The sequence below is a fragment of the Myotis nattereri genome (genome assembly GCF_964212035.1).
Source record: "Myotis nattereri genome assembly, chromosome: 11".
In the NCBI taxonomy this organism is placed as follows: domain Eukaryota; kingdom Metazoa; phylum Chordata; class Mammalia; order Chiroptera; family Vespertilionidae; genus Myotis; species Myotis nattereri.
Genome location: NC_138086.1, coordinates 70,519,945 through 70,664,123, shown reverse-complemented (window position 1 = coordinate 70,664,123; position 144,179 = coordinate 70,519,945). Strand labels below are relative to the sequence as shown.

At 44.7% G+C, this 144,179-nt stretch overlaps 2 protein-coding genes across 2 annotated transcripts in view; one reads left to right on the top strand and one right to left on the bottom strand.

The window, feature by feature from the left end:
- Positions 1-25,445, top strand: part of SYPL1 (synaptophysin like 1) — a 28,340-nt gene extending 2,895 nt beyond the window's left edge. Inside the window, exons 3-6 of the mRNA XM_081101797.1 lie at positions 15,411-15,535; positions 17,223-17,427; positions 22,292-22,480; positions 23,937-25,445. Coding sequence (XP_080957923.1) covers positions 15,411-15,535; positions 17,223-17,427; positions 22,292-22,480; positions 23,937-24,068 — 651 coding nt within the window. The 3' untranslated portion in view covers positions 24,069-25,445. The remainder of the gene's footprint in view (positions 1-15,410; positions 15,536-17,222; positions 17,428-22,291; positions 22,481-23,936) is intronic.
- A 53,262-nt stretch (positions 25,446-78,707) lies between these two features.
- On the bottom strand, positions 78,708-133,638 carry CDHR3 (cadherin related family member 3; the record flags this gene model as incomplete). Its single annotated transcript, XM_081102176.1, has 19 exons — positions 78,708-79,009; positions 80,509-80,557; positions 82,731-82,762; positions 84,024-84,037; positions 86,045-86,226; positions 88,063-88,313; positions 89,849-90,020; positions 91,976-92,202; positions 94,516-94,614; positions 95,924-96,026; positions 97,753-97,924; positions 104,120-104,309; positions 106,571-106,719; positions 111,814-111,918; positions 112,625-112,719; positions 122,960-123,057; positions 126,278-126,443; positions 128,233-128,435; positions 133,596-133,638. The coding sequence occupies 19 exons, from the start codon at positions 133,636-133,638 to the stop codon at positions 78,708-78,710; spliced, it is 2,652 nt and encodes an 883-aa protein (XP_080958302.1).
- Positions 133,639-144,179: the final 10,541 nt, after the last annotated feature.

Genomic DNA, 144,179 nt, shown 5'->3' with positions numbered 1-144,179 from the left:
GATGAGTACTTGTTCACAGGGGAGTGACTTTCCCGGCAAAGGGAACCCTATGTTCAGTGGTGTGAAAAGTTGAAGCAGCATAGTCTATTTGAGAACTTAAAGCAGAGTGTCCCCCCAAATGTATATATACCTTAACAGCTGATAGCTCAATTTTGAAGAGAAAATGTATTTTAGTAAACACTGCCTTTATAAAATATGTGTATACATTTTGGGGGAAACAACCTATATTTGGGGTTGGTTGGAACATAGACTGAGAGGGAGGATATGGTTTGAGATGATTCTGAAAGATTTCAAAGGGCTTGCCAGGATAGTTTGTGGAGTTTATTCTATCTGCCAATGGTTCTTAACCCTCTGAGCCCTTTCCTTAGGAAAATGCATATGGGTAGTGTACAGAATTTGGGGTATTTTATTGGATAGCTTCTTTAAACCCAGGATTCCTACCATAAGGTAGGGACTCACTCCTTCAAGGGTTTTAAACAAGTGAATGATATGATTAGATTTGCCTTTTAGAAACCTTAATTTTGTTAGTAGTGTAGGGGATTGAAAGGTCATAAATGAGAGGAAAGCTATTGCCTGAGAAATAATGAGGGCCTAACTTTAATTGCAGTGGGAATAGAGAGGAGAAATTTAGCAATTAGAATGCATCTGGACGTGAAGAAGAGGAAGGACTAGGACTCTAAGATGACTGCCATATTTCTGACTTGGGCTGATAGTGGCACTGTTATCCAAGTTAAATCACTAAGAAAAAGAAGTAGATTTTTGATGTAAGATAAGGGTTTGGATGTATTCAGTTTGTGGTCTCTTTTTACATCAAATAAGGAGGTATCATATAGGCAGATAGATATATGGATCTATGTTTTAAATTTAAATATGGGCTAGAGATTCAACAGCTTTTTGCCATCAAAGGAGAGAAGAAATGGTTTGGAAGATGGATAGAAAAAACATCTTGGCATCAGGGAATGAATGATAAAACAAGGTTCTGTAGGAGAAAGGTCCATTGTAGGAATTTTCAAATGTGTTTTGAATGAATTGTTAGTTTCACAAGGCATTGATTGAGGTGTGTTAGGGGGTTACCTCTAAAAGTAGTTAATAAATAAGTTTACACATCTAAAATCTAGATAAAGACTGCTTACCATCCATATAACTAAAAGAATAATTCTCCAAATCACCTTATCACTGGCAAGGTTCTAGAAGATGATGTTAGACTAGATATAACCTGATAATATGTACCTTTCAGAGGATTACAAATCTGAATGCATCATAGACATGAAGGCAAGATGCCCAGTAAATATTTATTGCCAGAATAAAAATACAATTGCTGAAGCAGAAGCCTTTTCATTTTGCTTCTAAACTGCAGCCACCATATTTTATATAAAGAATTTATATATTTTTTACTTTTGTATTTTTATGTACTCCTGGCCCCTCGTTATAGTGCCTGGCGGTGACATTGCCTCTTAGTTCTCTCTGTGTAATTCATTAAAAGTTGATGAATTTTTGTCTCATTTGTATGGGAAAATCAATACTTTATAGGGTTGTTGGAATGACTGAGTTAATATATAAATATGTGAATGATGATAATGTACTTGAACAGTTTTTAGTTGTTTTTTCCAGGACTGAGATGCTGTATTTCTAAAAGACTAGACATGGTGAATACAATTGAGCACTAATTGTCTGACATACATATCTCCTGGTCCTTCAAGATCACTATTTTCTATTAGGTATTTTAAACTTTAGAAGTTATAGTATTATATGCTTTTCATTTGTTTTCCAGCATGTTTTCCTGCTTTGAGCCAGTCTATCAAGGTGAAAATATAAAATTTAGATAAGAATAGATACCCCACGTGTAGGAGTTAAACACGAAGTAAAAGCCAAGGATTAATTTTATAAAAACAGCTTTTTAAAAGTATTTTATATTTCTCTGGTAAATTTAATTTGGTTCTTTATAGTCAGATATCTGTACTATTTAGATAAAAGTTTTTCATTAAAATGATATTATCTCCTTTTAATATTTAACACTTGTGTTTTGGACTTTCTTGCTGCTATCTTGGGTAGGGTAGACACGGAACAAATGTTTAGCCCTTAAGGAATCCAGGTAATGTGCATTTCTAATTCCACACACACAGTTATAGAAGAGATACTGTTTGTGGAGTACCTAAGGAATTACAGACTAATTAACCATAATAATTCTAAAATTATTAATAACCATCTCTGAATATTTTTGTCAGTGCTGGTCAACTTTATTCTCATTTTAACAAGATATTTATTAAATAAAATATATGTGCTAGGACTCGACACATATTTTCTCATTTAATCCTCTGACAATCTATGAGGGTTGTTATTCCATCTTACTGAAGTTGAGAGAAATTAAGTAATTTACCCAATATCCCATGATTATTATTACATCCAGGACTCTTAACAGTCTGTTCTTAGTCATTTTGATACCAGTTTATAACTGGTCTTTTAATAAATTATTGAAAACATTACCAAAAATTTCAAGCATAAAAAACAAAAGGTAAGTTTATCTAAAGCAATTATTTTCTTTTTTGTTAGATGTATGTTCATAATAAGATCTTAAAAGTTAAAACAAGTAGGATCTTCTTGATTCATTTATCAAGTTTGAAGTTTTCTCTGATTTTATACTTATGCCTTTAAAAACATTACTTTGGGATAAGTTATTATCCAGGAAAATTGAAGTGAAAAACCATAAGAAAACCTATAATCCTTGGAGCATTACATATATCAATTTCTTTAAATCACAAACTTTCAGAAATACATAGTAGTTTACGTAAAATATTTAAAGTCTAGACATCCCAAGTAGACTATAAGATTTTTGTTAATAGGGACCATGTTTCAACCTAATTTTGTGGTTTACAATATGCTCAGTGGAGCACCCCAGAAAATATAAACTGTATTGCATTATGGGGAGAGGGGTATATATAGACTGATATTTGCCTTATTCATTTGCTTAACTTTTACATTTTTAGGCCATCTGTCTGTAACACAGACTACTTTTTCGGCAACTTTCTCTTTCTCTTAACCCTGCCATTTGTGTTTATTCCCCCACCCCCATTACAGAGAAGGAAAGGGATTTCAAATATCAGTTTGTGCCCACCAGGACACTCTACACTTCAACTTGTTAATAGACTTATTGACTCACTTCCCTGCCCCCCTTCCTTTGCTCTTTGTTTTCCCCCTGCTCTGTTTTTCCTACCTAGAATCCTCTTAGTATTTACCATGAGCACTCTCATGGGGTAGGTCGGATGTCATTTTCATAGACAAAATATAAGTATTGTCAGTGCTTTCAGAACACACAAGCACATGCACCCTCACCCCCACACATACAAATAGCAATTTCTGATAAAATATAAAAGGGAAAATTACAATAACAGAGCAATGCTCCATACAGTGGTTCTCAAACATTGATCTCAACTCCTTTATGCTCTTAAATATTGTAGACTTGAAGGAGCTTTTTGTTTATGTGAGTTGTGTCTATCAATATTTACCATATTAGAAATTTAAGCTGATACATTAAAAACATTTATTTTAAAATAACAGTAATAAATCACTTGGAAGCTTGCATAACATCAATGGCAACAAATCCTGCCAGTTTTCCTTGAATTGAAAAGCTCACTTCATTCGTTTTTGAGGAAACTATATGCCAAATTTTCAAGTCTGAATAACTATATTTTGTCTATTACTTATCCTTTAAGTAAAAATGGTGTTTCAGGAAGAAAGCAACTAGTTCAGCATACAATTCAATTGTTTAAATATTTTCCCTGGAGATAACTGCTGTGTTTTGGTATGCAGTGAAAGTCTTTATTTGTGCATGCTGTTTCATCACAGAATATTAAGAAAACTCAAATGTCGGGGTTTTATAAAATAATGATTGTTACTGGTTCATCAAAAGCATTTGTAAGTGAAACTGGCTTTTTCTTTTTAACTGCAAGTGCAAAACAGTTTGTTATTGCTAATTCTTACCAAAGCCCAGCGGTTTTTATCCACCAATGCCTTTGCTTAAATCAGTGCAAACGTCAATACAGTGTAAAAGGCAAATAATTTCTTAGTAATAAATTTGAAGATTTTTTGACCTCGTGGACTCCCTAAAAGAGTCTTGGGTACTTCCAGAGGTCCTCAGACCACCCATTGAGAGTTGCTGCTGTTATACAAGGTAAACATCATTAGGGACCAGGAATGGAACAGAAACAAGAGGGAGAAGAACTGTTCCCAGCGCTGGGAAATAAATCTGGAAAGAAGTTTCAACCTATTGCCTGGATTTATGACTTACATAAAGTTGAGTACTTAAAGAAGTAAAGAGAGAGAGAGAGAGAGAGAGCCTCCTAAAACCTGAATCAGCCTGCCTGCCAGCTTAAAGTTTGGATTTGTATTAACTTAAAATATTCTCATATGTTGGTAGTTTGGGGCCCTATCTTAACGTGCTGTTTGTGGGCTGGCGGACTCAGAAGGCCAGGTAGAAATGACCATAAAACTACCAGACAGGGAGATGACTATGAAAGCACTAGACAGGGGTAGAAAGGGGGGAAATAAACTCTCAAGCTGAGTCTTACATCAAATATCCTAAAGCACATGAAGAAAACTTATTTTCATCTCAAAGCTCAAATTATATCAGTGGCAACAAATGCTATCAGCTTTCTGTGAAGTGACAGACTCACTTCAAAGACAGCCAGCCATGCCCTGGCCGGTTTTTCTCAGTGGACTGCAGGTTCAATTCCAGTCAAAGGAATGTACCTAGGTTGCAGGCTCCACCCCCCCCCCCCCCCCCGCAACACACACACCCCCCCCAGCCAGGGGGCAAGCAATCCATCGATGTTTCTCTCTCTTTGTCTCTCTCCCTCCCTTCCACTCCCTAAAAATTAATGGAGAGCCTGGCCGGTGTGGCTTGGTGGTTGAGCATTGACCCATGAACCAAAGGTTGGGGTTCTATTCCTGGTTAGGGCACATGCCTGGGTTGCAGCTCATCCCCAGTAGGGGGTGTGCAGAGGCAGTCAATTCAATGCTTCTCATCATTGATGTCTCTATCCTTCCTGTCTCTAAAATAAATTAAATTAAAAATCAATGGGGGAAAAATGTCCTCAGGTGAGGATTAATAACAACAACAAAGACAGACAGCTCAACAATCAGGATATTGATTCACTCCAAAAGATATAAAAATAATAGGGTAGTCTGAAATGATTTTTTAAAAAGTATATTTAGATTCCCCAGAAATTTCTAGTTCCATACTCAGCTTACTAATTGTTTGAGAATAGAGGTGACATAAAGATGTTTTCAACATATAATAATTAATAGTTAACAAAAAATGTCTAGTGTTTATTTCAGCAGAACTCAAGTTTATTTCTCATAATCGAAATTCTTAAGGGTTATTTGTCCCTAGCCAGTTGCTCAGTGGATGGAGTGTCAGTCTGTGGACTGAAGGGTCCCAGATTCAATTCCAGTCAAGGGCATATGCTCGGGTTGTGGGCTTGACCCCTATTAGGGGGCATGCAGGAGGCAGCTGACCAATGATTCTCTCTCACCATTGATGTTTCTATCTCTCCCTCTCCCTCTCTGAAATCAATAAAAATATATTTTAAAATGAACTATCACAGCATGTTTGCCTTTATAATCAGTAAGATTAGAGTCTAAAGTTAAAGTATATTTTTTTATGAGTCAAAGTCTGAAGCATTTACTAAAGATATTTATTAGAAAAAAACATTTTGCTAATATTTCAGTTTATTCCCACTGATAATTTGATTTTGTAAAAGAGCAAAAAGAGATACATTTGGTTTTGCACATAAACACTTAAATACAATATATTTTTAGATCTCTTTCTGGAGATTTCAATTATACATTTCATTTTCCTAAACTGTCCCTTGGACAGAAAGAGATTTAAGTAGATGATATCAGATTAATGATGAAACCAAATAGCAGTGAGGACCCTGCACTAGAAACATAAAAGACACGCATAAATTAGATGAGTACCAGTGTTTCCAGTAGAACCCTTAGTGTGTAGAGCAAGGTTTAGGAATAGGTGTAAAGATTGGGACTCTGGCTGTAGGATAAATAACTCACTGAAAATATTAGGAATCATCAAACTTTCCTTTTTGTTTTTATCATGGATCCCTATCTGTAAAATTTTATGTGCAGAGCCCCAATGTGCATCCAATATGCATCTATAATAAGATGCATATTTTGCCATGTGAGTATCTTAAGGCATATGACATAATCGGTAAATTTCCATTCATATTTTTAAATCTTTACTTCAGGTACTCATCTGATATTTTCCTTTTTCTTTTGGGGCACCTTGTGATCTGTTTAAGTGGAGTCCATTTTAACCTTGTAATGTGGCTGGCGAGTATAGTTCACATAGGGTGTTAATTCTTCCATTTTCTCTTTGGACATGAGTTTTTGTATTATCAGTTTAGTTTCTGAAGCTATTTTAAGCCACTTGTCCATTTTCTGAAGGTTTGGTAAAAACTAGATAAACATATTCCATAAAGTCACTTGGCCAGGTACATTCACATCATAATATGTGAATACTAAGAGGGAAAGAATAGGTGAAGGTATCACTGTCTAACCTTCCATGTTGTGGGATTCTCCATACCTTCAGGACACCCAGCATACTGTACTAACATGACTCTCTGACCTGGAGGCCCAGCATGGGTTTCAGTGGTATATTAATTTTAATAAAGCTTTTATTTCTTGTGTAAGTCTAAAAGTAGGTATAAATAGAAGGTCAGGTGCTTCCTTTTTGAACATCATTTGAGTACTGTAGTGTATCTATCTGTGTTCTAGAGAACCAGGCCGTAATATTAACTCTGAAGTTGCAGATCTCTAAATTAGTGATCTTCCATGTTTCTAGTGTGGATATGGTGGGCAGAGAGACAAGTGGAACTGTTTCTCTGGTGACATGAGACTGTCATAATGAGTATGGAACCTTTTTGACCTTAAGAGAAACTGGTTGTCATTCTGTCCCTGAATTATTACTATTACTAGAGGCCCGGTGCATTAAAATTCATGCACTGGAGTGGGGGGTCCCTCAGCCCGGCCTGCCCCCTCTCACAGTCCGGGAGCCCTCAGGGGCGGGAGTCGACCCGGCGATCAAGGGAAGGCATCGCCCCATCACACCTCTGCTGCTGCCACTGACAGTAGCGCAAGCGTTGGCCGGCCCTGGTTACCCGAGCCTCAGGCTGGCCCTGGGCGGCTGGGGGGCTGAGGGGACTGGGGGTCTCCGGAGGCAGGCATGTGGAGCGGCTGGGCCTGTCTGGAGGTGGGCCCGGCTTTGCTGCGCACCTGCCGCCCCAGTGGGGCTGAGGGGGCTGGGCACCGCCATCTTGTGCTGTGGGTGGTGCCATCTTTGAGGGCGGAGCAGTCAATTAGCATATTCCCTACTTATTGGCTGTGGGCGCCGCCATCTTTGCGGCATGTGGGTCAATTAGCATATTTCCTCTTTATTAGATAGGATTGTACAGATAGAATTTCATATCAGCAGTTTCAGTTATTTTTTGGGATAGAAAGGGATGGGAAATGAATTTCACAAGTGGCAAAGAAATATACTAGATGTACCGGTTAATGCGGATTTTTTTCAATAGATGGAGTTACACATATGTTGATATATATACGATTTGATATGTGTGCTATTTTGTTGTATTGACAACAAGCTTCAAAACTTCCTATGTCAAATTTTCTGAAGGTGTTAACATCATAGATATTTTTTACACTTAAAAATTTCGAATTTTGTGCCAAAAAAAAAAAAAAGCAGCATTTGTGGGAAGTTTCAATTCATTATTTTATTTTGAAAAAAAGTGCTGCTGAATACTTCGGGAAGCTTATGGTGAACATGCTCCATCTCAAGATACTTGTGAACACTGGTTTAAATGCTTTAAAAGTGATGATTTTGATGTGAAAGACAAAGAATGTCCAGGTCTACTGAGAAAGTTTGAAGACCAACAGTTACAAGCATTATTGGATGAAGATGCATGTCAAACTCAAAAACAACTTACAGAAAGATTAAATGTTGCTTAGCAAACAATTTATGATCATTTACAAGCAATGGGAAAGATTTTAAAGGAAGGAAAATGGGTGCCACATCAACTGAACGAAAGACAAATGGAAAACCGAAAAGTCATCAGTAAAATGTTGCTTCAGCAGCACTTAAGAAAGTCTTTGCATCAAATTGTGACTGGTGATGAAAGTGGATTTATTTTGAGAATCCCAAATGCATAAAATCATGGGTTGATCCAGGTCAACCATCAGCATCGACTGCAAGGCCAAATTGCTTCGGAAAGAAGACAATTTTCTGCATTTGGTGGGATCAGGAAGGTGTGGTGTATTTTGAGCTTCTAAAACCAGCTGAAACCATTAATACTGATCGCTACTGACAACAAATAATCAATTTGAACCATACTTTGATTGTGAAATGACCAGAATGGTTCATAGGTCAACACTCAACCACTGAGCCACACCGGCCAGGCTTTACCAATTATTAACTCTTAACTGAAGACCCCAAACTATGTGCTGGACATTACCTCGGGCTCTTTATATCTGTAACTAGATTCCATTTCTTTATATTTCTTCTTGGGGGTGTGTGAGGGGGGGAATCCCTTGATAGTTATTATCCTGATTATGGCCCTGGATCCATGGAAGGGAAAGCATTATACTGCTGTTCAACAGTGTATCAGACCCATTTGTTTCTTTTCTCCTTTGTTTCTATTGCCCTAGGAGAGTATTAGTGTGAGATGTCTGAGGTTTTACTGCCTATGTTTTCTTCTAGAATTTTTATTATTTTGGGACTTACATTTAAGTTTTTTATCCATTTTGAGTTTATTCTTGTGTATGGTATAAGCTGGTGATCTAGTTACATTTTATTTTGCATATATCTGTCCAATTTTCCTAACACCATTTATTGAAGAGACTTTCTTTACTCCATTGTATGCTCTTGCTTCATTTGTCAAATATTAATTGACTATAATGGTGTGGATCAATTTGGGGGGGGGTCTCTGCTCTGTTCCATTGGTCTATATGCCTATTCTTGTGCCAGTACCACGCTGTTTTGTTACAGTAGCTTTGTAGTATAGTTTTATTACAGTATTATGATCCCTGCAAGTTTGTTATTCATTCTCAAGAGTGCTGAGACTTTTGGGGTCTTTTCTGGTTCCATTTAAATTTTTTAAATATTTGTTCCAGATCTGTGAAATATCCCATTAGCATTTTAATAGAGATTGTGTTGAATCTGCAGATTGCTTTGTGTAGTATGGACATTTTAATGGTGTTAATTCTTCAATCCATGAACACTGCATATGCTTCCACTTGTTCATGTCTTCCTGTTTCATTTTTTCAGTGTCCTGTAGTTTTCTGAGTACAGGTCTTTTATCTCCTTGGTTAAGTATATTCCTAGGTATCTTATTTTTTGTTGTTGCCATGGTAAATGGGATTTTTTTTAAGTTTCTCTTTCTGACAGTTCATTATTGGTGTATAAAAATGACATCAATTCATGGATGTTAATTTGTATCCAGTAGCACTTTGCCAAATTCATTTATTAAATCTAGCAGTTTTTTGGTGTATTCTGTAGAGTTTTCTATGTACAGTATCATGCCATCTGCAAATAATGACAGTTTTATAGCCTCCTTTCCAATTTTGAAGCCTTTTATTTTTTTTCTTGTCTAATTGCTGTGGTTAGGATTTCCAGTGCTATACTGAATAAGAATGGTGAAAGCAGACACCTGTCTTGTTCCTGATCTTAAGGAACTTTTAGTTTTTGCCAGTTGAGTATGATGTTGGCTGTAGGTTTGTCATATATGGTCATTATTATGTTGAGGTATGATCCCTATATTCCCACTTTGCTGAAAATATTTATCATAAATGGTGCCAGAATTTATCAAATTTGCACCTACTAATATGATCATGTAATTTTTATTCTTCGTTTTGTTTGTGACGAATCACATTCATCGATTTGTGAATATTGTGCCAGCCTTCCATTCCTGGAGTAACCCTTTGTATATGATGTATGATCTTTTTGATGTATTGATGGATCCAATTTGCTAATATTTTGTTGAAGATTTTAGCATCTATAATCATCAAGGATATTTGCTGTAATTTTCTTTCTTTGTAGTGTCTTTACCTGGTTTTGGAATTAGAATAATGCTGGCTTTTTAAAAAGAGCTTGAAAGTCTTCTCTCCTCTTCAGGTTTTTTTACAATAGTTTGAGGAGGTTAGGTATCTGTTCTTAGAATGTTTGGTAAAACTCACCTGTGAAGACATCAGTCTATGACTTTTGTTTATTGGGAGTGTTTTGATTACTTCTTCATTTCTTGTTATCGGCCTATTCAGGTTTTCTGGTTCTTCCTGATTGAGTTTTGTAAGATTATATGTTTCTAGGAGTTTGTCCATTTTGCCCATGTTGTCCAATTTGTTGGCATATAGTTATTTAAAGTATTTTCTTACAATGCTGTCTAGTTCTGTGATGTCAGTTGTTACTTCGCCTCTTTCATTTCTGATTTTATTTATTTGGTTCCTCTTTGTTTCTTGATGAGTCAGGCTAAAAGTTCATCAATCTTGTTTATCTTTTCTAGTCATGGTTTCATTGATCTTTGTATTGTTTGTGTTTAGTCTGTCAGTTATTTCCACTCTGATCTTTATTTTTCCTTCCTTCTACTTTGGGCTTTTCTTGTTCTCTCTTTAATTCTTTTTGTCATAGGGTTAGTTTGTTTATTTGAGCTTTTTCTTGTTTCTTGAGGTAGGCCTGCAATGCTATGAACTTTCCTCTCAGGATTGATTTAGCTGTGTCCCAGATATTTGGGGTGGTTGTATGTTTGTTTTCATTTGTTTCCAGGAAGTTTTTGTTTTTTTTCCTTGATCTCATTGGTAACCAATTCATTGTTTAATAACATGCTATTTAGCCTCCATATATCTGAATGTTTTTTTGTGTTTTTATTATAGTTGATTTTTAGTTTCATGCCATTGTGATCCGAGAAGATGCTTGATAAGATTTCCATCTTCTTCAGTTTGTTAAGAATTATTTTGTGCCGAAACCGGTTTGGCTCAGTGGATAGAGCGTCGGCCTGCGGACTGAAAGGTCCCAGGTTCGATTCCGGTCAAGGGCATGTACCTGGGTTGCGGGCACATCCCCGGTGGGGGATGTGCAGGAGGCGGCTGGTCGATGTTTCTCTCCCATTGATGTTTCTGACTCTCTGTTTCTCTCCCTTCCTCTCTGTAAAAAATCAATAAAATATATTAAAAAAAAAAGAATTATTTTGTGTCCTAACATGTCTATTTTTTAGAATGTTCCAGGTACACTTGAGAAGAATGTATATTCTGCAGCTTTGGGATGAAATGATCTGTGAATATCAGTTAATCCCCCTGATCTGGTGTGTTGTTTAAGGCCTCTGTTTTCTTGTTGATTTTTCTTCCAGAAGATCTATCCAGTGATTTCAGCAGGGTGCTAAAGTCCCCTACTATGACTATATTGCTGTCCATTTCTTTCTAAAGTCCACCAAGAATATTCTTTATATTTTTAGATGCTTCTATATTTACCAGTGTTATATTTTCTTGTTGTATCGATCCCTTTAACATTATGTAGTAACCTTCTTTGTCTCTTTTATGGGCCTTTGTTTTGAAGTCTATTATGTCAGATATGAGTATTGCTACTCCTGCTTTTTTCTTTCCATTTTCATCTGTATGGAATATATTTTTTCATCCTTTCACTTTGGGGTTGTGTGAATCTTTTGCTTTGAGGTAAGTCTCTTGTAGATACTGTATACACACACACACACACACACACACACACACACACGACATATATACATATTTTCTTATTCAGGTACCCTATGTCTTTTGATTGGAGCATTTAACACATTTACATTTAAGGTTATTATTGAAAGGTACTTATTTATTGCCATTTTCTTCTTTATACCCATCTTCCTCTCCAAAATCATCTTTTTCTTAAAGCAGTCCCTTTAACATTTCTTGCAACATTGGTTTAGTGGTAATGTACTCTTTTAGTCTTTTTTGTCTAGGAAGCTCTTTATTTCGCCTTCAATTTTAAATGATAGCCTTCCTGGGTAGAGTATTCTTAGATTCAGCTCCTTGCTTTTCATTGCTTTGAATATTTCATGCCAATTCCTTCTGGCCTGAAATGTTTTGGTTGAGAAATCAGCTGACAGTCTAATGGGAACTCCTTTGTAGCTAACTTTCTGTCTCTCTCTTGTTACCTTTAAGGTTCTTTATTTGTCTTTAACGTTTGTCACTTCAATTATAATGTGTCTTGGTGTGGGTCCCATGAGGTTCATCTTGTTTGGGACCCTCAGTGCTTCCTGCACTTATGTTACTTTATCCTTCACCCACTGAGAGAAGTATTCTTGTCATTATCTCTTTAAACAAGTTTTCTATTTCTTGCTTCTCTTTCTGTTTCCCCTGTGATGCAAAATGTTACATTTCATATTGTCCCAAAGATCCCTTAAACTATCCTGGTTTTAAGTTCTTCTAATTTTTGCTGCTCTAATAGAGTGGGTTTTTTCTGCTTTGTTCTCCATTCACTGATTTGAGCTTCCACTTTGTTTAATCTACTTTTAATTCCTTCCCATGTATTTTTTTCCTTCCTGTGTATTCTTGATGTCAGACATGGTAGTGTTCATTTCTGACTTGTTCTTGTTCATGGTTTCTATTTCCTTGTTCATGCTATCGTAATTCCCACTAATTGCCTTGTAATTCTCACTAAATTCCTTGAACATCTTTATAACCTTTACTTTGAATTCTGTCATCAGATAAATTGCTTTCATCCATTTCATTTTTATGGAGATTCTTCCCTTTCTTTCATTTGGGGTTGTTTGTCTCCCCACTTTAGCTGTCTCTTTGTGTTTGTTTCTATGTATTAGGTAGAATTGCTTTCCCTCCCAGTCTTTGTGGGGTGGCCTTCTGTAGTAAATGTCCTGTGGGACTCAATGGTGCAGTCTTCTTGATCTCCTGAGCTGAATACTCCAGGAATGTCCGTTTTATCTATTATATGAACTCTCCTGTTGTAATTTGGTCTTGATTGCTGTTGGCCTGTTCATGTGTGTGATCAACCCTTAGCTAGCCAACTGTGAGGCTCGACTCTGACCATGTCATGTAAGTTGTTGTACAGGAGTGCCAGCGGCTGCAATGGGCATGCAAGTGGCAAGTATCTGCGGAAGTGGCAGTGAGAGGGTTCCGGGGAATCATAAGTTTTACACTTGGATTATGGTGATTTCAGATTAGAAGTGCCCTCAACACCTCCTTCTCTGCTCAAAGCCTTCATAGACTGAAATCCAGGTGTTGGCTGGGCTATATTCTCAACCAGAAGCCTGGCTAGAGTAGGACCGGCTTCTGTGGCTCTAGAATGCATAGCAGCTGTGAAGCCAGCATTGGAGATAGAGGTCCTAGGAATTATCTTTTATCTTTTGTTCAGAAGTGACTACTGTTAAAATTTTAATGTATAACCTGTTTAGTTTTTGTTGTGTGTGAATACATAGATGTAGACACATACACAATGTATTGTTTTTACAAACTTTATATGTAATGACCATTTTTCTATATAATTAGATATTTCCTAACATTTTAATGATTACATAAGGTTGCATTGTTTAAATGGATTCTAATTTATTTGGTACCCTGTCAATGTTTAGGATGCTTCCAATTTTTTTCCTTACGAGAGCATTATTACTTTTTGGTTTTTTTTTTGGCTTGATCAGGAAAAAAAATTTCCAAGTACTTTTTAAGACCTAGAATATCCACAATGAGGTCTTATAAGCTCATGAAATAACATCACTTCTTTGCATACAGTCTCTTGGCTTTATACTTACCCTTGGGTTCCAAATAAAAACACCTCCAATTCACCCCTTTTGATTTTCATACCAATAAATAAGACTTTCTCTGAATTTCATACTCATATTTAATGGGTACCCCTGGAATAAATGAATTTATATGTGGTTTGGTATACAATTTTCTTTGTTATATTCAGGAGAAAATAAAATCTCATTTGTTGAGAGTTGCAAGTAACTTTTTATTTTTATTTTTTAAATCCTCACCCAAGGATATTTTTAAATTGATTTTGAGAGAGAAACATCATTGTGAAAGAAAAGCACCGATCAGTTGCCTCCCATACATGCCCCAATCAGGAGTGGAACCCACAACCTATGTATGTTCCCTAACCAGGAATCAAACCCGCAGTCTTTTGGTGTACAGGATGATGCTCCAATTAACTGAGCCACCCGGCCAAGGCACAGGAAATATTTTAATGTTTTTCACCATCTATGTTTAAATTTATAGTTAAGAACTTTTGTATTTTCTATAATTCTATATAATAAAGAGCTAATATGCAAATCGTTGTCACACCCTCGTGCCTGGGCCCGGGGACCTGAGGCCACGCCCCCCACCTGGTGGGGCTTGATGGGGGATCTGAGGCTGTGTCCCTCACCTGGCACTGGGCCGAGGGACCTGAGGCTGTACCCCCCAGCCCTGCGGGGCTTGATGGGGGTGGGGCCGGCCGGGTCTTGGGCGATTTCGAGGCACACGCGGGTGGGTGGGGACTTGACTCGGTCCCATGGTGCGCCCCAGACTCTGACAGGAGGGAGATTTTCATACACATTTTACTAATTTTCTTTCATCTCTGACACTTCTATTATAGAGAAAGGGCAAATAGCAATATTAAAATATTTCCTCTAATTCCTTTTTTTAAATTTTTTAAAATTTATTTGTTTTTAATTTTATTGTTTAAAGTATTACAAATAGTAGTACATATGTCTCCTTTTCCCCCTCCCCCCCCATTGACCTTCCCCTGGCCTCCCCTACCCCCGGGCACATGCCCTCACCCCACCCCACCCAGTGTCTTGTGTCCATTGGTTATGCTTATATGCATGCATACAAGTCCTTCGGTGGATCTCTTACCTCCTCCCCCTCACCCCTCCCCAACCTTCCTGCTGTAATTTTTTTTTTTTTAAATATATTTTATTGACTTTCCACAGAGAGAAGGGAGAGAGATAGAGAGTCAGAAACATCGATGAGAGAGAAACATCGACCAGCTGCCTCCCGCACATCCCCCACCGGGGAAGTGCCCACAACCCAGGCACACGCCCCCGACCGGAATCGAACCCGGGACCCCCCAGTCCGCAGGCCGACACTCCATCCACTGAGCCAAACCGGCCTCGGAAGTAATTTGACAATTTGTTTGATGCTTCTCTGCCTCTGTATCTGTCTTCAATTCTTTTTTTTAATGTGCACGAATTTTGTGCACCGGGCCACTAGTGTTAATATATTTCTGTGATGTTTGTGAGCAGGTTTTTAATAATAATTTAAGGTTTTAATGAGCCATGTTTTGGGTGTAGTAATGCTTTTTTCCCCCCTCCCTCTTTTCTTTTTCTTTTTCTTTTTTTTTTTTTTTTTTTTTTTTTGTCTTTATGTAGGTTGCTTCTATCTTTGCTTTTGCCACCTGTGGAGGTTTTAAGGGCAAAACAGAAATTCTAGTGAGTTGTCCTCCTAAAGTTCCTGAGAATAAAACCATTACAGCTACTTTTGGTTATCCATTCAGGTGAGTTATTTGTTTGTTTTTATGGTTTAACAATTCTTTTTGCTTTCATATTGACCCATTAAGATTTCCAGCAATTTATTAATCTTGGAGGATAAAAGAATTTTAATTGCATCCTCATTTGTAAATAGTGGTCATTGATACTCAAACTGTGGTACATAGACCAATGTCTGTCTTCCAACTGTTTCCCTAGTCTGTGGTGAAATAAAATTATAGAAAATGGGAGTAGCATTTAAAAATTATTAAATGACATTGCCTTGACATTTGTATTCTATCATCCTACAGTGGATTAGAAATTTAATAACAAAACAGAGACTGCTCCATCACCATAGTGTGAGAAGTCATGATTTGGAAGCAAACACAACATGAAAAAAATTCAAATTTCTCATATGTTCGCCATTACTAAATAATAGTGTTCTTTATATAATTTTAGGACATGGATTTATGTGAAATGAGTTTCTATGGAGTTCCTATCCTATGATAAAACTTCATTTTCTTACCCTCAAATTAAAATGAATTTTTGTTGTTGTTAATCCTCACCCGAGGATATTTTTCCTTTGATTTTTAGAGAAAGTAGAAGGGAGGGGGAGAAAGAGAGAAACATGAACGTGAGAGAGACACATCAATTGGTTGCCTCCTGTACTGGCCTCAACCAGGGCCAGGGTTCAAGCCTGCAACCGAGGTACGTGCCCTTGACTGGAATTGAACCTGCAACCCTTCAGTCCACGGGCTGATGCTCTACTGAACCAAACAGACCAGGGCCAAAATGAATATGTTGTGAATTCTTCTATTTGACTTTAATATTCATTGAACAGTTATTTAATGTGTCCTATGTTTAAGCCATAGTGTGAAGCTCCTTTCACTTACTCTAACTACTTTCTTGACCTCTCTAGGATTCAGTTTTTCTGGTCAGTATATTGGAAATATTATCTATTAAGGTCATTTTGATGATTAAATTAAATCTTACATTAAAGATCTGTCAGTTAGCAAGTGCTTGGTATCATTGCCGCTCCATCTCCCAACCCTTCTCTTATAAATTTGCTGTACAAGGAACTCTTACTGCATCTTTAGCAATAGTATTCGCATCTTTAGCAATAGTATTCTTGTGAATTATGGATAGGGAAAATTAAAGACAAAGTGAAGTTGGCAGGTAATTAAATCCAGGATTAAAATGTGAATTATTATAATTGGCTTTCCTGGTGCTAGTCACACAGTCTCTTTCTTAGAATGGAATATTATGTCTCAAATTGTAAACTGTTTTATATCAGCCCTCTTACTCTGTTACAGTTTTAATGCAGAAGATAGTATCTGGATTTGTAAATGTTTAAGTCTGTATTAAATCTATCACAAATCAATTACTAGAAATAATGTATAATTTGTATATATATTATGAAAGTCTTAAATTCATTTTAATATTTGAATTTTTCCTTTTATTTCAAAAGAAAAATGTTTTTAATTTATAAGATAAAGCAAAGTTGGTTTACAGTTATGAGTACATAAAGCACAGAGTTTTGTCTTGTATTATTATTTATTAATTGTTATTTTTCCATGCAAACAACTGTAAACCTACTTTTGCCTTGCCCTGTATTTGGGGAATATTTTTTTTTAATGTCATTTTAATATTCTGCCTGTGTATTTTTGTCTCTGTTGGAGGAGTCCAGATCATTTATTGGTGCATTTCTTTTAATAGGTTGAATCAAGCATCATTTCAGGCTTCTCCAGTAGATGTGTGTAATATAAGTTGGAACAGTTTAGTCCTTGTTGGAGATTATGCTTCTTCTGCACAATTCTATGTTACGTTTGCAGTCTTTGTCTTCCTGTACTGCATTACTGCTCTTCTGCTCTATCTTGGTTACACAAACCTATATCGGGATAGTCGAAAACTTCCCATGATTGTAAGTAATCACTTTCCTTTTATACAAAAATAATTTGTATATGATAAATATGTATTATATTTGCAATAAAATATAGATTTCCTTACACTGTAAATAAAAATTCTTGTCATGAGCGAATTCAACATATTTTGACCTATGTTTGCCATGAGGTTGAGTTTTCTCCTGTTGTCATGTTTAAGCCAATTCTTTTAGGGTGTTTGGAGCACTTTTTCTGTACTCTAGGGAGTGTTGAGGTTTGCTTCTTACTCTGTTTTAACCTGGGAAAACCTCAGATACGTAATAGACCATCTTAGGTTGCAAGTAGCAGAGAAATTAAGCAGAACTGCTGACTATACTAGTAGTTTCATAACTGTGGTCCCACTTCTTCCCTTTTTTCTCTCTTCTCAAAGACCCCCTGTATGCCTCTACAATATGATCTTGAGATTAACAGTCAATAAATTAGCAAACTATGGCCCACAAGCCAAATCTGATTCATTGTTTTTGGTTTTAATAAAGTTTTTTTGGAACATAGCTGCACTCAATCATTTACAATATTGTCTATGACTGCTTTCATGCTACAGTGGCAGAGTTAAGTACTTATAACAGAGATAAAAAATATTTACTGTCTTGCCTTTTTTTAAGAAAAAAAAATTGCTGACTCCTGGTCTAAATTCCTTAATTTCTTAAGTTAAAACCTGAGGCAGATAATTCTATAAGAATTATAGAGTTCAGCATTAGTGGCATTCATGAGTTAATTTTGAAACTTTAGATGACAACAAAATATTTGGATTTGAAGTCCTAGCACCTTTCTTGACTTTAGTCTACTGAGCTAAAGAATAGAAATAATCTCTAATATTTATTAGTAGAATCTGCCCTGGATCATTGGTAACAGATTCAGAGATAAGCCATGGGTTTAAGCTTGATCTCCACTACAGAAAAATAAGTACAAAGGCAGTATTAGTGTTACTGACTTGAAGGGAGAACCAGAGGTGTTTTTTGTGATACTGATCATTTATATATTGAGAAAATACTGACATGCTAATTATTTATGAGTTTACTTTAAGAGAAGGTATTTAAATATGAAGAAATTATGAAATAAGATAACAGGTTTTATTTATTTACTTATTTTTAATTTTTGCTGCCTGGATCATAAGAATGCAAATGGTAAGTAAGGAATAAAACAATTTTTTATCATCCATGTTTATTTCATTTTTTATATATAGAAGAGTTCTTAAACCTGACATTTTTATAAAACATTTCTTTATTGTTAGGTGCCTTCCAGAAAGACATCAACTATTTGTAATGCTTAATCAACAGAAATTACATGTTAGGCAGCTATAAAACTATGATGATCAGATATTATATTTTGTTAAAATTCTTTATAACTTATATTTAAATGAAGACATTTCTTGCCATGTTGTCATTATCCCAACAAATTTTTAAGTTAAATTTAGCAGTGAGCCTTTCATTTCTCATATTTTGTTTAATAAGCTTTAAAGTGACCACACTTTTAAAAGCAACATTCAAATCGAGTTTTTTTCTTTTTTCAATAAATGTTTATTGATTTCAGATAGGAAGGGAGAGGGTGAGAGAGATAGAAACATCAATGATGAGAATCATTGATCATCTGCCTCTTGGATTCCCCACTCTGAGGATCAAGCCTGCAATCTAGGCATATGCCTTGACCAGGGAACCAACCATGACCTTGTTCCTAGGTCAGCACTCAACCTCTGAACCATGCCGGCTGGGCCAAATCTAGTTTTTTTTGTGGAAGGTTTTTCTGTCTAATAAAACTGATCTAGTTGCATCAATCAGAAAGTTAAAAGTAATTTTTCACCTCAGTGATCAATTAGTGGTCATATAGAGAGATAATTCAGAATTAATTCCTTAAGTGTTGTTGTTTTTTTTGATATAGCATATAATAGATGCTTTTTGTAGTAAAAGTCCAGCTTCTAAATTAAATTTTGAATTCTACGTTTATTTTATTTTTTAAATATATATCTTTGTTGATTTCAGAGAGGAAGGGAAAGGGAAAGAGAGATAATAAAAACATCAATGATGTGGGAGAATCATCGATTGGCTGCCTCCTGCACATCCCCTACTGGAGCTCAAGCCCGCAACCCAGGCATGTGCCCTTGACCGGAATCAAACCTGGGACCCTTCAGTCCACAGGCGGACGCTCTTTCCACTGAGCTAAACCAGCTAGGGCTTGAATTCTACTTTTAATTTAAACATATGTAAAAAAGTTTTCTCGAGATACCCAAATTTTTAAATATAGGCAAATATGACATTTGTTTTTTTTTTTTTAAAGTACTGTTTGTTAATGATGACATTCTTTTATTTTAGCAATCCTCTGCTAAGGTATTTCTAGGAACATTTCAATTGTGACATTAAATTCACTAGAGGCCCAGTGCACGAAATTGTGCATGGGTAGGGTCCCTAGGCCTAGCCTGCAATCAGGGCCATTTTCCACCTGATTGCATGTTTCCAGTCCTGCCCAGTCGTCATTCACTCTGGTTCCCTGTGGTTCCCCATTGGCCATCCAGCGATTGGAACCTGTGGGCTGCGGGGAGGGACCAAGAGGTGGTCAGTACACCTTATAGCGACTAGCTGATCGGTCATTCTGGTCATTATGCCATTATGGTTGCTGGCCTTTTATTATATAGGATTATAGTTCCCTTTTTAAGTAAATGTACTACTTTTTTGTGTTAAGTAGTAAGAACTTAAGGGTTCTAGGCCATGTGGAGAGTCAGAAATACCATAAAATAAAACCAAACCAATATAGGGTATCCCAGATCCTAAAAATCTCTTATAAATCATATCCTGATGATTGGTAGGACTAGGACTGCCATAGGCAGCTACAGTGTGAACTGCTGCAGAACTCCAGGTATGCATGGTGCATTGTCTTAACTAGAATCCTGAGCAGGACAAAATCTATCTTCAGAGACCCACATTTCCTCCTCATCCTAGGGTTACTCAGTGCATTATTTTCAGAAAAGTTTTTGAAGTATAAGAATGTCATGTGTTAAGCCATCAGCAAAGTAGATTTAAAGAACATAATCATGAAAGGGAAAAACCAGCTTGTTGTTTAATTTGGAGGGAAAAAACCCTAAAAATTAAGAGGATTTGATGTATATATTGGTCAAAGCTGTGAACTTGAGCCCAGAGATTACTTTTTAAACATGTGATAACCTCATACATACTACTTCTCAGTTCTCTAAAAGTCATTGTATTTCTAGCAAGGGTTTAGGAAATGTCTACCTGCAGCAAAAAGGAACTCCCTCAGTGCAAAAATTTAAGCTATCAAGTTTCTGTCCTTTTCTCTTTGATCTACATTTGTTAAAAGGATCAGTAACAGTAGAAAGCTCAGATACAAAATGTAAATACCTCCATGTTTGTAAAGTTAATCGTATTGTTTTGGGTTCTCTAATCACAAGATATTTATTCAATGTCATTTTGACCAAGTGAACAAGCTACATGTAACATAATTTCTGTATTTCATAAGTGGTCACTGGTGTTTATCCTAAATAAATAACTAAGAGCTGGCTGGCAAAAGTAATTAAAAACTAATCAGATTCATTTTTAAAACAAAACACTTCTGGGATAAGCTCCAGAATCCATTCCTGAGCTTGGGAGTTTCGCTGCAGCTGTGTATAAACTCATACTTGTAGCCTTGAGTATACCCTAATACATAACATTAAAAGATACAAATTTTACATTATTCCCACTTTGGTCTTTAATTTAAAGGAAGACTAAAAAAAATGGGACTTATATTTTATATTACACAAATGCATATTTTTAAAAAGTGTTATTTAGATCTTTATAACAATACTAATTGACAAATTTTAGTTTCCCAGCAGAAAGGATTGAGTAAGAGTAGATGTTTCTTTTCCTTTCTTCATCTTATTAGTTTGAGAAGAAACTATCCAAAATATTAAAAACTTCAGTTCTGATTTTAGAAATATAATAACTAGCAAAGGCTTTAGAAAATTACTAGGATAAGATATTTTCAGAGAGATTTCTTTCTTGTTCTTTTATTATTATAATGAGCATTCTGAAAATTTCATGATCATGAATTTAAAAAGACTAGTTTTCCTGATAAGGCTTTTCACCATTCCATTTTGCATATCATGGAGAATTAGATTTAAAGTTAGTTTTGTCAGAACAATCTGGTAAAGCAGACGAAGAGTAAGGGAGTTAAAGAGTATATGCAAGGGATTATATTGAAGGACCTTAGAATATAAAATAAGGAGGGAAATTAGAGCATAAATGAGGTTGAGAGACAATAAACAAGTGCTAAGATCAGATTGTAGGTCTCCATGGGGGATGTTTTTAAGGTGCAGTGCCAGAGAGAGGTAGCTGGAAAGAGAAGTGCTAGTGGGGAGTGGGCTGTTTAAAATAGAGAATTTGAAGGGATACAATTATTGGAAATAACGGTCTAAGATATGATCCTGGGAGTGAGTGGCTTAGGTATGCATGTGGTAAGGGCTATGTAAAACCTTGATTTCTTTTTTTTTTTTTTTTTTTAATATATTTTATTGATTTTCCACAGAGAGGAAGGGAGAAGAGAGTGAGAAACATCGATGAGAGAGAAACATCGATCAGCTGCCTCCTGCACCCCCCCCCCCTCCCCGCGCTGGGGATATGCCCGCAACCAAGGTACATGCCCTTGAGTCTTATTTAGTGTTGTTGCTCAGGCTTTGGGCTAGTAATAATAAACAGCAATGTTTGTTATGTTGACTGTGCCCTTTCTTATAAAGTGTACATGAAGGCCATTTCTCAGTACCATGGGATTCGATGTAATCTCAATTCCTTCATTATGGATTTAAATTTAGTATTTTTAAATTTACTGTTCATTATTAATTCATACTTCTTTTTACTTTAGGACTTTGTTGTTACTCTTGTTGTCACATTCTTGTGGCTGGTGAGCACTTCAGCCTGGGCTAAAGCTCTTACAGATATTAAAATAGCTACCAGTCACAGTATTATCCAGGAACTTGCACCCTGTCGTTCTTCAGAATTGAAGTGTTATTTTGGCTCTGTGACTAGTATGGGATCCCTAAATGTATCTGTGGTATGTATGCAGTATTTATAAGATATTTCATTTCGCTTATTTGAAAAACCTTACCTAATAATTTAAGAAAACAATAGCTTTTAATAATTTCTAAATGTGTTGGGTTTTATTTTTAGTAAACTATCAGAATCCTGGTTACCATATAATCTTTACCTTTATGACAACAAAGAAAAGTTTGTTAGAAAAGTTAGAAAACGGGTTTGAACAAGATCATAATTGAGTCTTTTTTGTCATTAAAATTGACTAGGCAAGACTTCTACCTGATAGGTATTTATAATAGTCACTAACATTTATTAAGTCAATATGTCAGGTGTTACACTAAGGGCATTACACTCATATCTTACGTGACCCAACAATCTAAGGGAATGTGGGAGGTGGCACTATTATCTTCACTTTACAACTGGGAAAAAATGTAGCCCCTGCTAGTTCACCCAAGTTGGCAAACCAAGGTTTGAACTAGATCTGACTTTAGAACTCGTTCTCTAATCTTACTTGCTCTGAGTATGAAAGTAATACTTTTCTGGCTTAATAAATAACCTAAAAAATTAAGTCTACATAAATGTACATATTCTTCAGTCCTCTATTTTACCAAAATTCAGATCAATATATAATTAAATATAATGTTACATGGAGTATATTATGTTTAGGAACGTCTTTGTGTCTTTTTAAGGAAGTGTTGGATGAAGTTAGCACTGTCTTATAAAGCAATTTGGCCAAATTTTTGCTTTATAACTTTGTAATAAAAAAATCACCTTTTTTGCACTTACATCGATTGATAATATCTGAAATGGACAGTTTCAGAAATGTTTTTGTATGCAAATATACAAAAAGGTATAAAGCTTTGCCTTCAGTAATATGATAGTACTCTGAAGCTTCTTATCCCACTCTTACTTCACATTCTTTTTATAAATATAAGAACATATTTATATTTCTTGAATTTAGGGGAAAAAATGTGAAATAGGGCAGCTTCAGTTTATTCATCTTTGAGACTTCTTACCAAATTTATACCAGAGACTAATGTAAGATGTGAAATAAAGTTCTTCTGACTCCTTTTCTCTTCTCCCTGTTGTTGGAGTAGGAAAGATGGTAGGTAGTAGGGGTATAAAGTAGGGAAGTAGGAAAAAATACACAAGGCAACTTGAAGGAGGGATTTAGTTACGCTCTCACATTTAATCCTATGATAGTAGTGAGCATGCAAAAATAGGATTTATTTTTAGTCATGGTTGTATATGTTACAAACTTAGAGATTTAGCTTTTTTCATTGGGAATAAGTCATTATATATTCGAATTTGGCGTTTAAATATAAAGTATTTTTTATTCCACGTCATATGTAGTTTAAACTTCAAATGAAATGATGGTATACTGCCTGGAAATGTTAAGTATTTAAGGAAAACTAAGATGGGTATGAATATTTAAGTAGATATTAGATCTTCATGTTTATTTTTCTCTTTCTTAGATCTTTGGCTTTCTGAATATGATACTTTGGGGAGGAAATGCATGGTTTGTGTACAAGGAGACCAACTTACACAGTCCATCAAATACTTCTGCTTCTAATACCCAAGGAGGTATTCCACCTACTGGAATATAATTTAAGGGAGAAGTACACTGTATAAAATATACGTCTATACTATGACCTGTTGTCAACATCTTGAGAAGCATTATGTGTTTCTAATAAAAGTAATGGCTTTTTCAATAAATTGGTGGGTTTAAAATTTTGCTGCTTTTTTACACAAAGCCTGTACCTTTCCCAGAAATTTAAGATGTAAATGTATTCGTACATGTAAATTTGAAAATTCAGGGCCTATTATGAGATGATACACATTTTAAATGAACATTAATTTCTTCACTAACTTGTTTGCCTTCCAGAGTGTTTACACCTTAAGCTTAACATATATCTTCACTCAGAAAAGAGTTATATTGTCATATCATAATAAGAAGAAAGATCTATTTGGAATATACACTACTGTCAGTTTGTACAGATCATATACCTAAGACCTATCTTTAAGAAAGCCTTGATTACATAAATCATATTTAGAAAAAAACATATTTAGTTGAGAATTTATATCAGGACATTGTTTATATGTATGGAAAATTTTTAATTGCAAAGACTGGGTGTATGTTTTATTTGTTTTTCTAAATGACTTACAGTACTTAATAGGTGTGCTAAAATGTTTTGGAAGTGGGGGTTGAAAATTTTTAATAGGTGTGTGTTAATAATTCTGTCTTATAAGATGTAAGCTTCCATTATGCTGATTGTTTAATAGACTCGCTATATAAGCAGAAAGAACATGGTTCATCTAGATATTTTTATATGTATGGGCATTACTCTTAGTGATATTTGTTGTCCTTTGTTGCTCATGCCACTTAACTGCAGGTTGAGACCTATTCTCCTTGCAAGTAGAATAAAATAATGCACTTTTTTTGGCAGACCCTATTCATATGGTTAAAAAAATTAAGATTGCCTTTTATTTTTGAAACCTTTAATATTTAGATTCAATGAAGTTGTTATTGAATTTAGCATTGATATTGTAAAATAAATGCAATTTGGATTTCATATTTCTTAACATTCATTCTTATTTCACAAATGGTTGATAAAGAAATTATGCATCATAAACAAGGAATCTTTGATGTTTTTAATTTGTATTTCTCTGATTGCTATTGAGTTTGGTGATCTTTCTTTGTATTTAATGGCCCCTTAGGTTTCCCCTATTCTGTATTGCCTATTTATCTTCATGGATTGTGCTTTTTGTGTCTTTAGGTATATTTTGAATCCAGGGCTTATTCACATTTTGCTTCCTAATCTTTTTGTTGTACAGGCCAGATTTTGTATTCTTACCACTTGATTGTTTATTTGTGAAGCATGTCTTGCTACTGCCTTATTTTTGTTGATTTTATTCATGACAAGAATTGTCAGTATGAGAATATATCTTTTATGCAACCAACTTAATAAAGAAGTCAAAAGAAAGAGTGCACTGATTGTTATATTACAAAGAAACCTTCATCTTAAAGGCATGAGCAATGCAAAATAAAATTAATTTTCAAAGCAAGCAATAGAATATCACAGTAGTTTGTTGGGGTTTTTTTTTATGTTTGGCAAGGAATAAAAGATAAAAAATGCTTTGGAGACCCTGCGTCTATCCTTTTTTTTCTTTCAATCTCATTTTTTTAAATGTTTGTTTATAACCTTCAAGCGAAACCTTTCCTAATTGACTGTCCATCAGTTAGGCACACAGATTCTTGATTAAGTGTGCATGCCCTGGAGCCTAACTGAATTTTAATCTTGGCTTCACCACATACTAGCTAATTAACTAAGCAAATTACTTAACCCTCTCTCTGTATGCCTCAATTTGGTTATCTGAAAAATGGGAATAAGAATGCTATGGACGTAAAAGTACTTAAAAGGATAAAGTGAGTTAATAGACATAAACTCCTTTGACCTAAGAGAGTATTTATGAGGATGAAGGGAGATAATAAATGTAAAGTCCTTAGGAACAATGTTGAAAAAAAGTAGGTTGTTTATAAATGTTTACTATGATTACTAACTTGATAGCATCTAAAAGAGACTCTTAACCTGGAGTCCATGGGAAGGGTGGTGGTCTGGAACAGAAAGGCAGGACAAGCTTCAGCATTACATGAGCCTCCCTTTATTTTCCCCAAAGAGTTTCGGATGTCTTGGTGTTTATATGTCTGTTATGGTAGAAGTACTTAAAGTTAAGGACATTAAAAGTTAATAACTATTGAGATTACGGTAGATCTAGAAAGCAGTCCATTTTGTTGCCTTTTCACTCCCTGATTTTGAGTCAACATTACAGGGTTCGGTAAGTTATAGGATAATTTCCAGTATGGAAGAAATAACAGCTTTGAATTTTACTCAGTGGTAGGTTACAAAGAATTATTTGTAAACAGCATCAGTACTAATGTTTGTGTGAATTGAGGTCAATTGGATAATGATACTTAAAATAATTACTAACCTGCTGTAAATGTTAAGGACAGTATTGCTTTCTGTGTCACACTTAATTTTTAAATGTATGTAGTATTTAAGATAAGTATAAGCAATAATATATAACTGAGTACCCACCAGTAGGTTGAACAAATATGAACATTTTGTTTTCTTTATGTCAGATTTGCTTCGGTTTTGTCTTTTTAAGGAAATAAAAGATCACAACTACAGCTTTTTCCTTTCTGAATTACAGTTAGATTTTTCTCACCTTTCACTAAAATAGCACTGGGAAAAATATTTTTGGGAATGTGTGAAGCCTTCTCTAGGACATCACTAGAAGTAGAACTGTTGGAAAGTGAGATACATTTCAGTTGTAACTTGGGTATTACAAAATTGTTCAGTAAACTGCTTGTACCAATTGAGTTTCCCACCAACAATATATGAGTCTCTCTCTTGCCCGATATCCTTGCCAGTATTTGATGTTATTGGACCATATAGCCAATCTGATGGGTTTGAAATGGTATTTTGATATTTTTTTAATTTGTGGCTCTCTGATTGTTATTGAGGTTGGTGATCTTTCTCTGTATTTATTGGCCACTTGGGTTTTTCCTATTCTGTGTTGCCTATTCATCTTCGTGGTTGGTTTAGTGCTTTTTGTGTCTTGAGAAATCCTCAATGTCATAAAGATAACCATCTCTGTTTTCTTCTGAATTTTAGTTTTGCTTTTTACTTTTAGGTCGTTAAGCCAATTAATATAGGAACAGAGAAACCTGACAGAATGATCTGTGTTTGGACTTGTAGGCAAGGAAGTAGACAATATTGGCATGAGAGTAGAGTAGCTAGGTAGGGAAGAAGGTGAAAACAGAGAGATGGGAGGAAAGGAAGAAGACTGACCAGCAATCCTGGTAAATTCAAAGAACAGGTGTGGTGGGAATTATTAGAATGAGAGAACTGAAGAGGTGGCTGATTGTGGTCAGAAAGAATTTGGAGGGGCAATTAGGGTAATAAGGTATTGAATGTGGTTATGAAGGTGAATGAATAAAGTGTAATGGAGACAAGAAAAACCAGAGTACTCCCCAGGTTCTTGGGAATGAAATTGTGATTAAAGTACTATTTATCTTAGATCTCTACTTGGGTCATATAGCTTCCTTCTCAATTCTGATAATAGATCAATAGATTCTGTAAAAAGACAAACACATAAATCTATTCTTTCTTGAAACAATCTAGCAGTGGTCAGAATAGCCGTAATGTTCTTCACATAGGAAAATGGCTTGAAACTCCTTTCTGTAATTATGGACAAAGTAGGGTTTCAGGTCTATCCAGAAGTAAAGGATCTACATGATACTTTTTGTCAATAGGAAACAATGCCACTCAAACTTTAATATGCATATAAACTAATTATCTGAGGAATGTGTTAAAATGCAGATTATGGTTTAGTAGGTCCAGAGTGAGGCCTAAAATTCTGCATTTCTCCTGGTTCTAAAATTATGCTGATAGCTGCTAATCAGTGGATGAATCAAATTAAATATTTTCCTCTCTAAAAACACAATTATTAAAAGCATGGCCCATTTGGAACTGATCTTGCCATCAAGAAAGTATATGCTCAGGAGAACTGATGATAAATTTGTCATTTTGATTTCCTAGGATTATGATGATGACTAATGGGGTATGGTAAATATCCAAAGACCATCGGGTTGTGACAGAATCAAACTGTACTTTGAAATGGAAAGATAGGAGGTAGTTTACATCTGCCACAATAAATGAATTTAGCAAGGTTGCTGCATACAAGATAAATATATAAAATAAATTGTTTTTCTATAAAAATACTGTTAAAATGGCATAAAAATAACTACTTAGGGATAAATCTGACAAAGTGTACAAACCTGAAAACTATAAAACACTGCTGAGAGAAGGTAAACTTATATAAATGGAGAGTTGTACAATGTTCATGAGTCAAGAAACTCAGTATTAAGATGTCAATTCTTCTCAAATTGATCAATAGACGCAACACAATTCCAATAAAAAGCCCCAAAATGCTTTTTGTAAATTGACAACCTGATTCTAATACTCATACGGAAATGCAAATGATCTCTAACAGCCAAAACAACTTGTAAAAGAGGAATAACACAGACTTTTACGACATTATATAACAAAGGTTGGGAAAGACCTATGTACTGAAAACTACCAAACATTATTAAAATATATTGAAAAAGAATGAAATGAAAGATATTCTATGTTCATGGATGAGAAAAATTAACAGTTAAAATGGCCATATTACTTATCCAAAGCAATATACAGATTTAATGTAATCATAAAAATTTCAATGTCATTTTTAAAAAAATATATTTTATTGATTTTTTACAGAGAGGAAGGGAGAGGGATAGAGAGTCAGAAACATCGATGAAAGAGAAACATCGGTCAGCTGCCTCCTGCACACCCCCCACTGGGGATGTGTCCGCAACCAAGGTACATGCCCTTGACCGGAATCGAACCTGGGACCTTTCAGTCCGCAGGCCAATGCTCTATCCACTGAGCCAAACCGGTTACGGCTCAATGTCATTTTTTAAAAAGAAATAGAACAAAAAAAAAAAATCAGATTTGTATGGAACTACAAAAGACCTTGAACAGTCAAAGCGATCCTGAGAAAAAAGAACAGGGCTGGATATATGTCACACTACCTGACTTCAAATTTTACTACGCCTTTTGTCCGTGGCTTCATTCTTCAAATCCACCTGGACAAGAATCCAGGAAATCACCTTTGCATCCTGCCCAGAGGAAAACAACACGTTTCAGTTTAATTTCTGCGTTTCATTGTCACAAATGGCAAGCATTCATTCTTTTTTATTGCTGAATAATAAATATTCCATTGTATATATGTACCACACCTTTATTCATCTCTTGATGAACATCTAGATTGCTTCCATATCTTGGCTATCTATATAATAAAAGCCTAAGCGACCGTTATGGCGGAATGACTGGTTGCCATGATGCACACTAACCACCAAGGGGCAGATGCTCAATGCAGGAGCTGCCCCCTGGTGATCAGTGCACTCCCACAGGGGGAGCACCACTCAGCCAGAAGCTGGGCTCACAGCTGATAAGTACAGCAGCACTACCGAGTGGTGGCAGGCGCAGCAGGCCGGGATGAGCGCAAGTGGCGTGACGCCTGGCCCCAATTCAAGCTCCTCCCTGGCCTCCTGCTGCTTGGTGCACTGCTACATCCCCCGATGGGTCCTGGACTGTGAGAGGGCACAGGCTGGGCTGCAAGACACACACACACACCACACACACACACACACACACACACACACACCCAGTGCACGAATTTCATGCACCGGGCCTCAAGTTGTAAATAATGTTGCAGTGAACACAGGGTTGCATATATCTTTTAATCGGGAAGGAAAATGGGTGCATGTGCAGTGAAGTTGGAATGATGTAGGGGTGGGTTGCTTGTCTGTCAGTCTAACCTGGGACAAAGATCATATCTATGAGGATGTGAGGGTGGACCCTAATGCAAGCCCACAAAAATTTGGGACTACATAACCCCCAAACAAAGGAATTCTCTCTTTTATTTCTCTTGCTTGGTTCCTGCTTGCTTACACACTCCCATGCTCCCTCCATAGTCAGGTGGCCCTAGAATCTGTATGGCCCATGGCCAGGCAGACTCTACACACACTGGACTGCAGCTGGACACACAAGCTAAGGTAGTTGCATTGGTCTGTGCTTCAATATGGAATGGAAGCTCTGGGTAGGGGCTTTGATCTTAGTCCTGCTGAAGACAAAATGGGACTTTTTCCATAGTGAGATGGAGGGAGATGGGACCTTGGAAACCCAGGGGTTTAATTCCACAGAAAGCTTTCCACGATACTTCATCCTCCCCAGGGGCCTCAGGAAATTCTTGTTCCCATGGCATCCCAGGATCTCCACTTCCACCAGCAACAGGTGGGGGCACAGAGAACACCCGACTGATAACAGAATGACCAACAGCAAATTTAAGAGAGAAGTAACCTATGTGAAAGGCAGAGAGCTGGGATAGAGAGTCAAGTGAAAATGGTAGTAGTTCTTGGTTGGGCACTGTTTTCAGTAGATGTCCATTAGCATATAAAAATAACAAAGAAAAGAGACCATGCATAGACCAATGATGAGAGTATGCCATGAATCAAGAAATGTAATTAATTTCATTCTGTGCATTTGAAATTTATTTTTATATTGAAAGAGTTCAGAACAGGTACCTCAAGATATGCTACTTTGGCACATAGATTATTTTAATCTGAAGGCAAAAGAGACGCTGGGGGCCCAAGAGAAACTTTTACTTCTTTGTTAAAGAATCTAAATTAGGGGCCTTGCCCATAATAAGAGTTATTATCAGAAATAACTTTTTATTACCTATCTCTATGGCAGGGCAAACCTCTAACTACTAAACATCTGCTCTTCTTACTGTCCTGCAAGTGACCTTTCTCCCCTTCGAAGACCCAGGCACCTGACCTCATTCCGTGGCTCAGAATGCCATATATGCCTCATACTACTTTTCTGTATATTGGGGTCTCTGACTCTCTTGTGTGTGGAGGGTTCCTATACCTATGTATGTAATTAAATTTCATTACTTTCCCTTGTTAATCTGTCTATTGTTGACTTATTAGGCCAGCCAGAAGAATCTAGAAGGGTAGATAAAATTTTCTTACTCCTTGCCCAGCTAGTGTGGCTTAGTTGAGTGACTTCCCATGCACCAGGAGGTTGCCAGTTTGATTCCCAGTCAGGGTACATGCCCAGGTTGCAGGCTCAAACCCCAGTAGAGGGTGTGCAAGAGGCAACCAATTGATTTTTCGATCTCTTTTTTTTATTGCTTAATTATTACAAAGAGTATTACATATGTCTCCTTCCCCCCGCCCCTTGACAATCCCCTGGCCTCCCCTACCCCCCAGTGTCTTATGTCCATTGGTTATGCTTATATGCATGCATACAAGTCCTTCGGTTGATCTCTTACCCCACTCCCTCCTGCCCCCCAACCCTCCCTGACCTTCCTGCTGCAGTTTGACAATCAGTTTGAGGCAGCAGCTCTGTATCTGTTATTGTTCATAAGTTTATAATGGTCTCTATTATCCATGAATGAGTGAGATCATGTGGTATTTTTCCTTCATTGACTGGCTTATTTCACTTAGCATAATGCTCTCCAGTTCCATCCATGCTGTTGCAAATGGTAAGAGTTCCTTCTTTTTTATAGCAGCAAAGTATTCCATCGTGTAGATGTACCACTGTTTTCTAATCCATTCATCTACAGATGGGCACTTAGGCTGTTTCCAGATCTTAGCTATGGTGAATTGTGCTGCTATGAACATAGGGGTGCATATATCCTTTCTGATTGGTGTTTCTGGTTTCTTGGGATATATTCCTAGAAGTGGGATCACAGGGTCAAATGGGAGTTCCATTTTTAGTTTTTTGAGGAAACTCCATACTGTTCTCCACAATGGCTGCACCAGTCTGCATTCCCACCAGCAGTGCACGAGGGTTCCTTTTTTTCCACATCCTCTCCAGAACTTGTCCTTTGTTGATTTGTTGATTTGTTGATGATAGCCATTCTGACAGGTGTGAGATGGTACCTCATTGTTGTTTTGATTTGCATCTCTCGGATGATTAGTGACTTTGAGCATGTTTTCATATGTCTCTTGGCTTTCTGAATGTCCTCTTTTAAAAGGTGTCTATTTAGGTCCTTTGCCCATTTTTTGATTGGATTGTTTATCTTCCTTTTGTTGAGTTGTATGAGTTCCCTATAAATGTTGGAGGTTAAATCCTTATCAGTGATAGCATTGGCAAATATGTTCTCCCATGTAGAGGGCTTTCTTGTTATTTTGTTGATGGTTTCTTTTGCTGTGCAGAAACTATTTATTTTGATGTAGTCCCATTTGTTTATTTTCTCTTTAGTTTCCAATGCCCTAGGATCAGTATCGGTGAAGAAATTGCTTCAGCGTATGTCTGAGATTTTGTTCCCTTTGGATTCTTCTAGTATTTTTATGGTTTCCTGTCGTATATTTAAGTCCTTTATCCATTTTGAGTTTATTTTTGTGTATGGTGTAAGTTGGTGTTCTAGTTTCATTTTCTTGCATGTATCTGTCCAATTTTCCCAACACCATTTATTGAAGAGACTATCTTGACTCCATTGTATGTTCTTGCCTCTTTTGTCAAATATTAATTGAGCGTATTGGTTGGGGCTGATTTCTGGGCTCTCTATTCTATTCCATTGATCTATATGTCTGTTCTTGTGCCAGTATCAGGCAGTTTTGAGAACAGTGGCTTTGTAATACAGCTTGATATCTGGTATTGAGATCCCACCTACTTTGTTCTTTCTCAGGATCGCTGCAGCTATTCGGGGTCTTTTTTTATTCCAGATGAATTTTTGGAGAGTTCGTTTCGATCTCTCTCTTCCTCTTCTTTGCTTTCTCCGAAATCAATAAAAGCATATTTTTTAAATTTTTCTTATCCTCACAATTTGTTTAAAGTGTGAAAATTGTAAAAAAAATAAATAAAATAATTCTTAATCCCACTACCCAAATGCAACAAGCAATTCCTTTTAACAGCCTCACTTAATGACCTGGAACATGCTTTTATAGCTTTTCAATGAAGTGTGAAGTGTTTCCATTCTTGTTAACTAACTGTGGAGTCAGCACCATGCCACTTCCCAAACCTCTGAGCTTAGGAGAATAATTTTGAAAACCTTGGATGGGAACTTTAGGAAAGAAACAAAAAGATGTTAGCTAAGGCTCTTTAAGGACAGTTTTTAGTTTGTTTTAAAATCTGGTTCCAGCCCTGGCCGGTTTGGCTCAGTGGATAGAATGTCAGCCTATGGATGGAAAGTTCCCAGGTTCGATTCCGGTCAAGGGCATGTGCCTTGGTTTCGGGCACATCCCCAGTGTGGGGTGTGCAGGAGGCAGCTGATCGATGTTTCTCTCCCATTGATGTTTCTGACTCTCTGTCCCTCTCACTTCCTCTCTGTAAAAAATCAATAAAATATATTTTATTTTATTTTATTATTTATTTATTTATTTGATTAATTAAATCTTTATTGTTCAGATTATTACAGTTGTTCCTCTTTTTTCCCCCCATAACTCCCCTCCACCCAGTTCCCACCCCACCTTCCTCCCTCACTCCCCACCCACTGTCCTCATCCATAGGTGCACGATTTTTGTCCAGTCTCTTCCCGCATCCCCCACACCCCTTTCCCCCACAAGAATAGTCAGTCCACTCCCTTTCTATGCCCCTGATTCTATTATAATCACCAGTTCATTCTGTTCATCAGATTATTCACTTAATTTTCAGATTCACTTGTTGATAGATGTGTATTTGTTGTTCATAATTTGTATCTTTACCTTTTTCTTCTTCTTCCTCTCCTTAAAGGATACCTTTCAGCATTTCATATAATACTGGTTTAGTGGTGATGAACTCCTTTAGCTTTTCTTTATCTGTGAAGCTCTTTATCTGACCTTCAATTCTGAATGATAGCTTTGCTGGATAAAGTAATCTTGGTTGTAGGTTCTTGGCATTCATCACTTTGAATATTTCTTGCCACTCCCTTCTGGCCTGCAAAGTTTCTGTTGAGAAATCAGCTGACAGTCGTATGGGTGCTCCTTTGTAGGTAACTGACTTTTTTTTCTCTTGCTGCTTTTAAGATTCTCTCTTTGTCTTTTGCTCTTGGCATTTTAATTATGATGTGCCTTGGTGTGGTCCTCTTTGGATTCCTTTTGTTTGGGGTTCTCCGCGCTTCCTGGGCTTGTAAGTCTATTTCTTTCACCAGGTGGGGGAAGTTTTCTGTCATTATTTCTTCAAACAGTTTTTCAATATCTTGCTCTCTCTCATCTTCTGGCAGCCCTATAATTCGGATGTTGGTATGCTTGAAGCTGTCCCAGAGGCTCCTTACACTATCTTCGTATTTTCGGATTCTTTTTTCATTTTGCTTTTCCGGTTGGGTGTTTTTTGGTTCTTCATATTTCAAATCGTTGACTTGATTCTTGCGATCCTCTAGTCTGCTGTTGGGATTCTGTATAATATTCTTTATTTCAGTCAGTGTATGCTTAATTTCTAGTTGGTCCTTTATCACAACCTTGAAGGTCTCATTAGATTTCTTGTAGGTCTCATTAAGTTTTTTGGCAGTTTCTATAAAATTCTTGAAAACCTTAAAAGTGTGGTTTTGAACTCTATATCCAGTAGTTTGCTTTCCTCCATTTCTGTCATTTGTGTCCTTTTTCTTTGTCTCCGCATTTTTTATGTTTCCCTGTGTTGATAAAGTGGTTTTCTGTGCTAAGTGTCCTCTAGGGCCCAGTGGTTCAGCCTCCCCAATTACCTGAGGAGGACACTCTTGGTGCACTCTCTTGCGGTCTTTGTGCACAGTCTTGTTGTAGTTAAGCCTTGATTGTTGTAGGTATCACTGGGAGGAATTGACCTCCAGGCCAATTGGCTGTGAGAATCTGCTGTGTCTGCAGTGGGAGAACTTCTGTGCTGGAGACACCCCTCTGGGGTAAGACTTCAATGGGGCTTTGGTGCTCACTGAGTCTGTCCCCTGAGTGTGTCCTTTATGGTTCCATGGAGCTGGAAACTGGATTGTCCCACTCTGAACTCTGGGTACATTGGCTCCTGGCTCTCTAGGGAGGTGCTAATCTAGCCTCTGCCTTAGGCTATCCAGCAAAAGCCTCCCTGTAGGGCTTGGGCGGGGCGGGACCCACGGGATCAACAGGGTGGGGCTAGCAGTTATGGCTGCTCTCAGAGGCTCCACTTCTTGGTGTCTTGGCAATTGCTGCTAGCCCCTCCGAGAGAAAGCTGCCCTCGAGTTCCGACCCATGCCAGACAGTCCTGCTTCTCCCGTATGAGTCTGGGTCCCCAGAGACTCGCCCGGAACTGGAGCTCAGAGCCTGAGACTCCCTCCTGATTGAAAACGACAACCGCACCCTCAGCCACCAGCCCGCTCCGCATGCACTTCTGCACCTTAGTATTTTACTTCCGCACCGCGCCTCCTCTGAGTCTCGGTATGCTTTTCTCTTTCCTTCCAGTTGTAGAATTTCCACTCAGCCAGCCTTCCTGTGGTTCTGGATGATGTCCATTCCATCTTTTAGTTGTATTTTTGAAGTGGTTGTTCGAGGCAGCAAATTCTAGTGTTTACCTATGCCGCCATCTTGGTTTCTCCAATAAAATATATTTTATTTTATTTTATTTTATTTTTTAAATATATTTTATTGATTTTTTACAGAGAGGAAGGGAGAGAGATAGAGAGTTAGAAACATCGATGAGAGAGAAACATCGATCAGCTGCCTCCTGCACATCTCCTACTGGGGATGTGCCCGCAACCCAGGTACATGCCCTTGACCGGAATCGAACCTGGGACCTTTCAGTCCACAGACCGACGCTCTATCCACTGAGCCAAACCGGTTTCGGCAATAAAATATATTTTAAAAAAATAAAAATAAAAATAAAAAATCTGGTTCCAAGAGTCTCACTTAAATTCTAGAAAAAACAAATAAGGGGATTGCAAAGTAAATGTTTATTTTAAGTGTCAGCACTTTAGGTCACATTTACATTGCACTATTCTGTGTGGCTTATTATTAAAATTTTTTATAACTTTATGCAGACCTCAGTTTCCACATGAAAACATAGGAAGATATTTGATTTAGAAACAGGAACCAAAAAAAAAAGGCACTTGGAAAGCTAGAATGTATGTATATGTGGACAAAAAGGGGCCATATGCTAACCTGACAAGCTCAGGGAAGGCCTGAATGGCAGCCTTGCAAACTCAGAGACCTAAAGTAACTAGAAAGAATGGTCTGAAATTGAAACTTTGTAATTAAAAAGTAGTTTATGGTGGGTAGTCATACCTAGGCCAGTATCTTCCCTGACAAAGGTCAATCTTTACCTTAACTGAGCCTATTGTCTTTTTGCATCTACAATAACATACTATTGGAATGTCAAAGTAATTTTCCTTTTCCTGGACCTCAAAGCACAGGCACTGCTCTGTGAAGACCACAAGTCCCCTCATTGTTATTCTGTAAATTGTTGACTATTAACTATCCTGCACCCACTTAAGTAAAAGAAGTATATGTCTATCATTTTACTTTTATCCGATCTCAGAGGTTTCCCCACTTTGCTTTCACCCACCTAATCTATCACCAGTGGATTTCATGTAACCCACTTATGTCTCTTCCTTTTATTGTAATGTATAAAACAAGATGTAAAACTGCCATTCTCTGGAGCATTATCTCAATACGTTGAGATTCTGTTTCCCAGCAGTTGTCCACAGTTTGGCTCAAATAAACTCACAAATATTCTTTACAGGTGTGAATGTTTCTTACATTAACATACATTTAAAGTAGCATCCCCTGAAATGTCAGAGAAGCAAATACACAGTATCGGCCATCTTGCCAGCAGTGCTTCAAAGGGGATGCTATAGTACAGTGGAGAGTGACTGGACTTAGGAGTAGAGAGAAATCCCATACTGGAATTAATGGTTCCAGCTAACTGTGCACTCATGAACCTCTTGCCTCATCTGCTGAATTCAGGAACCCTACCTCATGGTTAGTGCGATGACATAATATATGTCAACAGTTAATAGTCAAAGAGTTAGCAGGTCAGGGGGTAGTGACAGGAGACTACTGAGCTGCCTACAGTACCTTTACACCCACTTGATAGTACTGGAGCATGGTTTTACTATCCTATCCTATATAATAAACGGTTAATATGCAAATCCACAGAATGGCGAAACGACTGGTCACTATGATGTGCACTGACCACGGGGGCAGATACTCAATGCAGGAGCTGCCCCCTTGTGGTCAGTGCGCTTCCACAGGGGGAGCGCCGCTCAGCCAGAAGCCCTGAGCCGGACTCACAGCTGGCGAGCACAGCAGCAGTGGCAAGAGCCTCTCCCACCTGGGCGGCAGCGCTAAGGATGTCCGAATGCCGGCTCCCCAGGGGGAGCGGGCCTAAGCCATCAGTCAGACATCCCCCTAGGGCTCCTGGACTGTGAGAAGGCACAGGCTGGGCTGAGGGACCCCCGGAGTGCAGAATTTTGTGCACCGGGCCTCTAGTTGATAATGATCACGGATTTTAGGGAAATTTTATTTTTGCATATGTGACAGAAATCATGCAATCATATCTGATGTGTTTGATGTCAAGTCCCTAATCAGAAATGTAACTCCAAGTTTACATGACAAAAAATATATAATCCACTTTGCAGAAACCTCTTTCATGATGATCCAATTTAAGTCATGGTTTCTGGATGAAAATGTTATAGGGACAGTTGAGGATTGCCTGTCACTGAAATATTAATTATATAATCACTATAGAGCAGCATATCTGGGCTTCACTTTACATTGGAAATGGTGAAATGGGGCCTATGAAACAAATGCTTGTCCCCATTACTTCACATTATCATTTCAAAAGCGCTTTATCTTTCTGCTTGATCTCCCTTTGAGCATAGCACTCCCAAAATGTCAGCCCAGAATTTCTCTGCCCTTGAGCTTCTCTGACAGTAAATGAAGGATCTGTAAATAAATCCTTAAATGTCCTCAGGAAAATGCCATATTTGAAGGAATCATATTAGAAACTGAAGAATACTTCTCCAGTGCAAATACTTTCCTTGTTATTAAATGTCCTGAAGTTTGACACTGGGCTTTCTCGAGTCTGCAAAGTGCTCAGGGAACTCGAGGCTCTCCCAGTTGCTCTCATCTCTTTCAGGAAAGACAAGGGAGGAAGCATCCTAGAAAAACTTTATCTCGTATTTTTTCAAGAGGAGTAGGAGGAAATAAAAAATAGTTAGTTCTGGCAGCTTAATCTGGGTTGGCTGTTTTTGCCAGCAATCTGTAAAATGTGTTTTTCAAGGATAAGCAGTTTGGGCCCCAGGCCAGAGCTCGCGTCTGTCATCTTCAGGAAGGTACACGATTCCGTGCACCCTCCGCTCCGCTGTGCGCTTGAACCTGGACGCCACGCCTGCCGCAGGCCGGGAGCTGCTCAGAGTTGACCCTTTCCTCTTTCCAAACAGGACCTTCCGCCTGCCGGGTGGGCAAGGCAGGGCCCACCTTTTGGGTGGTGAAACTCTAAACCGACATCTGTTCCTAGGGTTGTTTTTTAGCCTTTCATGTTGCCAAAGAGGCTCTGCAAAGGAACTTGAAGTACTCTTGCGTTTTAATACCTGTAGAGGTAATTTCCTAAGAGGTCGGAAAAACATATACATGCCCACAGGTACCAAAGGCTACAAACCACAGAGAGTCAGTCTCTGGTGGAGTCGGCTGTGCACACATCATGCAAAGCTTCGTTCCCTTGTGTGGCAGTAGCAGTACAGCCCGGGGACCTCACCGAGTCTTCAGAGGATGTCTGCTAAACCGCATTTCCTGTTTCCTGTAGACTTTAGCACAGCGGTGCTGAAGGGTAGGTGTCAGAGCCCAAGCAGAGGGTTAAGGCATAAACAAGGAAGAGTAGTGGCAGCTTGGCAGGGGGCTTGACCCCTTCCTCCTTCCGTTGTTGACAAATGAATGCCGAGCCTAACAAAAAGTCTTATAAGGGTTTATTTGACCCAAACTGACAATTGCCAGGAAGCAACATCTCGATGGATTGAGAAAATGCCCTGGAGAATAATGGTTTTGCAGTTTATATTCTACATTGGAATCAAAGGAGGAGAATGTGAGGATGATTACATGAAATTCATTGGTCGTAGATTAGGGAGGCAGGAGAAAGCTAAGTGGGGAAATAGCTAAGACTAGATAAAAAAAAAGTGAGAGACAAATACTTTTGCATTTGTGGGTGCAGGATGGTTAACAGTTACAGCACATAAAGATGGTCTGTGGGCAACAGCATAATGTTAATGGTGAATGGCACCAGATGTTACTGGTGAAGTTAGATTCCGTCCTTGAGTTTGGCTAAGAGAGGATTCAGAGCCAAGAACTCTAATTATAAGAGAGAATTTATTAGAACGTCACAGAGGTAGGAGTGAGTCAGATGGACTGTATGGACTCAGGAAACAAGTTGCAGAGGCAAAAGAGGGACCCTTGAACTTAGGAGAAAGAAGACAAGCATACATGCCTTGAGGGAAGGAGGAAAGAGGGAAGAACAATTCTGAGAGAGAGAGAGAGAAAGAGAGAGAGAGAGAAAGAGACCTGAGAGATAAGAAGGGGTGGGAAAAGGCACATATGTACTCAAGAGAGAGAGAGACAGCCAGCAGCTGGGTCCTGCACCTTAATGTTAGGTTAGGTGGCTTAGGAGGCGGCGCAAGAAATAGAGAGTCCAGTGAATCAGAAAAGAAAGGAAAGGAAAAGGTTTATTTCTGCGTCCCCGGGAGATCCACGTACCCCAAGGACAGGGCACGTGGATTCATGCCAACAGGGAGGAGGGCGCTTTTTTTATACTGCAGTTGGGTGAGGGGCGGGGACATGAGCTGAGGTATTCAGTTGAGGAAGTTTCAGCTGCAGGGGGTCAGCCAGGTATTCAGGAAGGAGTCAGTATCTGTGTGGGAGTCAGTGTGGATTCAGGGAGAAGCCAGTATCTGTGTCTGGCATGCTGATCTGTGAGAAATTCCAGGGGAAGTCCATTGTCTCATCACATGTCTGCATGTATCCGATCCTGGGTTCTCTCCGACCTAACACTTAAGGGGTTTTGTCTGCTTTCCAAAGGCTGGGATTTTAAGGGAGGTCTCATAGGAGGATCTCAATGGAATAGTCATCAGCTTTGCAGGTGCGCCTTTTAGGGTCATGGTCTCTACTGAGTGGTCAGTGCCAGGATTGGGACTCATTCATCATTACAGCTGGTCCTGATGTCAGCCATGGCATCGCTTGGTCTGGTTTTGCTGCTTTTCTGTGCCTGGAGCTGAAACACAACTGAAGCCTAAACATCATCTTTAGTTTGACCCAAACTCTATCTCTGTGGTGAACACACCTGAGGCTATGTTCTTATTTGAATTTTTATTGTTGTTGTTCTTATTTGATGGGACCCAAAACCTCATTGTCCTGAGGGCTTAATGCTTAAGGGAGTGGTTGTGCAAGGGCTTTTACGGGAGTGCTATGAGGCTGTTTTCCAGCCCCCTTGTTCCTCCTCTGAGGGGTCTACCACAGGATTAGCCACATCCAGGGGAGGATCCGTGAGAGGAGGGTTCAAACCGCCTGATCAGAGAGATGAAAGGTCAGGGGATCTAAAGTGCATGGCCAGTGAGTGATATGCCAGGGAAGGAAAGGTCACTCCAGGGGCGAGATCCTCACCCTACAATACTTGTTTCCCCAGTTTTTCCCGATACTAGATACCCTGGGCTTTCCATCGGTGACCCATATCCGGGCAATTGTTCCTACTCTGCTCACGTCTAACTGCTTACTGCATCAATAACAACGTGGTGCTGGAGGTTGTGCCTTCAAGGGTTCTGGAAAAGGAAATTGAAAGATCAGACGGAGGCCTAAAACCAGGACTACAGGCTTTATTAGAGGAGAAGCACCTGCCGGGCTGCCTCACAAGGGGAAGACAGCAACACGTGCAGGGGTGGGCACACCTTTTGAGGGGCGGAATGGGAAGGGGTGGGGGGCTTAGTGTACTCGGCGCACACTGATTGGTGGCTTACTGCATTGTCCATATAGGACAAGGGCTTAGGGTATTTGGCAGGTGTTGATTGGTGGTCCACTGTATAGTCCATATAAGGTACCTGGTTAGTCACTCAGGTATTTCTGGGCTGCAGGTTACATCATACCCCGCCCACCAGTTGGGGGAAGGGAGGATCTATCATTCCAGGCTTTTGGTAATAGTAAAAAAAAAAAAATTGAGAGTCCGGGCAAGGTCAGGGGGCGAAGGTCTGTCTTCCATAGCTACTTCCTGCTGAGAGGGGACGTCGTCAGGGGCATCTGCCTGGGGTCTCAAAGATTCCGGTGACATAGGTGTCTCTAGGTTATGAATTCAAGGCCAGATAGATTTCTCCCACCTTCTGGTTGGCGAATGCCTGCATTCTGTTCTGCAAAAAACTAGTGAAACAGCGCATGAGACAGGGGCCAAAGAGCATGATTAAAAGAATAAATACCAGTGGGCCTAATAGTGGGAGGAGCCATGGTTTAAGTGAGCCAAAGATGTCATATCCCCCTTTTAGCTGGTTACGTCGTCTTTGGTCAATCCTGTCCCGGAGGGATTTAATGTGATCTTTGTCAATTCCTGATTCATTTACAAAGTAGCAGCATTCTTCCCCAAGAAAGACACAGGTACCTCCTTTTTCAGCTGTCAAGAGATCTAAAGCACGCCGGTTCTGTAGGGCTACTGCTGCTAAGGAGTCTACCTGCCTTTGAAGGGATTCCAGGGAATTGCTAATGATGGAGATATCTTCTGAAAATTCAGCAGACAATTTGTGGTAGAAATGAACAGAGGAGGAAATGCCTCCTATGCCTGTTCCTACTGCAGTGAGAACTCCCGTACCCACTAAGAGGGGAACAAGGGCCCCCCTTTTGTGGCGAGACCTGAGAAGACCAAGAGAAGATTCGAGTTCTCCCTCTGTTCTGATAGAAAGGTTGGGAGTTAGGAAGACATAAAGGCAGAGTGAGTGTGACAGGTCCCGGGGGACACAGGTGTAGGCTGTAGTCCCACAAAGGAGAAAAAATACCCAGTGGAGGGCAGGCTAAGGGAGGGGGTAAATTTATAGATTGTGTACAGTAGTAAGGTGCTGGAGTAGTTGAGGTAGTGGTTTGAGACGTATTTGTTAAACAGGTAGTGTTTTCCATATTAAAGAGAGAGATGTTGTATAGGGTGCATTGAAGTCTGGTATAGGTAAGAGTTAAGTTAGTGGTCCAATAGGTTGGGATTGGAGTGGCTATGATGAGGGTTCGAGCCAGTGACAGACAAATCCAGCAGGATGTAGAGAAGGAGGGATTGATGTTAGAGAATAGATAGAAAGTTGTGTTGAGGAGGGTGGGCAAAGGAGTAGGTCCAGGGTTTGCAGGGCGAGAGAGAATGTCCTTTAGTGAGGGAGGGATAGGTTGGGATTAATAAAGACAATTATAGTAGAATTGATGACTCCCTCAACATCCCAAGTTCGTTTCATCTGAAAATATTAAAAACCTGAGCTTCTTCCAGAGTAAACAGTCGGAGGGTTCCTTGCCAGGTAAGAGCCTGTGAAGAGTGAGGAGTCATCAGGTCCTGGATGGTGTCACCGAGTCTTCTTCGGGGATGGTGGGAGGCATTTGGTGAGCCTGAGAGAGGAAGGTATTGCAGTGAAAGTGGGAGGGAATGTTAGAATGGGCTGTATCCAAGGGAAAAGAAAATAGGAAGGAAAGGAGCAGTGGAAGCCGGGGACCTGGATGGTTGGATAAGAAGTAAGACACTGTGCTGGCTTAACTTCTAATTTTTACTGAACCTTAATCCTTGCTGTTTTTCTGAATATTCTGGTTTCTTTCAACATTTCTCTTTTCCTTCTCATCACATACACAACCTTCATAAATTTCACACTTTCAAATTAGCCTTCAAACCTTCTTTCTATGTCCTTCAAAAATGCATAACCATGCCTCAGACCTTCCATTACTTTCAATAAAGTATACATTCTAAGAGCAGGTGAATTCATTTAACCCAGCAATGCTCCAAAGTCTTTAAGTTAATAAAGACTTTGGAAAATTATGTATAGGTATATGAGGCTGGAGAAAATGCAGGGGGAGGAGGGAGCAGGCCCTGCAATCTGTTCTCAGGCCTCTAGCCGCTTGGATTTTAAAACTGCCACATTTTTCCTAGAGATAACGATCTCAGTTTCTGATAGTAGCTGGACTGTTGAGTCCTTTGGAAAGGGTGGAGTGGGGGAGAGGGGTGGGGTGAGAAGGCGCTGAGGTCAGAGGAGTTTTCAGAGCATTAAAGGGGTGAGAATGGTGGCCTTGGGATCTAAAGGCTCAGTGAGGGGGGTCCCTTCGCCATGTCATGTCATGGAGGAGCTTTGCAAGAAGACCTCAGTTGTGAACCCAGAGGCGAGAGTACCCAGTGAGCCTGAGAAAGAAGATTTCTTTTTCAGAGGAGGGGACAGTCACAGAGGAGATAAGATAAGGCATTTACAGTCCCAGGAATGGCGCAGCCTTGTGGGGTGAGACAGTGAAACTGAGGTAGGTGACTGTGGTTTGGGACAACTGGGCTTTATGAGGGGATACATGGTAGCCCTGGCTGGGCACAGAGGTAGAATAAGAAAAGAGTGAATGGGGGAATTTAGTAAGATGCAGTGTGGACATGAGGTGGCTAATGGCTGTGAGACTAATCCATCAACCCCCATAATAGAGTCTGAGGAGTGGACAAGGGTCCCAGCGAATTTGGAGAGGGCAGAATAAGTGGCCCAGTGTCAATTAAAAAGGAGATCGGCTTACCTGTCGCCACATTTGTTACCCGAGGCTCTGTCCTGGTGGTGTAAGTCTGTGGGGGCCTGGGCAGCTTCTCCGGTGGCCAGTCCCAGGAGGTCTGGGAGCTCCAAACCGGATCCAGAGGGTGGCCATGCTGGACTAGCTGAGGCCTGACCCCGAGGGCCAGACTACAGTCTGATTTCCAGTGGCCTTTCCCTTCCGCACCTTGGGCAGGGCCCAGGCGGGGGTCTCGGGTTTGAGCAGGACTTGGCTCAGTGTATTTCCTTGCTGCTTTTGAGGCATGGGCCCGGAGGAGGCTTAGCCCCTGACTTACCCGCAGTTGGAGGACCGGCACGTCGTTTGGGGTTTGAAAGCGGTGGCTAGGAGCTGGAAGGCTCCTAATGGGCCTCAGCCTTGGCCTGATCTCGTCTTTTGATTTTGGATATGGGCTTCCTCGTCTCTATTATTAAAGACCTTAAAGATCAGATTAATGAGGTCTTCTTGAGGGGTTTGTGGAAGTTTGCTGCGCATGTCGGGGGGAGTAAAGGTGGTCAGGTCAGTGGAAAAAGAAACCTGAGATGCCTCGCAATCTGTGAGGCTAGATACAGAGAGTGGGGCATGGACTCAGACTATGTCCTCAGTTCCTGCTGCCTCCCTCAGGGGTAGAATGGATGCAGGAATAAAAGAGGCTGTTGAGGAAGGCAGTCTGTGGGTGGCCTGAGAATGAGTGTTAGTGGGAAAAGCCGTTTTAGAGCTCACGTTCCCAGGATTTGGGCTCTCAGGGACTGGGGAGAAGGTGGCTGCTGGTTAAAGGGTCTGAAGAGAAAGAGTCAAGATATTTTGAGAAGTATCAATTTGAGAAAGATCAGAGAGTGAGAAGGGAATGACTACCCGGGTAATACCCTCCCCGCTGCGACTTTCCAGCAAAGGGAACTTGCCAGCCACCTGAATTCGGTTGCTGGCGGTCAGTGGGCGGAGATTCGGCAGAGAGCGCACAGGGGAAGGCTGGCGGTTAGAGATCTCAGAAGGTAGAGGATGCAGGTTTCTACGGCAGGGTTGTAAGAGTCAGAAGACAGAGAAAGGAGCTGAGAATCAGTTTGAGAGGCAAAGAGGACTTTGCGAGGAGGATCTGATGAATGGAACATGAGAAGTAAAGCGAGGAGCGAGAGCAGAGGGAAAAAGAAGCCTGTTTGTAGGGATTTCGAAAGCTTTCCCCGTCCGGTGGCAACATTATCTAGATCTCGGAGGATATTGGAATCGAAAGTGCTGTTTTCGGGCCACTGAGAACCATTGTCGAGTTTATATCGTGGCCAGGCAGTGTTACAGAAAAAAACGAGCTTCTTTGGTTTGATATAGCCAGAAAGACCAAGGGTCGAGAGATTGGCGAGGAGACATCCTAAGGGTGTGTTTCGAGGGGGTTTGGACTGAGAGGTCCCCATGACCGGAGGGAAGGGCGATTGGAAGTTGGGGAAGGAACAAGGAGCGTCCTCCTGTTCCCTCAGCCAACCTGTAGCGAGAGAGACGAGAAAAGGTTCCAAGGTCGTCACCCCGAGACCTTTCCCGCGGAGTAGAAGAGAATTCCCGGCCAGGTACCTGGGCTTTCGTAGAACGCACGAAACGTGTAGCCGAGTAGACGGGAAACTCTGTAGGCCCTAATGCCCCTCCAGGTCACAGGGAGCTAGCAAAAAAAAGTGGCGGGGGGGGCGGGGGGTTCCTGAAGCCTACCGGAGAAGGGAAACGACGAGATCCCCACGTGTCCTGGTGCGGCAGGGTTCGAGAGGTGTCTGGAGCGGGCCAATCAACTCAGAACCGTACCACCGAGCAGAGCCAGAGCAGGAATCAGAAGCTCGGGCCTAGGTTCGAGGATCGTCCACGCTCCTGTTCACCTCTCCCGGGTCTTCGGCACCAAAATGAAAGATCAGACGGAGGCCTAAAACCAGGACTACAGGCTTTATTAGAGGAGAAGCACCTGCCGGGCTGCCTCACAAGGGGAAGACAGCAACACGTGCAGGGGTGGGCACACCTTTTGAGGGGCGGAATGGGAAGGGGTGGGGGGCTTAGTGTACTCGGCGCACACTGATTGGTGGCTTACTGCATTGTCCATATAGGACAAGGGCTTAGGGTATTTGGCAGGTGTTGATTGGTGGTCCACTGTATAGTCCATATAAGGTACCTGGTTAGTCACTCAGGTATTTCTGGGCTGCAGGTTACATCATACCCCGCCCACCAGTTGGGGGAAGGGAGGATCTATCAGAAATTACTCTGACATTTCAAAGATATGTTATCTTAGATGCACAAAGGCAATAGACAATTTCAATTGGCCTTTGTCAAGGAAGCTACAGGCCTAGCAAACGACCCACTTTTAGTTAGGAATTTTTATGTTCAGACCATTCATTCCATGTGGTTACTTTGGTCTCTGGGTTTGTAAGGCCCACCATGCTGGCCTCCCCTGAGTTGATCAGGGTTAGTATGTAGCTCCTTTTTTTGTCCACACTTCCCTCCCTCCCCAGGAAAGCTGTTTCCTCAGGGGTGAATAAACAGGGAGTTCTAGCTCCTTCGGGAACTTTACAAAACAATGCTTCATGGAAACATGGACACAGGTGGGATTTTCCTCCTGTTCCCCACTCTGCCTCCCAGCTTCTTACTTCCTCCTCCGCATTCGCAGCCAGTGGACAGGCCCAACCTCGGCATTGAAAGAGAGTCAGAGAGGGACAGTCAGGGAGTAAGTCCCTTACTCAGCCAGCTCCCCCAACCCCACTCCTCAGTCTGGGATGTGAGTATCTAGGACAGGGGTCCTCAAACTTTTTAAACAGGGGGCCAGTTCACTGTCCCTCAGACCGTTGGAGGGCCGGACTATAGTTTTAAAAAAAACGAGTCAGCTGTTAAGCAACAGGCAGCGGGCCACAGTTTGAGGACCCCTGATCTAGGAGAACAGGACTGTGTTGCTGGGGGTGAGGTGTGATGGAAAGGATAAGAGGAACCACAGAATCAAAAGGGCATAATCTCAATTCTCCTCAAAGATTTAGAAAGAAAATAGTAAGGTTTTTTTTTTGCCATTGAATAATTTTTTATTTTTCAATTATAGTTGACATACAACATTATGAAAGGAGTTTGTAGGGGTAAAATAGGCAGGTTTAGGGAATTTTAGAAATAAAGAGGGTCCATGGTGGAGGACTGCAAAGCTGGGAGGCGGGCAGGGGGCGGGGGCGGGGGGGGGGGAAGGCTGGGAGAGAAAAGAGATGCCACAGGATAAGGGGAGAGGAAGATACCCATTCACAGAAGACAGGGGAAAGCCACAGGGAGTAGAAAAGCAAAAGGGAGAAAGAGGAAAGCAGATTGTCACAGGGAATAGAGAATTCTACCACAGGAGGGGGAGAAAAAGAGGGTTTGAGCTCTGAAGCTGCTATAGTGACCAATCAGAGGAGGATATCAGGACACAAAGAACTGCAGCCTTTATAAACCTTAGGGAAAAGGGGCTTAGTGGGCTACCCCTTTGGGACCCCCCCGCCCCCCGCCACGTGGGAGTCTGTACTTGTTTCCAATAAATTTCCACCTTTTCCTATACCACCTTTTGTCCGTGGCTTCATTCTTCTAATCCACCTGGACAAGAACCTGGGAAAGAAGCCACCTTTGCATCCTGCCCAGAGAAAAACCACGCATTTCAGTTTGATTTCCGCATTTCAATTATATTAGTTTCAGGTGTCCACCCCAGTTATTAGACATTATGTAACTTACTAAGTGATCATCCCAATAAATCTCATACCCGTCTGACACCATACATAGTTATTAGAATATTATTGACTATTTCCCTCTGCTGTACAGTATGTCTCCATGAATATTCTGTAATGACCAATTTGTACTTCTTAATCCCTTCACCTTTTTCACCCATCCTTCCCCACCCCCTCCCACCTGGCAACCATCAAAATGTTCTCTGTATCTATATGAGTCTGTTTTTGTTCTTCTTGTTTGTTTGTTTTTAGGTTGATTGTTGATACATATGTATTTATTGCCATATTTTTGAACTTTGTTTTTCCTTCTTCTTAAAAAAAGACCCTTTAACATTTCATATAACATTGGTTTGGTGGTGATGAACTCTTGTAGCTTTTTCTTGTCTGGGAAGCACTTTATCTGTCCTTTGATTCTAAATGATAGCTTTCCTGAGTAATTTTTGGTTCGAGGTCCTTGCTTTTCACCACTTCAAATATTTCTTGCCACTCCCTTTGGCCTGCAAAGTTTCTGTTGAGCAATCAGCTGACAGTCTTACTGGAATTGTAGGTAACTAAGTTGCTTTTCTCTTGCTGCTTTTAAGATTTTCTCTTTATCTTTAACCTTTTGCATTTTAATTATGATGTGTCTTGGTGTGGGCCTGTTTGGGTTTACCTTGTTTGGGACTCTCTGTGCTTCCTGGCCTTTTATATCTATTTCCTTCACCAGTTTAGGGAAGTTTTCTGTCATTTTTTTCAAATAGATTTTCAATTTTTTGCTCTCTCTCTTCTCCCAGCACCTCCATGATCCAAATGTTGATACACTTGAAGTAGTCCTGGAGGATCCATACACTACCTTAATTTTTTTGGATTCTCTTTTCTTTTTGCTCTTTTATTTGGTTGTTTTTTGCTTCCTTATATTCCAAATCGCTAATTTGATTCTTGCCTTCATCTATTCTATTATTGATTCCCTGTAAATTATTCTTCATTTCAGTTAGTGTATCCTTCATTTCTGACTGGTTCTTTTTCTTGCTGTTGAAGTTCAAAGTTCCTTGATCATTCTTATAACAATAGTTTTTAACTCTGTATCTGCTAGTTTGCTTTCCTCCTGTTCTTTCATTTGGGACCTGTTTCTTTGTCCCTCTGCGTTTTGGCTGCTTCCCTAAGTTTGTTTCTTTGTATTCGGCAGAGCTGCTACATCTCCCGAACTTGGTATAGTGGCCTTGTGTAGTAGGTGTCCTGTAGGTAAAGTTGTCTCTAGTCACCATGTCACCATTGCAGGTGGGACCCTTCCTGGGGACAATTCCCAGGAGGAATTCCATCCACCATAGGTGTTGAGCTGATACCAAGCTGCTTTCTTTAAGGGACAAAGGGCTTGAGAGTTGAGACTAGGAAGAGGGAGCCCCATGAGGCAAGGGGTGGGGGCGGCTATAGGAGAGTGGGTTCCAGCAGTTGTAGGAGCAGAAGGCCCCAAATGGCCAGACCCAGAGAAAGGGGCTCCCAAGAGGCCTCACCCTCTAGAACAGCCAAAGTGTGGGCAGTGCACCCATGTGCAAGCTATTGGCTCTGGTAGCTCTGACCAGTCTCCCCTTTTAGAAAAAAGAAAAGGAGGTGAAAGGCTATGAATGCTGGCCTGGCTCCCAGGACTGAGGCTGCTGAGAAAGTGGAAATAGCTGCTCACCCAGCCCAGTAGGCTCCTCAAGCTCCGATCAGTGCCCACCAGATTTTGTCCCTCAGGCTGGGCCCTTGGCTGCCACAGCCATGCCCACCTCACCCCTTCAAGCACTGGGCTGGGAGTCTAAGTCCTGGCTGAACTCCTAACAGGTTTCACCACCATTGACCATGATCCTCAGAACCTAGGAGGACCCTCTCATCTGCTGAGGGCTTAGTGAGGGGGACTCAGCAGTCCTAGCTCTGACAGCTTGTTATTGCAAAGGGGACCTGGCCCTAATGGGTCTGCCTAGGGCCAGCCGGTAGTGGTTGGGTTCTTGACTTTGTGCAGGAAAAATTTCACAACACAAGTCCAGGTGAATTTTAGAGGACGTTTATTAAAGCTGGGGGCACTGAAACAAGGACAGGCTGGGGAAGTGAGCCTCGGTTGGTCTTCTTTGGCTCACTAAGAAGTCAGAGAAAAGGGGACCTTGAGGACAGGTTTAAGGGGGTCGCCTGGACGAACTGCCCCTGCCCATTGCTGCCCTGGTTGCCAGCCTTGTGGGGTCCCTAGAGTTTAGGAGATGCATGCTTGTGGGGAAAGAAGTGGGGAGAAGGCTCCTGGGATGGGGAGAGCACATGCTGGACCTTCATTTTGAGGGATTTTTTTAAAAAAATATATTTTATTGATTTTTTTACAGAGAGGAAGGGAGAGGGATAGAGAGTTAGAAACATCGATGAGAGAGAAACATCGATCAGCTGCCTCCTGCACATCCCCCACTGGGGATGTGCCCGCAACCCAGGTACATGCCCTTGACCGGAATCGAACCTGGGACCCTTCAGTCCGCAGGCCGACGCTCTATCCACTGAGCCAAACCGGTTTCGGCATTTTTTGAGGGATTTTAAAGGCTGAATGTTTAGGGGAGGTCTTAGGGAGGATGGCAATACAATAATCAGTTTTATGCCAATGTACCAAAATAAGGTTTATTCTCTTAACTTCATCTGTCCTTGGGTGCGGTTGGCAAATGGCACTAATTGGATTTCTGCTTTCTCCCTGAGTAGGGTGATTTAATCTATTTATCCTCTGGTTGGGGAAGAGTGCAAACCATTTACTCTTACGTGTTCTTGGTTTGGGGAAGGTAGGATTTTAGGTGGCTGCAAACTGCTTGGCATCTAGGTTTTCTAGATGGCTGTAAATTGCTGTTTAACTATCTCTCTCAGTTTTCCTATTCCTAGCTTACTAACCTGTCTCAAGCTGTGTCTTTCCCCTCCACCCCCCCTCCGCCCCTCCCAGGCCAAGGGTCATCACAAGCCTCAGAGCTGTGCCCTCAGACCCTCTTTGAGGCCAGGGTATAAGCAGAGAGTGAATGCCCCTTGGGGTCCCTGCATTGTAGTCCATAGGTTTGTCCCAACTCCCTCGAGGGGACCTTGCTTCCTTCAAGGTTCCTACCCCTACCGGTCCCACCACCAGCAGGTGCTTAGGAAGGACTCACTGCCTGGGTAGTAATGAGCCGTCAGAGCCCACGCTTTGGGAGCCAACCAATCCAGGTTCCAGTGGGAGCTGCAGAGCTGAGATGAATGCCTCTGCCTCTGTCAGGCTCAGCTTTCTGGGATATAAAATGTGGCTAATACCTCACAGACCTGATGGGTGGGTGAAACCACGTAACATATGGCAAGCAGAAGGGGGCCCGATAAATGAGTTCTTTTTTTTCCAAGCAGCTGCCCTCTAGAGAGAGGGTGAGAAACCGGTCAAGCCTGTAGGGCCAGCGCCCTTATTGGTTCTATCCGTCACCATGGAGAGCGGATGGCACATCTGCTGGGCTAGCACTTAACTTGGGCAAAGGCGATAGCTACGGCGCAAGGCCCTGTTGAAACACAGTGTGCATGCGCCCCGCCCTGTGGGAGGGCCGCCAAACGCAATTCTTATGCCATCTGCTCTTCGTAGCCCTCTCCCTCCTATGGCCTCTGCTTCTCACCTGTCGGCCACAGCGGAGGAAGGGGAAGGACAGGTCTTAGAATAATGTTTCTGGAACAGAGTGGAGGGTTTTCAATACTTGTGGCCTGTGCCTGTGAGCAGAATGAGCTGGAATTTTAACCCCTGATTGCCCTAAATCTTAACAAGCCTCATGGTGATTCCTCCTGGTGGGATCCCCTCATTTCAGTTGCTATAAAAAATGATGGATACGCATATACAGTTTACCAAGCACTCTTGGTAACATATTTCCTGTGACCCTCACCACAAATCCGGGAGGCAGGCAGGAAAGGGGTGCTTGGCCCCATTTGGCAGTCAAAGGTTGAACAACTTGCCCAAGGTCATACAGGTTATTATTAAAAGTGTTACCAGACAACCAAGGGGTCTGGGCTGCCTGTCATTACTTGAGCCAATTAGGCAGAGACAGGGTTGAAGCATATATGAGCGGTTATTCCAATACTGCCGGCAGCGTGGGAGAGCAGCCGGTCTTCCCCCGAAACCTGCTCTGCCCCTCCCCATAAGCCAGCTGCTTATATTGGGTAGAAGGACAAAGAATATGTGGGAAATTAAGAAGTCCAGGCTTGGGAAGTAGGCAAGGTATAATGGCTACAGGTTACAGGCAATGTGGGCTGGGGGTTGCAAAGGGCGGACACCTCCATGACTAGATTGTTTTTCTTTCCATAAGGGTAGGCAGTTCTCGGGGAAAGGAGGATGGACTGCATTCCGATGTTAGCTCCCATGTCCCGGGGCATACAACTCTCAGCCAGGTTAGAATGTGCTTCCTCTAATCAGAACAGAACAATCACAGTTAACAGAGCATGATTAATGTTTCTTATCATTGTAGCTAGTCCCCACATTCTATTTCTGCCCCTAACCAAAGGACTGTCATTCATTTCCCCAGCATAGACTTGCTGCTCTCCCCACTATAGGCCAGGAAGGAGGGAGTGTCATTGTTCAGCCTCATGGATTGAGCTTTGCTAAAACTCATGCACATGCACGCGTGTAGGCACACATGTACACACACACACAGGCACACCCTCTGTTTCTTTTCTGGGTTCAGCTTCCTGTCACTACGGGATGGAAAGGGACATGGAGAGTACCCCTCATACTACAGACCCTACTTTGGGGAAATAGTATGCAAGGGCTGTGAGGGTGGTGGCCTCTCTGGAGTCTGGGTCCGCCTTTAGTCTTGCCCGAGGCAATTCAGGCTGTCCCCACAGAGCTGGGGTCTCTCTCAGTCCCTGCTGTGTTAGGGTCCTGAGCCATGAAGCAACAGGAAGCACCTCTGATGTGTACTGTTTCAGGCTGGTGTATCCTTGGGCCTGAGCCACACATCCGTCATAGACCAAAAGGCACCACCAGGCAGCCATTGCCAGAACCAGGTGAGATGGTGGCATCCAGGACAGGTGAGGGGCGTCCTTCTGCAGGACCACAGTGGTCATTTCAGACCCACCTGCAAACTCCTTTTATCACCCACATGTTCAGAGGCGACACCCTCCTCCTCAGTGTGGTGAGATCCAGAGGTGACCGCCTCATTGCGGTGCAGTCTGGAGGCTGCTGAGTGGGTGCTGAGGAGGTCAGGGCAGAGCTGGGAGGCCTAAAAACAAAGTCATCAGAGTCCCACAGTTTAGACTCAAATCCAAATTCCCTTTCTTAGCAGCTGGGTGATCTTGGAAAGGCCCTGTGTGCCGCTGTCCTCATCTGGAAGCTGACGATAATGATAGTCTTGCCCCATGGACTGTGATGCAATTTAAATGAGATAGCGCACACAAATCGCTGCATGCAGGTTCATTACCACTCAACGGTCAGGGAAGTGAACTGCTTTCTCTGCTGTGAATAGCCGTGTTTCACAGCATGCAAATAGTTCTCAGGGCTGCCTGTCGCTCTTCACGTGTTACAGATTTCACTTTTTATTTTATGTCCTGTTTCCCACTTAGAATATCATTTCCGCGAGGGCAGAGTTCTGTGGCTATTTTGGTCTTTGATGTATCCTCAGTGCCAGGAGGACTATCTGGTGCATAATGAAGGCTTGGCTTGTTGAGTAAAAGAAAGACAGAAAAAAGGAGAGAGGGACTGAGAAAGAAAGAAGGAAATCTCTTCAGGAATAACGCAGTGACCAGCACTGTGCAGGGGGCCTGTCAAAAAGCTACCCTGCCTGCTGTTTGTATAAAGACCACAATAAAGGGTGGCAAGGAGGGGGCCTGGGCAGGACACATGGAGTGGGCCCTGAGCGGGAAGAGGAGCTGTGATGCAGATTTCTCAGAGCGGAGCAGCCACAGCTGACTCACGGTCTCACCAACTCTGAAGGGCGCGGGTTTGGAAGTGGCACCCTGACCCCACTGCTCAGTGGTTTATCATTTGTTGGCATGTAATTAGGCAAAAGTTCACCATAGGCTGAGCTGTATGTGTTTCTCCTTCCAAGCCTGGCTTTAGCCACTTCAGGGTCTCCTTTTAGCTGCTTGTTCAGGTTCTTAAAGGCTGATCAGAAAGGGTCTCCAAAGGAGAAGAGCAAGCAGGGGGAGCCTCTCTTTTATCCGGACTTGGTCTCGGAGGTGCTAGCTGTCAGCATATTCCCTTGTCACAAATAGTCTGCCCCGAGACCCCCAGGGGCTTGTGGGGTGAATGGACTGATTTTATGTTTGAAGATGCCTTTGCAGCCCTGCTGGCCAGGCTGAGACCTGGGAGAAGAGCCGAGGGAGGATGCGGAGAATAGGGAGTGGGATCTGCCTGTGGATCCCAGTGGTGGGGAAAGGAAGGGAACGGTAGGGGTCCCGCTCAAACTCTGGGTGGGAAGATACTTCGGGGAAGAACGAGCCAGAGGCTTTGCAGAGCCCAGTGGGCCAGGCCTCCCAGGGAAACCTTCTGAGGAGGGATCTCCAAGCTGGAGAGCCCAGGATGCCTGGTCTTGATTTGCATTGTCTTGGATGCTGTCAGGGTTGGCATCTCCCTGTGTTCACTGAGCCCTATGCATTTCCTCTTCTGTAAAAGCCGCCCCGCTCTCGTTTTTCTATTGAACTGTCTGTCTGTTTCCTACTCTCTCCACTCCGCCAGGAGAGCCAGACTCTTGATATAGTCTTGATTCTAACCCTTTGCTGCTTGTGTGTTACATAGATCTCTTCTCAGTTTGTGGCTAATCTATTGAGTTTCTTTAAAGTATCTGTGATGAACTCAGGTACTCAGGTTCTCAAATTTAATGTAGTTGAAATTATTACTCTTTTATGTTATGGTTTGTGATTGTATGTCTTTGTGAAGACATTCTTCCGCACCCCAAGATATTCACTTCTGTTTTCTTCTGGTAAGCTGTTGCGCCCACAGGATACTGCCACTGTTCAGGGACCCGCGCCCCACGGTAGGGAAGGCAGACTCCGAGCACATCATGCCACCAGGAAGACCACCATGTAAGGGCCCTGCACAACCTCAGTGGTGTCATTGCCGTCAACCTGCACCACGGAGGGCACCAGGCTCCAACCATGGCTCCTGTGCCACCCTGCCCCTGCTCTGGGCCAGCACAAAAGGTGCCCGTGGAAGTGGAGGCCACACTCCCAGACGGACTGGGCACTGCATCCATCTGGGGACTCGAAACCCTGGGACCAGCACAGAGCTGTCTGCTCACCACATGTCAGGATCTGCCAGGGACCATCTCACAGCTAATGACAGCTCCTCCTGTCAGGGCCACAAAGCTGTGCTTTGTGATGCTTGTAGCCGGCATCCTCCAGAGCAGGGCTGCAGGCCAGCTGGTCAGCTCAGGTCACTGCAGACAATGGAGCCACAGTTGGCTCTGGGCAGGCAGTGGAAGCCGGTGCAGAGAATAGCCACAAGGAGCAAACTCCCCGGCAGCGGCCAGGTCCACACCTGCCTCCGGAGGAAGGCGGCGGGGCAGGGCAGGGCAGGGCAGGGCAGGGCAGGGCGTGTTCCAGCAGAGCAAGCGGGGCCACGTGAATCTTGGGAAGTCTGGCCAGCGCCCAGGCCGGTTTCACAGACACCCACCTGAGCCTGATTTTCCAGTTCTCCGTCTCCCCGGGGCCCTTGATAAATATTCAGTAGCTCTGGCCCCTGGGCCGAGGTCGGGAGACCTGCTTGGGCAGTGAAGTGAAGGAAAACTGGGAGGAGGACTTGAAAGGGGCCCCAGGGAACCGCCCACCTGCAGGGCTGACCACTTGAGGCCAATGCTGGGGTTCTGGGAGCCCCTCAGGGAAGGAGGAGGGGAAGCTGGGCTTCCAGCAGTGACACTGCTAAATATGGTATTTGATGGGTTCTTAAAACACCAGTAACAGCTAGAGCAGCAGCAGGGGCATTTGTAAGACACAAGACGCCGAATTAAAATTTGCATCTTCCCTGTCGGAGGAGCCAGCCTCGGTCTCTGTCTGTGGTCCCCTTGAGCAGGCCACGGGCGTGAGTCTCACTTCTGCGGTCACGCTCCACCAGCGGCCCACACGACCTCCGCCGTGTGTCCGGCTCCTGTCCCCTCTCAGCTGTCAGACCTCCCCACCCCCTGCGCTCCCCTCTCACCACACACCACAGTTCCAACCATTCTTATTAGAAAGATTCCCATTTAGCTTAAGATATCGGGCAGACACCCCCCCATTACAATAAGCGTATGTGGAGTCCAATACATATTAGGCTTACATTTGACTAATTATATGTTAGACCGGTGATTTTCAACTGGTGTGCCACAAGAATTTTTAAAACATGCAACACCTGACTATGTAGTCAGGGGCACAGACCTCTTTTCTCTAAGATTATCCAATTTAAAAAATGATGACAGCCAACACAAAAATAGCCATCCGGTGTGAATTAATCAAAATGTATACCTTTTTTTGTCAGAGCAGCAAAAAATATATTTTTTGGCATGCGGCAGAATTTTAGCAATTAGTTTATGTGTGGCGTGGAATGAAAAGGGTTGCAAATCACTGTGTTAGACTTACATAGAACATCCAGGAGGTGAGACTATATAATGATCAAAGCGACTGTGAATTCAGTAACCACATTAAGCACCATGATATTTTACTTATCAAAGGAGCATCTAGGCACCTTTGAAAAAACAATGTGCAAGTTTGCTGTTCGTTCAGTCGAGAAGAAGTGAAGAGTGTGCATGGGAGTTTGTAGGCCCATCACAAAAGCTCTAGTTTCTGGAAGGGCGCCCCAGTGGCCTCGGGCCTGAAGAGTCAGGGCATTCCCCGGGCTCCTCCACGGAGAGAATAGGGCTCATGGACCCGGGTCTCCAAGGCACCTGGCAACCTGGATGTGGCCCAGGCTGCCTGCTGCTGAGCAATTCTCATGAAGTCTGTCTTTGGATGGAGGAGTGGTTGGAGTTAGAACTTCTTTACCATTTTGGGATCATAGCCCCCTTGTAGTGAAAGCTCTGCAGGTTCCCCTGAAAAATTCATTTTGCCATTCAGGGGATTCCTAGAATCCTGGAGTCCTTCCACAGGCATCATAGACCCCACATGGCAATCAACCTGATTGGGAGATCTCAGTGTTGTTCTAGTTCTAAGAGTCTATGGCTTATGATTTGCTTAGAGCAGTGGTTCTCAACCTTCCTAATTCTGCGACCCGTTAATACAGTTCCTCATGTTGTGGTGACCCCCAATGTCTGTTACAAATTGAACATAATTAAAGCATAGTGATTAACCACAAAAACAATATGTAATTATATATGTGTTTTCCGATGGTCTTAGGTGACCCCTGTGAAAGGGTTGTTCGACCCCCAAAGGGGTCGCGACCCACAGGTTGAAAACCGCTGGCTTAGAGCCTGCTGGACTGGGATTCCCTGATAGAGCCCTTTATTTGGGAGCTTGGGGGGATCTATGTCCCCTCCTTTACCACCAGCACATGTGGCCAGGGGTGACTGTGAAGAATGTCATGGTGCCACCTTGTGCTTCTATTCTGAAATTGCACATTTTCTGGGGCCACACACAAGCCTACCACTTTCCAGCAACACAAGGCTCTTTACATTGCTGCCTCAGGGCCTTTGCATTGACTGTTTCCACTGCCTAAAGGTCTGGTTTTGAAGAAGCCATTTATGTGAGTGCAGTTTGTACTGTCATATAATGAATCAAGAAAAAAAAAACCCCACAAGTTTTTATAAAGATGCTTTTATTCTCATTTGGCATATCATATGAGAAAATATCCCCACTGAGAAAATATCATATGAGTATGTTAAAGAATTTTCTGAAATTTGAGGAAAGGCTCATGAGGATTATAGAAGGTATATTATTCATCTCTCATTATGTTTTGCTGCAATAACAAACAACCTCAACATTCAGTGGCTGACAGCAACAGGAGTATTTATGCTGAAGTTACCTATTTGCTGTGAGTCAGCTGTGGCTCTGTTCCCGGAGGCCTCTTCATTGCAGGATGGAAGAACTAAGGAACTGCTGGGCAGACTCCTTACTTCTCCCCCTTTCAAGGAGAAAGTGACTGAGCGAAGGAACTCCCCACCGCTTCCCTTCCATGAACAACCTTCAGGAGGAAAGGGAGGTTAAGGGTTGTGGAGTAGAAACTTTCTCCAGCTACAGGGATGCTAGGCTGCACCTTCCCAGAGCAGGACTGAAGCTGTCGTTGCCCCAGAGCAGGAATGGGCTGCATTGCAGCCCTGGGGGAGGGACGGGAGGCCTTGATGTAGGCAGGGCAGGGGTCCTAGGGGACCTGAAGGTCTGAGAGCTACTGTGGGTTCTTGGTTTTGCACAGGAAATAATTCAAATGAGAACCAGCATAGAGTTTAAAGTGAAAAGAGTTTATTAGTGAAGCAGTAGGACAGAGAAGCACCCCCTAGTGGGATTTCCTTCTTTTATTGAGGCTCATTGAATCGAGGGGGAGGGCACTCAGTAAGGGGGCAGGATCTTCTGGGGAAGGGGTGGAGAGTTCTCAGAAGAGCACCGTGGACTATTTTGTGTCCTTTCCATTTCCTTTCTGTGTGCGCTCATGGCCGCCCAGGATGTGTGGTTTAGTACGCTAGTGTATTACCACGAGCCTATGAAGAGGCTAGGGGCTACTGTAAGGTGAACTTAGTCACCATGTTGGATCGAGCTAGTCTTGCCGATTCTAAGCCATAGATCTGTTGGGGGTTGGTCTTGCTATGTCTTTGATAGTCCTTGTAGCCCTTACTGGTTTTCAGCCATTTCCTCACGTACTCTACCTTAGCCTGGGCACTGGAGTCCCCCAACAAACATATACCTGGACCCAAGATTGCATCCCCCCTCCCAAACCTTTCTACTCCAACTGCCAAATAGGGAGTGGGAGAGTTTCTGGGTGCACGAGAGGGCTCAGGCAAAGGCAAAGAGGAGGAAGGGAGGAATCAGACAGAGGGAGGGGGGGTGGCAGCTGTGTGGTGTGACAGCTCACTCAGAGACCCCCAGCTTCTTCAGCTCAGAGCATGCCAGGCCAGCACAGCCAGCCCCAGCTGCTTGCTCAGAGAGCCACGAGCCTGCAGTTAACCCTACACCTCTTCCCAGCCCCTCACCTGAGCCTCTTCCCACAACGGAATGGACATTAGAGCAACCCACCTGCAAATTGATGGGTGATTTGTTTCCCCTGAAATACCTCTTTTCACGGCCACAGGAAAACAAGTTTCAAAGTGGATTGGGAAAAGGGGCTGGGGTTCGCATATGAAAAGAATGAGGAGGGAACAGATGGTGCCTGCTAAGGCGACCAGATTTTTTCCCCCCCAGTTAATCTGGGAATGACCTAATTTACATAGTATTTGCATAAATTTCCATTTCAAATTATAGCTGCCCTAACTTCAAGTATACAGGAGAAAATAAATTAGATCAGGCAACCTACTGTAAATGAACTCAGGCTGACTTTTGTGAAATGCAGGTCAAGCTTTAAAACCTGGCAGACGAGAGGAAATAAGTTTGTCCACTGTCCATTGGTGGGAGGGGGAAGGTGCTAGAGAAAGCTTGTCTCCACCTCTCAAGTTAGAAAAAGTTACCAACGGTTCAGGCCAAGGTGTGAGGAGATGAAGAATTCCACCTCTCCGCTGGTATTCTCCTCCTCCCACTGTGTGCCTTGGGAAGAACCAAAATTAGGAATGGCACAGAAAAAGCAGGACTCTGTCCAGAAGTCAGGGTGGCCCAGCCCCTTCCAGCCCCAGCAGACTGGACATTGTGTGGAGATTGGGTTTGTTTCTTCCCACCACCACATCTGCTGGCTATTTAGCTCCCCATCCATTCATTCTCACCCTTCACCAAACCCCAATCCCATCACACACTCTCAGAGACAAATTTGTATAAGTGCACAGGAACACACACAGAGTGCGCAAGTGCATGCGTGCGTGTGTGTGTGTGTGTGTGTGTGTACATGCACGCGCGCGTGCACACACACACACACACACACACACCCTGGTGGGGTTACCACCAGCCTGGCCTGCCCAGTCCCAAATCTGGCAGTAGAAACAGTAGAAACATAGGTGTAGCAGTCATCAAGATTGTCTGAAGTCAGGGAAATCTCAGGTTGGCTCTGGTTTGCTAAATGTCAGGGTCCCTCTCTATGTGGGACTAAATCAGAGCTGGGGAAGTTGTAGAGAGGGCAGTGGACTCTTAGGGTAGGGTAGGCGGGGACAAGGCCACAGCTGGAAGCTAGGATGATGTCATGCCCTGTAGGGACATGTGGGCTGCTAGAGAAGACAGTTCCCACCCAGATGAAGGAAGGCCAGCTGGTAGCCCTAAGTGGACTTGCTATAGTGAAAGCTGATCATCAAGGTAGCCTTCTGCTGACAAGTCCTGAGTGCTGGACTCTCTGCCATCAGGGAGTGTGTCTCCCTCCCTCACCCACTGATTTCTCTGCACATAGCATCCCCCTTTACTTCCTCACGCCTTCAGCCCAAAGGACAGAGATGGGGGGCCTTGCTCTCTAATGTTCCTCTGAAACAGTTTTTGCTGAGAATTCTCAAGCCCTCCCTGTCCCTGAAGTTAAAGCCAAGAGGTTTTGAATCCCTCCACCCCAACCCCTACCCGCTTGAGACAAGGGCATAGAACTGCCTGGCTGTTGGGGGTGGCAGGGAGTTTGAGAAGAGGGGTTTAAAAAAAGGTGTTTAGCCCTAGCTGGCTTGGCTCAGTGGATAGAGTGTTGGTCTGCCAACTGAAGGGCCCCTGGTTCGATTCCTCAGGGCATATGCCTGGGTTGTGGGCTCCATCCCCAGTTGGGGGGCATGCAGGAGGCAGCCAATCAATGATTCTCACTCATCATTGATGTGTCCATCTCTGCCTCTCCCTTTTCCTCTGAAATCAATGAAAAAATATATATATTTTTAAAAAGATGTTTATTAATATTTCAAAAAGTTAACTTCTCTTTTTGGGAAGTTGTGACGCAGAGCCCATATAAGCCAATGAAAAATAGAAAAAGACCAGATGAAAGTGTTGCTGGCAAGAAAGAAGGAAAGAGAAAGGTCAAGTGGAGACATCAGAGTCTAGTGCTGGCTAATTTTTCAAAAACTGCCCTCTCTGAGGCCCGGCCCCAGCCCCAGCCCGGCCCGGCCCTTGGGTCAGGCCACACGGTGCGTGAGAGCTGTCAGCGGTCTCCGGGCAGCTGCCGGACAGCTGCGCACTCAGCCAGTCAGGTGGTTCAGATGAGTCACCACATCAGTGGGCTCCCGCTGGCCAAAGAGAAGGCTCTGAGACAGCAGCCTCAGCAAAGTCAGGTGTTCTCATTCAGCGGGTCCTTTGAAGGCCCCGCACCAGCAGAACCGTGTTTTTTGGGGGGGTCATCCCATCTCTAACATAAAAAATACCACGCTTTCAGCCAGAGGTTGACAAAAGCTTTCTGTAATAGGCCACAGAGAAAATATTTTAGGCTTCACGGGCCATGCTCAAGTCTGCCATTTTAGTTCCAAAGCAGCCACAGACAATATGCAAATGAATGAGCACGGCTGTGAGCCAATAAATAGAGACACGGAAATTTCAATTTCATATAATTTTCATGTGTTGTCAAATGATTCTCCTTTTGATTTCCCCCCTTCACATAAAATCATTCTTAGCTCACGTGCCTACAAAAAACAGACAGGGGACTGAATTGGCTGGTAGGCCCTACTTTGCTTTAAGCAAACGCAAAAGCAGAAGGTTGGGTCTTCATGAATGCAGATGAAGAATAGACTGATTTGATTTACAGAAGGATCTAGTAGAGGGTCCATGGAATGCACTTTACATAAGATGTGATTGTAACTGTTTCCTACTCCACATCAGTGTCACTTTTCTTTCTTTCCCAACTTTGGTGTTTTTCAAAGTGGCATTTGCCATCGGTTAGTGGGCTGCAAAATTTATAACAGCATTTTGGATTAAATAGAATGGGATAGAATAGGATAGGGTAAGACGTATATCAGAGTTCATCACACATAGTTAACGTTGGTAATGTCTTATAAAACTTTGTCAGCTGTGTATATATTCATATGCACATACTTATATGCCTGTGGATATAATGTCAGACGTATTTCTTATAGTGGATCATGGTCGAAACACTGAAAGCCACTACTCTGATGAGCATTGGGGAAAAGAGGGTTGAATTCCAACCCCTCTGGATTGTCGGCCGAGTCTGACACTTCTCTCTCCATCCCTGTGTCCCTGTGGTTTCCTTGATGATCATTCCTGAGAACCGCTTGTCAGATATCCTCACCTGTCTGATAACCCTCCCTGCTTTCTTCCCTCTCCCCCAGAGGCTCCTGGCCCCAAAATAACCCTTTCTTTTCTTCTGTTAATAGCTCCCTTGCCCCACCTTCTTCCTATGAAAACCTTCCACTTTGTACACCCCTCCCAGCGCCCTTCTAGTAGCTAGATGGGATGCTCTCAACTCATGAATCACTTAGTAAAGCCAATTAGATCTTCCAATATACTCCACTGAACTTTGTTTTTTAATATATCTTTATTAATTTCAGAGAGGAAGGGAGGAGGAGAGAGAGATAGAAACATCAATGATAAGAGAGAATCATTGATTGGCTGCCTCCTGCACACCCCCCACTGGGGATCAAACCCACAACCAGGCATGTGCCCTTGACCGGAATCGAACCTGGGACGCTTCAGTCCTCAGGCTGACGCTCTATCCACTGAGCCAAACCAGCTGAATTTTGTTTTTTAACATCAAATTTTCCCTTCTTGCTCTTAGAGTCAGAGTGTTTGGTTACAGTGTTTTGTTCTGTGTTGTTTATTCTTTTCTCTTCTTTTAAAAAAATATGTTTTTATTGACTTTTTGAGAGAGAGAGAGAGAGAGAGAGAGAGAGAGAGAGAGAGAGAAATGGCCTCATATACACACCCCATATGCAGACCCAACCTGCAACCTGGGCATGTGCCCTGACTGGGAATCGACAGGCAACCTTTTGAATGATGCTCAAAACCAACTGAGCCACACCGGCCACACAGGACTGTTATTTTCATTTCTTCATGCCCTTCCCACCTTCTGTGGGTGTTGTTGCAACCCCTCTCCTATCCTGCATGTCATTTGAATATGAACTTAATGGATGCTAAATAAGTCAGCAAAGATGCTGTTTTTAGCACAGTTCAGCAGATGTGTTTCGGAGGAAATGTGCTTGTACAGGCAATGTCACCCAAAAGGCACCAGGAATCAGTGCCTTTGCACCCAGACAAACCACACGCACACATCCTCCCACGGGGCCGCCTCTCTGGGGGAAGTGAAAGTGTCAGTGCCACCCCACCTCCCCCCATACACTTTCTCCCCTGCCCCACACTGCTCTAAGGACTCCCGGGGTCCTTCACCAGGGAAGGGACAGTCTCCGACCTCGAGTGGCACAGACCAGCCAGTGCTGGGAAAATAGCCCGTGCTCAACAATTTTGATGGATTAAAACCAGGGCTATATCATTCAAGTTCTATCCCAAGTTCCAGCACTTTAGGGGATTCTGGGAAAAGCAGTTCAGGCCAAGGAATGCTCACCGAGCCTGGCTGACTCATTCTCAGGGTTGAAGAATTCTTGCCCTGAGAAGAGGCCTGCTATTCCGGGTTTGGGCCTTGCAAACACTCCCAGCGGCTCCTTAGGGCAGCTTCACCCACAAGCACTGTGGCTGGAGCTGCTTTCCTCCGGGGCTTTCAGGCGCTTTCTTCCCAAGCAGGCTCAGGGCTCCGCCGCCTCAGCACTGCGTGGTGTGGAAGCACAGGGACCCCGGCGCTGCTTCTAGTTAGCTCGGTCACCTGGCCTCTCTGGGCTTTCCTCTTCTTACCTGCATAACCAAGGATTGAGGCAGATGGCCTCAAAGCTATTTGCAGATTTAAAACTCCCTAGAGTTTTCTCATCTCCACGCTCAGTCCAAACCACAAGATTGTACGGAGATTGGCTCGAGGGTGTGAGGTCCCCTGCAAACTGAGAAGCCCTGGGCACATCAGCTCTTCTAATGACAATGAACCTGTGAGCCCTGGAGCTGTGGGGCCATCACCTCCCAGACACTGCGCCAGCTCCTTGGATCAGAAACTTAACAAAAGCCTGGCTGAGCCCAGATTAAAGTTCTCGGAGCCTGGCCTTGGGGCCTGTCCTGGTGAGCCTCCGCTGTCCCAAAGGCAGGGGACTTTCAGAGACTGGGGGGGGGGGGGCGGGGGGGGGGGAGACTGGGGGATGGCAGGTGGGGCTCCGCCCCAGGAGCATGCCCTGCTTGGAAAGTCCTGTGCCCAGTGACATCAGACAGCAATAGGCCCTAAAAGGAAACCCCAGACTATGAGTGTGGATTACTCATGTCTACCAGCACTCAACACACTTTCCACCTGGTGAGCGGCCCCCGTCCAGACTCACACAGTCCGCATCAGCTATTGCCTTGACTGTCCCCCCTGGGTCCAGTGACATTTGGTCTGAGCTCTCTGAGGAGAGGCAGGAGGAACCGAGCAGAGAGGAGAATGCACAGTGCCTGGCCATGGTGTCTGCCACCTCGTCTGGGAGGCTCCACCGTGCAGGCGAGCCCAGCAGGGCTCTAGGAAAAAACCCAGTGGCTCCCGGGAAAAATCCTATCTGGCCAGAACACAACAGTGAATGTTTACTGCTTACTCTGCACATGATCTCCCTTAATACACACACTCTGCTCCAGGGCACATGGTGCCGTCTCCCTTTTACACGGTAGGAAACAGAGCACAAAAATGTTAAATAACTTCAGGTCCCAGAGAGCTCATATTTGACCCCATGTGAATCTCCTATCAAAGGTCACACTCTTAGCCACTAAATCACATCTTCTCCAGAGCGGGACCAGCTTACCTTGGAGTTGTTCACCTAAACTAGAGACCATTCTATGTCCCGAGACACTGTTTTGCAATGAAGGTCAAGTGTCATCAGAATTTGGTGGATTAAATAGCTACACCTCAGACAAAGACCCTACCACTTTGGTGTGAGAAGTTGCATCTTTAGGGTTCCAGGAGTCTTCAAATACAGAAGGGATTGGACTTCAGTGATGGTGTTCTAGGTCTCAGTGGAATGGTCCAGGTGAAGAGATCGCTTCCCCAGTGTCACACTCAGCCCACCTGGGCAGCGCCAGGCCAAGGAAACGCCCAGTTGAAATGGAGACTTCTGGTCCAGCCCACCTGACTCACTAGATTCCCTCCCACTGCCCGCCATGGTGGGTGTGGTTATTTTATTCAGAAAGGAGGCATTCTGGTGTCTTTCGTTCACTAACAAAAATCACACTGTGAGTTAGTGGCAGGGCTCCCAGCACTCTGGCTGGTCTGAGACGGGTATGAAGCCCAGGTATGAAGCCCCTCGTTATTCTGAAAGCGCTTTGGCTTGAAGCGGGAGGGTCTGGAGTTGGCCTTGGGGGGGCGAGGGGTTGATGCAACATTACAGAATAAACTAGGAGCAAGCTAGATGCCAGCATGTCAATATCCACAGCCCTTTCCCAGTGTCAGGGGACAGTTAGATGGGAAACGGGCCCTTGCCTGGCTTAGGGAAAGGAGTTGAGAATGGCCACTGGATCAGTGAGGGTTGCAGCTGGGTGCTCTGTGTCGGGGAAGAGGCGTATTTAAATCGATGCTCAGCGGTTCTCTCCTCACAGTCCCTCAAAGAACATGAAGTTTATAGGAAAATAAAATTGGAGAACTTTCACAGAGACAGCCAGTAAGTGAGATACAAGAAGAGTAGAGGTGTTGGAGGTGAGGCCAATCTTCACAGTTATTATTAATATCCCACCCCTATCATCATTGTGAATTTATTCTGTTACTTACAGGGCAGGAGAAGGCACCAGACGTATCAATCATGGAAGCTATTACACCCACCATTCCTGGCTAAGAAAAACTGCCCTAGTCATGACCCTTCAGGAGGGAAGTGTCCCCTACACATTCCTCATCCAGATTTTGCCCTGTTTTTACCACATGACCCTCTCTTGGACACATGGGCTTGGGCAGGGCTGGATGGCTTGCCCAGGGCCGGCCACTCACGGACTGACTAGTATTATCTAATACGGCCCAGCTCAATAACCCTGTCCAAATGAGAATTAGAACTAGCAATTAATCAATCAAATTATATCTTTCTCAGGGAGTTGATTTTGGAAATAAAGAGAAAACGAGCCAGTGGGTAGCAGAACAAGAATCATGAAGCCACACTTCGAAGATTAAGTGAAGATTACAGCCACTGAGTCACACGGATGCCAGAGCCCTAGCCCCAGTGGCTCCGCATAGGGGCTGGTAGCATACCTCACAGGTGGGTAGCGCCTTGTGCTCAAGGTGGAGGATGTACCTTTGTTGCATCCGAATATGTGTGTTGTTACAACAACGCTCCTCAGACAGAATGTTGGGGGGAATGCTTCACGTAAAACGGGAGAATCCCAAACTGGCCCATTGGAGGGGAGAGAGCGGGGAGTGTAATGGCAGGCCTGTGCAAGGGAACCATGTGTTTGCCAGGAGGTGTGAATACTTGGACTCGTGAGTGTAGAAGAGAGCACAGTTGGGGCCATAACAGTTATCTGCAAATGAAGACACGGCTTGAAGTGTAGCCAAGTGAATGGTATGATAAGTAGGGATGTAATTGAATCCCTTTAAACACTTGCCAAACATCCTAGTATTTGAACATGCACCATTATGTTAGTCAGGACCCTCTTGGTTTCAAGTGACAGAAACTTAACTCGAATTAACTTAGGAAGGAATTGGATGGCTCACAAAATCGAAAAATCTAAGGATAGATTCAGGCATGACTGGATCCAAATGCATAATATCAGGAACCAGTACTTCTCTATCTCTTACTGCTTTCCTCCAGTTGGCTTCATTTTTTGCTTGGCAGGCTCTTCCCATACTTGCTCTGGTGGCCAAACATTGGCTTCATGTTTCATGCTTACCTCCTTCCAGCTTAGCAGCCTCAACAACAAAAAAAGAGTAATTCACTAGGTGTACAGCACAAGCCCCAGAAACAGCTCTCGTTGGTCTCCTGGGGACATGTATTCATCCCTGAACCAATATGTGGGACCAGGAGAAGCAGTGATCTGATTGGCCTGGCCTGGGTCATGTGCTCAGATCTGGATGGGCTGACATCAGAACACAGGGCCTAACAGTAGAAAAATGGCTATTATTGGAGGGATGTTGAACAAGACAGATATCCACTTCAGCCCCAAACAAAAGAGTTGAGTACAACCTCTCTGGAGTAATGATCCTTGAACTCCTGACATATAGCTGCCTTGAATGCCAAATGAATGACCTTCACATATATATTGATTTCAGAGAGGAAGGGAGAGGGAGAGAGAAATAGAAACATCAATGATGAGAATTATTGATCGGCTGTCTCCTGCACGCCCCCTACTGGGGATCCAGCCTGCAATCCGGGCATGTGCCCTTGATCTGAATCAAACCCAGGACTCTTCAGTCCGCGGGCTGATGCTCTATCCACTGAGCCAAACCAGCTAGGGCCCAAATGACTTTCTGATCCCAATCTCCATGCGGCCTAACCATACTGTAATGATGGGTTTATCAATCAGAGTTCTTCTTTACAAACAACAGAACCCATTCTAGTTTGTTTACGAAAAAAGAATGTATTAAAGGGTATTCACGCCTCACTGGATGTCTGGCAGAGTTAGAGTGTGGGGTGGGCGAGAGGCTCTGCAGTCTTGAACAATACCCAAATCCCTGCTGGTCCGGTCACAGGGTTGATTCCACTGCCTTTGGCGCATGCTCCTGGGAGCATCTCTGTCTCTGCTGACTGCAGGGCCCCATATCCCCTGCCACGCTCTGTCCCCATCACCAGGATGCAGTCCCACACAGCCGTCGCTTGCTTGCTTTGCTCTCTTCCATATTGAAGCTTCATGTTGCCACATCTAATCAGCAGAGCCTAGCTCTGGCTGCAGTTAGTCAGGGAAACGGAATTCTGACCTCCAACCTGGTGAGGTAATGCCCCTAACATGACCACTTTTCCTTACTGAGCAAGGCTATTCAAATGATGCTGGGCAGGCACCAACATGTCCCACACCCACCACAGCGTTAGTCGGGTCTTCTGGGTTTTGGAGCGACCAAGCCATGGGGCCAAAGCTCCTTATTTCCACATGCGGCCTCCCAATACATCTGTGAGCCTCTGACTTTTGCCACCAATGAAACCCAGTTAATCCAAGTAATTGGGCCAATGTGATTTGGGTGAAAGTTAGCGTGGAAGTAGTGTTTCCTTCCCAGCAAATCTGGATCCCAGAAGCTCAGCGTTTCTTCTTCAAAAGGAAAACCCTCAATGGGTCTTTTGAGGGAGCCTGTAAAGCAGGGCCACCTGGAGCCCTCCCAGGAGGGCCAACCCACAGCCACTCCACAGGCCTTTTTACAGAGCTCCACAAATGCCACGCCGCTCTGCTGTTTAACCACAGACCATCCCCAGCCATTGACAAGGGGCAGAGTTGCCAGGCGGGGCTCCATGGCAAGGGTCTTCCCACTCTGATACATTTCCTTCAGAGTCTAGAATCCTATAGCTTCCTTTGCCAGGAGTTTGGATTCTCTGACCTCCCTCTTGCGGCTCCCATTGTCTCTAGTCAGGAGCTTAAGTCATTCAATTGAGAAATCGTTTTTGAGTATCAGCTATGTCGCAGGCATTGCCCTAACACTGGAATACTCTGCCCCCAGGAAGCCTTCAGACAGGTAAGTTAGCCAGCGCTTAAACGGAGGGGGGTGGAAGGAGGGCAGGAACAACAATGTTCAAGCGTCATTATCTAGAAAGAGATGCCTACTTTGCATTTTTCAGCAGACTTATTGATCAGGGTCACTATGGAAGCCAAGGTCTGTGACCGAATATAGAAGTATAGTCATTTTATTTTCCGAACACAGTCTAGCAGAGAAATGTCTCAGTTGGAGAATTCATTTGTGTAGAAGTCTTCAAAAGATATCGCTGTTAAATACATTGTGTTATACTTAATAAGTGAAAAGAATAAAATCAGAGGAAATGATGACCACGTCAAAAAATCTTACCAGTGCAGTCAGTTGAATATATGTAACTGGTCATACCAGGAAGTCCAGTCTTTGACCCTGGGAACCCCCCCGTGGGGACGTGCAGAACTCCCCTCAGAATATTGACATGTTCCACCGAGCAAAATATGGACTCTGACAGCAAGGGAAATGAGGACATGTCGGATGGAGACCTCAAATATTCTCTTGCACAGACCACAGACCTCTTTGCCACCGGGGTGGCAGGTGCCCAGAGCGACCACTAGGTGTCGCTGTGAACCTGCGAGAGCGAGGCCTCACGCTGCAGGCACACACCGGCTTGGTCTGTTTTCAATCAACACGTTGTCAGTTTGTCTCCCCGAGGCCCCAGAAGTGTGCTTGGAATTTTTATTTCTTGAGAAATCCTGTGATTCAGCTGCCCTTTGCTGGCCCCGCTCTAGCTGCGCTAGCTCTACCAGCCCCCCAGGCAGGGGGGTCTCCCGCAAGCGTCTTCAGGCCACCAGCCACAGTGCCACCTCTCTCTGCTCTTCCTACGAACACCCTTTGCCGCTACCTTACTATCCCTCCCTTTTTGCCTCTTCACAGCCCTTATTCCCGGTGCCCAGGGACACCAATGGGTTCCCAGCTGCTCCGTGCCAAGGGCCCCATCCTAGCCAGGCTTGTCCAAACCCTGGTGAATTTCATGGCACCTAAATCAGCTCCCACATAAAGCAAATTCCCCCTCGCTTCCCTGTTCTGATTCTGCCCCCAACCTTGCCCCCTTCTTCCAAAGCATCTGGGCAAGATTTAGTGTTGAGATGGGAGCCACAAGAAGCTAAGCTTCTTACCAGCAATCCCAGACCCTAGTCCTGGCATAAAAGACCATAGAAGCCACACCTGCCTTCGAACCCCTCCTCCCTCTGCCACTTACTGGGTGTGGGACCTCACCCTTTCTGAGCCTCCATTCTTCATAAGCTAAATTAGACAGCACCTCCAGATGCATGTATTAAATACAATTATAAATACAAAGGACCCACAGGATCTTGCACAGTACAAGCATTCAATACAAGCTTTTTATGAGCATTACCCTGACACTTTCACGGACACATCAGCACATACTCAACCAAACGAAGGCATGGAGTTTGGGAGCCTCATTCTCATGAATCTGGGGGGAGATGGTATGTCAAGGAAACAAGAGCTGTATGTTGTATTCAGAGATACCAAGTACCACGGCAGATTCTAACCCTCTCACTTATGTCAGCAGCAATGAAGTTGTTCTGAGCCCAGCTGGGAGCTGTCCTGGTCAACAGCCATAGCCTGCTGGGCAAAATGCCCCCTCGCTGCCCCGGGGCCTTCCGGGAAGAGGCCACTTGTGGGTGGGGCCAGCACTCACTCCCTTCCCCAGATTTGGCGCTCCCTGGTGTCCGGCTATGACATGGCTGCAGCGAGTTTTGTGGGTGCCCACACGGAGCAATTCTGACCGGGGATGCCCTGCGGCTGCTCTCTGCAGCCCTGAGAATACAGACGCTGGGAAGCTTGGGGAAAGGTGGGAAGAAAGAGCCTGTCTTTTAAGAGACTTTTCTGGACCACTCGGTGGAAGCTAAATGGCAAAAGAGCCCCTGCTGGCCAACTTTGGTTAGTGCAACTCCTTCCCCTTTGGGAAGGGGGGGCTGTTTCTGAGTGACTGTCTTGACTTGACGTCTTTGAAAGGTGCTTGGTAACGCATGCTGGGAGGAGACTGCCTCTGTTGAGCAGTAGACAGGTCGGGAATGTGTACAGGACACAGAGAAGAAAGAACTTTGCCTTTCATCCAGCCCAAAGCCTTATGTGCTGGGCTCGTCAGGGGCTGTGGGAGGACAGGGATTATTTCGGATCCCAACCCAAGCCATGAAGAAGAAGACACTCTTGGAGCTTGTATGGATGCTGCACTGAGAAGGTTTGATTTCTGTGGCCACGAGAAGCCTTGGGCTTTCAGGGAAGAGAGTTACTCCATCAGAGGACTCATCTGAGGGTTCGTCTGACACCTTTCCCCACCAGAACACAAATCAAAAGCCACAGCTGAGCCCTTCCCCCTGGAGAAGACACACCAGGTTTCTGTCCCAGCTCTGGGACCTCCACAAGCTCCCTTATCTCTCCACCCTCAGCTTTCTCCTCGGTCAAATGCAGATAACCAGACCATCCTCAGAAGAGTATTGTGGGGATTAGAGACAGGTAGCCAGCCGCTCAGCAATGTTAGACACACATCGCAATCCTGAGGTTTGTGGGGACCTATACACAGTGGACTCAGGCGCAAGGGAAGATGCTACTGTGAAGCTCAGTGAGATGGACCAGCATCCAGACCCCACCCAGACCGCTCATGCCAGAGCTGACAACACTGGGGAAAGGCTGAATGTCCCACTGTGACCTGGGCTGAGGCATCTCGCCTGCCGATTCTGAAAGCTTTCCAAACCCTTATGCATCGTTGGTGAGAACATATGTTTGCACGAGAACTTGTACATGAACATTTACTGCAGCATTATCGTAAGAGCCAAAGGGTAGAAACAACCCGAATGTCTACCAACTGATGAATGGATAAACAAATGAGGTATGCCCATTCAACAGAACATTATTCAGTCACAAAAAGGAATGAAGTACTGATATCTGCTACAACATAGATAAATTTTGAAAACGTGGTGCTAAGTGAAAGAAGCCAATCGCAAAAGGACAAATATCATATGATTCTATTTATATGAAATATACAGAAGAGGCAAATTCATAGAGACGGTAGCTCACTGGGTGCCAGGGCTTGAGAATGGGGAATGTCTATTAATGGGCACAGAGCTTATTTTGGGAGTAATAAAATGCTTTAGAATTCAACAGTGGTGATGGCTGCACAACTCTGCAAAGCCACTGAGTTTTATGGTATGCAAATTAAATCACAGAACAAACAATAAAGTCGTTACCAAAAATAAAATCAAAGACCGCTTAGCCTGCCAGCTGGAGTGTGCTCTGGCTGTGGGCAAACCGATGAGATGGGCAGCGCGGGGAGTGAAGCTCTTATGAGCCTCACCTGTAAGTCAGATTAACCAGCTTCCTCCCCTCAGTCCCGCCTGGTCCTGAAGGGGCCACAGCAGCCACAGACTGGTTCCGAATACCCCTGACATTAAAGCGCTGCTGAGGACCTGGGGCGACTTGCCAGGGCAGCGGGGTGCTTACCTCTGAGCAGGCACCACACAGGAAGTATTACATCAGCGGTTCTCAACCTGTGGGTCGCGACCCCTTTGGGGGTCAAACGACCCTTTCACAGGGGTCGCCTTAGACCATCGGAAAGCACATATATAATTACATATTGTTTTTGTGATTAATCACTATGCTTTAATTATGTTCAATTTTGTAACAATGAAAATACATCCTGCATATCAGATATTTACATGACGATTCATAACAGTCGCAAAATTACAGTTATGAAGTAGCAACGGAAATAACTTTATGGTTGGGGGTCACCACCACATGAGGAACTGTATTAAAGGGTCGCGGCATTAGGAAGGTTGAGAACCACTGTATTACCTAGTTCTCCTTTTCCCCCATTGACCTCTCCCCAGCCTTGGTCTTAAGACTTACAAGAATCATGTTTTCAAAGCAAAAATTAGGACTGGTAATTACGGTTTGTACTCAGAGGAATGGTAGGACACACCATTGTAAGTAGGGACTGTCTCCAAATATCTGATCATATGGCTCCAGGTTCCCAGGATGCACTCATCTCCTTTTTCCCCCTCTAAAGCAGTGGTTCTCAACCTTCTGGCCCTTTAAATACAGTTCCTCATGTTGTGACCCAACCATAAAATTATTTTTGTTGCTATGTCATAACTGTAATGTTGCTACTGTAATGAATCGTAATGTAAATATCTGCTATGCAGGATGGTCTTAGGCGACGCCTGTGAAAGGGTCATTCGACCACCAAAGGGGTCGCTACCCACAGGTTGAGGACCGCTGTGGAGTTTCCTAAGAACTTAGCTTCTCTTGGGAGTCACAAGCAACCATTTTTCATACAACACAGATCTCTTGGTGCAAAGCGTTTAATCAGAGCTGTACTTCTTCAGATTGAGAGCTTATCTAAAGCACCGTTCAGGTTGAATGGGGTGCCTGCCCCCTTTCCCACTGCAGGGCACTGCATGCAGACGTAGAAAACACCGGTCAGGCCTGTTTCTTTGAAGCCGGTTTGGAGTTTTGGCAGGAAGTTCGGTGTGGCAAAAACGTTACTCTTTACTCCTCCAACACACACCTGACCACCGTCCCCCAGAGCAGTGGATTTCACAGAGGTGGCACAGGGCATTCAGGAAGAGCTGCCTGTGTGATCTGAAATAGCTGTATCTGGTAGCTTCCACTGAGAGGGGCGCTAACCCTGCAGGGCCCCTTTATCTAATTCGGGGATGGGGCCCAAGAGAAGTCAGGACTCCTCTTATAGCTGGGGCACTTCTTCTGGAAGGTCCTGCAAGGTTTTCTCGCACCGGCGTCCACCATCCTCCACCTCTGCCACCCAGGACCAAGCCACTGCCATCTCGTGTTCAGATTAATCCAATAGCTGCCTAATTGGTCTCTCTATTTCCACCCCTGTTCCCTGCCTCCCTGAAGTCTACTCTCAAGTCAGCAATCAGAGAGATGCTTTTACTTTTATTTCTTTAAATTGATTAATTGAATTTTTAGAGAGAAACATCGATTAGCTGTCCCATGTATCGTATGCACTCATTGGTTTATTCTTGTTTGTGCCCTGATTGGGGATTGAACCTTCAACCTTGGTATGTCGGGATGATGTCCTAACCAACTGAGTGAGCTACTTGGCCAGGGCCCAGAGAGATGCTTTTGAAACATAAATCAAATTATGCCACTCCTCTTCTCAAAACCCTGCAATAACTCCCCACCACACTCAGAGTAAAAGTCAAAGTCCTTACAACAGCTCCCAAGGCCCTACGTGATGACCACACATCCCCACCCCCAGGTACTCACCCACTTCCCCTGCCTGGAGTCGTCTTCTCCGGTCCATAGGCTCATCCCTCTGTTCCTCCTACTGATTCTCAGCTCCTCCTTGCCTTGGACTCTCTGCTGGAAGGTTCGTCCCCGTTACCTGCATGGCTCTCTCCCCACTTCCACTGCTTCCCTCTCAAGTTAACGGGGGCCTTCCCTGACCACCCTCGTTACCATGGCCATCCCCACCCTCCATCACCCTGACCCTGTTCACTTTTCTCAATAGCATTTACCACCATTAACACACACACACACACACACACACACACACACACACACACACACACACACAATCTGTCTATTATCCCTGTAGAAATAAATAAGGAACAACCATATGAAAAAAGCAAAGACTTACTTATTCATAGTTTACTATAGCCAGGGAGTCAGCCACTGTCACTTGCATTTTAGCAGAGGCTCAGAGGTGAGAAGAGGAATGGAAAAGCTTTATTGTGGAAAAAGGAAGGCTTTCGGTGTGCCTGGATTGGAGGCTGGTGGCACGGGGAAGCCTTTGGTGGGGTAAGTAGGAAGAGGGTACCCTGTGTGATTGGTTATGGGTGCATATTTAGCTTTCACTGGTCAATCCTAAGTTGGAAGCAGACACAAAAATTAGGGAAGCTCTTAATTATATTAATTAAGTTCTGGCCCCTTGGGGCTGGTTGTTACAGAAGTGATGCTCAGCTTCCTGGAATGGGGGTTGGTCTCCTGGACAGGTTGCTGCAGGTTGTAGATCAGAGTTCTATTTCTAGATATGGTCTGGCCCTTGTCTATTTGTATCTTCAATGTCTCATCTCTCATTAGGATGCAAACACTAAGAACGTTGTTTTATTTACTGCTGGATCCCCAGAGCCTAGAACCATGCCTGGAACTAGTAGGCACTTGGTAACTGCTGTTGATTATCGTGATGTTTGTCTGGATCTGGTTAGAAAAGCTGTGACCGCTACATGACCTGAGTAGAAAACCAACTACACCCATGCTTATTTCTATCCGATTCTACAAATGTCTGCTGAGTACTTGCTACATACCCAGGAGGCTCTGTACTGGGTTGTGGTTATTCACTCCAGTGTACACAGGACAAGTACTGGAGGAAAATGGGTTAAAGATCAGAATTTTGAATGCTTTAGTCTTTGCTCCAAGTTTCTCTTCTCTCCCACTTTGAACTCATCTCTACCTTTAAGATCCTTCTCTAAGGTCCCAGGGCTCCCATCATATGTTCAGAGTCTGGCCCAGCACTCACTGCCTGTGAAACTCATTTAGTTCTTTTGTCAGTCAGCCTGTTCTCCTCTCAGTTGGATTATTCCCTCAGAAGAGGAGCCGCATCTTGCCCCAATACGGGTGACACATAGGAGGGTCTCAGTGATCCGAGTCTTCCCCCAAATTCTCCCACCTCTGTGTGACCTTGTCCCTGAGCTCCAGCTCAAATGTTTCACTGACCTCAGGACCCATCTTCCCTGCTTCCAAGCTGCCATCTGGAGGTGTATAAACAGGATGCTAGCCTGATAACCCAAGGCTGGGCCCCCCGTGGGCATCTCAACTATTTTCTGACAACGGCTACCCATTACGTTTGTAGACATATTTAAATGGTTCTGAATTATCTGTTCTTTCAGAAAGGAGATTCCAGGTTTTGGTTAATTTACCTTTCAGATAGAACACTCAAAGAACCAAGAAATAAATAAGCCAGAATGGACCTGGAAATAGAACCTTTGAGTGAGCAGGCTGCACTCAGCCATCGCAGACAGAATGTAAGCTCTTCAAGGGCAGGGGCCTGGGCTGCAGCATTTACTTATGAGTCTACACCTGCTGCACAGTAGATGCTCCATAAATAGTTATTGAACGAATGGGAGGAATAAACATGCACATGAACTCTGAAATGAGAAATACCAACTTTTAATAGCAGTCATTTTCTATTATATCCACTCATTTTGTTGCTTTAATTTTCTCAGCCATCACAAAACACATTTCATAAAAAGGCATATGATAGAACTACAGATGTGAACGGGGGCTCTGAGGAGCGAGGGTGTCACTGCCCAGTTTCTGTTACTGAGCCACACGTGCTTTTAACACAGACAGAGATGTGTCCCTGGTCTCCGCCTCCTATTGAGCACAGGAAAAGTTCAAACTCGAGAATTCACCACATGGTTTTAAATCCCTCAACAATTAGGGATCCCTCTAATTGTGGTCTAATCCCTGAACGTCTTTGCCCTAATTTCATAATGACTCCAAATCAGACAGGTCAAAATTAGCTATAATAAATTCATTTGTGAATTTATTATTCACAAAGGCCTTGGGAAAGAAATGGAGGAAATATTTCACAAGATCTGCAATGATCCCTGGCTTCATTTCATTCAGATCACTTTTTAAAATATATATATATATTTTATTGATTTCAGAGAGAAAGGGAGAGGGAGAGAAAGACAGTAACATCAACGATGAGAGACAACCATTGATCAGCTGCCTTCCACACGCCCCCCACTGGGGGTCGAGTCTACAACCCAGGCATATGCCTCTGACTGGAATCAAACCAGGGACCCTTCCGTCCACAGGCCCGATGCTCTATTCACTGAGCCCAACCAGCCAGGGCCAAATCACTTTTATTTTCCCCAAACCTGGTCAATGTTAGAAACCAATGGCCTCAACCCTGGACCTCAGACTTCTGATTTCCACTAATTAAGTAGCCAAATGGGCAAAAGAAAAGGCAGGGTTCCTCTTGGCCAGGGGTCCTCAAACTACGGCCCGCGGGCCACATGCAAATACAAATATTGTATTTGTTCCTGTTTTGTTTTTTTACTTCAAAATAAGATATGTGCAGTGTGCATAGGAATTTGTTCATAGTTTTTTTTTTAAACTATAGTCCGGCCCTTCAACGGTCTGAGGGACAGTGAACTGGCCCCCTGTTTAAAAAGTCTGAGGACCCCTGCTCTTGGCCAAAGCTCCGGGTGCTCCCCTGACCCCACGTCTGGAGTTCCTCGGGGTTCACATCTTGGGGCAGGGAAGACAGGAAGCTCTTCCTGCCTGTCACCAGGGAAGAAAGTGAGGTGTCCAAGCAGCCCCCAGCCTCTGGGAAGTCCCTCCTTCTCGGAGCTTAAATCTCTTCTCCTGGCCGAGAAGCACAATTCCCTCCAGCCTTGTCATCGCTGAAGAAAGGAGAACAGCTGCTCACCGCCCTCCTTCTAATCATCCTTAATGGGCTCATAAACAGTTATTAGGTCCCCCTTCAGCCTTCTCCGAGCCTCATTCTATTTGCATTGAGGCTGAGAGCTTCTGAGGAAGGCGTTTTACGCAGGGCTCCACAGACTTTCAGAGTCTTAAATGGGTAATCGGCCACTTCACCCACTTTAACCTCCACAAATGAACAGCTCTGCCTTCTTTTGCAAAATTTAAACCTATTCAAGGGAGTTTCCTGGCAACCAGCCCTTATTAATTAATCATTGCCTGTGCTAGGCCAGGTCAGGGCATTTTTTGAAATGTTTCTTTTTCTTGAGAAGTCACACTGGCATGCAGGCACACAATAAACCAGCGGCTGCACCCTCTGAGGTTCTGCATTTGCAGGATGAATCTCGAGTGCCCCCTACCGGCCACTGTGGGGAGTCCTCAAAACTGGGCAGGGGCTGGTGCTCTGACAGCCTCTCGCCTGGTCCTATCTTGTGGGTATTGGACTGATGCCTCTGCCACTGCGGAACAGGACATGGAGGTAAAACAGACTGCTCAGTCTCCACGAGGCACATGCTGAAAAGATCCATTTCCTACCCCATCGTGGTCTGGTTTATTTTCAGGTCACTGCTCACCCCAGCTGCAGGGTTAGAGCGTCCCACTGTGCCCCCAATCGACTCCTGGCTCCCTCAATCTCAGGAGGCAGGAGAGGAGCAGGGTAGGGAGGTTGCAAGGTTCATGTGGGTTTTTGTTTTTGTTTTTTGGGGGTTTTTTTTTGGGGGGGGTGGGTTGGCTTTAAGAAAAAAAGTGACTTCATTTCACGAAAAATTTTAATCTGGATGGCTAAAATTAAAAGGACGGACAACACCAAGTGTTGACAAGGAAGGAGGGCAACCAGAACTCTCAGTCGTTGCTGGTGGAAGTATAGAGTGGAGACACCAACTTTGGAATTCTCGGCAGATTCCAGCAATGGTTCGAGCATGTCCACGCCTAGGAACATATTCCCAAGAAACATGTTCGTGCTCACATGAGCAAGTTCACAGGACGAGTCTACAACAGTGAAAAACTTACAGCAGCCTTCGCAACAGTGAGCAGAACTGGACTGATGACCTACAGTACGACATGGATGAATCTCACAGACATGCTATACTCAGCATACGAAGCCAGGCAGGAAAGGGCACATCTGTGTAATTCCATTCATATGAAACTCAAATAAACAAAGCTAATCTATGATGACAAAGGCCTTCCTGACTCTGGGAGGAGTCTGTTATCGGGCTGAAGACCTCAGGTCTGGGCACTTTATTTAATATAAGTTGTACCTCAATAAAAAATAAAAGTAGGTGTTTACTGTTTTCTTCTTCCCAGAAGAATAACCCACTACTTACTCACCCATTTCTTTTTCACTGCATGGCTTCTTTTGAAAAAGATTTAAGGCAGTGGTTCTCAGCCTTCCTCATGCCGCGACCCTTTCATACAGGTCCTCATGTTGTGGTGACCCCCAACCATAAAATTATTTTCGTTGCTACTTCATAACTGTAATTTTGCTACTGTTATGAAACGTAATGTAAAAATCTGATATGCAGGATGTATTTTCATTGTTACAAATTGAACATAATTAAAGCATAGTGATTCATCACAAAAACAATATGTAATTATGTATGTGTTTTCCGATGGTCTTAGGCGGCCCCTGTGAAAGGTTCGTTCGACCCCCAAAGGGGTCGCGACCCACAAGTTGAGAACCGCTGACTTAAGGTGACTTACAAAGGTGGATGGTGTTGAACTGCATTTATAAATGAAGAATTCTGGGTAATGCTAAAAGGAAGGCAGGAAAATAAGATGAAGTCAGAAGTGTGGGTAGTCCTCAGCTTTACTATCAGAAAGTTCTGCGCTCTTCCTAGGGACGGACTGAATGGGGCTGCCTAGCAATCAATGGGAAGAAGAAACAGTAAGTCCATGTCCAAAAGTCAGCAGCCCAGCTGGTTAGAGGCACAGAGACCTGGGACCACTTTCTCCTGTGCCGTCTCAGAAAAAGGCAACTAGGCCATCAAACCCTGTTGTGCTGTTTTAAACATCCCCTTTGGGACCCTGGGTCTCCGCGTCCCTTCAGGCCATAGTTTCCCTCCCGTGGCACCTCGTAGGCTCCCGGAGAATTTAGGGGGAGGCAGCGTCCCTCAGAGCGTCGAGGTCCCCCTCTTGCTCTTCTGTGGGACCAGCAACCACACGCTACTTACTTTCCTGGGGGAGGTTTGGGGGAAGCTCTGCTCTTGAGGGCGGGGTCTCTGTTCTTCGGGGTGCCCGGCTTGCCATCGTGGTTTCTGGAACCTGGGCCTGCATCCGCAGCCTGTGCTTGGCCGCTCAGCCCATCTCCTTCCTCGCCCGCGCTCCCTGGTGGCCCCGTCCCTCCCGCGGAGACAGCGCTGCTCGCAGCTCCCTGGCGGCTGGACTCTTTCCAATTTGACATTTGCATTAAGGAACCTTTCCACTTTCTGGCTCCAGTTTTTGAGTTGAATTCGTATTTTGCACCAGTCACTGGGGGTGGAAAGACAATGACCATGTAAACAAATGACTCTGTCCTCCCCATCTCCACCCTGTCTAGCCCCGGCCCCGGAGCGGAGGAAGGATGCCAGAAGGGGAGAATCTGAGCATCGCCGGGTGGAAAGCAGGCTTGTGAACGGAGCAATCAGTCCTCACCAGCTGCCCTTTCCGCGGCTGCTGTGCGGCTCCGACCACACCACCACACCGGTAGCAAATACTATGCCTCCGGGGACAGGAAGGTTCCGGGGAGCCTCAGGCCGTCTCAGTTGCAAGCTGAGAAGGAGGCCACACAAACCTGGACTCCATGGGAGCTTCGGACAAATGAGCTTCACTTTCTAATGGGGTTGCCCATCTCATTCTGGTTTGTTTTTAAAAGACCCCTGAATGCCTGCTCTTAAAAGGCATTCCCCAGGGGAGGAGGAGAAGACGTTGACTGGTATTTATGTTAGGGGAGCAGAGGTTTGTGGACACAGACACACCAATATGGCCCCCGTGGTGATGAAGCAGGGGAGCCATTTTTATCGTGTCGGGAGCCAGCAGACGCTAATTGACGTGTCTGCTCACAGGTGTCCGGTTGGCTCACTTCTTCCTGCTTCCTGCTTCACACACGCAAATGCAGAGCGAAGGCCCTGGTTCCCCCGGCCTTTCCCTCGGAGCTGCAGGCGAGCCCCTGCTCCTGCCATCTCCATGCAGCGCGAGTGGCCTCTCCGCTGAGGATCCACCAGCACTTAGGCTAATGTGGGCACATTATGGTAACAAGTACCTAATAATAGAGGGAAATTTAATTCCAGCAGCAGCGGCAGCAGCCTGTCCTGGAGAGGAGCCATCCTCCTTCCGAGGACGACCGGGCCCTTTGCATGTGAGCGTGGCAGGGAGCCAACACACTTGCCTCCTGGATTTGGTTTCCTTCCCTGTATTCATGTCTATAATTGAGCCTTTGTAAGTGGAAGGATGTGTGTAAAGCAGCTAAATTTGGAGCTGATTTCATGGGGGTGAGGAGAGCTCTGGAGGCCAGCTTTACCTCTGTTTATCTTGCCAACCAAGAAGAAATTCTTGGCCCCGATCTAGGAAAAAAAAAGAAGCCATCCTTCCCATTTCTCCGTATCTCTCACTACCAAATAGGATGGTGTTGGAAGCCTCAGAAAGGATCAGGGATGGAGGCTCAATCCCAATGAGCAGGGGGGAAAAAATGTGGGTTCTTGGATTCACCAGTTCCTTGACTTGGTTTGTGATTTAGAAAGGGAGGCTGGACTGTGGCAAGGTCCTTGAGTCGGAGCCGGGAGGTGGACACCCTCTGAGGCCTCACACAGGGTCACGTGTCTGCAAGCAGCTCAGCTCCGAGCTGGTCTCACTTGGGACTGCAGCCTCGAAGGGCCAGCGCTGCAGAGCTGACCAAACGGATCAAAACGGAGTTAAGGGCGTGAAATTGGACAAGGTTCTACCAGCCTGGAATATGCAAAACACTCTAGTGGGTGGGACGGCCACTTCGTTACCTGGGTCTGTGGCTTCACCATCAAAGACCGTGCTCAGCTGGATTGTTTCCTAAGGAGAGAAGAGAGACAGCTTCCAGCACAACCTCACACAGTTTCAAGCACAACCCTCTTCCCAGGCAAGGCCATGCATCCTCACAGCCTCAGGTTCTTACCCAGGGCCTTCTGGGCGCTTATTTACTCAATGGGCACTGTGCTAGATGCTGGGGACACAGCAGTGAACAGGCAGGAGAGGTTACTGCCCGCACAGAGCTTGCGATCCAGGGGAAGCCACTGACATGCAGGCACTACCATACCGAGTGATAAGGGCTCTATGAGGCGGGGATAGAGGAAGCTATGGGGGTGCAGGTGGGTGTGGGAGGAGGACATTTAACCCAGACTCGGGGGTAGGAAAGCATCCCGAGTAAAAGGTATCTAAGCTGCATAGAAGAAAGAGCAGAAATGCCACAAACACCGGCTAGGATCTGCATTGCCTCAGCCCACCGTCGGGCAGACGCGGAAGGCAGGCACAGATGAGCACCCATGTGCTGCCACCCTGGGCTCTGGCTGTGTCCCTTAGGTCAGTGCAGCGTTGCATCAGAGCTTGGCCTGCCTTACCTCCGCCCTGTGCTTCATATCCTTTTCTCCCCCTGATCCGTACCCTGTGCCACCCTCTCGGACAGCGGTTCTCAACCTGTGGGTCGCGACCCCTTTGGCGGTCGAACGACCCTTTCACAGGGGTCGCCTAAGACCATCCTGCATATCAGATATTTTCATGATGATTCATCACAGTAGCAACATTACAGTGATGAAGTAGCAACGACAATAATTTTAGCAACATGAGGAACTGTATTTAAAGGGCCAGAAGGTTGAGAACCACTGCTGTAGGACCTGACCTCCGACCCCATTGAAGCACCCTCTTCCCTCACATGATGTCCTCCAAGGGGCCATTCTTTGGCATGCTGATGAGGACTGCGTTCGGAGTTTAGTGGGCCCTCCAACCCCAGTATTTATCACTGAAGCCACCACCTCCTCAGCACTGAAGAGAGAGGAAATGGAGACTGGATGGGTTTCATCGATTTGATCAGCTCAGCAGCCCCGCTTTTTATGGTCATGGAGATTTGTTTATTTAATTGATTAATTTAATATTACATAAGTCTGAGGCAGTCTCCGGATGAAGGGTACTTGCCTTAGACAATAAGACCTGGAAGCAAGAGATCACTTCTTGTTTGTATAAAGACCGACCCAGATAAATACTTCGCTGATGAGCCTGAAGCAAAATTCCAGGGCACTGAATTGTCCTCCTGGCTGTGCTCATCATTCCCCAAAGTTATGGGTCTGGGATCATAACAAAGTCTTATTATTAGAGGTTGGGGGAGGTGTGTGTTGGGGGGGTGTCTTCTTCAAGTGTCATCACTCAGTAAAGGAAAAACAAGGCTTACGATAGGGGGGAGTGATGTTCCAGCTATCACACCTGGCATTTGTGTGACTTAACAGTTTCCAAAATATCTCCCCACCTGTTCTCTCAGGGCAGGCATCCTCACTCCCACTTCACAAATGAGGAACCTAAAGCTTAAAGAGGCGAGGGAGCCCTGGCCAGTGTGGCTCAATTGGTTGGGCATCGTCCCATGCACCAAAAGGTTCGATTTCTGATTAGGGCACATGCCAGGGTTGTGGCTCAATCCCCGTGGAGGGTGTACGGGAGGCAGCTGATCAATGTTCCACTCTCACATAGATGTTTCTCTCCCTCTCCCTTCTTTTCTCTCCAAAACAAAATCAATAAAAAAATATTTTTTTAAAAAGGAGGCTGAGGGAGTCTGCAAGATCATATGTCTAAGTGGGCAGAGCCAATCCTAGACCCAAGAACTGCACTTTATCCATTTTTCCTCAAGGGTATGGAAGGGCACAGGAAAGAAATCCTATTGAAGGCGAAAGCTTAAATTCTGGTCTTTAAGCTCCTCTCCCCCAACTCACTCTCCTGGAGAGCTGGTGTAGATAATAAACACCCTATTCAATATTTATGAAATCCAGTTCTTCTGCGAATATATCAGCAGACACGTTCAGTGGAGGGAACTAATTCTACCAGGAGCACGGTACACGGCAATCTGTTCCAGTGGCCAAATCCAAGCATCTCCCTGAATGATAAACACCCCCCTGAGGCTGTGGCAGGGCCTGCCTGGGCGGGGGACGGGAGCCCCCCACAACCTTCCACCCAAGCCAGGTGCCCTGGGGCCAGCCAAGCTTACCACCACAACTTCCCTTTTTGTTTTCTTCATTTCTGCAGGGAATAGAACAGACAGAAGTTAAGCTTTTTGGACACTAAATTGACCTTAAAATTCTACCTCCACATGGGATTTCTCTTAAACAGGCTTTGGAATCAGAATGGCAGACACGGCAAAAAATTTTCTCTGTAGACATGTTTGCTGATGGCTTTCCATCTCCTCAGAAACACACACACACACACACACGCACACACACACACACAATACATAGAATTAAAAAACAAAACAAAAAACTTTTTTTGCTCTTTTTCCAGCTTATTATTATTATTGGACCTAGGAAATTAGTTTTTAAATGGAATTTAGTTTTAAATAAGTTATAGGTAAGAAAGAAAAAGAGAGTTGATATATTTGTTCATAATGTGGGGATTCCTTGTATCCATTCCCTGTGCCCTTTTAAAAAAGGAACTAGGGTGGGAAACCATTTGTGAAAATCTCATTTATGTAAATCATCCCATGTGATATGATTAATAACCATTATAATTAAATTTCTAATCCTGCTTAGATGTGCCGTGTGCATGTCAAACACACATACCTATGATTGGAGTGATTAAAACAATCATTTTTAAAAACACATTTTCCAATTTTTTTGTCCTGTCTCTCCCCATGGCCTGGGTTCTCCTTGAGGCAACAACTTTTGGGACCAGGTGGCGACATCTCCTTAGCTTAGAGTTGGTCAGATCAACTTTGCTCAACTCACCAACATCCCTGAAATCATTCCGTTCTCCCGGCCCGTATGACTGCACCAGCCCCCCTTTTAACTAGCCTGACCTAAATAACTTGGGAAATAATAAAATCCATGACAATCTCAGAATAAAGTATCATTTGTGCTTTAAAAAGAGGCATTTGTCCAATACAGAGCATTAGCTGTCCTCAGGAGGGGTCAGCAGAGGGTAGATACCGTCTGTATTTAACCCACAGAGAATTCTTCGATCCTGTCCCACCCAGTGGGAATGGACCTCTAGGTGCTTGGGTTGAGCTGATTAGAAGTGACTCTGGGTAGGGAATAGGCAGGGCCAAAATGAGTGACTCGAGTGGGCCAACAGCACCTTACTTTTCTCTAGCTACCCTGACCTCAGTTTCATTCCACCCATGGATGATGAGGCTAAAACCCACCAAGACAGATTACATCCTGATTCTATGCCAAGTCAGAGCCCTTTCATGTACTACGACAGAACCGGCAAAAATGATGATGATGATGATGATGATGATAATAATAATAATAATAACAGCAACAAAGGGAATAGGCACCGTACATACCTCCTTTCTTCATCCTATGGGGGAGAAAGGGAATGGATAAGAATTAACCTGAGAGCATTCTGTACTCGTACACTCACAACATGTTGTCCTTTGGGCAACTGTGTTCCCTGGGATTCAGGAGTGGATTGAAAGGTGCCAGGGTTGGGGACTAAATTGAAGGCTGGGCTCCCACCCCTGCTCCAAACAGAGCAGCTCCATCACTATTGGTTTGGGACTCAGGAGGTTCTGAGAGTTTGATAAGTTTGAAAATTATTGCTTTATAGAACTTCAGGGAAAATATCTTCTCTGACAACTGGATGAGGCTTAACAACCCCAATCAGACTGACCGGCAATTCTTCCTGCCCCATTTTCCTCCCCAGTAGCTAGCTGAGCAGACGGCTTAGCTCCCAGCGGGACGGTTCAAGGGCTGGCAGCTAAACTGTGGTTTCTGGTAACATAACAAGCTGGCCTTGGACTCTAAGACCCTTTCCCTGATAACCTTGGATTCTCTGATTTTATTCTATTTTGCTATTGAACGAATGTTGGCTGCCACGTCGTATAACTAATTTCCAGAGAGAGCAGGTCTGAGTCTGAATTACTAACGAGGTTTTTTTTTTAAGTCAACCATGTTGAAAATGACTAATATTTAGAATGTAACTTAAAGCAAACAGGTACAAGGTGCATACTGAACTTTTAACCATAAATTGCTTGTGAGCTGCAGCAATCTGGATAACTGACTTGCTTTAAGAACTTCTGCTCAAATCCCACTACCATCCTTACAAGTTTAAGCATCACTTTTTGGAGCCAATTTATTTTTTTCCTCAAATCGATTTGTGAGTAGAGTCCAAACAAAAATGCCTTTTAAATTTCAGCAGAGGCTAAAGGATTTCTTACCTTGAAGTCAAGGTTGCCAATAGCAACTTCCCCAATAAATATGGCAGAAATGCAAAGCACATCTTTATGCTAATGCCTTATAATTTTATTCTGAGTCCCTCGTCCATAGATTTTAGATTATTTGACAGTACTAGTTAGTCTTCAAAATACCTTTAAATGGCACATGAGTCTTATCACCGCTTCCTTTTGCCAGTGAGAAATTCTAAAACTCAAGTTCCAACACCATAAGATTCTTGGGCTTATTGCTAAACTGGGAATTTAGAATCCTGAGCTCAATGAGCCATGAAAAATAATACAACAAGCTTTTAAAAAACAGTGTATCGAAGCATTTATAGCAGGAGCAGTACTAAGTGCTTTCTTTGCATTTGCTCATTTAATTGTTTAGTTTTCAAAAAAGGACACAGCTGTCACTTGCCCAAAGCCATGTACCTAGAAAATGGTAGAGCTAAGATTTGAACCCAGGCCTTATCTAACGCCAAAGCCCATTCTAATTGTAAGAGCTTCTGAAACTCAAGGAACTGTATCTGGGGGAAGCTTATAACAATCTAGTGATCTCTTCTCTTCACTCTCATCCCTCACTTGGCCAGTAAAAGAGACCCTGCAGGATGTTGCAGTTAGAGTCGTGTTAGTGGAGAGTAGGAGGGAGAGGAAACAGGTCTGTATTTGCAGCCCTAGAGCGTGAGAGATCAGGGCCATGTGTAAAAGAACAATGATTATTTTCCTTATCAGTTTTTGGGTTGATAAGGAAATCAGCTTAATTTCCTTATCAGTTTTTCTAATTCTATTCCATCCTTTAAATATTCTACAAAGATGAGCACAGCATATCTAACACTGCTCACAGTTGGGCTTTCTTTCTGAAGCATGTATCCAGGGCAAGTCACCCAGGGGTTGAAACCCAATTTCTTTGAGAATACATCAAGGACAGGGCAGGTGCCCAGGAAAACCAAAGGAACCGTCTCCTGACCCAGCAGGTGAGGAGGAGGGTACACCGTGACTAAGGGCAGCTAGGATTCTCTCCCCAAGTGTCCTTTTCCTTCCTCTCTACCCTGTAAAGAAATTCTAATTCTCTATCTTTCCTTCGCCTGAAATCACTGGAACCAGTGTCCCAGAGGAAGTTGTGGGAAGGGCCCAGCCCACTGGCTACTTACAGAGGTTTCTTGTGCTTCCCAGTCTTGCAGGGACAGTGCCTGTGGAGGGCTTTGGCCAACTGGACGGTCAGAGCCACCAGGAGAACCAGAAGCAGTATGGAGCCCAGCGCGATGACAAAAGGCACGTACCATGCCGATGGAGAATACACATTTTCCCTCCGGATCTGGTAGGTGATCCTGGGCTTGAAGGACAGAGGAGGAGGGGGAGCGGAGGGTGGTGGCATTCCTGACATCAGCACTCCCCCATGTCGAGTGTTTATTGCACTCTTTGTTCTTGTTCTATAAATGGGACATCTTTGTGTGCATAGTTCTTGTTGCTTCAAACCATCGCCCTATTTATAGTCTTTCCAGAAATCCATTAGATCAAAACACAGAAAATTTAGGGAACTGGAAAGCAGCTCTAAGCCTAATTTTATTCTCTGTCTTTCTTCCCCTTCCCCAAAGCTAAAAATGCCATTGGCTTTTGTCCCTGCCCCAACATGGCATAGCTCAGGGACTCATGGTGCCGTTGTCTCTCACTGGGAAGGCATGAGCCGCGAAAGTTGTTTTTTGAAACACTTTGGTAGGTTTGTTGGTGTTCACCCACTACAAGCTGCCAGGTGAGTGGGCTGATATCACAGCGAAACCTCAAGCTCAGCGCTTGCTTCTCAGAGTGGGAGACAGACCAACAAGTCATGGGGGTTTCAGGAGTGCGGATGCCACAACTGGGTCATGCTGTAAGCCCCAGGAATGTGGCAACTCCTCACGGGGAGCTTACTGGCTCCGACTACAATGGAAAACCCTTAAGGTTACCTTATGCCTCCGTTCACTGGGGTGATCCTGACTCAAGCATCTGGCAAATGAACATTAACCCACTCTTGGTAAGACTCTGAGAGGCAAAATTTGACCATGTGTCATAGGTGATTTTCTAAGGTTTTGACTACCATTCTGTTGGCATACTACACATATGGGGCTGGGAACAGAAGGAAAGGGGACAAAAGAGTCAGCACAAATATAAGTCGGTTCCTCCATAGCGCAGGGGGAGAGGGTCCTGTGTTCAGAGTCCAGATTCTCCCTCTCTTCATCACAGGCTCTCTTTCGGCGCCTGCTTATCTTTCTTCCTAGCATTTGTCACAATCTGTAGTTATTTTACTACATCGCATACCTTTATTAAATTGCATGTATTTGTAATGTCTCCCCCTTTGCAATGGTGGCTCTCAAACTTTAGTGACCGTGAGAATCCCAGAGTTTAAAAACACAGATTGCTGGGCCCCAGCCCCAGAGTCTCTGATCTACTAGGTCTGGGGATTCCAGGTTCCAGCGTGCTTTCCATGAGGTTGTGGTGATGACCATGGTTGGGTGAGGTACAACTCTAATATTCTGGAATGGGCCTGGGAATGTGCATTCCTAGCACATGTCCAGGCGATGCGGATGCTGCTGGTCAGGGACCACACTTGAGAGCAACTGACCCAGATTATAAGTTCCATGACAGCAGAGATCATGTTGGGCTTGTGCAGCTAAATGAATGGCATATCGTAGGTGTTAAGTCAATACTTGTAGATTGAATGAATGAATTTTGATGGAGTGGAGATGGGGAGTAGGGTACAGATTGGTGCATGATATTGCTTTAAAAGAAGTGGAGAAGAGCACCTGGCGGCTACCTGCTCTCTACACAGACTTCATGGCCCTTAAGAGCAAGCAGAGAAGGGCTTGTGAAGATAGCAACTAGCCACATGCCCATGAAAATTGTCTCCTGTGTCACAGCCGGCCGGCACCTGATCTAGCACAAGTTCCTACTCAAGTGTACACCCTTATTTCTCAGGAGAGGAAAAGTTAGTGGCTCTACAAGTCTCAGGCCTCACCCAGATCTCTATTTACCCACAGTGACTACTCCAATTTAGCCCATGGGTGCCATTTCTGGCAACATCCAAACACCTCAACTCTGTTCAGCCAACCCACATATTTCTCCTGGGTCCAAGGGCTCCATTGACATTAATCACAAAGATCTAATTGAGGAGGGCAGGTCCCCAAATCCTTACCTGGGGGGTCGTGGTGACAATCGTGGTTGGGGGAGGAATGACGCTAATACTCAGTGTCACTGTCCCTGTTTCAACCAGGGCCTCAGCTTTCTTCCTGCCGGACAGCAAGTTGTCATCAGTTATATAGACAAGTAGCTTGTAGTCCCAGATCTTGTCAAGCCCACCAGGATAGTCAAAGCGAGTTGCAAGGAGCAGGTGTGTGATGTTGGACCCGGCGTTGGGAGAAAAGGTGAAATGTCTGTTGACATTGCCTAAATGAGACATGAGACAAGGATTTGGGGCAAAGGAAGAAAAGAGAGTGAGAAACAAATGTTTAGAGGAAAACTACATCCAGTCTCTTCCACAAACGTCCATACCTCTGTGTAGGCTACTTCCGATGCACCAGGGTTACAATATTGGCCTTGTTTGTACCAGAAAGTTCATTAGTATAAAGAAACTCTTGCTCACAACCAGTGTGGCTGCAACTGTGGGGATGAGAGCAGAAAAGGACAACAGCACACCTGTCCCCAGAGAATGGCCGCTATCTTGCGGAGCATCAGGCAGAGATTTCCTAATCCTGGTGCAGCCTCTCTAGCCAGTCCTTATCATGCAGCATTTATTTGGTAACCACGTGGAACTTGCACTCAGACTAATATGTGGGCACAAGAGCGTCGAGGGGGCCACATCCCTCGCCATAGGCCAAGTTCACTTCATGCCTTTCGTGGAAGTTGGTGGGCCACACAGAACTGGTGGCCTATGTCCCTGGAGTTCCTCTGAAGGAAGGTGTCTCCTGGCTTTGCAGGGATTGCAGTCCCAGGCCCTCTTGAATCTACCCCATTCCCACCTCCCCCTGCAGTCTGTTAGGGCTCAGGGCTCACAGCTTAGGGAACAGGGCAGGAAGGCTGCCCGCCCAAGCAGCCTTGGCTCATTCCTCCGGTGGCTCCAGACTCATTACCGACTGAAAACCAGTAAATGGAGCAGGAGATGATGCAATTTTTACTCCCTTAGCAGCGAAGTGCTCCATAAAGGCCTGAGGGTTCTCAGTATGTGTTATTTCCATCTTCGGCAACTGCGGTCTCGAGGCTGCCTCTGCCCCTGGGTTTTGTGACACAGCCTGCTCAAGAGGCTCCCTACTGTTCAGAGTTCATGCTCACCAGGGCTCAGCAGGCGGCCAAGATGGGTTTTTGGTCTTTCACTTGGAATTGTTCTGCTTGTTTGGGTTTAAATCTCTGACCCCAGCACTTCATTAGATGAGCTATTTTGGTCTCATTTCCATTGAGGGGTGCTCTTCCCTACCCCTCCTAACCCCCCTCCCCCCGGTATATTTTTAAAGAGAGCAAATGAATGGAGCAGAAGAGAATTCCTAAGGATACATTTAAAATGCATATAATCTATTATTATCCAGAGAGAGGACTGGGATTCCCTGCCCCCACTATAAGCTTGCAGGTTGAGCAGTTGGACTAAAAAAAAAATTAAACTACACTAATAATATTCATGAATCATATGATAGCCTGGGAATTTGGGGGTCACCATCAGTGGCATACACCCTCCATTGGGCCTCTGGGCAGCCTTGTGTGGGAATCTGGGAGGAGTTAGGAGAAGAGAAGGGGAAGGCAAGATGAGGACTGGGAGGCACTGGGACCAGTACGCTCCTTATCCCTGCTTTCCTCATTTACCACCCCACACCCACACACACTGTGCCCAGATCAGCGTGAGAGCACAGGCCCCCCACCCATTCTCCATGACCAGCAGCTAAGGCCTCCAACCCCAGGAGCCAGGCCAGGACCGTCGATGTCAGGTACCGTACCCGGGCCAATGGAGTAACGAAAGGACCTGGGGCTGGAATCACGATCAGTACACATCAGCTTGAAATTTTGAATGTTTGTGCCAACTTTCAGATCCACTGGGATGGCCAGGAAATAAGAGTTTGGGATACAAATCGGCTTTTCATCATTTTCTTCCAGGACGTTAACAGTAACCTGGAACAGCAAGAAGGTGGCCATTGTTAGCAGCTAAAACTTACTGAGTGCTTCCTGTGTGCCACGCACAGGGCTCTGCGTTTTTGTGGTCTAGCTCATTTAACCTTTCCGGAGATAGATGATATGACCATTCCCATTTTACAGATGATGAAACTGAGGCTTAGAGAGGTTAGGTAATTGACCCAAGGCCATTCAGCTGGTGAGTTCCAGAACTGGGGTTTGAATGCAGGCCTGTCCTACTCCAAGTCTTATGCTATTAACTTCTATACTCTGGGTGTGTGCACATGTGCATAATATATGTATACATTCATAGAGCCCCACGTAAATGCACCTGGACACGTGGGGCTCACCCCCAGGTATTGCTGGGTTGTTTTACCAGTAACAAGGATGGGTTTACGGTGAGCCTCTGTACTTCCTTGCTCACTGCCCTTGTGCATTGGAAGTGGCATCTTTAACTTTGGAATGTTGAGCAATGGTTCTCAACCCTGGCTCTACTTTCTTAGGCCCAGTCCAGACCAAATAAATCAGACTCTCTGCAAGGTGAGGCCTGGGCACCTTTTTTTTTTTTTTTTTATGTTCCCAGCTGATTCTAATATGCAGCCAGGGTAGAGAACCACTGGGATGAAACGAGAGAATCTGGCTTAGCTGGGATCGCCTCTGTAACCTGGGCTATTAGGACGCTCTAAGCGGGTGGTGATCACCTGCCACAAGCAGGGCCAGGCCATTCTCTTTCACGGCTGTCTTTTATGCCTGGCAGATTGGAATATGGACTGGGACGCCTGCCAGCACGGAATCATAGACTGTCAGCCCCGAAAGGGACTTATGTGATCATAACCCTTTTGAAAAGCTTATGAATTTTGAGTCAAATTTATTCTACCTTTGAAATTTGGGGATTTCAACCATTTCCAAGACCTGAAATAAATTGAAATGTTCACTCCAGTCAGCTCCCAGAGTGGAGTCCATTCATGTTTTTTTTCAAAAAGCCGGCCTAACAAACACTACAATTATCTCCAGCTTAGCACGTCTCTCCCCCAGCAGGCAATGCCGAGCCTCACGCATCATTAAAAACATCGTCCAGTTAATTCAAAGCAAGTCATGAGAGGAGCAGGACTAGTCAGGCTTTCAGTGATCGGGTGACTTTCCATTTAAAAGACTGAGAAATTGGGACACGAAGATAAGCATGGCTCAGACCCCCTTGGAAAATTGGGATCAAAGTTGAGAAATGAACTCTGTCTCCAGTCATTTTCTCCATCACACAGGGCTGCCTGCCGCGAGCTGAGAGTTCATTTTGCCTTATGTGTTTTCACTGTACTAATGGGAAAGAGCCAGACGTCCTCGTGGCCATCGTATTATTCTCAGATAATCCTAACCACTGACAGCACAGACCTGTTAAACCTTCTTCCTCCAAACGCGGGCCTGGGCCAGGTGCATCGGCACCACTTGGAAGCCTGTTAGGAATGCAGACTCTCAGGCCCTTCCCAGACCAGAGGGCTCAGAATCTGCATTTAACCAGGTTCTCAACATCACCGGTTGAGAAGTATAGCCCCAGTCAAGCCACATCATTTTAAGATCTACCCCATCTGGTGTGATGGGGGTAGGGTCGGAACACAGCAAAGCTACTGGGAGGCAGGGAGGACATGCACAGCTACAAAACCACACCCCACTTCTGGCAGCGTGCATCTCACCGCCAGCCCCCTGTGAAAGCACGGGGGTGTTTAAAGGGCAACGAGAGGACACTTGTCCCACAGAGCGACCATCAATCTCAGCGCTCCTCCCAGTCACCCATGCACATGGGCGTCGATCTTTATTTCCCGGGCACTGCTCTGTGAGTCCGTTTGTGCTGTCACATCTGGAGGATGTGCCCCATTAAGATATTGTCACATCTGGAGGGTGCCAGAGATGCCCTACGTCAGCCACTCAGGCCGGTGGGAACACACCAGAACAGACCCACTCACAGTGACTGAGCTTGTGTCCTCATGGTTGGCGGCCTGGACTCTGAGAATATAGATGGGGGTCGTTTCATAGTCCACTTTAGTCACCAGCTGGAGTTCTCCTGTTTTGGGGTTAATCCAAAATATGTCTGGGTACGGGAGGCTGGCCCCCCCAGTGGAGATGGAGTACACAGTGCTGCTCTGGGGGAAGTCTTTGTCAGCGGCCTGCACCCGTCCAATCCGGACTCTGGCTGGAAGAACAAAGTACGTGAGATTAGTCCTGCTTTAGGGGTGCAGGGAGGGTCCAGGAGCAGACACTCTCTCTGGTAGGGCAGAAAGGCTTTTGGAGGTCCCTTTACTGTTCAAACTCTGTGTTTTATGTCTTCAATTCTATTAAATTCAGATTATGCTAATGAACACCCCCTAGGTCACTGGTCCTGTGATCCAAGCCATACTGTGAGGCGTAAAAGACAATTCACGCCTTTATGTAGATTCCAACAGCGCCAGTCATTATGCCAGCGGTTCTCAACCTGTGGGTCGCGACCCCTTTGGAGGGCGAAAGACCCTTTCACAGGGTCGTTCCTGCATATCAGATATTTACATTACGATTCATAACAGTAGCAACATTACAGTTATGACATAGCAACGAAAATAATTTTATGGTTGGGTCACAACATGAGGAACTGTATTTAAAGGGCCAGAAGGTTGAGAAGCACTGCATTATGCTATCATACACCACACTGCAAAGAACATTCTAAAAGTCTTGTATTTTTCGCATTTTCTGTAATACATGAGATGAAAAATAAACAATTTTTTGTTTGTTTTGTTTTTTTGTTAATCCTCACCCAAAGATAATTTTCCATTGATTTTTTTAGGGAGAGTGGAAGAGAGAGGGAAAGACAGAGAGAGGCACATGGATTGGTTGCCTCCTGCACAAGCCCTGACCAGGGCCTGGGCCAGGGAGGAGCCTGCAACCCAGATGTGTATCCTTGACCAGAATCGAACCCGAGATCCTTTGGTCCCCAGGTCTATACTCTATCCACCGAGCCAAACCGACTATGGCAAAAAATAAACAATTTGTAAGAGTTTGGCAATGGAGAATTACAGAATATAGATTTTTAAAAATTTTTTAATCATTTTTTATTTTTCAGTTAGTTGACATGCAATATATTATATTAGTTTCCGGTGTACGCCCCAGTGAATAGATATCATATTACAGGGTATTGATTTTTAAATACTGTTCCATTTTGTTTATCTCACAAACCTTGTTGGTGGGAATGCTGCAGTTCTGGCTTGCTTGTTTTGTGGAAGTTCGTTTTCGTAAGTTTTACTCCTTAAGGGCAGAAACCTCTCATCCAACTACATAACCCCAGCACCAAGCGCTTGACTCAAAGTAGGGGATCAATGACTGAAGGGAGATCTCTGAATTGATAAAGAGCCTATTCCTATTGCACTTGATAGGCACTGGGTAAGGGATAAAGAATTAAAACCATTTCCTTTAGACCAGTGGTTCTCAACCTTCCTAATGCCGCGACCCTTTAATCCAGTTCCTCATGTTGTGGTGACCCCCAACCATAAAATTATTTTCATTGCTACTTCATAACTGTAATTTTGCGACTGTTATGAATCATCATGTACATATCTGATATGCAGGATGTATTTTCATTGTTAAAAATTGAACATAATGAAAGCATAGTGATTCATCACAAAAACAATATGTAATTATATATGTGTTTTCCGATGGTCTTAGGCGACCCCTGTGAAAGGGTCGTTCGACCCCCAAAGGGGCCGCGACCCACAGGTTGAGAACCGCAGCTTTAGACCCTCTTTTTGTGTTTTGTTTAAAACTTAATGTCAGGAAATAGAGAGCATCATAGAGAGAGAATACAACGGAGGGGGATCATTTTAGGAGTGTTTTGGTTTAGCTTTTTGTTTTAAATATAGAAGTATCCATGATAAAAGGATCAAAAACTGAATACTGGAGTTAACGAGGGGGGGGGCGCGGGGGGGACCACTTTCAAACGGAAAGAAAGCGGGGGTGGGGGGGGCGGGGGTGTGGGGAGTCTCCTCTTTAAAGGGGAAGAGCCTTCAGAAATCCAGGCATTGTAAAGGGCAAAAACAAGGCCTCCAGTGAACCCTAATAAGGGAGAGAAGACGTCTTTATTTTGTTTGTAAATGAAGGGAATCTAGGAATGGGAAACCTTTTCTCTATTTTAAAATTTCAATTCTCCGAATGAGCTAGATAAACATCACAGTGGAGACCGAGGGAAAACTTCAGCTACAACAAAGGAGGATTAGGGGAATCAAGCACTCAGGCAAGCAATCAGGGGGTTCAGAGAAATGCAGTTTAATCAACAGTTTTCAAAATCTAGAGTTCACCTGAAGGGCTCCTCAGCAGTGAGGACGATTTAAAAAGAATAAGAGATGCAATAAACTCGATTCCGCTGTGAATCGCTGTGCACAACACCACGCGGGGCCTCTGGCAGGGAGCTTCCCCTCCACGAGTGTGCATCTGGTTGGAATCTGTCAAGAGCGCGGTGGCCTGTTTCTCATCTATTACTCACCTGGGCTTATTTCTGACACGTCAAAGACATAGGATGGCTGATCAAAGACAAGAGGAAACTCATTTTCTGGGCTTGTTAGGACATAAATGTAGATGTTATCTAAAAAGAGAAATAGAAAAAATTTAAATCATAATATTCTGTTCTCATTGACTTGTTTATTAAACATTAGAGACCAGGTGCACGAAATTTGTGCACTTGTGGGGGGGGGGCAGGTCCCTCAGCCCGGATTGCGAGAGGACACAGGCCAGGCCGAGGGACCTCACCGGGGCACAATTTGGGCCATGGAGGGACTCAGGAGGTTGGTCAGCTGGGGAGGGACTGCAGGAGGGCTCCAGGGTGTGTCTGGCCTGTCTTGCTCAGTCCCGATTGGCCGGACCCCAGCAGCAAGCTAACCTACCAGTCGGAGCGTCTGAACCCTGGTAGTCAGGGAACATCACAGTGACTGGTCAACTGTCTGCCCCCTGGTGGTCAGTGCATGTCATAGTCTTAGTATATCATCAGTATATTACGCTTTGATTGGTTGAATGGCTGACTGGACAACCAGATACTTAGCATATTAGGCTTTTAAAAGCATTTCCTATGTAACAGGTGCTGTGCAAAATATTAAGGCTGCAAGGAGAATAAGACCTGGAAGTTCCTGCCTTTGAGATGCTTCAGGCAGTTCCTTCTGATAAACACATGTACAGGTCACTACGGAAGCCAGAGGAAGTGCAAGCTGAGCTTCACAAAGATCTTTAGAGCTAGACAAATGGGGTGAGGGGGGTCATGGGGGTGTGATTCTAGACATGTACATGGATATCAAGGCATAAAACTGCATGATTCACTCAGAAAAACGGCAAGCTATTTGGCCTAGTTAGAAAAAAGGAGGTTTAGAAGCAAGCTGCTGGAGCTGAAGCTAAAGAGTTAGGCAGGGGCTGAATGGTGGAAGTCCTTGTGTGCCAAAGGATTAGAACTTGAACTTGACAGCTATGGGGACACTCGGGGCTTTAAGCAAGAAAGTAATATGATGACGCTCTCATTTCCTAAATTCACTGTCAGAAATGTGGAGGATGCTTTAGGAAGGGGCAAGGCAAAGTCAGAGAGATCCTTAAAGAGTCTCAAATGTTGTAATTCAGCCCAGAAAGAGGAGGTTCTGCATTAGAGCGGGACTAGTGGGATGGGGCTGGGGTGGTGGGTGAGGGGCAGCAGAAGCTTGAGATTTTAGAAGGTGACACAGAAGAAAGGCTTGAGACCACTTCAGTGTGCTTGGTGACAGGCAGGAGGAAGCAGGGCTGATTCCCAAGTGTTTGGGGTTTTTGAAGTCTCCTCTTTAACACAAATACCTAGCCCAATACTGAGTACTGCCTGGCAGTCTAGTCACTGCTGCTCAAGGAAGATGCTTCATGAAATAAGTCAAAATGATACTTGCTTTTGTAGTAAGGAGGGGCAACGTCCTGCACCTGGGTTGTCACAGTGTATTTATTGCCGGCTGCTAGATTACTTGGATTTTCATAATCTAGATCACCAGTCAACTAGATTAAAACAGAGATATCAGATCATACAGAAAAGCAATCCTTTTAATTCAACTGACGAAGACATTTTTCTATCTATAAGTAGAAATGCAAATTGAAAAGCCTTTCTGGAAAGCATTTGCCTACATAAGGAACTTTAAAGCGTTATGCTCATAACTGTCCATTGTGTCCATTCTCTGCTCACTGCTAATGAATTTATTGGAAAGAATCTATGTTTAAAGATGTCCATCAAGTACTATTGCCCAACAGGCTCAAGACCGCAGGTTAGCCGAAACCGGTTTGGCTCAGTGGATAGAGCGTCGGCCTGCGGACTGAAAGGTCCCAGGTTTGATTCTGATCAAGGGCATGTACCTGGGTTGCGGGCATATCCCCAGTAGGAGATGTGCAGGAGGCAGCTGATCGATGTTACTCTCTCATCGATGTTTCTAACTCTATCTCTCTCACCTCCTCTCTGTAAAAAATCAATAAAATATATTTTAAAAAAAAGACTGCAGGTTAGTTGAAGAGAAGCACAATATAGAATCCTATATGCAGGAATAATTCCATCATTTAAAATACGTATGCATATATGTATAGGATATACATAAATCTATGTATAGTGAAGAAGGAAATATACCAAAATGCTATTAGTGGTTATCACTGATTGGCAATGCTTTTCTATGTTTCCTACATCAAGCATATATTAATTTCTTCAACAGAAAAAAAAATATTTTTTAGCTGACACTATGAATAAAATTGGTAAAGACGTTCTTGGGGACAGAAGAAGGGCTTTGGATGGGAGGTGGAGAAGGGGGTGGGTGAGAGAATGCCTCCTAGTGGGCTGCTTGCTCTCCTCACTGAGGAATTATCTCTGATGCAAAGCTCCCGTTCCCCCCACCAGGACGACTGCCCCCCAAGTCCCCCCTACTGCCTCCCTCAGCCCTTCCTTTGCCCTCCAGTGGAAACCCTGTAGGTTAAGGTCTCATACAGCTTTTCTTCTTCTTTTTTTAAAATATATTTTTATTGATTTCAGAGAGGAAAGGAGAGGGAGAGAGAGAGACAGAAACATCGATGATGAGAGAGAATCAATGATTGGCTGCTTTCTGCACGCCCCACACGGGATCGAACCGGCAATCGGGGCATGTGCCCTGACCGGGAATCGAACTGTGACCTCATGGTTCATAGGTCAATGCTCAACCACCGAGCCATGTCAGCCGGGCGAGATCTGCTTTCCATGCCCGCCCTGCTTCCAAGTCTGCTTTTGCCCCTGTGGGGATGCTGTTGAGTGAGGCTACCTAAACAGCCTGGCTTTCTCATTCCCCTCTGGGTCTGCAGGGGTCGTACCAGGCTGAATTTAGCAGGATACACTCATCAAGGCCCTGGACCTGCTTTCTCTCATCTCACACCTCCACTGTCCAGAAGGAGCACTCAAATATACGAGAGTACTTGAGCCCAGGGGGCACTAACGTGACTATAGAGGCAGCTGAGCAGGCACAGCAAACTGCAGCTACGCAAGAGAGAATCCAGTCTTTAGCACCCCAGGCATAACTATGCATAACAGACCATTCCGGAACTTGGGTAAAATAAAGAGCAAATGGGGAAAACAGTCACTATTATGTGTGTCAGTTACAGCCCTGCAGTGAGGGAGTTACCTTGGAAATTTCTCTCTCAGGGGCAGCAAAAGCACCATGCATGTCAGGCCAGCTTCCCCCATGCCCTCTCAACGATGCGATGACCATTAACTGACCACAATTTTCCCAGAGCCAGCTGGATCCTGTAAGAATCTGCGGCGGCTCCCCACTCCAGATGGCTCGGTAAAGTTGAATTGGCTGTTTGGTGCTTCGCTGTCATCATCAAAGCAGACCGTGTTCAGGTCCAGAAGCAACGTCCCCTTGGCTGCGCGTTCAGGCACCATAATGCTGGTGAAGAGACGTGATTCAATAGCTTCCCCAACAAATGGCGACTTGAGTGTTCCTTCTGACATAGACCCAAGGCCAGACACCTCCGCTTTAGTTTCAGTTCAAAGCAAGTCCCTGGTAACTGCAGTAACGGCCTAACTAGAGTCCCTGCTCTGCCCTGGCCTCCTTTCCGGCTGTCCTTAACACACCCGCCAGAGGGACCCTGATACATGCTGTCAGGTCGGGTCACTCCTCTGCTCCTCAATCCCACGTGGCTCCTCATTGCACTCAGAGTCCTGACTTTAACCTGTGCACCACCCCCCTCACCCTTACCTGTCTGAACTCATCGCTTCCTTGTTCCCTCTACTCCAGCTGGCCCGGTGCTCCTTGAGCACTCCCCAGGCTCTGCCCTCAGGGCCATTCCACCTACTATGGAATGCCCTTCCCACCAAGGTCCATGTGGCTGCCTTTTCACGTTCTTTAATCTCTAACCCAATGTTACCTTCTCAGGAGGCTATCCCGGCGATCCTACCTAAACTGTGAATGAGCCCTGCCCATAGCTTCCTCTCCCATTCCCCCTTTTTCATTTTTAATTCTTGGCACTTGTTGTTTTCCAATATACTAGATAGCTTACTTATTTATCCAGTTCATCATCGTTTGCCCCACTCGACTGTAAGCTCTACAAGGGCAGGGATCTTTGTCTGCTTTGTTCTGGACATGCTCAATAGACATTTGTTGAATGAATGGATGGTAGCTTATGAGACTAGCACAGTAGTAAAGAAGAATACATATAAAGAAGAATGTAAGAAAAATATAAATTCTTCCACCTCCTGTCAGAGTTTATAATCTGCTTAGGGGAAACCCGGCACCCCTCACCTTCCATGCTTTGAAGGTTGGGAATTCCTCTACTTGTTTCTAATAGCATCAATATCACCTTAGTATTATTCATTCAATAGAGGTTTATTAAGAGTCAAATTCAGGGCTCCTAATCTCCGATGGTCCCAGGGTCTAAGCAAACAGCACAAGTAAAGCTGCCTACAACCAAGAGCTATCTGGTCAAGCCCAGCTTGGCATGGGAGACTGAGGAACATGATTACACTGACAGGCTTCAGTTCATTGAGGGACTTTATCATGCTTCCAGGTTTCAGTTGTCCCATCTGTAAAATGGACGTAAATGATGCCAGTTAGCTTTTGTTACATAACAAACCAGCCCCAATGTAGTGGCTTAAAGCAACAGGCACATATTATTTCTTTCAATATTAAGGATTAGCCATTCATTCTTTTGGTTCTAGTTCAACTTGGCTGTGGTCACTGGCAGCTTGGCTGGGGCTAGATATCTAGGATGACCTTGTTCACAAGTCTGGTGGTAGGAAGGTGGTAGTTCTGTTTCATGGCGTCTCCTATCCTCCAGGAGACTAGTTCGGGCTCTTCACATGAAGATCTCAGGTTTCCAAAAGTAGCAAAAGAGGGCAAGCCCCAGTGCACGTATCCTTCCAGGCCTCTGCTGGGCCACATTTGTGAATGTTCCAACGGCTAAAGCAACTGATGTGGTCAAGGGCAGATTCAAGTAGTAGAAAGAGAAACCCTATCTTGACGGGAGGAATGGTGAAATCACATTGCCCGCAGACAGGCAGGGAGGGATTTGTGGCTGGTGTTTTGGTTTTGGGTTTGTTTGGGTTTTTAGTTTTGTTTGTTTATTTGTTTTTGCTACCTACCTTCAATCATAGTTTGCCTCGGGCAGAATTTCTTACAAAAAGTGTATTTGGCTGCCATGAGAATGTGCCTGGAAGACCTTCAATCACAGGAACATAATTGACCCCAGATGCCAGCTGCTGGGCTCTGAAATCCATTGCTATGTTTGCAATGAGGCCATGTGCCCATGACTGGGTGTGGCAGAGATTAAGACAGGCTCATTCCTGTGCTGGGGCAGCTGACTTCGGCTTCAGGACTTCCCAGTGCCCTAGACGAACCTTCCATGGACAGCATGGCCTGCTAGAACATTTCTGCCCTCCTCGCCCCCTCTTTCCTTCATTCAGGTCAGACTTGCGTTGTGGTCTGAGGACTCTCCCAGCCTCCTCATTGTCTTCTGCAGGCATTTCCCCTAATAAATGCCTTTAACATTTACTCCTATCTCCTCAGAGCACCCAGACTAATGTGTTCAATTCTTTAATCCTCTGAACTATCACCTCTCTACAACCAAATTGTGCTCCCTTCCACTATTGGCAGCTAAAATGGGCTCTGGGCTCAGCAAACGTGGAGCAAATTCTGACAGCCAGGATGGTCTTAGGCTGCTGAGGATAACTGGGTTCGCTCCCTGGAAAGCACTTTTTCTGACAGGTGTAACTGAATCTCCATGATGCCTCCGTGTTTCAGCAGGACTGGAGTCCAAGCATTTCCATTCCTGCCTTGCATACACAGTGCCATGGTTTTTATTACCAAGTACTTGGAATAGATGCCATTTATTAAATACCAACTATATGCTGTATCACTTTAAAAATATCATCTCTAATCCCCTCATTTCCAAAAGGTTTATATTCTTGTCCCCTTTTAGAGGTGAAGAAAGAGTCGTTTGGAGTGGTTTCAAGACCTGTCCAGGAAAGTTGATGCATACGGGCACAATTCCCTATTGTCTGTGTTAGAGTCACAGTAAATACTACTTCAAGTTCCATGATTCAGTGAGTCTCCAGGCCCACAGATGGTTTGGGAATCTGAGCCTTGATTCTAACTCTGCAGAGACCAAGAGGTTGCGTCATGCAAAGAATCCAGGGTCCTGAAGCCAGATGACTCACTATTCACACACTCAGCCCCTCAGGGATGCCTGGCATGTGCTTTTCATTCATCTCTGACACTTGGTATTTTCCCCCTAAACACTTGACTTGGAAAACCACTCCTCCTCATTCAACAATCCCTGCCTCAAAAGCAGGTTGCCCCCACTCCCAGCCATCTGACCACGGTCCCCTCCCCAGACAAAGGTGACTGGCCCAGTGACATTCGAAATCAGCTGACCTCTGGCTCTGGCCCTCAGTAAGCACTTTCAGCCTCATAGTTTACAACCAGAGTGGGGCTGTCACAGGCTTTTGATGCCTCCATCAGGGCCCTGGGCTCATGCATCACCAGCCTGGGAAAAGTAGGGGCCTGGGTCTAAGGGCTATTTTCCTCTTGGCCCAGCTCAAGAGCCGGAGACTCACAAGACAGCGGGGGGCCAGGTACGCAGCCCTGCCTCCTCCCACCCTCTTCTACCTGCTCTCCCCAACTCCAATGCAGGGATGGCACCAAGAGCCTTGAGCCCTGAAGGAGTGAATATTCAGGGACAAATGTTGTTAGAGTCCGGTGGCAGCACTAGTTCTGCTGTTTGGTGTGCTTGGACTCTGGCATGGTGGGAAGGGGAAGGAGGTAAGAATGGGAGGATGGGAGGTGATGCAGGGTCAGGGTTCCCAGCCCGTGCAGTATGCAAATGAGGCTTGGTTTTGGAGTAAAGACCTCCAAGGAGCTTTCTGTTGTCCTGTCTCACATCTTGTCTGGAGGGACTTGAGCATTTTATTTAGAGTTACCTTTAGTAATAAATACAATTAGTTCACTTACTTCTGGCTTTGACTTTCAGAGCTAATTTGGAGAGAAGATTATCAAGAGTAGGATTCTACATGGGTTTTCCTGGACAGTCTAGGATATTTAAAATGTGATTTTACCAGCCAATATGGAATGGAATGCTGTCTGCAAATGCCATCCATGCATCAAGGTTCTCCAGAGTGCAGGAGGCCACAGCGTGCATTTAACAGCACTGCACCAAGGGGAGAAAGCTGACAAGGAAGCGTGGAGAGACCACAGCCCTCTCCAGTAAGTACTGTACTCAGACTTCTTACTCCTCCACCCCTTTCCCCACCTTCAGGCCAGGGAACAGAAGAAGAGCAGCAGGGCCTAGAAGGGCAGCATAGGAGGAGAGGAATTCCCCAGGATGCACTGGAGCCACCCAAGAATGCTAGCATAGATTTAGATTTTCAAAGAAAGTAGAGGTGTGACCTTGCATGTCATCTCTACTCCAGCCCCAGGGCCCAGACTTCTGGTAACAGTGGTGGATTCGATTTATACACGTAATGGGGTAGAAGTCACAATCCTAACTACCCATGGCACCATCTGCACCCATCAAACAGGCTCTGAGGTTACGGTTGGAATAGGAGCCTATCACATGATCAAGGTTATTATTGACTTGAGGGCTTCAGCAGGAAGGGGATGGCAAATTAGGATAACACTAGAGGAGGTTTAGTAAAGGGACTACCACAAAGGTATATGAGAATATGGGTGGTGCAATGTCTCTGGCCTGATAAAGTGGATCTTCCATATCTAGGTCGGAGGAGCCAGTACAAGGAGCAGTCCCTGAAACTGGAATCCAGGGATGGACAGTGCCGTGTGCTGAGGGCTGCCTTTTAGGAACTGAGACCTGCAGGAGGTGGAGGGACTCATCCAGCTGACGGGGAGGGAGCCAGGGGAATAAATAAGCTGATTTCATGCTCCCTCTCTTCCTACTGGCCAACCAGAAGCTGCAGGGCAAGGGAGCAGTTGATATCTACATAAGTCAGCCTCCTGGGACACAGAGCAGGGAGGAAGGCTGGAAGCTGGGTCTGAGGGGGCAATGGAATGTATCTAGAACAGGGTTTACAGTTTGATATCAGGCTCAAAGCCACACTTAATCTTAGCATTATGCTGGGCATGCCAATTGGGAGAACAGGGAGACATTTACCAACATAATAAAGGAATTCATATTTCTATTGCTTGCCCTAGACCAGTGGTTTTCAACCTTCCTAATGCTGTGACCCTTTAATACAGTTCCTCATGTTGTGATGACCCCCAACCATAAAATTATTTTCGTTGCTACTTCATAACTGTAAATTTGCTACTGTTATGAATCGTAAATATCTGATATGCAGGATGTATTTTCATTGTTACAAACTGAACATAATTAATGCACAGTGATTAATCACAAAAACAATATGTAATTATATATGTGTTTTCTGATGGTCTTAGGCGACCCCTGTGAAAGGGTCGCGACCCACAGGTTGAGAACCGCTGCTCTACTAGTGGTTGGCAAACTGCGGCTCATGAGTCACATGCGGCTCTTTGGCCCCTTGAGTGTGGCTCTTCCACAAAATACCGACTTCTGCACATGGGCCACGAAGTTTCAATCGCACTGTACATGCACGTCCGCACGTGGTATTTTGTGGAAGAGCCACACTCAAGGGGCCAGTTTGCCGACCACTGGTCTAGGGGCCTTCGCTCTTTCCACAGCCACACTACGGATTGTGCCTGTGCCCAATGTCCCCTGGAGTTTAAAAAGTCAACTTGTAAAACCAGTCAAAGATGAACGGACAAACTCCGAAGGAGGCTCTCCATGTGGACATCTGAACATGGAACTACTCTGGTCGCCAGCTTGCTCCAGGGGGAGCCACCGTCAGATTCCTCAGAAACCGGAGCTAGCTACTCCAAAAGCACTGTGGAGATGAAGCTACCCCAGGCAGTCGCTAGTCTTGTGGCATTTAGACAAACTACTTAGTAGAAAGACAATACTGTTTTCAAAAAGGCATATGGACCCAGAGTCACAAGGGACTTTATTTTAAAGTAATGATGAATAGATTGTGAGACAAACAACAGATCAAAACACACAAAATAACTTGCATCCCACTTGTATCTGCATTTCCCCCTTCCTATTGCCTTTCTTTACATGCAATTAAGTTGCGTAAAGTGAATTAGATGCTTTGTTTTGTTTTAAGTAAATACTTGGTTTGATTTATTCATATTACTGGCAGTGTGTTTCTCTCTCAACTATATATCATAACCACTAACAGCACCATCTTCCCCTGAATGGCAATAAATAAAGGAAAGGCACAGCCCAGGGAGGGTCTAACAAGTCCCCGTAGTACTTCTCACCGATGGAGATGAACACGTTGTAGAAGAGAGCAAAATAAAAATATTTTTTAACCCAGTTAGAAAGTGGAGAAGGGAGACAATGAACGAAGAGGAAAGAAAATGAAAGAGAGGCAAGAAAAAAGGATGATGGAAGGAAAACCTATCAACTAAATTGGACATTTCAAATCTACTTATTTCATGAGCCCCGTCCTAGTGCGCATGCTTCTTCAGCTTCCCCTGAGAATAACCAGAGTGGCCGAAGGGCTGAGGACCACTGAGGAGGTGAAATCCCCAGCACGTGTCTCAGGGTGTGAATACCTGAAGGTGAACTTGGTGCAAGTAGCAGGGTTGTCATTAATGTCCTTCACCAGGAAGGTTATCTGCATGCGATTCTCCTGACCCCCGAAGGGTCTGTCCTTCACCAGAACTTCCAGAGAAATGGCGGGATTTTGTCTTAATTCGCCTGCATCTCGGTCTAGCCTGTGGGCCACTTGGATGGTACCAGTCACTAAGAAGGCAAAGATTAGAACATGACTCTTTGGAGAGCAATGAAGAGTAAAGGCAGATGGAGACCTGTAGAACATTGAAAAGAACATTCTGATATGGGACAGGCTTACACAGAGACTATCCTCACACAAACTCATTTTTAAAAATTCATGTGTAAGTTTGTGTATTGGACATTGATTGGGGTATCTGGCCCGACCCTTCTAGAATTGTTTACCCCATACTTCAGGGTTGGGCCCATAGATGAGTGGACTGGTAGGCAGCTGACTCCCGCCTGACCCCCTGGGTTCCGTTACTGGAGATTTTGTAGCTGAGAGACATAAGTTGGGTAACCATTCAGATTAATAGTAGAGCGACAGGTAAGAGGCCAGAACTCTCGCTGCTGAAGTTACTGGAGCAGTGCTGATCCCCTGCCTTTCCAGGTCCAGACTGCCCCACTCTTTCTCATGAGACACCTAGCATCCTACTGATGTGTCCCTATCTTTATTTTCCCCCCCTCTTGCTTGGTTTGATTTGCCTTAATTTCTGTTACTTGCAACCAAAGAGTCTTAAATATGCTCCCCCTGCAAAACACTGTATTGGTTAAAAGTTCCATTTTGCAATACTTGCATGAACAACATTTTAAATCGTGGTTGTCTATCCCTATACTATCAGCTGAGTGAGGTCCTTGGTGACAGAGAATTAGGAAGTTTTTAGAAGTAGAGCACAGTTATGGCCTTTGCCTATCTCTCCTGGGAGCAAGTATCCTTTGCCCTAAAGCCTATGGGGCAATAACACACTGACTTTCTGGGATTGTTCCATGCTGGCCTCCACAAAACCATTATGTAAAGGGAGGTCTCTTTTGGTGATGCATAGGGACTCTTGAGGTGATACAGTCTAGGAGTGGTGAAGAGGGTAAGATCTGAAGTTGGGCAGCTTCAATGTGTATATCAGACTCACAACTTACAACCTGTGAGAGCTTGGACAAGAGAATCTATCCGAGTCTCTTTCTAAGCCTCTGTTTCCTCATCTGTCAAATGCAGATTATGACAGTTTGTTGAGTTGCTGTGCTGAGTACTTTATTTTTTAATTATTTTTATTGATTTTTTTAGAGAGGGGAAGGACGAGAGAGAACCATCGATGTGAGAGAAACAGCGATTGGTTGCCTCCCATATGCACCCAACCAGGTATAAACCCGCATCTGGGTATGTGCCTTGATGGGGAATCGAACCCACTACCCTTTGGTGTACCATATGCAATGACACTCCAACCAACTGAGCAACACTGGCCAGGGTGTGCTGAGTAATTTAGATGAAAAGTATGGGGGTCACTCAACAGAGAGCCTGGTCTATATTAAAAGAAACTCCCCTTCTCTGCACCCAGACACCTAGATGGGGAAATAATGCCCAGCAATCCAGCACATTGATCTAGACCAGTGTGGTCCAGGACAGTAACCATGAGCCACATGTGGTGAGCACTTGAAATGCCACTAGTCCGAACTGAGACTTGCAGTAAATATGAAATACACAACAAACTTCAAAGCCTTGGTACAAAAAAAAATAATATAAAATATCTCATTCATAACCTTTAAATATTAACGACATGTTAAAATATTTTTGATCTATTGGTGTTAGCTAAAATGCCTTATTAAAATTAATTTCACGTGTTTCTTTTTAGTTCTTAAAAATGTGGCTACTAGGAACTTTAAAATGGCTTATGTGACTTCTGTTACTATTGGACAATACTGGTCTAGACCCCCTTTTCAGGCCAATGAATTCACCCATCCTTACATAAAGAACCTGCCTCGAGAGTGAAATAGTGGTACATTTGTTGACTGTTTAGTTTCTGCAACCCCCATGCCAGTTGGGTTTTTTGTTTTTATTTTTCTGTTAAACCTCACCAGAGGATGTTTTTTCCATTGATTTTTTTTTTTTAAGAGATAGCCAAAAGGAGGGAAAGAGAGAGAGAAAGAGAAAGAGAAACATTGATTGGTTGCCTCTTGCATGTGCCCAGACCAGGCTAGGGATCCAACCTACCAGCCAGGTAGGCGCCCTTGACTGGAAATCGAACCCACGACCCTTCAGTTTACAGGCCGACACTAACCACTGAGCTACCGGCCAGGTTGATGTCAGCTGTTTTTAAGACGCTTATTACCCTGTTAACTTATGATATTCTAGACCGAAAGGCATGCCCAGGTCAGAAGGCACACAAACTATTTGAAAAACAACCCAAACGGCTGGCTGAATTAAAAGATGCACATAAATGATGTGCGCATGAGTGACTTACACTGATTTATCATGAAATAGCTGTTAACCGTAGTGATGCTGTAGAGGAGGAAACCGGTCAAACCTTCATTATCAGGGTCCTCAGCTGTGATATTGGCCACGATGGTTCCTGGACCCAGCTCTTCCGGAATCACATACATTCGCGTTGGGCTGGAATAGAAATACAGCAGACACAGCTAATTTTCAGGGACACGGGAGGGTAGAGACTGGAGGTGGGTATTTTGGTTCATGCTAAATATAGCTCTGAGCGGTGGAAGTTGCATCAGCATGCTCAGAGGGAGGACGCAGCAGCTGAAAGGATGGGAGGCTGGCTGTTGTGTTTCCAAGGATCACATCCCTGTGGGTGCAATGAAAGCGCCGCGTGGTTATTGCAATGGTTTACATGGGCCGCGGTCTCTGACTTCACCCATCCCTGAAGCCAGTTCAGATCAGCGTTAACGTTGTTTTAAAATAGGCATAGTTGATTTGTCCAGCCATCTTCTCTTTTTCTTCCAATTCTTGTGCAGAAGGTCCCTGAATGATTTTTAAAAGCCATCTGGAAATAACGTCCAGAACGACAGATTTCTGATTCCCATCACATGGCAGCCACCAAAGCCAGACACACTGTAAACCTTCTCTATTCTAGTTTTTTTTTTATTTCTTCTCTGCTCAGTTTTTTTTTTCTCTCCCTTGTCCTTTTTTGTTTCTTTGCTTGAGGAGGCAGAATGTATGCACAGAACTTGTGTACCTTCCCAAGTAGCATTAATCATGAGGTCAGCTCTCTGAATGGAGAAATGAGCGCACCCCCACCCCCACCTCTCTGCAGAAGCCAAGGTGAGAACACTGCCCTCCAAGGATGACTTCTACAAAACAGCCTCAAATCGCCAATTTACCCATCTTCCTCAGACCTCCACTGCCTTCAGAAAAGGCTGGTAATAAGACAGGGAGCTCTGAAGTTTTAACTACGCAACTTGGGTAAATTGAGTGATTCTGAATGCAACAAGGGAGGCTTATTGTTTAAAATAACTGCAGGAAGTCCTACTGCTGAGGAAAAATCACTTCAGTGGGGCAAGTAGTCACCGCTAATTTGCCAATTTCCTAAACGTGGATTTTCCCACATGAGATCTTCGTTAAGAGGGAAGGCTGTACCTCAGATCTAAATGATGGCATTCATTTCCTGAGCTCAGAATATTTCTGCAGCCTGGCCAGTGTGGCTCAGTGGTTGAACATCGACCCATGAACTAGGAGGTCATGGTTCAATTCCCGGTGAGGGCTCATGCTTGGCTTGTGGGCTCGATGCCCAGTAGGGGGCATGCTGGAGACAGCTGATCTGTGTTTCTTTGTCAGTGATGTTTCTATATTGCTTTCCCTCTCCCTTCCTCTCTCTAAAATCAAAAAACATACACATATTTTTAAAAAGAATATTTCTGCAGCTCCGTCTCATCATCCCTGGAGGGCAGGTGGGGCCAGAGCGAGAAAAAACGACAGGGAACCTCTGGCAGAGCCAGAGGCAGGAAGAGAAACCTGGGCCCAGACCCTCCCCAACCTCTTCCTGCGTGCACCCTGGGCCTGCCCCCCTCCCAGAGGTGAGTCCGCTAATGGGGGACAGTAATTTTGTTCCGATCAAGAAGCAACCTGGTGCTCTGGACTCCTCCTCCTCCTCCAGTGTCCCACTGAAGCAGCCTGTCAGTCCATTGACTTACCTCACACACCCCCTCTCAGGGGATCTGTGCTGTGCCCACTGATGGGTCCAGGATTAGACAAGTGAGTAGGGCCAAGGAGGCAGGAATGGCAGGAACTGAACCAGAGCCGAAGGAGAGAGGGGCCAGCCCCAGCTCCTACATCGGGACCAAGCCCTTATGTCCACCATCTGAGAGCTCCTGTTTCTAACCTGTTAGAGTTTTCCTTTGGTTACTTGGAGTGCGTTCTGTTAACCTCCACCAAAGAGATTCCTGTGGCACCTGTGCCACATCCCAGCTGGGTCCCTGCTACCTCAGTCATGGTCCCTGATTTCTTAACAGGCTGCCTGGGGGTGCAGACCTCAGAATCTGCATTTTCAAAAGACACCAGGGGACTGACATGCACTTTAAAGTTTGAGCAGGACTGTTACAATGAATCACCAGAGGTGACAAGCACAGGCTCCCAGCTTCTCATAGGACAGGCCCAGGACACCTTGGGAGGGGAATCTCCCCCTCCCCCTCCCTCCTTCCCTAAGGCTGTGGTCTCACTGGGGGTGATTATGTTGGTTGTCACAATAAGGGAAGGAGGCTGCTATTGGCATCTAAGGGGTAGAGGCCAGGGATGCTGCTAAACATCCCACAATGCACAGGATGCCCCCCATCACAAGGAAGTATCCAGCTCAAAATGTCAGCCGTTTAGGACCGCGCTGCTTCTGAAGGCTCATCTGGTCCATGCCGGGCGCCCCAGGAAAGCAGGTCCCTGGGAAGGGGACTGGTCAGGCTGCTGGTGGTGGCACAGCTCCTCGGGTAAAACATCCTCCCCTTGGCTGGCCGGACACTGAGCCTGGCAGAAGATGAAATCTTTGGTTTGGGAACCCAAGACCCAAGTATGAATAAAATATCATTTAATGTAAAGATGTTACCCTCAGGCCACAGTTAAGATCCATTCAAAGCACAGTGAAACCAGGGGCCTTGCAGCCATCCCATAGGGCAGAGCTCTGACTTGCTGCCTGTACCTTTTTCCTCATAACAGGATCTCCAGAGCCTGGGTGATGGGTAGACAAGAGCCAGTGGCCATGCTCAAGGGGAAGGGGGTGAACTCTGGGTGACGGTGATATGATGACTTCATCACTATGAATAAATATTCAGTAGGTGCAGAAGGTTGTGTATATGCTGCCAGGCACCAGGTTGAAAAGGACTGTGAGTAAATACAAAAAAAAAAAAAAAAAAAAAAGGTGGAAGGGGAGAAAGACCTACTCTAAAAACAGTGCTCTGCAAAAATAGCAAGCATTGTGCTTGGCATGTGGAGAGTAAATGTAAGTCCAGTACTTTTATAATCTAGTGCTCCACTTGAATAATAGCAGAATCCCAGAGTGTACTCATGAGTCCATAAAGTTCAGATGTTTGTCCCCACCCAGGGAGACTCTTTCAACAGCAGAAATAGTTCTTGCTTTGGTCTTAGTAGGACCTTAACAAACAGTGAAGATAGAAGAGTTGTTTCCACAGTTTACATTTTTACTTCACACTCAAATTCACTGTCCTTGAGTCAGTTTGAGGATTTAATTTTGTTAACCCTGAATTAAGCAATTTATGGTTAGTCCTAGCTCTGATTCGGGGTGTGTGTGTGTGTGTGTGTGTGTGTGTGTGTGTGTGTGTGTGAAGAATCATGGCTGAACCATGAAAACCCTCAAAGTCAGCACCGAGTTCGAAACTAAGCAAACTCTTTTGGATTGTGGATGGCTGAGGGACTAGCTGACTCACTCTGAGGAGCTGTGCCACCACCAGCAATCCGGGCAATGTCAGGGCAACTCCTGCCCCAAATCCTCCTTCAAGAGCGCAGACTTTCACAGACCCATCCCAACCAACAGCCATGGAACACTGTTTGAAATAAAGTCGACTGGTTTTTTTAATGGTTAGATGGCCATAAAGATCATGCTCTCTGTCTGGGATGGAACCTAACAGGTTCATCTTTCAAACCAAAAGTGAGAACCAGAGTTCCAGACTGATCCCTGGGGCCCCAACAACCCGCCAAGGTCATGTTCTCTCTCTGCTGAGGTCAATTGCTTTATTTTGGAAGACGTAGTCCAAACCAGATGGTCTGCAAGTTCTGCCCTTGGGAGAAATTATTTTCTCCTTTGCAACCCTGTTAGCCTGTTTCCCCACCTCACAGACGGGGGTGTGGGGAGGGCTGCAGAACTCGTCAGCTCCAGCCCATCGCCATCACCCTCCTCTGGGGGTTACTGATGAATCCACCGTGCTGAGTGGCCAGTGCTGGAGTCTGAATCGGGCTGGGATGTCATAACTATTTATAAACTGCCTGGATTGTGCCCCTGGAGGAACCCGTCAGCAGAAGTGTACTGCCTCGTGCTTTTGAGCTTAACCTGGCAACAGACATCGACGGGAAACATTACGTGGGAATGTATCTGCTGCTGTTCCCTCCACATCAACACCCATACCTGGGCTGCAGGCTGCTAAAATCCAGAAGTTTCACAACTGTGTTGTGTTTTGCCAAATGGCACCAGGTTAGCCTGAGAGTGGGGTGGTCTTAATACCTCCCAGCTTCAGAGAGATAAGGGGCCCAAGGTCATCGGTTGCAAGCATTCTGCGTAGTGAAGCCTCCTGATTGAATTTATTCACAGCCATTAATGCAGTTAACCCCAGGCAGGTGGTTTTGCCAGTTTCCTTGTGGCTGCCTCTGAGCCCACCTGTGACTGGGGCAGGCAACGTCTTCTACAGTAAGCCAAGCTGTTTGCAGGGTCATATGCTATCTCAGAACCCTATGTTCCCCTTCTATATCCCCATCTATGATAGGCTCGGGTCTCCCCTTTGTGCCTGAGCTGGTGCTGGGCACATTCCCACAGTCTGCCTCCATCAGATTCACTTACCTTCTCACCTCTGCTGGATGTAGGAGCTGCCAGATCTCTTTACAGGACCCGCCACGGCAGGAAGGAGCTCAGAGCACCCAGCATGTTTTACAAATGCTTGCGGCACACCGTTTGAAAAAAATCACTGGTCTACCTGATAACCCAGGCGGTTACTAAGTGACTAAGGGGGTGGAGAGGACCAAAGACAGTGTGGCCACGCTGGACAAAGCGCTGATTCATGCCCCAAGTGGGATGGAGCAGACATTGTAAGATTTCATCACACCACTCAAGACTGTGTGCAATTGAAAACTTCTAATTGTTTATTTCTGGAATCTTCCATTTAATGTTTTTAGTCTGTGGTTGACCACAGGTAACTGAAACCACGAATAGCCAAACTGTAGAAACATTATACTGTATTTACCTTCTCCATAAGCCCAGTGGCAAGCCTCCATCAGGGGGAATCGTGTCCAGCCCCACCCCTGCCCCACCATACCCACAATCCTTTGGTGCATGTGAATGTGGGGGTGCAGAGTCAGGGGAGCAAAGGTAGAAGACAGAAATGCAGAGGCCCAAGGAAAGGGCACTGATGATCTCAGGCCTCTTATCTCTCTTCCAGGCCAGAGCAGGACGCCTCTGTCTTGTATTAAATGTGTCTCAGGAGGCTCTGTCACCTAAGAGAGATGTGCCCGTGGCCCACGGAGCCCTGATTGCCCCAGGCCTACCTGGTAAAGCGTGGGATTTCGTCATTGATGTTCACGATGTTCGCCCGCAGCGATGTGGAGGCTCCGAGGCCTTGGCTATCCCTCACCTCCACAGTGAGGTGGTAACTGTCAGGAGAACATTCCACGTGTGAGAATCAAGCTCTGAAATGTGGGGTGGGAGGTGGGAGGAAAGTCTGTTCCCTTTCTGCCGCCCCCTCCAGGCGCTCCTGCAGAGTCCGGCCTGCTATGCCCACCCTTCTTCCCCACCTCTAAAACCCCACTCCTGCATTTCTCGTCCTGCAGGTATCATTCATGGCCACCACCTCACATGTGCTCATGCCCGCCATCTTGCACACTCCATCTCCATCATTCCTCACAGCATCTCTGCACAGTGTGCACCCACGTGAGGAAACCGAGGCTCCTGTGGATTAGGTCACTAGCCCTGGTTCTCACAGCCCATGCAGAGCCACGAGCCTGTGCGCTTTCATCTTCAGACCCTGGCCTCTCCTCACGGCTTTTCTCAGAGGCCTGCTCACTTCCACCCTGCTGCTTTCACGTTAGCAAAGAGCTCTGGCAGCTGCCTCTCCCCGTGCTTTGGGTGCCCTCTCCCACACCGTCATTCTTATTATCTGCAGATGGAGATTGTGGATGGGGAAGGAGGCCTTCCATATAACTGCCTTATTCCCTTTCCGGGACTCCCTACCCTCTTCACTTGGCAGGAAGGCAGTAAACTGCTCAGGGCCTCCCTAGCTGCGCTCACTCAGCCTGCGCTACGCCTGCTCCTTGGCCCTCAGATAAAGGAACTTCAAGCAAGGCCATCGGCAAAGGCTACCTGTTATGCCCTGCTTCAAAGTCAAATCCTGTTGTGGAGAAGAGGGTCCCATTAGCAGACATGCTGAAGCTCTTCGAGGGAGAAATCAGGAAATACTAAAAAACAAGGACAAAAAGAATGTGACTAAGCACACGTATCTTTCCCCAGAAGACATGTCTGTTCAATTCCCACTTTGTATTCTTGGCTCATGGAACATTCTTGATGCATCAGGATGAAGCCCAAATTGTGAGTTCTCAGGCTTAATGGTGCTTGAATCAAGAAATGTCAGATCCGTTGGTCTGAGCCTCTGACCCCGACTTGCCACACCCCGAGGAGCTGGTCGCTGGTCCTGCTGTAGGTACAGAATGCATGTGAAAGGCCCTGCCTGGGCCTCCTGCGTCTGAGCCCGTCTCCTTTTCCCTGTCACGGCATTCTCACCGCCGCCGCCCAGGCCCACTTCTTTAACCAACACTGTTTAACACAGCCACCATGCCCACGGTAACAGGACAATACCAAAGTAAATGAGATCTGGTCTTTACACTTAACCGAACTTATGATAGAGCAGGGGTGCAAAACATGTTCATAAGCATCATTCATTGAAATAATGGAAGGGCCAAGGGAAAGACAAGTGTGAGAGGAAATGAAACTTAATGGAGCCCAAGCCTGAAGCTGGTTTGGAGCTATAGAAGGGCTGTTTCAAAACCTCATCTGAGGGCTGTGGCCGCTGGTCAAGTCTTCCAGTGTCTTGGGGACTTGAGAGTCTTCATCCTTCTTGGCTTCCAGTGCCAGTCCAGCTCTCTTGATGACCCTCTGCCCAGCACCTCTTGCTCCGACAGGAATATAGGCTTATTTGTCCAGTGCACGAAGGGCCTGCTCATAGGAGGACCACCCTGTGCTCTCCACGTGCTCACCAAGACGGAGCCCTTGCTCCCATGATGGAGTCAGCAATGCAGGGGAAGGACCTGGGTCAGAAGGGTTGAGTCCAAATTCTGGTTGGGATGAGTCCCTTCCTTGCCTGTAATTTAGGGATGATACCACCAGCTGCTTATTCAAGTCACTGTGAGGATTAAATCCCATTGCACGCTGTAAAATGTGGAGGGCCACAGGCCACTGAGGCTCCATTTGTTCCAAAGGGCTTTAAGGTTAGAAGGTTTTACTGTTTCCTACCCGGATGAGAGATGGCCTCTCCTCCAGGAGGTTTTGCAACCACAGCCATGGCCCCTGAGGTCTAGAATCAAAGGCAACACCAGCCAAGGATTCCAACCCAGAGACTTGGTATTGTCATCACAGCTGAGCTCCCCATCAGAGAAGAGAAGATGCACAGAAAAGACATTAAAGGTCTCCTTTGGGCATTTATAAGGTTTTTAAGCCATTTAAAAAAGTGCTTACTTTCCATTTACTATTTAATAACATTTTCCTAGTTGTAATGAATATATCGTTTATACAAAAATTGGGAAAGACAGAAAAGTATAAAAAAGAAACTCAATTGTAGTCATCATTATTTTCATGGATAGCCTTATGCTCTTTTCTATGCAAACACACACCCTCCAAAAAACTGGGCTGATGTTATAATATCTGCGCTTTTCATTGATAGCTTGAGCATTTCCCCATAGTCTTAAATCTTATTTTACAGCTTGCCTGGTTAATGGTGGTATGGCGTTCTACTGTAGGGGGTATTTTACTAAGTCCCTCTGGCTGGTCACTTAGAGAGGAAATATTTTTGAGGGGAACTATTTGGGTGATACCAAGGAGTGCCCTTCTCCCAGCCCCCAAATTGCATATGCAGTCAGCGGCATGACATTTAAATCCCAAGCTCCCTCCCCCTCAACTTTCCTGCTCATAGCCTGGGAGCAAGGGCCTGGGCCCGCAGCTGCCTGCACATGGAGCAGTTCCATGTCTTTATGCAGAGCCTTCCTGGCAGAGAATCCTCACGTATCCATAGATCAGAGGCTCGCACTAGATGTGATACAATGGTTTATAGACCCAAGGGGGGCATTTCCCACATGCACCTAACGGGGGATGTCTTTTCACATGTTTTGAAATGCTCTAGGCCAGCGGTTCTCAACCGGTGGGTCGTGACCCCTTTGGCAGTCGAACGACCCTTTCACAGGGGTTGCCTAAGACCATCCTGCATATCAGATATTTGCATGACGATTCATCACAGTAGCAACATTACAGTGATGAAGTAGCAACGAAAATAATCTTATGGTTGGGTCACAACATGAGGAACTGTATTTAAAGGGCCAGAAGGTTGAGAACCACTGCTCTAGGAGATAGGTCTCCAGTTCTAGTTGGTCCCCCAACCGTGCAAGGTCTTGGGATATGGAGATGACAGTCAGGTCCTGCTGCGCAAAAAGCTATGGTCAACTGAGGAAATACACGAAGAAGATATGGGAGAGGGAGTCCAAAAGGGATAAACACAGAGTGTGATGAGAAGAGGGAAGGCGGACGCTTAGGCCCGTCTGGAATGGAAGAGTCACACATTGGGGCGGTAGAGTTAAGTTCCGTGGCTTTGGAGCCAGACAGCTGAATCGGAATCCTGTTTCTACCACTTTTCAGCTTGTGTAACAAAGAGTAATAAAATAGGGCATGCCCCATCGTGCAGAGTTCTAGAGCAGGGCCTGTACATGGTGAGCCCTCCATATATGTTAACTATCCCTGTCCAGTTAGAATGTAAGATCCAGGAGGAAAAGGGCTTCATTTTACTCACTGCTATGTCCCTAGTGCCTAACACGTAATAGATGCTCAATAAATATGTGTTAAACGTTAAATATTGGGGCCTTCTTCTTGCCTGTTTTCCCATCTGAGAGCAGCATTCCAAACTTAAAGGATCTTAAAACCTTTTTTGAAAATACAGCAACAAAAAACTTGTTAAACTTTAAAAAAATCTGTTTGAATTTGGTAATGCCAGTCTTGATTATGAAACCTTCTCCAGTTCTGTCTACAGCCTCAGCAAAAATGAACGAGAAAAAAGAAAAAGAAAAAAGAGAGCCAGATAGAAAGAGTAAAACTGTAGAACTAGGAGCATGGGGAATCTTTATTAAAAGTCTGATTTCCTGGAATCCTGATCTTTTTTCTTTTAGCATCATGCTAATTTCCTTTATCCTTGAACTTATGAGCTTGCGTTAATGGGAATAGCAGTTTTGTACTTAGAAAGGAGATAATATCCATAGACTAAAAATATTGTGTCATGTGGCCATTTGCCAGCAATTCCAAAAGCTTTCTGTAAAACCTGGCATTCTCTCCCCCTTTTAAAGGCTTGTTTAATCAAGGCTGCTCCCTGGATATTCATTCTTGGAAAACAGAAATTAAATAGAATGAAAAGCAACTGCAGCCCCTCTCTGCTCCAGGACTGGCTAAGAAAAGTCCTGAGTAATCAGATCAATTCGGTTAACAAATGCTTGTCAGACAAGCTCCACAGTTTCCCCGCTGGGAATATTCCTTTACCACCACCCCAGGTTTCTCTCTCTGCAGCCCCTTGGCAGCTGCGGTTTGCTCACGGACACAAAAGCTTCAGTGTGGAAGGTGAGGAGCCGTGCTTCCTGCCCCATTCACCCTTTATGGTGCCATTGGTGCCGGGAGAAAGGAGGGCGAGAGGGAGCTGGCCCAGTTTCCTGAAATGTCAGGCTCCCTGGGGAGGGCACAGCACCTCTGGCAGCTCCCCCACTGCAGTTGGAGTCACAGGCAAATAATGAGTCAACCTGTGCGGGTTTGCAGCCATCAGTTGCTTTCAGGCCTGCAATGGAATTGAGCCACAAGAATTCCGCCTCCTGTTTCCGAAGAACAGAGCAGTCAAGGTCCAGAGGGAAGGAAGGACCCTTATGCCTCCCAAGTCCTGGGAGTGCCAATGGCTGTAAGCCGCTGAGAACATGCCCCAGGCCAGCGGTTCTCAACTTGTGGGTCGCGACCCCTTTGGGGGTCAAACGACCCTTTCACAGGGGTCGCCTAAGACCATCGGAAACCACATAATTACATATTGTTTTTGTGATTAATCACTGCTTTAATTAAGTTCAATTTGCAACAATGACAATGGGGGTCACCACAACATGAGGAACTGTGTTGAAGGGTCGCGGCATTAGGAAGGTTGAGAACCACTGCCCCAGACCCACCCAGAGGACCCACCACAGGGCACACCTTCCAACCGGGCTGTCTCAAGTTACGTATATGATGCCACAATCCTATTATGTTTTTCATTGTACGCTGAATATTTTAATAAAAGCCTCAATTCCTCCCTTTTCCCCCTTTCCCATCCCTATCCCAACTCAGAAGTGGGAGGTGGAGACAGGGATTGGGGGCGAGGGGGTGCTTAGGAGAAAAAAACTACCATTAAAAAACCCTACTTGAAGCCCTTAACTTGGCCTGTTCATGTTGTATTTTTATAAAGGTGAGCTAAATGGATTATAGGCAAGTATTTGAATGTTCTTAAAAGAGCCACATTTGTAAATGCAGAATGCTATCCATAGCAATCCTTTACTGATAAAGCTGCAGAATCTATCTCATATTTTGTCATTCTTTTTTTTAATAATCAGCCCGGGACCCGTTCTTTGATTTAGGCTTCGCTAATCGTAAGGACAATGATCCCCATCTATTCGAGAGAGCGTCTCTCCCAACGTACCAACAGTGGTCAGTGGTCATGTATCGGGAGTGGGAGTTGTCCAACACCCTGCTTTCTCCTTTCTTCAGCATTTTAATAAGAACCCGGAGCAGAGTGTGTCTTGCAAAGACTTCAGTGGTGGCTTCCCAACGGACAGGTAGCTGCGTGACTGGTGTGTGTCTGTGGGGAGGAGGAGGGCAGTGGAAGTGCATGGGGAACAGGGAGGGTGCTGTCACTCAGGAAAGAAAGGGTCAGGGCACCAACGTCAACATTCGTCAGAACGCAGGAGAAGGGGCTGAGCAGGAGTCGGGTCAGAGACCTCAGCTCTCACTGGAGTGACCTGGCCCAGGCAAGGGCCTCACTTCCCTCCCTCACCCAGAAATAAGTGGATCTGAAAAGTCCCGTCTCCTGACAGTCACTATAAACTCAGGAAGATCAAAAGACACAACCGGCTGCCACTTCTCGGTGCCATGCGCCAGACAGAGGCGGGAGAGAACTCCTTTCCCTGTTGCCCTCCTGGTAGCCCAGCTACTAGCAAGGTTATTGCTCTTTTCATTTAATCCTTTGTCTGCCCTGGTGAAGACAAAGCACATTTCACTTTATGCAAAAGTCCTTCCCTAATGGAAAGGCCAAGGGAAAGCCCCTTAATGGAGGAATTGCTGCACTAGATCACTTTGCTTCCAGCTGCGAAACTGATTAACGTCCTGAGAGTCTCGGAGGAGGCTGTGCGGCAGTTACAGGGCCATTTCCACGCAGGGGGAGAGGAGGGAGGTGGGAGTGGGCAGGGGGGGTTGGGTTGCATGGAGCCTCCTTCAGGAGGTGGAGAAAGGGCAGGAGGAGGCGGTCCAGGGAAGAAATGCTGATATGATTATTCACGCACAGACCATCCTGTGTGTCTTTATATTCTGAGCCCACCACCGAAGCCTGCCTCTGAACACGCATCCCCTGCACCCCATCACAACACAGAAGGTGCACAGGGCAGGGGGGTTGATGCTGGCTCAAAGTCTGCACTGTCCAGCCACAGGCACCTGTGGCTACTGAGCATTTGCAGTGTGGCTGGTCTGAAAGGAGAGGAGCTGCACAAAGACTTGCATTAAAAAAAAGAAAGGGTGTGAGCCCTAACCGGTTTGGCTCAGTGGATAGAGCCTGTGGACTGGAAGGTTCCAGGTTTGATTCCGGGCAAGGGCATGTACCTTGGTTGCAGGTACATCCCCAGTAGGAGGTGTGCAGGAGGCAGCTGATGGATATTTCTCTCTCATCGATGTTTCTAACTCTCTATCCCTCTCCCTTCCTCTCTGTAAAAAATCAATAAAATATATTTTTTTAAAAAGAGGTGTGAAACATTGCATAAATCGTTTTTATGTTGATTACATGTTGAGATGATAATAGTTCAGACATATTGACTTAACTATATTAAAATTAATTCCACCTGTCTCATTTTACTTTTTGAATGGAGCTACGAGAACATTTAAAATTATATATACGCAGCATTCTTTTCCGGTCAAATTCCAGCTCAATTGAGCAATGCTGGTCCCAACAATTTACAACCACATGCTCTTTGAATTTCTCTAAAAACGAGGAAGCAAATACCAGTGGTTTCTGCATTAGCCCCAATTTCACTTCTTCTGTGACACAGTTTCACTTCATTAAGCTGGATAAGGATTTGTCATTTTAAAGCAGTTGGGGTTTCTGGACATGTCCTAGAGCAAGTTTTAATTCATCCTTTCTCTGCTAGTTGCTGTCACCAGCAAAGTGACTCCTGGGACACACCGGGTAAGACGACAGGCACAGACCAAGCATAGTGGCTTCATGCACATGCTTTGGTGTGTATTAAAGTCTGTACTTGTTTGTTCAGTTCAGTGGTTCTCAAAGGGTAGATGCATCAGAATCACCCGGGAAGTGTTCCAATTCAGCATTCTGATGTGGAGTCCAAGACTCTGCATTTAAAAAAGCAGCCTATGTATTTTCTCACACAGGGCCTGACCCCTCTGAGAAACACTCATAAACTAGTGTTCCTGGCCTTTCTGATCAGAAGAATTGCCCAGGGTATTTGGCAAATTTGCAGATTCCCAGGCCCATCCCAGACCCACAGAATCCAAAACAGAGAATTGGGAAGTTTGGGAAACTGTTTCAAAGCATCTGTTCTCAGCCCTTGTTTGTACCTGAGATCACCAGGGGGCTTTTATTATTTTTTTAAGTATTTTGTTTTTAATTTTTTTTAAATATGTTTTTATTGATTTCATTGATCAGCTGCCTCCTGCATGCTCCCCACTGGAGATCGAGCTTGCAACCTGGGCATGTGCCCTGACCAGGAATTGACCCGTGAACTCCTGGTTCATGGGTCGACGCTCAACCACTGAGCCACACTTTTAAAGCCTGACACCTGGGCCACTCTCCGGGTCAATTACATCAGACTTTTAGGGGGCGGGACCCAGACATCTGGGTGTTTTTGCTTTTTTTAAGTTCCTCTGGTGGCTTCAATTTACAGCCAAGGTTGAAAAGCACGGGTTTGATCAATAGCACATTAACCCATCTCCTTTCTCCTTGTACAGAGCAAAAATATGTCATTTAGTACCCCCAAGAGCCCAAAATAAAATGTCGAAGCACAAAGGCCATCGTATGTTACTTCCTAAACTGTTACTACCTTTTTCTATCCTGAGAAAGTTTCCTTCTAGATTATGTTCACTGCTCCTGCAGGCGGGCTGTCAAGTTCTGCGCAGCTGTTCATTCCAGCACAGGTGTTAAATACTCATTAACACTTTGCTGCCGCTGGGAGTGCTCCCTCCTCCAACAACTCTGCAGAAGCCACTCAGTTCCAGGAGCCACATCCCTGCAGCTGCTCTTCGCCCTTTTCGATTGCAGTACATTTTCTTTTAAGGGAGCAACACCTGCTGCATTGCTCCCTACCTGGACAGCTTCCCTTCATCAGAAAGGGACAACTTGATCTGGGAGGTATGTTTAAAGCAATGGTTCTCAACCTTGGCTGCACATTAGAATCACCTGGGAATCTTTTTAAAATCCTGATTTCTGGGCCCCATCCTCCAGAAATTCTGTTTCTTTGTTATGGGGTGGGGCCACAACATAAGTAACAAAGAAACAGAATTTCCAGAGGATGAGGCCCAGAAATCAGGATTTTAAAAAGTTTCCCAGGTGATTCTAATGTGCAGCCAAAGTTGAGAACCACTGGTTTAAAGGGACCATGACCTTGTTCCTTCTGCATAATTTGGAACAATATAGTACAAATGGATATCTAAAAATAAATATTTTTCTTTACAGCTGAGATTCCTCCCACTTTGCTCCTACTACATTTTGTACAAACTTTACAGTAATTATCTTATTGAAGTATAATTATTTGGGGTATGCATGAATGCCTTCCATCTAGACCAGTGGTTCTCAACCTGTGGGTCGCGACCCCTTTGGCGGTCGAATGATCCTTTCACAGGGGTCGCCTAAAGCCATCCCGCATATCAGATATTTACATTACAATTCATAACAGTAGCAACATTACAGTTATGAAGTAGCAACGAAAATAATTTTATGGTTGGGTCACAACATGAGGAACTGTATTTAAAGGGCCAGAAGGTTGAGAACCACTGATGTAGATTGTGAACTTCTTGAGGTACAAAAATGTGTCTTAGTCAGCTTTGTATCCAAAGTAGCTAATAGAAGACCTGGCACATAGTGGATTTTTGGTAAATGTTGAAACGAACTAAATGTTTAAGTGTATAACTTGGGGTTGCTGACCTAATCTCCATCCAAAATCCCTTTTTTCCTAGTCACCATCAAGCAACAGTGGTCCTTTGACAGAGTTCTGGACAGTGAGACGTGAGCAGAAGTCTTCTGGTTAGGGCTTCCAGGAAGGTCTTTGTTTTCCTACCAAAAAAGGGGACAGACTGGCCTGGACTGCCCCCTTCACCCTCTACCCTTTCTTATTTTCTTTCTCCTCCTTTTATTCTTCCTCAGCCTCTTCCTCCTCCTCCTCCTCCTCCTCCTCCTGCTCCTCCTCCTCCTTCTCCTCCTTCTCCTTCTCCTCCACCTTTTCTTTCTCCTTCTCCTTCTTCCTACCTGGAACTTAGAAGTAAAGGATGGAGATGTAGCAGCCATCTTGTAAACAAATCCAGTATGTTCTGGATGGAAAAGCAGAAAGATAGGAAGAGCCCAGGTTTTTGATGGCAGCAGCTATGCTAGCTCTGAACTAGGCAGCAAATACCTGTCTCTGAACTTCTTATAGGAGAAGAAAATCCTGTATCTGCCACTGTAGTTAAGTCTTCTGTTCTTTTCAGACAAACACATTTATAACTGGTATAACAAGTATGCTATTAATAAGTATGCACTTAAAGGACCTAGTATTATTGCTCTTAGCACATAGTAGAAACCCATTAAGTGTTTGCATATTCGTTTACTTATTCCTGCAAATAGAGTCTTAAATAAATGAATGGGTTGTATGGATCCTGAGAAGATTCATTTGATGTGATCCCAGAAAAGACATTTATCTGCTGCGATGGACTCCCCACAGTCAACTGAGGGCCCAGCTTTTATAAATAATGACAGTCTAGTGGCCATCTGCTGACAGAAGCTCTCACATATTCTGTACACCAGGAAGAATCTCAGACAGAGCTTTCAACCTCCTGCACTGGTCTCCTGCGGTTTGAATTCACTTTACAAGGCAGTTCCTAGTTTTTGTTTTCAAACAATGAACTGAAACCTACTCCATCCAATCAGAATCTCATAGCTATATCTTTATTTGCATCTTTACTAACCAATCAGAATTGCTCCATAATGACCAATCAGAGTGCATGATGTCGACCAATTAGAACTGTGCAATTTAGAATTCTCATTTACATAAAATTGGACCAATTGGTGGGTCAGGAACTATTACCTGAATAAAGTCTCCCCTATTCCTCTCCATTGTCTTTTGGATTTGTTAACAGTTGCTTTTATTTTTTGACAGAGGGATATCTTCTAATAATAACATCCACTATTCTCTAACTTAAGATGTATCCAATAATCTTAAACAGCTTTATTTCAGACCCTGTGGGCCACATTATATTGGTCCTGGAGCTTATTCCCAAGGCTCACGTCCTCCTCCTAGAAAAAGCCGTCCTGTTGAAGCTGCAAATCATGCAGCCAACAGCAAAAACAGCCTCCTGGTGTTACCAATTCCCTGAGTGTCATATTTCAAGTGTTCTCTTTGCTGTAAGGCAGGGTTTGCAGGAGGTAGCCTGCTCCAAGGTTAGTCCACGGGCATTATTCTCTCCCGCCTGGGCTGCCCAGCTTCAAGGGGCAGAGCGAGGCACTGAGGCATCCTTGCCAAGCTAAGAGGCTTCTTTGCCTAAGGTTTGGTGGAAATGTTAATGCCTTTGGAGTATACATTTTATGCTTATTTTTAAAATAATATAGCTGGATTTTTATCACCTTCGAATTAAAGAAACAAAACACTGAGCAATTTTAATATGCTAGGCAGGCACTGTGCTCAGTGGCCTTACGTGCATTCTCTAATACTTATGGTACCCCTACCGAGGTAGGTGCTCTTATTGGACGAAGAAATTGAAGCTCAGAGAGATTAAGAACTTGTCCAAGATCACACAGAGCCATGAGCCCAATCTGAGGCATCTGTCTCCAGAGTGCCCTTTCCGATGTCCACCTCCCCTGCCCTCTATGCTTTGGCAGCATATTTCTCCCATTACCGCTGCCCAGGCCCACGCTGCCGAGACGCCAGGCTCCTGGGTCAGCCCCCTCCCCAGGTTAACAAGGAGACTTACACTGAGGGGTATATTTTGACTCGTGTCTTCTGGATCGAAGGCCTCAACCTGGTAACTGAATCCAGGGTTTGCTCCTTCCACTATGTAGAGGTCTAGACCTACACCCACGTACACAGTGGAATAAGAAACATTTTATTAGATAAAGCAAATGAGAAATCCCCAAGCCAGGTGAGCCAAAGGAAACCAAACACAGCCAAGGAAAGGAAGTGTCTTGGCACTGTGGGAAAGAGGGCAGCAAGAATAAAGGCCACGCGTGAGACCACGGCCAACTTGCCGGAGTGGATCCTTTTATGGGAATTAGCAACGTATTAGGGTTGGCCTCGCTGGTAATCAAGTCTTCCCGTGTTTCCTCTAGAGAGAGGTGACCTGGGGTCCTGTTGTTTGGTGGGAGAGAGGGGGGTGATAACGGCAGAGAGTTGAAAAGTGACCTCCAGGGTGAGGCTGCTCCAAGTTTCAGAGCCCCTTTAATGTGTAAATTCCTCCCAACCTGAGCTGAGGCTACCCCTTGACCTGCCCTCAGCCTCTCTGTTCCATCATAAGGCCTCTCATTTCAGGGATTCACTTCCGCTGAGAGAGGGTTGCAGAGAGAGGGTTGCAGAGAGAGGCCCAGGAAAGGGACCAAAAAATGATTTCATCACCTTCAGAGTTCTTGGTGCTCATGCGGAGGGAGGGGCAGGCAGTGCCACTGGGCACCCCCAGCCCTGCCCGAGGGCCACCATGCTCTCTGCCCTGGCCTCTCTCTTTCTGAGAATGTCTCTGATCAAGAGATGAGTGAGAAAGCGAAGGTTAACTCACTCTTCTGTAAGGCACTGTGCTGAGGACTTAGTGTATAGCGTGGGGGCATAAGTAGGTTTGCAGTTGCAAGTACACAAAACAGTTTATTCTTGTATTATTATTTATTAACTATTGAATTATTTTCCATACACACACTGTCAACCTACTTTTGCCCCACCCTGTATGTTTTCCTCTTTCATCTGCACAACAGCCCTAGGAAGTAGGCACGGTCACTTTCTCCACTTTATAAACAAGAAAACAAGTTCATAGGTGTTATTGGGTTGTCTCAGCTAGTACGTGATAGAATCAAAACTCAAACTCAAGCCATCTGACTTCAGCTTTCATCTATCTTATCACTGCTCATGCTTTCATTTTTAAAAGAAGCGTTTACTGAGTTCTCACTAAAAAGCAAGCACTGATCTACACTTTGGGAATACAGCAGTTCACAAAATCCTGCTCCCATGAACTTGAAATCTGTGGGAAGATATGGATAATAAATGAGTAAAATGTGTGAATGTTACTGAACAATGTTATGGAGAAAAATCAGGGAAGCAGTGTTGTGAGCTGGGTTACAACATTAAATAGAGTGGTTATGGAGGTTCATTGTCAGCTGAATGAAGATTCCTAAAAGAAATGAGGAGGAGCCTCAGAGATATGGAGCAGGAGGGGGCAGAGGAAACAGCAAATGCCGAGAGAGATGCCGTGGTAGGTTGTGCCTGGGGTGCTCACCGATTGGCGAGGAGACTAGGACTGCTGGGCAGCAGATTGAGGGGGAGACATGGGAGACAGCATGGTAGGTGGGGAGGGTGGTATGGGCCAGATTTGATGGGGCCTTAAGGAGATTCTGGCTCCCCTTTTGGGTGAGATGAGAGGTCCTTGTAGGGTTTTAAGCAGAGGAATGCCTTGATTTAACTGATGTTTGACAGGATCTCCCTGGCTGCTGTATGGAGAAACAACTGTAGGAGCAAGGGCAGAGCAGAGCCCAGTAAGCGGGCCATTGTAGTAATTCAGGCGAGACATGGCTAGTGGCTTGCACCATGGAGAGAGCGGTGAAGAGGCTAGGGACGGTTGGATTCTGCATAGATTTACAAGGTGACAACATTTCCTAATGGATTCGATGTTGGATGTGAAAGACAGAAAAAAGTCAAGATTGACTTTGAAGTTTTGGTCAAGCAACTAGAAGGACAGAGTTGCCATTAATTAAAATGGGAAAGACAAGAAAAGCAGCTTTGGGTGGGGATGGTGGAGGTGAGGGGGTTGAAGTGGGAGTCAAGAGCTTAGATTGGGAGCACATTAAGTTTGAAATATCATAATCTGCAACCAACTCCAGTGTGTTGGGGGGGGGGGGGGTGTTCCTACACCACCAAGAAATTCTCTGACTTCAGCTGAAAATCCATCTGAATTCAAGTCCAGGTTGTCACCTAGGCTTCTGACCCACCAGCTATAAATCTAAGCTTCCCGAAATGCCCTCACTGAGTTTGAGTCATATGCTAGAGTGGCTCCCAGAACTCAGGGGAACATTTTAGTTACTAGATGATTCGTTTATTATAAAAGGTTGCAGCTCAGGCACAGCCAGATGGAAGAGTGCACAGGGCCGGAGCTCCCATGCTCTCTGGGCACCACACTCTCCCTGAATCTCCACCAACCTGGCAGCGCTCTGAACCCCTTTTAGATTGTCTGGAGTCCTCACTACCTGGGCATGATTAATGAAATCATTGGCCACTGGTGATTGAACTCCATTTCCACCTTCTCTCCGCTCTGCTGTGGTGGGGGTGGGGCCTGGGGAGGAGAGTGTGTGAGGGGGGATGGAGGGGACTGAAAGTTCCAACCCTCTAATCACAGGATTGGCTCTGCTGGCCACCATTCCAAACATCAGGTCATCAACATAACAAAACATATCTTTATCACTCTCATCACAGAAAAGCCACGGGTTTTAGAAGCTTTGTGTCAGGAACCGGAGGAAAACCAAATATATATTTCTTATTATAAATCACAATATTACAGATGTCTATTAAATATTCAAGTGGATATTTGAGTGGAGTTCAGGGGAGAACCTGGACTAAAATGATAGACTTGGTGGCATCCACAGCCATGAGCCAGGGGGAGATTATTCAGGAATTTACGGTACCCTATGCTCCCATCCCTTTAAGTGTCATCTCTGCTCTGTAGCCGATTCCAGGCACACATTGCTCTCAGGGGGTCAGCGTCCTTGCGGAGAATGAACAAGTCAGTCAATGACCAGTAGTACGTAGTGATGAGCCTGGTGGGCTTGGCCAGATTCCTTCAGAATGATCCACTTGAGGTCCCGAGCCTCCTTTTCCTCCCCAGGACTGGGAAAGACCCAAGAGAAGGGCTTTGTAAGTTGTTGGGCATTATTACTGGGAGCCCTGGGCTGGGGGACATTTTATTTATTTCCTGCACATTAAGCACCTGCCTTTCCCAGGGAAACAGCTGCTTTTTCATTTATTTTTCTGGTTTGCTCCGTCTCCAGGGTCCTCCCTGATGCCACCATCTGGGCTGCATGGCACACCCTGTGTATCTTACCTTTTGCCAAGTTGCCTGGAAACTGAGGCGGCTCATTCACATCTGTTACCTGGACAGTTAGGATCTGTAGGTCAGTGACACCCACGTCATCCTTAACATAAATCTGCAAATCAAACATGTTTGGTCCTGTTTCAAAATCTAGTTGTTCTTTCCCAGTAGTGACAACCTAAAAGTAAATGCAGAATTCTTAGAGATCCTGTGAAAGAAGGTCTGCTTTATGTGCATGCATTTTGCAAATGGCTATTACTAGGAAGAAAGCAAACAGCATCCTGGAAACCACCTTTCATTCGCTGTCAGAGGAACTGGCTGTTTGCCTTAGTCCTTCCAACACAAGCCCCAGGACACTTCTCCACTAAAGGGACTGCTGTATATGATGCTGTTTTTCATAAAAAGGAAAAATATTCAGGAAATATTCTAGTTCTACTGACAGAAAAGGGAAAACCAGAGAATTAAAAAACCCATCACTACTTAAGTTAGGCTCCTAGGTGAGTCCCTTAGCAACCCTGAATGTAGTGGATTTTCTAGTCTTTAAAAATGAGATGCCGCACTTTCCTGGGATTGCCATTAAATTACATCTTGACTCATCACTCCATTCTAATTTTCCCAAGGCCACTTCCAAGAATAAACAAGGGAAGAAAGATACATCTGCAGAGTTAAGGAATGACATGTACTAACATGAACTGTGTGTGTGTGTGTGTGTGTGTGTGTGTGTGTGTGTGTGTTAATGGTGGTAAATGCTATTGAGAAAAGTGAACAGGGTCAGGGTGATGGAGGGTGGGGACGGCATCTACTTTATATGATTGTTGTGAGGATTAAATGAGTTCATCCATGGAATTCTTAGATACTTTTTCTTATACTATAGTTTGATATCAGGTAGAGTGATACCTCCAAGTTAGTTCTTCTTTCTCAAGATTGGTATGGCTATGGGGTCTTTTGTGGTTCCATATAAATTTTAGTAATATTTGTTTTAGTTCTGTGAAAAATACCATTGGTATTTTGGAAAGACTCAATCAACAAATTAGAAAACAGAGCAGTGGTACCATGGCTCTTTAACATGGGGAAACATTCACACAGTAGCATTGGACATTTAGGCTCATATTTTTTACTCAGGGCATGTTCTTCCATATTAAATCTCCTCATACTTTTCCGTCTGAAAAGTCACAGAATCATAGAAAAGCAGAATCACCGACACAATTTCATCAGAGCCCAACTTTTAAGGAGATCAATACTCAAACTAAAACACCCAAAGAGTTTAGTTACAGTCAGCACACCTTACACCTGATATCATGTCAGGATGGTTGGCAATAAGAAACAAGCCTTTTATTTGTAACACTAGAGGCCCCAGTGCATGAAATTCGTGCATGGGAGGGGTCCCTCAGCCTGGCCTGCACCTTCTCGCAATCCAGGATCCCTTGGGGGATGTCCGACTGTTGGTTTAGGCCCGATCCCACAGGTCCATTCCATAAACTGGCAGTCAGACATCCCTCTTGCAATCTGGGACCACTGACTCCTAACTGCTGGCCTGCCTGTCTGCCTGATCACCCCTAACCGCCTCTGCCTGCCTGCCTGATCACCCCTACCCACTCACCTGCCTGCCTGATCGCCCCTAACCATCTCTGCCTCGGCCCCCACAGCCACAGCTTTATCTGGAATGACGACCGGAAGGTCGTTCGGCTGTCCAGTCTAACTAGCATATTACGCTTTTATGATTATAGATGATTTGTAATGTTCAGTTGGACTAGATTAAATAGAGAAAAAGGATTCCAAGGCTAGAGGGGCACCTAGTGTGGCAGAAGGCTCTAGCATGCCCGAAAAAGGACTTCTGGATCTTAGAATAAGGGAGAGTAAACTAGGGAAAGAGGAAGAAATGATCGCTGTTCTAGAATCCCATAGGCCTCTCATCTTCAGGACTCCTCTTTGCAGGTAACTCCCATTGCGAGTAAGATGGTACCTACCTCAAACTCGGTGCCTGACAGAGCGTTTACGCTGAAGGCTTCAGTGAGGGGACTGGTGTTGATTATCAGGGGCAGCCCTGGCATCACAGGTGACAGAGATGCTGATAATTTCACAGAAAACTTGTGCACTGAAGTCCCAGGTGAAGCATTCTCTGCCACGTTACTAGTAGCAGGTAAGTGAATTAGGTGTAGTGCCTCTCCCGCTGTGGATTTAAAAAGGATAAAAATTACATGAACACAAAGCTTTGTGCTGGGAACAGGGACTTAACAGCTTGTTCTGTGGCTTCAACTCGTAGCTCAGAGCAGTGATGGAACCTGGTCACTCCCCAAGAACAAACACTCCTGCCAAGACTTGGAGAGGGGAATGTGAAATCTTAGAGCTAAGAAAACAACCACCACCAAACAACCATGAAGTCTGCTCTTGACATCCTGTTAATAAAGCTGCTGCTTTTCTCTTGTCTCCCTGCTCCCCTCTCTTTTCTCCCAATCTTTGTGAAGAGCCAGGAGAAGAGAAACATCACCTTAGCAGATAGACACCCACTTGAAGTATCTAGTCTACCCATGACATTCTCTCTTTTACAAGGGCCTGGTATTTTACAAGAGTTTGTTTTCCTTCTCTGGGTCAGTGTTTCATTCATGATGTCATCTGAGAGTTGAGTGTGCATGACTGAAGAGCTCCATGGTAGACCTCCCCACAGTCATAAGTAATTTCAAGGACAGTTATTTGTTTTTATTGGATGCTATGGGCATCCTGTAGAGAGTCAGTCAGTACTTCCTAGTTGATAGATTAACTCCTGTTTCACAGAGAAGGAAATGAGATACTTAGAGAAGGCATGTGAACTACTCTGGACTTCATTACAGACAGGGAACTTTACAATTTAAGAGAAAGTATGTTTCTTCCAAGAATGCCTCAGGACATTCTCAAGTCTCCTTGACACTCTGCAAGACTTTGCCAATACAGAGGAGAGCAACAGGTCATGTTTTTTCATGCTTCCATAATAATGGTTACTGTAGGGGGTTGAATAGTGTCTTCCCCAAAATTCATGTCCACCCAGAACCTCAGAATGTACCTTATTTGGGAAAAGAGTCTTTTCAGATGTAATTAGTTAAGAGGAGGTCACACTGAATTAAGATGGGCCCTAAATCCAACAGCTGGTGTCCCTATGAAGACAGGACACAAAGACACACACAGAAGGAAGAAGGCCATGTTATGACAGAGAGGGAAATTGAAGGAATGCAGCTACAAGCCAGGGCTGGTAAACAACCACCACAAGCTGGGAGGTAGGCACGGAACACATTCTCCCTCAAAGCCCTAAACGGAGCCAACCCTGCCAACACCTTTAGTTCAGACTTCTGATCTCCCAGACTGTGAGATAATAAATTTCTGTTATTTTAAGCCGTCCAATTTGTGGTAATTTGTTATAGCACTACTAGGAAAATCATAAAATTATCATTTATCCAGTGTTCCAAAGAGGCACATAATGTAAAATCCTTTTTCTCATTTACTCCTCAAAACCATCCTCTCAGATAGGTATTAATGTCATTATTTTACAGATGAGGCAACTGAGCTAAAGGACATACAGTAAATACAGTATCCTCCCTATTCACAGAGATAATGTCCACAACCCCCAATGGATACCTGAAACCATAGATAGTCTAAACCACATATATATATATATACATATAATGTTTTTTCCTATACATACATACTTATGATAAAGTTTAATTTATAAATTAGGCACAGCACGAGATTACCAACAATAACTAAGAATAAAATAGAACAATTATAATAATATCTATAATAATCAAAGCATAATATTCTGATTAGACCAGACATCCTTCTAAATGACCTTCCGGACGAAGCCGGGGCTGCGAGGGTAGCCTGGGTCCCAGGTGCCTGCCGGTGCTGGCAGCTGGGGGAAAGAAGGTCTACTCTTGCAAGAATTTTGTGCATAGGGCCTCTAGTACTGTAATAAAAGTTATGCAAATGTAATTAATCTCCTAAATTATCTTATTGTACTGTACTCACATTTTCACTTAAAGAAAGCACTTTGACTTCTCTTTGGCAGATTCCAATTGCCAGCATCACTACTCTTGTGCCCATTATGAATAAGGGTTAACTGAACACAAGCACTGCAGTACTCCAAGAGTTAGCTAGTGAGTAACTAATGGGAGGGGGATGGGAGGGAGGTGTCTACAGCTTGAAGATGATGGACAAAGGAATAATTCAAGTCCTGGGTGGGGCCAAGCAGGATGATGTCGGATAAGAGAGTTCATCATGCTACTCAGAACAGCAAGCAATTTAAAACTTATGAATTGTTTATTTCTGGAATTTTAGAAATTGTAGGTGTAAAATTTCTAGAAACAAACAGGACATGGAAAAATGTTGGTTTTATTAAAAAAAGAATGCATTTATTTCAAATTTGGGTAGGGGATGCAAAAAAAATAATGGAATGTAGGAAAAATTGAAATGTAAATATTTGTTGATACAAGCTATTATAAATCTAAAATCATCTTATTTAGATTAGAGACTAAAATGCATTATGCTAAGTTATTTTTACTCACAAGGACTGAGTAAAAGGACTGTGCAAGGACTCAGATAAATCAAAACAGCTGAGGCTTAAGGTGATGTGAAAACGAATAGATTTTTTAAAATCTATTAAAATTGACTTTCGTATTATACCATTCTTGTGATTAAAAACCCGAAGCAAAATAGTATACAGGAGTATTTAGAGGCAAAATGTTCCCCAAAATAGTTTTTCAAGATGAGCAAAATAATCAGTTTCTTTGGTGCTTGGGTTTTTTTTAGGCATAATTTCCTCATGCCCTCTTTTCCCACAATAAAAAAGTCAGCAGAGCCCCCCTTGAGCTGTTCATGAACGTGTTTCCCCACTGTTCAGCAGGACAAGGACAGTCATCAGCAAAATGAAGGGTTGGCAATTTGTCTCAACAACTTCCCACCTTCTCTTGGCCCCTCCCACCCACACCAGGGACGTGTGCACCTCCGGCCAAGAAGAAAGGACCCCTCTGCTCAGATTTAACTCACTAAGGTTTTTCTCAAGAACGGCGTGGTGAGTGATAGCTTTGCTGAAACAAGTAGCCACTTGCATTTATGAAGAACCTACTCACCAGGCATTATGCTGGCTACTTTACTGCCTGATCCCGTCCACTCTACACACAACATAGGTGTTGCGGCCTCAGGAGGTGTTACACTCAGTAAGCGGCCGCGGTGGGCCCTCGCTGCATCTGGGGCTTGTAGATAACAGACTGCACATACTTACTACCGTGTCATCACTCCACACTTGTCAGGTGACTGTGCACATGTGATGCATCATAGTTTTTCTATGACCAGGCAACAAAGCAGCAAGATGGTGCTGAGGCCTGGTGTGAAATTGGCCCCTCAACTCTATTGTTAGATTTGGGTGATGTTCTCTGTAAGAGGTTGTCTTTGGAGCAAGCTAAGCAATTGTGCAGGAATATTAGCTTGACGTGGGGTCCCTTGGCCTGGCCTGCACCCTCCACAATCCGGGACCCCTCAGGGGATGTCAGAGAGCCAGTTTTGGCCCGATCCTGCAGGCATAAAAGGCTAATATGCAAACTGACTTAACAGACAAACAACTGGTCGCTATGATGTGCACTGACCTCCAGGGGGCAGATGCTCAATGCAGGAGCTGCTTCCTGGTGAGCACAGCAGCAGTGGTAGGAGCCTCTCCCACCTCTGCAGCAGTGCTAAGGATGTCCAACTGACTGCTGCAGGCCTAAGCAGTCAGTCGGACATCTCCCCATGGCTCCCAGACTGCAAGAGGGCCCAGGCCGGGCTGAGGGATCCCCCTGAGTGCACGAATTTCATGCACCAGGCCTCTAATACAGAATAATGACTAGCATTTACTAAGCATTTACTATGTACCAGTCACTCCTCTAAGTGTTTTACTAGTAACTCATCAAAGATGTAAATTATCTCTAAATTAACCTGCAAATTTAACATGATTGAATTCTATACATTATGGGTATGCTACCTATCAAAAAAATAAGATTTAATTTAAAAAGCTCAATTTCTGCCCTGACAGGTGTGACTCAGTTTGGATGTACATCATCCTGTACATCAAAAGGTGGCAGGTTTGATTCCTGATCAGGGCACATGCCCAGGTTGTGCTTTCCATCCCTGATCGGGTCATGTACAGGAGGCAACCAAGCTATGTTTCTCTCACACATCAATGCATCAGTGTTTCTCTCTCTCTCTCTCTCTCTCTCTCTCTCTCTCTCCCCTCTCTCTTTCTCTCTCTCTCTCTCTCTCAAAAAATCAATAAAAAAGATTGATTTCTTTCAATAAAAATAAAAGAAAAATAAATAAATAAAAAGCTCAATTTCAATAATCTGAGCTGACAACATTGAAAAGATCTTCTAAGATTCTTGAAGCTCTTGAATAAGGAAGAAGATGCTCAAGAATCTTTGGCTCTTCAACCAGAAGGCATTTTCTCTACCCAAGAGTAAGACAATACCTCCTTAGCACCTCAATTTTTCGACAGGATTTGCTAAGCTCAAGTTGCCCCCAAAAGTCTCCAGAGAAAGGCCAGAATCTCCACAAAGACTAACTTGACATATATACTGAAGGGGCTCAGCACACATTTTCCTAGATTATGCCACTTTGACATGGGGATTATTTTGAGCCAAAGGCATGGAGACCCAAAAGATTCAGGAATAGCTTTTTAAAATAAATAAATAAATATAATTAAAACCTCCCCCTTAACTTTCTAGAAGAGTTTAGATAGAGGGCCTGGTCTAGGAAGAGAGCTATCACCAAAGATAACTACAAAGCATATGGGCTAGGTGTGGTGGGCAGGAGAGGGGGGAGCTCAGCAGGGCCCGGAGCTTAATGTCCTCTCTGTGAGGCTCAATTGCCTGACTGCCTTACGTCTCATATTCTTATAGGGCCTCCATATGTACATAATTAAACTTGTTTTTCTATTGTTAATCTGTCTTATGTCAATTCAATTAACAGACCAGCTAAAACGACCTAGAAGAGTAGAAAAAACAATTTCCTCTTCTACAACACTAAGCTCTGCTATGAAAATTATTTTCCCAACTTTGGATCTTGGAAGGACTTCCAGCTCAGGCCAGTTCACACCAGAGGGCAAGTGAATTCTGTACAGATATGGACTAGATTGTGGCTTCTATAGGCACCCCGTTCTCTGGGTCACCCCTACCTCCTGCGGTTCCTGTTGCTACACCATTTCATTCATCAGTGCAGATAAGCCCTCAGTTAATCTAGGCCTCCCAGAGGCAATTTCCTTTTTCAGGACTTTATCATACAATGATATCCTGTAAACTGAGTAGAGCAAACAGGTGGCAAAATGAGTTCCTACCTGACATGGCCCCCAGGAGAACCAGAAGGACTGCTTCCAGCATACTTGATAGTTCACCTCTGTGCACACTTCCAGCAAATCACCCAGGAGCGGAATCCCACCTTATATCAAAGTGCATTCCAGATGTCGCTCATCTTCCCCTCCCGTTTTGTTGCTATGCAAGAAATCAAACAGAGGCCTGAAGGTAACCAAGGGAGACTCTAAACACTGCAGGAATGTTTGTTCTTCGATTACCTGCTTCTGTGACTGCATGGTAACCAAGGGGCCAACCAACCCATCCTGGTGAGCTCAGAGTCCATCTCAAAATTCCACACCTACTGTGCGGACAGAGAACCCCAAATAGGGAAGTCAAAAAGCAAAGAAAACGAAGAGACACTGAGATGACAGTAAAAGCCGGACATGAGCGCAGTCATCCACGAGGGTCTCAATAGCCAGGCACTCTGTCCTTCTCAGAAGTAGGGTGGGGAAGTGGGAATTTTTCTGCTGACTGAATTGATCAATTGGACTCAGAATTGGGACCAGACCCCTCTTCAAGGCGGCGATAGACACGGCCTCTTGACTCCCATCACCACCATGCCACTCTAGCCCTCAAAGAAGTCTGTGGAGGAAGATTACTGGAGTCGTGCACGAGGCTTCTGCCCAGCAGGGAGTGATGTGCCCACCCCTCCAAGGCAGGTCTGCCCTATATGGTGCTTTCATGTCCCATGCAGCCCATGCCAGCTACAGGTCTGGTGTGTGGAACACAGCTGGGCTGGAGTCCAGCCTCCACTCAGAGAAGGAGCAATGGCAGCAAAGAGGGTGATGGCCATGGAGCAGCCTGCGCCCTTGACATGGTGCAGTAACAATAGCCGTGGGTCCAGTGGAAGGAAGTCAGACTTGGACCATCTCTCCTCTTCCTTTCACTCAAGAACTGCCCTCTGGGGGAGGGAAGCCCAGAAGCTCAAGGCTAGTGGCAGGAGGAGGGTAGGGGGCATTGAGCCAGATCCTCCCACCAGGACCATGAGCAGCAGGAGTCCCTACAGGAGCTCTGAAGACCACGTGTGCCCCACAAGCAAACCGCATTTGGTCCCTGCTGGTCAGTTAGTCAGTATGAGCCAGTAGCTGCCACAGTCATGGTGAGAGCCAGCCATGTAGGCCAGCAAAAGGCCTACACCTTTCCTCTCCCTCCTCCTCAACCTTCCCCAGGGCAAAGAGGGAGGGAGCCTCTTGGAGCCATACCTCACCACTCGCCCAGGCTCCAAACTGTCAACCCCAGCTCCCCCTGCTGCAGCAGCCAGTAGCAGGGAGATGGCAGCAAATGAGATTTAGGACAAGTTTGAAATAGAAGCCTTAAAAATGGTGGTGGACCATGAATAACTGAAAATGACCAGGAAGCAAGATATTAAGGGAGAGTCAACAGAAGCGGGTTGAAAACACAAAACCATTTCAGTTTATGTGCCCCTGAATTGAGACTGTTAAGTTAGCTGGTTATAGCGCCTTCCGGGCACACAGAAAGCAAGGCTCAGAGAGTTTGAGTGACTGGCCCCAGGGTAAGCCACTAGTAGTGGTCAAGCTGGAACTTTGTGTCCCCTGCTTCCCAAACCCAGGGCAGCAAGGCTGTCTTCCTTCCCTGCCCACCACGTGCAAAGCCTTAGCAGGCCCCTTCTAGCCTCCGGGGCCTCCTACAGCCCCTTTCCCACTCTTGCTGCCACCATTTTGGCTAAGGTCCATCTCAGTAGCATCTGATGCATTTCACAGATAACTGTCAGGCTAATTTCCCAAAAGTACATTTTAATAACTGTCTTGCCTGCTTCAAATACAAAGCAACCTGCACCCTAGGAAGAGCTGACTTTACCTGCATGAAGCAGGAAGTAAGATTCGGAGTGTCAGTCTGTAGGTTTTGGTGTGAGACAGGTTAGGTGGCAAAAGCATAGGTTTTGCTGTGTGACCCTCGGCAAATGACCTAACCTTTCAGAATCTCAGCTGTGCTTCTATAAACCAGAGCAGTAATACCTGCACGGAGTATTATTTAGAGCAGGACATGAGACAATGAAGTGAAAGAAGCTGGCCCGGAGTCTGGGGTGTATGATACTATTTTCCCCTGAATAGCACATCTATAGGACCGTGGCAAAGGCTGAAAGGCAGTAGGTACTCAATAAACATGGACTGAGAAGAAGATGAATACACAGTTGCCAAGTTACCAATTTCTCACCTCTCCGTTTTCCCTGTCATATTAGTTACTGCAAATAATCCATTTCATGACTCATAATTAAAGCTGAAGCGATGGCTCAGATTAAGTTATGGAAACCGTCAGAACAATTAAACCTTTGAATGAAAGAAACACTCACATCGATTTAATTTTCAGCCTGACTACACAGTGTTCTTCACATTGCCCTGTTTTCACCAAGTTAAGGGGAGTCTCTGCTTCCTTCCCCGCCCTGGCCCAGGGATAAGGGCCATCGTATGGAATTTGTTGTGGGGTTTTTCTCCTGTAGTTACAGCTTCTGGGTCCAGTCCTGAGGCTGTTTCTGCCATTATGATGTTCTGTTGCCCATTGGCCCAACTGCCATCTCCTTCTGAAAACACGTGGTCCCGGCACCAAGGACCCAGCCGGGCCAGAATCACACAGAGGCTGAATGAGCCCCGGAGCTCCCTGCCCTCTTGTTCCTGACTTCTTCTTTTTTTTTTTTTTTAAATATATTTTATTGATTTTTTTTACAGAGAGGAAGGGAGAGAGATAGAGAGTTAGAAACATCGATGAGAGAGAAACATCGATCAGCTGCCTCCTGCACACTCCCCACTGGGGGTGTGCCCACAACCCAGGTACATGCCCTTGACCGGAATCGAACCTGGGACCTTTCAGTCCGTAGGCCGACGCTCTATCCACTGAGCCAAACCGGTTTTGGCGTTCCTGACTTCTGACACCCTGAGTCCTCCTGGTTCTACCGGGGTCTCAGCCCAGTGGGGTGAATGGGGCAGCTCAAAGACAGGGCTGGAATCTTTGGGGCAGGCACCCGCCCCCCCCAGCTCCACACGAAAGACCTGGGAAGCCTTCTCCCATGGCATGTCTGGCCCAGCAGCAAGTGGCTCAAGCTGGTGCTTAAAGTATTTAAAGGGACTTCCCTGAAATCTAGCTAACGCTCCTGCAAGTGTCTAATTTGCTAACAAAGGAGTTGTGTTCCACACATCCATTGACTTAGAACCTAGAACACATTTCCTACAGATGGATTGCTCACGGCCTACAGACGGTTACATAATCTATAAAGGCTCAGGATGAGCACTAGAAGTGCTGCTGTGCACGTTCAGTTAAGTTCCCTTAGCAGTTCCGTGGGCATTGGGGGCTGGCCAGTGAACCTGATCCCCTTTATATCTGGGGGGTCGCCTTTATATCTGTCCATGTTTATGCAGTTACTGGAACTATGGGCTTCAGGGACCCAAACCCTAGGACACGGCACCCGGATTCCACCATTCAAGCACCCCTATACCACAGGTCCCCTGGAGAAAGAGAGCACGCAGGGCCAGGCCCACACTCACAGCAAAGGCAGCCATGCTGATGGCACGGAACTTCAGGAGCAGCAGTGAGCTCTCTCCGGGTCTCCTTTGTGGGCCACTGTGCTAGCAGGCACAGGGCTCCCACCCCGCACCCCACAGTTCTCTCACACTGTCTCCAGGCAGCCTCAGGCAGCTTCCCAGGCCAGACGAGCGCCTATGCTTCTTTGTATCCCAGATACTTCACAGGGAACACGGTGCCAGATGCATAGCTGGTGCTCAAAAATGGTGGAATTAATCAATTTAATTTATACTCCCTCGCCCTGTGCCATTTTCTTCCTTGTACCAACACCCATCCAGTGAGGGCACATGTGTCCTTTTAAACAGAATGGTGCCCCCTCTCCTACCGCCTCTTGTCTTTTATCCCTACTCCTGTATTCACTGGAAAGGAAGTAACTGGAAAGGTGTTTGTGTGTGGGAGGGGTGCAGGGGAAGAACCCACAGAACCGAGAATTAGATCTGGTTTGGTTTTGATTTGTTCTCTCTTTTGTTTGTGTGTGCTTTGCTGCTGTAACAAGAAGTCACACTGTCAGTCGCTGAGCAGGCGGGGTGATGAGGAGCTGTTCCTTAGGAAAGAATGGAAGGAGCGTCTGGGGTCTGGACGCTCCTGCCTCTCAGGGAGAGGGGACAGGCTCTTTGGTGTTTTATACTTGGGGATTTTCCTAATGGCCATCCAGCTTGGCTATGGGGAAAGGGGACAGGTGAATGGACACTTTGTGGGCTTTGTTCGGAGAGATCAGAAGAGCCCCAACCGCTATGGACCCCTAGGCAAAAGCCTGGGAAGGAGGCCTGTGAAGACAGATGACTGAGCCAGCCAGACCAGCGACTCTGCAGCGAGGGGACCCCTAAGGGCAATGGCTGATGTGAGAACCATGGGCCCCTTTTCAAACAAGGGCTCTATGGCAAAGTTGGCATGCGGAGTCGCCCACACACCGAGATAGACACGGGGGGGGGGGGGTGTGTGTGCAGCGGCTGAGAACACTGTGACCCGCCTGTCACAGGTGAGGGTCTCCTGGGCCATGTGGCAAGGGGCAGTACCACTGGCCTAGCCGCACTGGCCTGGACCCCTTGGCATTTGAGAAGACTTGCCAGGGCAGCCAGGTTGAGGTAAACCTGAAAAGATTGGACACCTCTCCAACAGGCTTTTCAGGAGAGAATATTCTAGCAAACACTTACCTAATTATTCATGGAAGTCTCTAGGCATATGAACTTGAGTGGATGGAAGAAACAGAGAAATATAGGTGTTTATTCAGGTATCCCCTATTCCTACCCCTAACAAAGGGGGTCTGGGAAGGAACCATATGCCTTTTCTCTTTAAGGATTTCTGAGGTCATCAGTTTGTCAGGTTTCTTTCTGCCTGAGATGTCTCCGCTTTTTCTGCATTTCCTCTGACTGGGGATAAAGGCTCTGCCCCTGATAAAGGGATGTGAGGCTCAGGGGGAAAGGGTATGGGGAGTGAGGGAGCCTACTGAGCCTGGTCAGGGGCTGCCCTGTCCAGCAAAGGTGAGTGGGTCTAGAAAGCTGGACGCAGGGCTCTCAATTCACTGCTATGCCTGCTTTAAAATGCCTCGTGGCTAAGATTAGTTGATACACTAGGTTCCCTGGGCAATTCCAAATGATGCAACAAGCATGAAAGAACACACTGAGGGGAATCTGAGGTTCCTATGTATGCAGGGTAACAAAGAGCTCTGCTTTCATGAGTCAAATCACCGGGTTGATAGCTTATGCTGAGGTCTAATGGTTAGAGCTGACAGAGGCCAGCGTGCTCTTGGAAAGTCGACTCTAGATTAGGCTTGGTTGTGGGCTACTTGACTCACAGCCTTTGATAATGTGTAGTCTGTGAGGGAGACTGTACCATCCTAGCCACGGCGGCAGCCAGAGTTGGTAGAAGTAACCATCGCCGAGGGAGAGTTGATGCAGACCTCCTTGGGTTACAATGGAGAGGTATCTGTAGCAGGTGAGGTTTCAGAGGAAGATAAGACATCTCTATAGGAACCCAATCAAGGAAGACACATCATGTGTGTATTTGACTGTTACAATTTGAATTCATGGCAATAACTCTTGGATTGGTTTAATCTACTACATGTGGTGTGTGTGTGTGTGTGTGTGTGTGTGTGTGTGTGTACATGTGAGCATGCACGTGCACACACACACATACACAGGAGTGTGCATGTGCGAGACTTCTGGCATTGGGGTAGGCATGCCAGAGATGCTGGTGAGAGCCTCCCCTATCCACCTTCTTCTTGGGGAATTTGACCTCCCAGCGCCCCTGGAGCAGCCTCGTTCACCCTGCTCTTCCACAACCCTGGCCACAGATGACGGACCGCGATGCTCAGCTAACGCAAGGGACCCAGGCCATAGGCAGGGCTGTGCCAGGTATAGTTCCTCCTCCTTTTTTACCCTCTCAAGACATTAACCTGAGACACACGGAGATGGTCAAACGATGGTGGTTATGTAGAACCAAGTCTGGGGAAGTGTGCTGATGAGTAAGTGGAAAGGCAGAGAAGCGGGAGACAGGAGCAGACACAGAGAAAAACAGAAAAAGGGGGACCCTGAGGCCCACGAGAAGCAGGAAAAACTTGGGATCCCAGCACCCCAGGTCTGTCCTGAGTGGCCCATAGAGCCTTCATTGCCAATTTCAGTGTCTGGGAGTTGCCTGTCAAATCCTTGTATCCTGACTGTAAACCCCAATAAATTCCAACTAATTCCAATAGGTTCTCTTCTTTGCAACCAAATAATCCCTAAGACAGTTTGATTGAGCAAGATGAGAGAGTAGGTGTCACAGACACAGCGACAAGTGGAAGCTGTTGGGGTGTCTGTGACTTACTTTAAAACACTTCGGTAAGGCAGTTAGTCATGCTCTTCCTTACTCTAAGGGCCGCCAGCTGCTCCAATGGAAAATTCCCCTCCAGGGTAGTCACCGAGTGTTTTATCAGAAAAGCCACTTCAAGAGCTTCTGTGGTGGATGGCTCACTGAACACCTGAGGCTTTGTGCATTAGCATCTGAATGTCAGAAATTAATTTTTATTGTTGAAATTAGTTCTTTGTTAATAAGTATGGTATTAGAAATGGACTCTTGTTGATGAAGTTAAAGGTATTCAAGATATGTAGATTGACTAAAATATTTTAACGGTGTACTGTTCTTCACTATCCCACGAGTGGAGTGGGAGATGTGAGATGTGTAGACAGGTTCCCTTCAAGGAAACCTCCACTGCCCACTCCTTCAGGGTCGGCTTCAGTAGAGCCTCCTTGCCTGAGGCCACCTTTCCTGTGGCAGCCTGTATCCAGTGACTGAGCCTGATGGGGAGAAAGTCCCAGTCATTTTGACCCAATGCAAGACAACCCTGGTGGACAATATTAAGTCCAGAGCTTGACACTGGTTTGCTTGATGCCTCCTTGCATGTACATTATCATTCAACTTTTCCCTCTGCCCAATCTTAATCCTTTCCCCACCCTTTTTTGAAAAAAAATTTACCTTAAATTATATTGACTTAAATTCTAACTAAATATTAGTATTGTCTTAACATTCGTAAAATATTGTTATTAGCATTAAAAATTCCATCCAAGTTATACTAGTAGATTATAAAGCTCCCTCCATATGAAAATAGATAAACCCTTAATTATGTTATACTCTTTATAAACTAATAAAGAGTGTAATAGGTATAAATCAAGTTTGAAGATCATCTATACTTTTTCTGATATTCAATTATTTTGAGCTTTTTCTATTTTTAAAGCAGGACTAGCTGGCCATATATGTTAACTGGTGTCATGTCATTTGCATTTGTTTCTTATGATGGCTCCTTCCCCTTCCTCTTACAGGGTTTGATCCCTAATAAACATTTTGCACCCCAAATATTGTCTCAGCACCTGCTCCTGGCACACTCGACTGGTGAGAAATGGGCTGTAAGAAACCACTGAGGCTCATAGCACACGAATAATGTGCTGGGGCTGCCAGAACAAAACTCCACACACTGGGTGGCTTCAACAACACATCTGTGTGGTCACACAGTTCTGGAGGCTAGACGTCCAAAATCCAGGTGTAGGCAGAGCTGGTTCCTTCTGAGCGCTGTGAGGACAGGGTCTGTGCTGGGCCTCTCCTTGCTTTGTGGGTGGCTCTTTTCTCCCGGTGTCTCTTCACATCATCTTGCCTCATGCCTGTCTGTGTTTGTGTCCCAATATCTGAAAGAGCACAAGAAGCACCATTAACACTCATATTCCTAGCAACATTCTGTTCCTGTTGATGTATGTATTCTCTCAGACAATAGAAACTTGCTCTATAGCTCTGTTCTTTCTGAGCTCTCACCAGAATCTGCTTTAACATTCATGTCTTCCCACACATGGTAAGGTAGCCAGTTTAATTCCCAGTCAAGCACATGCCCCATTTGCTGGCTCGATCCTCGATGGGGGGCCTGCAGGAGGCAGCCATCGATGTTTCACTCTTTCCCAACAATCTCTTTAAGGCAATCCAAGCTTTTGCTACTGTGCACTTTAAATTGTCCAGCCCCTACTCTTACCCAATTCCAAAGCCATTCCCACACTTTTAGGTATTTGTTACACCTGCACCCCACTTCTCAGAACTAAAATCTGTATGAGTTCAGGGTTCTTCAGAGAAATAAACTAATGGTGGGGGAAGAGGGGAGAGATTTCAAGGAATTGGCTCATGTGATTGTGGTGGACAGCAACTCCAAAAATCTGAAGGGCAGGGCAGTCTGGTAATTCAAGTAAGACTTATTGTTGCCACTCTTGAATCAATTCATGAGTTGAAAGGCTGGAAATTCAGGCAGAATCTCTATGTTGCAGTCTGGAGTCTGAATTCCTTCTTCTTTAAGATTATCTTGGCCTTTGCTCTTAAAGCCTTCAACTGATTGGATGAGGCGCACCAACTCCATGGAGAGTAATTTGCTTTACACAAAGTTTACTAATTAAAGTGTTAATCACATCTTAAAATACTTTCACAGTAACAGAAACACTTTGGTGTTTGACCAAGCATCTGGGCACCATAGCCTAGCCAAGTTGAAACATAAAATTAACCATCACAAGTGCGTAGCCTTACGAATGGGTCCTGAGGCTTAATCCTATACTGTCTGTGCATTGCTTAGGAGGAGCTCTGTTCACCTGTTGCTGGGTTTCAGTGAAACAGATCATGTCTCTGAAGTGCTGTGGCCTCTACTCCCAGTGACCATCTTACTCAGGGTTCCTAAAAGGACAGAGTACTGACTCTCCATTGAGTTCGTCAGTTTGTGTATACTCTTTGAATCTGGTAGTAAAACATTTCTTAATACATTTCTGTATGAATGACCGGGTTTGGGAGATTTGCTTTCTTTACAAACTCCGAGGACAGTTGTAGGGGAGTAGTTTACCTTTATTTACCTCAATTTTCTCTCAGTAGCTATCCTCAACTATCAAGGACCTAATAGTTTTGCATCGTGACCAAACTGACTCAGGTCAGTTCGTAATAATGGTGATGTGTGGTTTCCATGTAGCTCAGGGACACTCACTTAACTCACTTCTCATTTCACTCAGGTCTGTCTGTTCAAATGTCACTCCTTCTGAGCAGCCTTCCTTGATGGAGCTAACTGAATTAGCCAATGGAAACACACATACTGTACACACTCTCTCACACACATGCCATCACCTACTATTATGTCCGAACTCTGCTTCACTCCTTATTGACACTTATCAAACCTGAATTATAGTTAACAGTTTCTTTGTTTTTGATTTTTCTCCTCTGCCAGTATGTAAGCAGCATTGAGGCAGATGCCGTGCTCACTGCTGCAACCCTAGAGCATACCGGGCATATGTTAGAAGTTAATCGTTACGTGCTGATGGAACACATGAACGAACTTATGCAAAATTCACATCTGTCAGGTGTCAGCTATGCGGCACTGGGGCTTCAAGGCACAAAAGAGGTGGTTGTGTAAAAAAGTAAGTGTCCAGCCCTGGCTGGTGTGACTCAGTTGTTTGGGCATCATCACATGCATGGAAAGGTTTCCAGTTCAATTCCCGGATGGGCACATGCCCGGTTTGCAGGCTCAATCCTCTGGATCCTCAGTAGGGGGTTTGCAAGAGGCAGCTGATCGATGTTTCACTCTCTTTCTCCTTTTCCTTTCCTCCCCCCCCCCCCTCTCTCTCTCTTTCGCTCTCTCTCTCTCTCTCTCTCTCTATATATATATATATATATATATATATATTCAACTTTTGGTCCTGTAACTCTGCCCTGCTACTCTCACCCCTTGCCAATCTCACTCTCTGCGCACCTTGATTCAGTCTTCCACATAAGCTCACCTAGGTTCGATTTCTGGTCCCCAAGAAGCAGTTCATCTGACCAGCCCAATTGTATGAGAAGTTCAGCAAATGTTGTTTTTATGTGAAGTGATATGTTTTGACTTTTCATGGCTTACTTGGTGTGCCTCAACAGAAACACTGAAATACAGTGACAGGTTGTTAATTAAAAGGACAGGGCCTGGGGAGTGGGGGTGGTTGCTAAGCAGAAAGAGTGTGCTAAATAAGTTGATAATGCAAACAAAACTCCAGAGAACATTTTCAGTCCACACAGAAGGGCACTTTGTTTTCAAATATTGCTTAAGTAGATAAGAAACGACTCCTTATCTACCAAAAAAATGATACCAAACACAAATCATTCTTTATTACAGCAATTCTCTTAAGTTTCTATACCAGGTAGCAGTTTGCTAATCTAGTTGTAGCATATATTTGCAAAAAAGAAAAAGGAAAGAAAAGATATGTATCTCTAACTGGATATAGTGGTGGTGGTGATGATGGTGATAATAGTGATGGTGCTGGTGGTGAAGGTGGTGGTGCTGGTGGTAGTGATAGTGGTCGTGATGGTGGTAGTGGTGAGGGTGACGGTGGTGGTGATGGTATTGATGGTGCTAGTGGTGATGTGATGGTGGTGGTAGAACAGTAAAAGCTAATACCACTAAGTCCCTCCTATGGACCACAGAGGCCCTGAGAGATGAGCTATTGAGGCTCACCCTTCCACCTGCAAAGGCTCCAGCAGCACAGTTGGAAAACAGCTGATCCAATTCCCTCATCTTA